The sequence below is a fragment of the Dermacentor silvarum genome, chromosome 6, assembly GCF_013339745.2.
Source record: "Dermacentor silvarum isolate Dsil-2018 chromosome 6, BIME_Dsil_1.4, whole genome shotgun sequence".
NCBI lineage: Eukaryota > Metazoa > Arthropoda > Arachnida > Ixodida > Ixodidae > Dermacentor > Dermacentor silvarum.
The window spans coordinates 74490094-74628970 of NC_051159.1; the positions used below are offsets into that span (position 1 = coordinate 74490094).

Consider the following 138877-nt stretch of genomic DNA (forward strand, 5'->3'; position numbering starts at 1 on the left):
ACGAAAGTGTTTTATGCCGGGGTCCACCAAGACTTCACTGACGTATTTCCGTCACGGAAATACGTCATAGAACATAATACAAAGAAAGAAACCAGAAGAAAAAGTTCCACAAACATGCAAAATTTGGAAATCGAACCCACGACCTCTCGGTCCGCGACGATAGATCGCCGAGCGTTTAACCCATTGCGCCACAAACGCATTTGCAGAGAGCTACACAGACGCGCCTTATATATCTAACACTCCTCCGTGTACCCGCGCTCTTGCTCGGGGCGGTGCCGCCGCCTACGAGCAGAAAAGAGAAGTACTGCATTATGACACTAACGCGCACCGACAGTGAACGCTTCGGTGGTCTCAGCACTACGACGCCTCGATGCCAGCATTCGAAGGGACGCTGGCATCAAGAAGCACTACCAACGCCACCTAGGTGGCGTTCACCGTACTCAGCACAGCGGAGCGTGGCCTCCGCAATTAGCTCTGAAAATGTTTCTGAAGTTGATCGCGGAGGCTGCAATTACGACGCGCTGTACGCGCTGATTTGACTCGGTGACGATTCAGTTACGTGCTTTGTCTTGCGCGTTGTATTAGTGTGTCAGTTACGTGCTTCGTCTTTCGCGTTGTGCTAGCGTGTGCAGCGTAGTGCAGCTTCCATATGCACGACGGTTGCTCATGGTCATCGACGTTGGTAGTCGTGATGGAGGAGACGTGCCACCAGGCGTCAGCGTGGGTGCATCAACGCCTAAGGGCGCTTTAGCCACAAAACACCAATAGACATTATATATCAATGTGCAATAAACATTACACTACTTCTGTGAAGACACGTTTCACTTTCGTGTTCTATACCGATTCCTATATAAGAGGGATCAACCACAATTTTTTATATAAATAGGCATTTAGTTTCGGCCCTTACACAGTTCATCGCCGCCTGATAATTAAGTGCCAATGACATACGTTCATTATCTTTTTGTTCACTGATGGTTCTGTTTTGGAAGCGGCAGCCATGCTTCTGATTCTTGTGCACAGCTGACTCAGCAAGGCACGCTGCAAGGCAGTAGTTACATGAGTTAACGCTTGAATTTGAGCAGCCAATGGCTGAACAGCCGACCATGGTTTGGCTAGGCGCCTGCAACCGAGTGATCTTCTAGTGTGACAAAGCCGGACTGCAAGCGCATCAATAGGCTTCAACGGCGAAGCGCTGGCGGCGGCTGCGCTTCCTCGAATCGGAAACAGAGAGCAGTCGGCGCATCCCAGAATCCCTCGCTCTTTTACGGGTCACCTATTGCATGTTCTGCAAGTGTATAGCCTATAGTGGTCACGACGCTCGCCTTGGCACCGTGGACAGGTTTTAATCCCGTCTCGGTAAGAAAGGTTACTTTCTTTTATTTCTTTCTTCATTGCTGGCGATGATAGTTTCTTGATACGAACCACAAATTACGGCTGGCTGACAATTACGTCATCAGGCGACAATTATGTCATCAGGCGATATCGTCATCACGTGACGATGCCATTATTTTCATACCTTCGAATTACAATCCAAAGCTATCATGTCTCCCGCGTGTGCGTAAGACGTACTTAACGAATCTTCTGAGGCAATTTACTGTGAGAAATTCAAGTAGTTCAATAACGCTCTTGCGCTTGCCGAAGGGCCTAGAGGAATAAGCATGTATGCTGTACTTCAGCACTCGTGTGTGCGCGCATGACGTACGTCTGTTGTGGTGGTGGTGCTTGTCTAATATCGTCTAACGTCGGTCGTGCTTGTCGAGCGTCAGCAACAGCTTCCCTTTACATTCACTTTCACAGCGTGGAATGGAAGCGGATTTTTTTTTTTAGAAAGTGAGGGTGCATTAAAATGTGACTGCCTTTGATTTCACCACTTAAACAACGAATCAATGCAAAATTTTTGTTAAGTAGTCTTCTCAAGCTCGCGTTATTAGCGGCAATGTTCGCCTCGCCTAGGAACTCGTCAGCAAAAACTGCGCCTGTAGCCTTTGTATATATAAAAAAACCTGTATTGTCTAAAATAAAGCACCCTATATGTCGATGGTTGCTTCGAACGTTGATACCAGGGAATCACCCTACAAGCATTTCTTTTCTTTCTTTTTTTCGTTTTTCACTGGTTCTATTCTATTTTTCTATTATCAAAACTTAACACAACTTGTACATGAACCTACGCGGAAGGATCGCGTTTTAGATCTAGTTCTAACTAACTGTCCTGAAATTGCTAACACACGCGTACTCGAGGAAATCAGCTATCATAGGGCTGTCCATTGCTTGGTTTCATTTCCACCTGCAAACAAATCAAAAACTAAAAAGCAACTACTGAACTACACGCGTGCTGACATAACGAAGTTGAACACTATGCTACAGGCTCTTGCAGCCGATTTTTACGAGTATTTTGACGACCGTACAAGTTATGAAAACTGGTGCCTGTTTCGGAACAAGCTAAAAGAAATTGAAGCTGCTTGCGTGCCTAAAGTAACAATAACTTCCAGAATAGACGACCCATGGTTCACCCGAGACGTGAAACGTTCCCTTAACAAGAAGAAAAGAATTCACAGGAAAGCGAGTCGCTCAACCTGCCCTCAATATTGGGCAGCCTACGAAAACATTGCTGTTTTAAGACAAAACGTCATTCTCCAAGCTAAACACAAATACTTTAATGATACGCTCCCTAACCTTATGAAAACGGACCCCAAAATTTTTGAATATCGTGAACCCTAAAAGTATCCACTCATTACCGGTATTGACGAGAGAAGACGGCAGCACTTTAGCGGTTGAACAATGTGCCGAAAAATTTAATAAACACTTCACTGAAGTATTCACTAACGAACTTCCACTAAATGATTTGCTGTCGCTGTCGCAGCTGACCTTTTCGCACCCTTTCCCAGCAATCCTGATTACGGAACACGGCGTTACTAGCGCCATCAATCGACTTCCTCACAAAACCAGTCCCGGACCCGATGGCATCAGCGCCAAACTACTTAAATTAGCCTGCCACCATTCAGCTAACCTGCTCGCATCAATCTTCCAGCAATCCCTTGATTCTGGCTGTATACCGGACGACTGTAAATCTGCATATATAGTTCCTATATTCAAATCTGGCAGCAGCAATCAGCCTGACAACTACAGGCCGATTTCACTTACGTCCATTTCGTGTAAGGTACTAGAGCACATCATATATTCACAGGTGATGGGTCATCTGAGCCGTAACAATTTACTTATCAACACCCAGCATGGTTTCCGCGAAACATTATCATGCCAGACACAACTTATCGAACTTGTGACAGACCTGCACACAGCCCTACATATGTCCGCCTACATCAATGCCATTTTCATAGACTTATCAAAGGCTTTCGACCATGTTCCCCATAATCGACTAATGTTAAAAATACGTAATCTGGGTCTCGACGAGAGAACGACTGCTTGGATCCAGGAATTTCTAAACAGTCGGTGTCAGTCAGTTAAACTTAAGGATTACATATCTAAACCGACATGAGTAACATCTGGGGTGCCGCAAGGGAGTGTGCTGGGTCCTCTTCTATTTTTAGTATACATAAATGACATAGCCTCTAACATAAGTTCGTCAATCCGTCTTTTCGCGGACGATTGTGTTATTTATAAGAAAATAACTTGCATGGCCGACGTCGCAGAACTACAATCTAATCTCTCAAGGTTAAAGGAATGGTGCAGTAATTGGCAAATAGAAATTAATCTCGAAAAAACAAAACACTTAAAGTTTACTAACATTTCTTCTGCATGTTCAAACTCTTATAAAGTAAATGACCTAGTAATAGAAATAGTCACGTCATTTAAGTACCTGGGCGTCATACTTCCGATTTAAGCTGGGCTGCCCACATCGAGCATATTACCAATAAGGCTTTCAAGAAGCTCGGCCTACTTAAACGACGTTTGCATTTCAGTAATAAGGATACAAAACTGCACGCTTTCAAATAATTGATTCGGCCCTCTCTAGAATATGCTTCTATCATATGGCATCCTCACCTGACAGGTCTTACTAACATGCTCGAAATGGTACACAACAAAGCCGCACGGTTTGTCACGTCATCCTACTCACGTTTCATAAGCGTTTCATCACTAAAAGCTGAACTTAATCTACCTACGCTTGTCATGCGCAGGCGACATGCTCGACTATCGTTTTTTTACTCACTTTACCACAGCAACACAACGTTCGCCCAATCTCACATTTTTCCAGCCCCTCATACTTCAACCCGTTTCGATCATGCGCACAAAGTATCACCCATTTTCGCCCGGCCGAAGAAATACCAAAATTCGCCTTTAGTATTGTGCATTAACGAATGGAACTCCTGGCCGTCCGACATCGCCGAGATATCAGATGCTTCAATGTTTCAAGGCGAGGGGGATTATAAACTTGAATAATAATGTCTGTGCTAAAGCGCTTAGAGTGGTACCGAGTGTGCTTATAACCAAGTGGTAATGAGAGCCCGACTGAACGTACGGCGACGATGGTTCCTTCCGCGGTGAGACCCAATTCGCGATGCTCTGTTTGATTACCGAGATAAGATGCGTAGCGGGCGTTCTGCTTCTCCAGGGTGTCCTCTTCCGGTGGAAAGCCTACGATCACTTTGACTCCCTTCTTTGAGGCGACGGACGGCTGAAGCCAGCGGATTGCATTTTTCGACAAGCACTCAACGACAGAGCGAACTGTTGCACTCACGTCGTTCCGTAACGCCTGGCTGGAGCGGTCCAACATGCGCAGGCCAGAAAACCAAGTAAAATGCTTGTTGATCAGCACCGTCTATAAAAACGACGCCAAGGGTGATGATGAGGACAATAACGGTGATCATAAATAATTATTATAATGACGATGACGATGATCAGCATTCCAATTGAAGTGGCGCGGTTGGGAATAGCCGCCAAGCTTGCGGTTTCAAACTTTATGGTGCTTTTACACCTTGAAAATAAAAAATTGCGGCAGAATCCATCTCGCGATGACTGTCGAAGGTAATGCGTTAGCATTGAATCATTACAGCGAGACGACGCATTGCTGCAGTCGAAGCGAGGCATGTATGAGGCGTGTACTGCAGCGGAACTCCTCTCTCGCGCTTCCCTAAGAACACTAGGCGCCATCTAGCGCCACCTCCGCGAAGCCTGTGCGTGGCCTCCGAAATGCATGGCGCGTCGTTGCGTGCGAACGCTGATAAACGTGCCGTGCGGCAACTGGGCGCCTCTCTCGCGCTTCTTTCTGGACACGCTGCGCCATCTACTGGCACTGTCGAGACGTCTACGCATAACCTCCGAGATCAGAAGCGTGGCGCGCCGGTGCCTGCGAACACTGAGAGTTGTTCCCTCGCTTGCCGCACACTCAGTGGCACATACTGAGTAACTCTTGTTGGCGAGAGGGTCATGGAACAGGGCACATACCAAGTGCATTCATGTCGCTGCAAAAAATTAAAAAAAAATAAACGGGGAGAAGATACGTCGAAATTGCGCCGAGACCTATTTCGCGGTTTGTTGTGGTTATTCAGGTACGTTCTTGGGGCTTCTTGGGGAAATGTCTGTCGTTCAACAAATCCAGAAAACTGCAGCTAATTAAGTGTGGACCCGTGCATTGCGCAAGCGGTACGTACTATCGGCACGTAGACGCGAACAAGGCAGATAAAAACTCGTAGGTCAAATTCTGTTCTGTGATTTCTATGCGTTTGTTGACAGGTTACGTTGCGACGTTTATTTTTTCGCATTGGCTTCGGGTGCTGATGGCATGTGAAATTGCGTGCTTCTCAGTTATTTACACGCGCTGCGAGTTGCAAATACTACGAGGTGTCCCTCACGAGGAGACGTGGCCTTCGGATGTCGTCCCAATTTTCTGGTTTGTTGCGTACAAGCTACTCGCGATATACGAAAACTCCACAGTTGCGGCGCGGTATGCTTTTACGGATGGGGCAATTTAAATAATATGCAACAACGGCGAAATGGCTTTGTCGAGGGGATATGACAGGACAGCGTAGCATCCGATGTCCCAACGTGGCGCTATACGCGCGACCATTTAGTTGCAGTCTGTTCGTGTCGGCTTTCAAGCGTGTTTATCCCGTTGAATTAAGCGTCTCATTTGAAGGTTCTGTTACTTCCACTGTGAGCCACGATTGTTTATCAAGCTCGCAAAATGAACTTGCAAACTGTATATCATAATGAATTTTCTACAAGTAGAATATTTAACGCTTTGTCTAGCAAAAAAAAAAAACATCAATTTGTTTTCGAAGCTTCAATGCACGATAACCTTCATTTAAAGTTTTATCTCTTTTTTCTGGTGCATAATTTTTGTCCAGCAAGGAAACCAATAAACCTTCAACATCTTTCAGACTTTTTATCCTTACTGAACCTGTAATAAATTTCACTTCAAGAGGTCACTGCACATTGCACTTACTTCAGTGCATAAAATTTCCCTGCCTATCACATCACATATCACATTATTCCAAGAAACTACTTCGCCGTAAACGTCCCTGCCTTTCATTGCTTGTCTCTCCCTACGTCCTGTAAAATACATGCAACAATGTGGAAAGCAGTCAATGACCTTTTCTTTATAAACACCAAATAACACATTAAACGAAAGTAAATCAAGCTCATGCAGCGAAGTCAGCCAGTTGCATCGCTTCCTGCGAATGATAGCATCATTTCAAGTGCGCACGGTTCTTGCACGTCCACGGATAATCTAGTGTGCCGACGTATCACGAGGCATAACTCGTGCCGGAAAAGACAGAAATAAAGTTGCCTGAGTATGACATTACATGTATTACTGCATAATCTCGTACCTATCCTGCCATTACTGCTTTTATATTTAAAGTATGATGCAACTCGCAAGATTTACAAAGACCGCATTGAATTTGTGTATCTGAATCTTCGCTTTGTTAGATTGTGAGATGCAGCTGCTTACTGATTTATTACAAGATGGGATTTACTGGTCATGTGTGTGTAGACTCCCAAAAATTCTACTCAGACTCAGATGCAACCAAATTCTACCCAGTCAAACTCACTCGGACTCGGATTAAATTCTACTCAGGCGAGCTTTCTCTGACCCAGACAAAATTCAACTGAACCGAGCTTGCTCCGACTCATATGTAGCAACATTATAATCAGCCACGTTGACAAAGAAACTCACCCTGACGGGTCAGTCCAAGTGCGAGTCAGCTGACTCTTGAAAGTGAGTTCACCGACCTTTGTATACATCACATGACATTTTAAATTGTCACCTCAGTGGCGCATAAGCAAACATTGCATACGAGTCCGTGTTGCATCTGGTGAAAGCAAGGGCTAATGTACACCTTGCAGTTAGTTTTATAGAATTTAATTGAAAGTTGCACGAACGCTTCGCCTCATGTCGATTCCTACAAGTGCATCGGTTCTGCATCACATGTGTTGCCGATACTGCTGACTATTTGGCCATTACTGGGGGGGCAACATTTTGTATATTTCAACAGAGTTGAATAAATGGCTGCGGTACAACATGTTAAAAAACGATTGCATTCGTGCGCATAACGAGATACACACGAATGCTAAATAAATTTACAGAGGGAATCGCACATTCCGCGAGTTCACCGCCATCTTCCCTCCAAAAAAAGCACATGCCGACACTGCAATGAAGCCACGCATGTACGTGCCCCCTGCTGGTTCCATGGGCTATTGGAGAAATATACGTGGAGCCTAGTAGATACCGCGAGGTAGCGGCTATGGACGCTGGCATAGTCGGCAGCCGGCCACTCGACCACTCTAGACAAGCTTGTTCAGTGTGTACTTATATTTAGGCGCACTTTAACTGTGTGTATCTCAAAGCTTTTAATGTGGTCTCCTCAAAACATTTCACACTGTTTGTATTCTGAAGCTTCCAAAAGTAAACAGTTTTATTCCATTAATGTTCATGAAGAAAGCTCATATAAAAGCTTAGAGACATTGTTAATGCTTAACGCTCGCTCTCGGAACAATATGTAGTATGCTATTCGCATTCAAGCAGCTTTTCAACAGCAAGAAAAGAAATCATTCTCCCCAGTTTTGAGTATTAAGTTAATGCAGGCAATTCAAGCAGGCATAAACGTTTCCCAAGACAATCCGTTCGGGAACACCAGCTTGGATTGTACCTTCAGGATTTCGGTGCACTTTCTTATTATGGTCGATTAGTCTAATTTGAAATAGCTCCTATTAGCATTCTGTAACGTTGATCTCATACAGGTTAAGGACATGACTTGCTTAACAGATTCGGATGCTTGCTTTAATTTCCAATGAAGGAATCATAACATCTGCTCGAGTTGCATGGGTGTTTTGGTAATATGGGGTTTTCAGCACCACTTTAAGATAATGTGCGGAAGCAGGCAGAAACACATGCATGTCAACGGGATTGGCCAATAGATCCGACACATTCCTACCTTACGTGTGCCACTGCGATTACAAAATTCGAGCGCTCTATTTTGTCATTAGACAAACAAATGTACTCGGTCCTCGTGACAACAAATTCCATGCTTGCCGTTGGTGATGCTGATGGTGATATATGCTTATAATATATATATATATATATATATATATATAATCTGCCTATATTTATGTCCACTGCAGGACGAAGGCCTCTCTCTGCGATCTCTAATTGCCCCTTTCTTACGCTAGCGTATTCCAACTTGCGCCTGCGAATGTCCTAACTTCATCATCCCACCTGGTTTTCTGCCGTCCTCGACTGCGCTTCCCTTCTCTGGGTATCCATTCTGTAACCCTAATGGTCCACCGATTATCCATCCTCCGCATTACATGGCTCCATTTCTTCCGCTTAAGGTCAACTAGAATATCGTCTATCCCCGTTTGTTCACTCATCCACACCGCTCTCTTCCTGTTTCTTAACGTTACTCCTGAGATTTTACTTTCCATCGCTCTTTGTGCGGTCCTTAACTTGTTCTCGAGCTTCTTAGTTAATCTCCAAGCTTCTGCCCATATGCCGCTCTCTTCCTGTTTCTTAACGTTACTCCTGAGATTTTTCTTTCCATCGCTCTTTGTGCGGTCCTTAACTTGTTCTCGAGCTTCTTAGTTAATCTCCAAGCTTCTGCCCCATATGTTAGCACTGGTAGAATGCAATGATCGTACACTTTTCAACGACAGTGGTAAGCTCCCAGTCAGGATTTGGCAATGCCTGCCGTATGCACTCCAACCCAATTTTATTCTTCTGTAAATTTCCTTCTCATGATCAGGGTCACCTGTTAGTAATTGACCTAGATAAACGTACTTCTTTACAGACTCTAGAGGCTGACTGGCCATCTTGAATTCTTGTTTCCTTGCCAGGATAACAAACATTATGTTTGTCTTGTGCATATTAATCTTCAACCCCACTCTTACACTTTCTCGGTTATGGTCCTCAATTATTTGCTGTAATTCGTCTCCATTGTTGCTGAATAGGACAATGACATCTGCAAACCGAAGGTTGCTGAGATATTCGCCGTCGATCCTCACTCCTAAGCCTTCCCAGTCTAAGAGCTTGAATACTTGTTCTAAGCATGCAGTGAATAGCATTGGAGACATTGTGTCTCCAATGCTATTATATAGCATGCCTCACTATATATATATATATATATATATATATATATATATATATATATATATATATATATATTGACTTGACGTCACTGTAAGGGCGGACCTTTATTGACTCCGAGAGACGACACGGCGAAGGGCGACGTCCACAACCAGCCTGAACAGCCTTCGACACAGTCCACGCTGATGATGATGAGGGGCACACACATGATGATGATAATGTACAGATGATGAAGTGCACAATAAATGCCCACACTAATTTCCCTCGCGCGAAAGCGGCCATCCTGGCCGCTGCCTAAAGGTACGGGGAACGCCGCGTGAAGGGCTTCATACGAGAAACGTGGACCACTTCGGTAGAGCGGTAACGGCGGTCAGTTGAGGAAACAACAGGGGTCACTCGATAATTAACTGGACAAGTCATTTCCAGGACCGTGTAGGGGCCAATAAACTGGCACTTAAACTTCTCGCACAACCCAGGAGTGCGAACTGGTGTCCAGAGCAGTACTTCATCGCCAGGCTGGTAGAATACTACGCGATTATATGCGTCATAATGATCCTTGCGGTCCCGCTGTCTGGCTGCGGTGTTGACGCGGGCACGCTGGCAACAATGGACGAGGCGGGAAACATATTCTTCGCAGGAAGATCGAGATGGACTGACAGGGGCAGGAAAGAAATAAACATCGAGAAAGGAACTGATTGAACGGCCATAAACAAGGTAGAATGGCGAGTAACCGGTTGTGCGTTGAACGGCGGTGTTATACGCGAAGGGGACGAATGGAAAAATTGTGTCCCAATTTCTGTGATCGGGTTGAATATAGGCGGCTATCATGTCGGAGAGCGTACGATGAGACCGCTCAGTCAGGCCGTTGGTCTGAGAATGATAACTTGATGTAGTCTTGTGAGTGGTGCCAGAGGCTTTCAGCACTTCGCCTACCAATTGGGAAAGGAATGTCTTTCCGCGGTCGCTCAGAAGGACACAAGGGGCGCCATGGCTCAGGATTATGGATTGAAGAATGAAGGCAGCGACTTCGGAAGCCGATGTTAACTTACACAAGCTGTTTCGGCATAGCGCGTCAGTTGGTCGACGGCTGTCACTATCCATCGACTACCGGCGGGAGTCATGGGAAGTGGCCCATAGAGATCGATGCCAACAACCTCAAATGGTTCCGCAGGACATGAGACTGGTAGTAGTTTCCCGGCAGGAGCTGATGTTGGACGTTTTCGACGCTGACAAATGGCGCAGGAAGGACGCTCGCCACACTGGTAGACAGGCCAGGCCAGTAGAAGCGACTTCTTATGCGGTCGTAAGTTTTTTAGATGCCAAGGCCAGCAGTTAGATCGTCATGAAAGGCCTGAAGGATACGCGCACGAAGGCAACGAGGTAGCTCGGGCAACCAGCGTCGTCCATCGTGATGGTGGATATGGCGGTACAGCACGGAGTTTTCCAGCTTAAATTGTGCCAGCTGTCGACGAAGCCGGGCGTTAGGCGGGCGCGAAGCTCCACGAAGGTGGTCTATAATACGGCGACAGAACGAGTCAGCGAGTTGTTGAGACGAAAATGATTCATGGTCGTGCGAAGTGAGATGATCAAGAGTGGCGAAGGACAAAACCGCCGTAGAAGAGACGTCAGTGAGTGCGTCACTGGAGGTGGTTGCGGAACCATTGAAGAGTGCGGCTGTAGGAAGCGGGCAGCGAGAAAGAGCGTCTGCGTCCTGGTGCTTCTTACCAGACTTGTAGATGATTTCAAAGTCATATTCTTTCATACGAAGAATCCAGCGACCAAGGCGCCCTGACAAGTTCTTGAGCGTGGAAAGCCAGCATAAGGCGTGGTGATCTGTCACGATGGTAAAATGGCGACCGTGGAGATAAGGGCGAAATTTCTGGACGGACCAAACGACAGCGAGGCACTCCTGCTCGATGTTGGTATAGTTCTTCTCGGCAGGTGTGAGCACGCGGCTGGCATACGCAACGACTCTCTCACCCGAAGAGTTGTCTCGCTGGAGGAGCACAGCACCACTGCCATGGCCGCTAGCATCCGTGGGCAAGAGTGTGGGTGCAGTCTCATCAAAATGACACAGGACAGGTTCAGATGTGAGGGCGCCCTTTAGCTGGTCAAAGGCCGATTCACATTCAGGTGACCACACGAAGGTTGCACTATAACGAAGTAAGTGGTGTAAAGGTGCAGCTATACAGGCGAAATCGCGAATAAAACGGCGGAAATAGGAAGCGATGCCAAGGAAACTGCGTAGGTCCTTGGGTCTTTTCTGGACGAGGAAAGTGAAGCAGCGCCGAAATCTTGTCAGGATCAGGTCTAATACCATCCTTGCTTACAATATGGCCTAAGACATTGATCATCTTGCTTGCAAAATGACACTTTTTGGTGTTGAGCTGAAGAACAGCACTGGCTATGCACGTGAGAACCTCGTCGAGACGTTGCAGGTGCTGTGAAAATGTCGACGAGAAAATAACAATATCATCATCCAGATAGCACAAGCAGGTCTTCCACTTCAGGCACGCAGAACGGTGTCAATCATGCGCTCAAAAGTTGCGAGAGCATTGCAGAGGCCGAAGGGCATGACGTTGAACTCGTCAAGACCATCTGGGGTTGCAAACGCTGTTTTTTCTTTGTTGGCTTCGTGCATTGGAATTTGCCAGTAACCTGAACGCAGATCAAGACTGGAGAAGTACTTGGCACCTTGCAGAGAATCGAGGGCATCGTCAATGCGAGGCATGGGGTACACATCCTTGCGCGTGATCTTGTTGAGCGCTCGGTAATCTACACAGAAACGCACGGAGCCATCTTTTTTTTACGGACCAAAACAATGGGAGATGGCCAAGGGCTAGCAGAGGGGCGAATTATCACACGTTGCAGCATGTCGGCGACGTTTTGCTGAATAATTTTGCGCTCAACTAGAGACACGCGATACGGCCGGCGACGCACGATGGATCTGCCGTCTGTCTGAATCCGATGCACTGTGACGGTCGTCTGTCCCAATGTTGAAGAATGGGCGTCAAATGAACCTTCATGCTTCTTCAACAAGGCAAGGAGCTGTTGCGTCTGCGAAGGGGTCAAGTCCGAGCTGATTACAGCAGCAAGAGCGGAGGTAGAGGCAGAATGTCCAGCAGGAGGGATTTCAGAGGGAGCAGCCTTGAGGGGAACGACAGAGAGAGGCTCTGAATCAGCAACGCAAGTCCAAAGTGGTGCCTTTATGAAGTAGAATTTTCTCAGATGTTGTGTTCCGTGCTGCGAGAAGCGCAGAACCATTATCAAACCTAACTAGGCCTGAAACAATGGCTATCCCTTTTGTGAGCTAACGCGCACAAGGTAACATTAACACATCGCCATGGTCGATGACGTCGGACGTGATGGTCAGAATTTGCTGACAGCCTGGAGGTAGCTCGGTATCTTTTGCAGCGAGTAGACGAAGTGGCTGGTACGGTTCATCGCCGAGCGAATAGTCGGTGTCGGTCATATGTACGACACCTTGCCCACAACATATAGCAGCAGAAGCAGAGGCAAGGAAATCCCATCCTAAATTGAGCTGGTGGGAGAAGGGCGACAGCACAGCAAATTTTATGTAGTGGACAATGCCATCGATGAATACACGCACTGTACAAAACGCGGAAGGGCGGATTGTTTTCCCTTGAGCTGCAACAAGCGCGGGTCCATCATAAGGCGTCGTAACTTTCCTGAGACGCCTACACAAATCGGAATGCATAACAGATAAAGTCGCCCCGGTGTCCACCAAAGCTTCAACGTGCACACCTTCAACAAACAAAGACATTATATTACAAGGGCGCGCCGGAGGAATTGTAGTCCTGTCGGTGAATACAGTTTTTCCTCCGAAGACTGCATTACTTAGTTTTCCGGGTGGCGGTCAGAGGTGAATGAGGCAGGCCGAAGCGGTGACGAGGAGCGGCGGAAGGGCGAAGGTGATCGGCGTCTGGTGGTGCGGTAACCATTCGTCGTCTCGGTCGTTGCGGGCGGAGATGGGGAACGGCGCGGAGGGGAAGCGTAACGACGGCTTTGGTAAGAGGCCCCACCAGAATACGCATCGTGTTCACACAGGTCGTACCCGCGACGCTCATCTTGTTGGCGCTTGCGGCAAAAACGTGATATATGGCCGCGATAACCACAGTAATAACAGGTAGGACGAGACGGTCGCCAAGGCGGGTAGTAAGGGGCGCTCGGTGCGCTGTGAGATAGTGCGGTCAGATGGGGCGATGACGGCTCAAGTGGTAATGAGGGGACATTGGCCGGAGGAGCGACACCAACCTGCGCGTATGTGGGTAGAGGCAACGTTGGACGTACACTATAGTTGGAGGCGCGGTAGCAACCTGCGCGTATGTTGGTAAGGTGCGAGGGGCTGAAGGGTCCACATTCGCAGAGCGGGTCATTGACGCAAGTTCCTCTCTGATGACGTCGCGCAATGCTGCACCAGAAGGCTGAGCAGGAATCAACGGAGATGACAAGCCAAGTCAGTGCAGTTCATCGCGTATAATCGCCCCGATCATCATACGCAAGTCAGGGTCTGCCACAGAACGGTGTTGGCTGAAGTCCGGCTGCAAGCGTACGGACTCGAGCTCGTCGAGGCGCTGGCACGTCAAGACGATGTCAGCGACGGTAGCCGCGTTCTTGACGGCGAGCGCGTTGAAGGCAACAAGGCCTTTAAGAATGTGGCGTATCCTGTCTGACTCAGCCATGGCATCATTGACACGGCGACAAAGTGCAAGCACATCCTCGATGTACGATGTGTAGGACTAGCCGGAGTGTTGTTTGCGAGCATCCAGAGTTTTCTTCGCAAGGGCGGAGTGAACCGCCGGCGTGCAAAAACTTGCCGAAGCTGCTGCTTGAAGTTCGCCCAATTGGTGAAATCAATCTCATGGTTGAAAAACCAGGTCTTCGCCACACCGGTCAGGTAGAACGAGACATGGCGGAGCTTGTGGGGATCATCCCACCGATTAGCAGAGCTTACGCGCTCGTAATCGTCCAGCCAGTCCTCAGCATCTTCACCACGATGACCAGCGAACAGATGGGGATCGCGCTGGTGGCCGCTGATGATCACAGAAGATGCGGCTTGTGGAGGCGGGGATGGTTAGGGTAGAAGCACCAGGCCGCTCGTCCTGCGACATGCTGACGGACAGTGGGCACAAGCGGTGACCCGAACGAAGCTCCAGGGAGTAGGCCAGGGGCGTAGGGGACGGAAACCAAGAAGCAGCTCCACCACTTGTGACGTCACAGTAAGGGCGGACCTTTATTGAGCCCGAGAGACGACACGGCGAAGAAGGGCGGCTTCCACAACCAGCCTGAACAGCCTTCGACACAGTCCACGCTGATGATGATGCGCCCGCACGTGCGATGCAGATGAGGGGCACACGCATGATGATGATAATGTACAGATGATGAAGTGCACAATAAATGCCCACAATATATATATATATATATATATATATATATATATATATATATATACGATCCTTGGATATATATCGGTTTATGTATAAAGTGCATTAGCACAGGTCTCAAAACGGATGATGGATGACCCATTGTTATACCCCCGCCACCGCCGATGCCTCTTTCACAAGCGTCGCGATACTCGGCGGCGGCACTTCCCACCATTTGTTGCGCTCCTAGAGATTGCGGTAGCGCTGTTGTCAGTAGTTTCCCTCTTGACTCGCTATGGGACGGACGCGGGTCGTTCGCTCGGAAAAGGAAGAGCGGGAATTGAAGGAACGCCAACGCGCACAGAAGCGCGAATGGGCGCAAAAACGACGTCAAGCCAGTGGCGCCAGCTTCGCGGGACTTCACAAGGTGGAAGGGCTCTGGATTTTTCTATTAAAATGATTGATTAGAGCTGTTTTCTTATATTCGAGTTGTTTGCATTCATTCCCTTGTGCGATTTCTAAAGTAAAGCTTTTTATGGCTAAGAGAAATCGCCTGTCCACACAAAACTATCATCATCAGCATTAAAAAAAATTAAATATTGGCGTTTTACGTGCCAAAACCAGTTCTGATTATGAGGCACGCCGTAGTGGGGGACTCCGGAAATTTCGACCACCTGGGGTTCTTTAACGTGCACCTAAATCTAAGTACACGGGTGTTTTCGCATTTCGCATTGGCTCGAACGCGACATATTTTGCAAATTATTTGTATCTGATAGAAACAGGCTCGGTCTCACCTGAGATGTAGGGAAATTGCGGCTAAGGGCACCCCGAAGGAGCCCCTGATCCTGTCTGCGCATCCAAGAAAGAAATTATCTTCTCCGACTCTGTTGACGAACCAGACGTCCACGTAGGGCGCCAGTTGGTCCACCACACTCCACCCGGTCCACAGGTACAGCTTGTCCGAACTTACTGCACGCCATACAGCCGCCAGCGCGATCGGCAATAGCGGATCCATGTCTACCGCGGCGTCCCGTGGGTAGGGGGTCTTGGTCGCCACGGCTTCGGCGAACGCCTGCCCGTCTACACCGTCGATGACTACGAGGTCCGCCTTCATGTGTACCACTGCACCGTCCTGCCAATCGGAGCGAGAGAGAGATTGACAATTATCTTATTATCAGAACAAAAATGCGCTTATATCGTCACGCAGTCTGCATGAGCTAGTGTAGAAAACTTAGACGACTTGTTTTCTATGTACGCGATAAAGGGCTGGCCAAGCGCACGGCAAGGCGAACGGCGTACCTCTAATACAGATGAATTATCTGCCCCGGTGGGCGTCATGTGCAAGAAAAGCAAAGCGATCAATTTATTCATAAATTTCATTGCGACAATTGCCATCTTAGTTGCCAAATTTACGACAGATGTTTATAATGTCCGCTTGAAGCCAATAATAATAAACGTCCAGCCCCGTGTTTCTACATTTAAAGCTAGCCATGTATAGTCTGATATAAATGGCCTCAAATTATTTGTTCAATTTACCTAATAACGTGCACGGCACCGCAATATGCGTCTCTGTCTCCAATCAATGTGTCAAAATTATGACTTCGAAATTTATGGTGTGACGGCGGCGCCCGTCTTTCATTTTTACTTCTTTTGTGGCTAACCAGGCCTCTTCTCAAAGTAAGAGTGTTCTCTTTTTTTATGTACTATAGAAAAGTAATTTACCAGAACCGATGAGAATATTTTACTCTTTACTTCCTCCTTAAACTATACTTGTCGACGATGCTATGCCGTATTTGCCAATTCACCAGAATGACCGTAAACAATGGTTTGGCTGGTTCTCCGGAAATGTCGTAAGAGCCAATAAATTCTTGCCTAAGTCTTTTCGAATTTTTTATTCTCCTTCTTCAGGAAGGCCCAGATTTCGGCAGCGTCGGTTCGTTAAAACAAACGATTACAATGAATTAGAAAAAGTAAAATATGAGAAACTGAACCAGGCAACACTTGTTAGCTTTTCCTTCTCAGAAAATACCGAACGGCACTACAATGCAGTGAAATTCGTGACGTCATTTGTGTCTGAGTTGCGACGGGAATTATAAAGACTGAGCCTTCATTGTTCTGCCGATAAGCAATAGTTTCACGAAGGAGAATACCGGATAGATTTGAATTTTGTACGTCAGCCTGACCTGATTTAGCTTTCTGATAAGTGCCCTTTTAAGAACAAATTATATGCTGGGGGAAAATACTCAGTAAGGCTTTCATTTCTACGTTTTATAGACACCGCTCAAACTTTTTTGATACTGTACCTTGCGGATGGTGCCAGAAGCCACTGCGGTGGTTTTGGCACTCATCAGGGCTGTTATAACGCTGTTGTGGAGCTCTAGATAGTCTTTGATGAGCTCCTGTGTGACCTGAGGGTTGATGAGCGCAGCCAACCTCGGGAAGTAGATGGCCGACTCCTTAGAGCTCAGCTTTTTGTAGATGCCACCACGCCCGGCCAATGAGTCATCAATTCCAACCGATAGGCAGCCAGGAGTGCCTGCGCCCACGTGCAAGCCGTAAGGTGTTGCACATTCGCGGCGGCCGTTTTCAATGACATCGGCGAACTGTGGCACAGCGCTATACGTTTACATGTCTCTCTGAATATGTATAGCCTCGAGGTTGGCCCCTTGTACGCTGCGTCATCACAACCACAATCAACCAAGTTTATGTCGACTCCAGGACGGAAGACTACTCCAACCTACCTCAAATTACTCCTGTCTTGGGTCACCTGGCCCATATTCTATGCCTCCAGATCTCCCAATTTCAGCACACCACTCAGTCCTGTAATGCTCAACGTTTCGTATATCCTGCGCTGAGTTTGATAGTTCAAAATTCTAATTTAAGTGTGTGTAACTTAACACATAGCCCTATAGTAGCGTTTATGATACGCTGTAACACGTTTTCTGTTGTGGATATATGTGCAGCAAACCAATCATTAATTCCTACGATAATTAGCCTCGAACCCAAATAACTTTTTTATTGTTCTTCACTAAACGTGCTCTGAATCTCCAGATATAAAGGTGGTTATAATTTTCCTTGATGTGGAATTGTGTGTGGGCATTGCACAGTTACTCCCCTGCCATCTTCGGCAGCGTTTCCCGCCCCTTGGCTCTGGCTTCCGTTGCTCTAACAGTCCACCGGTTATCTGCTGATGGATTACGTGACCTCAGTAACTCTATTCCTCCCTCTTAATCTCAACACGAGCACTGACCGACACTGTTCCCTATCTGATGCTCGCTCGACAAATTCTCTCGAGCCTTCGTCAAGAATTACCTTGCAAGCGCCCACGTTCAATTCATACAATCGATTTCATAACTGAGCCTGCACGTACAATTTTCAAGCGGGAAAGCGTAATGAGAACTCGGCACTAAAATTATCTGTTTCCTCCAGGGATTGGGTGCGTCGACGCTCGCAAATCTTCCCCCGATCTGTGCAGGGTGGTGACATTCTTTGAAGGGGTCAATGCCGACAATACCCCGTGAGATCAGTTAACTCCGCCCGCTCTGCCATTTTAATCTCACCTCAAAGGCCGCCGTAGATGTGCGTGGTCAATAGCCGTCGTACGTCTTGCCGGCGTTGCTGTCACTACTGCACAATGACTGGGTGCTGCTTCTAACAGACCTCCATTCATTCGAGAAATGACTGGCGAATGCTTTAATTTCGGAGAGCTAAAAAAGGGGGCTTCTATGGATAGGGAATCAATAGGCTGCCGCAAATGCATCATCTGTGTACGCCCCTTCTCCCTTCCAAGTGCACTTTATTCGTACAAATTATCAAACCAATACACTCTACCGTTCCTTACACCAAGCGCTTTAGTCTCCCGGCAATACAATTTTGAGAATATTTTGAGAAAAATATTCTGTTTGTGTTTTTCCGAGTGTGAAACAAGCCCGCGAATACACGCAAAGTGCCTCAAGCGACCAGTCGCGCGGCAATTCTGCGTGTATTCGCGGGCTCCTTTCACACTCGGAAAAACACATTTATGTAGTACGTATTGAGCAACAGAAAGCTGTATCGGAAGTTTTTCATGTTGCTCTACAATTTTCTCATTGACACCTTGATAATTAGTACAGTACTTTTCGAGTTAGATAATTAATTACAATTAGCTAATTAAATCTCAGTAACGAAAGAATTACTGGCGGCCTACTCCACTTTACTGGAAACAATACGCACTAGGTTTGCTTCGCGTAACGCCGTTCCTCTTTTTTTAAATCGTGCTGCGTGATAGCTGGGACACCCTGTATATTCAAACAATAATCTGTAGCCTAACTTAAATACACGTTCAGGGAACAATGTTAACTTTTTCCAGCCAACAGTATGGAGGTGCACTTCACATCGTGTTTAGAGCTCGCCTTTCCATGGATTTACAATTTTTACTACAAAGTTCTCGCACGTAGATCACTAGTTTCGTTCATTTTTGGAGCTGATGTAGTTAACTGGTATCTTATTGCCACCCTTGCAAGGCCCATTCGAAGTGGACACGGCCACAAGCGTGCGTAACGTACCGCCCGTAAACACAACCACCCGTAAACAGATGAATTGCCAACAACAAGTCACGTAAACGACAGTTTTTTTTTTTTCGAGGTAGTTACAACATTGCTAGCTGCGACATAAGCCAGCCCCATCTGAAGTCAGCTTAGAAGACCTTGTCTACAGAATGCTGCGCTATAGGCTTGCCTATACATAGGACGTTTATAGTCCACTTTAGCCACGATATACTATACAAGCCGAGCTCTCGCTGGGTGTGATCGCATCAAGCAGGATCTCACCGATCGCAAACGGCCATGCCAAGCTCGCGCTTTACTAGCCATCTACATAGCTTAGGGCTGCCACTTCACAAGTTATTTATGCAAGCTCATTGGTGACCGTTTTTTTTTTTCTGTTTGTCACATCAGATGAACCTCCGAAGGTGTTCACGTGTACTCACTAGGGACGATGCGGAAGAGTCCCCCCAGCATGTACTTGAATGACAGGTGCACGTGCAAGACCAGCACGTCCGCGGAATCATGTGATACCATTTTCATGTCCACACGACACCCATAAGTCACCTAACCGACCGTTTTGTTTTTCTGGAAGTAGTTACAACGCAGCCAGCTTCGACATAAGCCAACACCGTCTGAAGTCAGCTAAGAATACCTTGTCTTCAAAATGCTGCGCCATACGCTTCCATTTACATAGGACCGTTACAGTCAACTTCAGCCTTGATATATATTATATAAACGAAGCTCTGATCGTGTATCATCGCATCACCTAGGATCTCACCGATCGCAAACAGCCGTACCGAATTCGCGCTGCACTGACCATCTCCTACCTACATGTTAGGACTGCCACTTCGCAAGTTATTTATGCAAGCTCCTTGGTGACCTGCCTGTTTGTCACATCAAATGACCCTACGAAGGCGCTCACGTGTACTTACTAGGAGCGATGCGGACGAGTCCCCCCAGCATGTAGTCGAAGGACAGATGCACATGCAAGGCCAGCACGTCCGCTGGTCCCGTGGCCACGTCGGCAGGAGGACCTGTCAGGTGTAGCTTCTCATTTCTCAAGAAGTCTTGAAGCACGTTTTCTTTTAACGCCTTTGGTTCTTTCCCGCGCTTGATGCAGTGGCCCAACAGGTAGGCGGCCTTGTGGCGAGCGTCCCTCGGCAGCTTTTCTGACGCCGGGAACAATTCTGTATTCTTCCGCAACAAGTGCTTCAATAGGCATTGCGCCGGGAAGGAACGAAGAAGTAGAAAGGTCAGAGTCGTTCCTGGCAATGCATTCGAGATTTTGCTATCGCTTCTGCTCGCTCGGTTAATAGCAGTGCTATCACTGCCACTGGTCGGGCGGCTCGCGAATAAGTTTGTTTGGGAGACCGGCAGTACCCGCGCGCGAAATGAACAGGAGTGAGCGACGCGTTGCTGAACGCCGTTAGGGAGTTGTTGCATTCGAGACGTATTATACTTTCATACCGTATCCCCAACAAAAAAGAAATAGAAAGAAAATGAAACTCTGCTGGCACAAATCAACTGAATGCTCAATTCTTCCTGGTATTCGTTTCACCGCCGTGTTAGCTCGGTTACAATAGCATTACGCGGATGATCTAACTATTGCATCGAACCAGGAGCTATCGCATCGCTGCGTTTTTTGCACATTTGCATAGAGTCTTATTGTTGTTTAGTGCACGTAAGGAATTGCCAGCTTATATTTCTACAGAATGTTAACATACAGTAGTGATTGCCGGATGTATAGACAAATCATATTTTCGGGGAAAATATTGATTGAATGGTCCTTATGAAGGAAAATAAAACCGCGTCAGAAAAGAGGACCTTTGTATTCGGATTTAGTAAATAACGAGAACAGGTATGTTACACGCGTTATTTACGGCAGAGACGCCAAATGAGAGACATATGATTCTGATACAGACAGCACTGCCACTATTACCACGTAAGCATCCGGCTGCTCTCGTGCCGCTTTCTCACCGTTCACAATCCTCCAACTTTTCGCCATCTGCAGTAACATGGATCACCTTACTCTTAGCTTTTTCTAACGCCACTATCTATGTTTTGCAACAAGGCGGCGATTCAAGCTATTTAGTCATGTTCGCGCTGAAGTTTTTTTAAGCGCGATGACAAAGGCGGGAGGGGCTTTCTGTCTTCTGTTTCGTTATGATAAAAAATACCGGTTGTTTTTTTAATGCAGCATGCCTTAATAAATTAGTTAAGAGTACTCTGTGTTGTTTCTGTTGAAAGGCTACGTGGCAACGTGGACATTTGCAGAAAAAGAAAATGTGAACGACGATTTCGCTTAGTAAGTAATATATGCTAATTAACATTTTTTTATGTAGTAGCTTCAGGACACATGTTGTTTTGCGCAAAAGAAGCGGCGGACTGATGAAGCCATGTCTGCTTAGCATAAATCCTACAATTAGCACCACTTTCGAGATTTTTGTCCCCAAAAGTTTGCTCAAAAATGGAATTCCTGTAGAGATCGTCCCGACCTGTTAGAAGCAAGCTTTCTAAAAATTATTAACCGGAACGCCAACATATTTCGTAGCACATTATTAAGGAGGCTATACGCCGCACAATGCATTTCTAGTCGCGGCGTTATCTTGCACCTGGAGATGCCAAAACAGGTCTGGGACTTAATCGCCTTTCAACGGCGTTCCTATTACGTATTGATTTGTTGCAAATGGAAAAAGGGACGAATTTTGTCGTGTTTTTTGTTTTCTTCAAGTACCATGATTACACTCCCATGCAGTTCAGCATGCTTCTAACTTCAGGTCGGGGATAAGGAATTTACCTAATTGCTTCTGGTTTAATTTTGAGAAGGATTGAAGCCGATCTGTAATGTAACGGGCAGGCGTTGTATATAGTGCCTACTGCAGCTCCCGCACTGCTTACGAGCTGTTCACCTTTAGGCAGGCCCCTTTTGCGCGTCAAAGGAGATCAGTTACTCCAGAGTCGTGCTCACTCAACTTGAACGATTTACAGTGAATGCGATTTACAGTGAACGATTACAGTGAATGCTGAGTGAGCTTCGTGAGCTGGTTGCGCATGAGATGACCTCCGATGTTTCCCGACGGCGTATTATCTGTTGAAGAATTGCTCTCTACACAGCACATTCTTTGACGAGCCCGCCATTCTAAACACTGTTAAATCACAAATTTAAAGCAAAGCAAAAAAAAAAAAAACACAAAGAAAAATATTAACAGCGTCGGGCATCCTCACGCAGTTCGCTGAACGTGCCCAGTATGCGACGCGCTGAAGAAGTACGTTCAGCCACCAACCACTGCCATGTCATAACGTCGTTGTCCCAGGGCGCTGTCATATTCAAGCGTGCGACGTCCACACACGTACTCCTGGAAGTAGTCGCAAGGCGGCACCACTGGGTTGATGGAGTCGCGCAGCTCCTTGGCCGTCTTCCCACACGCCGCTGTGTAGCAGACTCTTTCGTTCTGCTGGTCACGGAACCATGCCTGCGCCTGGTTTGGATGCGGCGCCGGAGCTGCTGAAGTCTGCGAAGTTGACGAGGGCGTCAGTTGAAAGGAGAAGTTCAGGAGACAGCAAATTATGGTTAAACGGTCATAAAAGGTTACCCTTTTATTACATGTTAGAAGTGAAGGGAAAACACGGTGAATGCGGAAGATAGAAGTGCTGCTTGCTCGACCAGTTTGTTCATACTGTAACTTGAGAAAACCAGAGAAAAAAAAAAACAATTCAGACGCAAACACCAAGAAAAGAAGATACAACGACAACGCTGGACTGACAACTGTTACTATGTCCAGCATTGTGGTGTCTCTTCTTTCCATCATGTCTGCTTCTCAATTTTTTTTTTCGCTGGTTTTCTCAAGGGGGATGGAAATTCAAGACGATGAGCAACACGAGAACAGGGTGAAATCAGGTCGAAAAGTTGACTGCTGCTTTCACCTTGTTCTCGCGTTGCTCATGTTAGAAGTGTGTACGATTACTCGTCTGAAAGCCTCGCAACGTCTCTTTTGCGCATACAGATGTGCTCGAGTCGCAAAAAAAAACAAAGATATCGCGGTTCAATGGCTTACTCAATTCTTTCGTAGTTCAAATCTCTAGCGACGAAAGACGTCGCTTACATGGGCGTCCAAAGATGCGCCGAAGATCGCTGATGTCATGCTCTGCTGCAAACAACTGACAACTCTTAGCAAAAGCGTAGCACAGAAGGCCCTGCATTAAAGCAAATAGCGTCGTTAGTATGATATGATGAAGTATGAGATGTAGCACTGTACACGAAATGTTTCCCTACGACAGTATAGTAAAATTGACATAACTACATAAAATTTTCTTAAGCTACATTCTGGGGTTTGACGTCGAGAAACTGCGCAGGATGCCATACTGGAGGACTCCAGATTAATTTTTAGCATCTGCATTTCTTTAACATGCACAATGAATTGCACGTACACCAGTGCTTTGCATTCCGCTTCCATCGGAATGCAGCCGCCACGGCAGGAGTCGAACCCTAATGACTTCGTTCTCAGCAGCAGTATGCAATAATTACTGAGCTACCGCGGAGGGTTCATTTTATTTTATTAACCTTATTGCAGTAGATAATTGACTACCATTTACTTAATCTGATTGTTCAGTTGTTGTGTAAAGTTTCCTTGTTCGTGCGCAGTCGGGGTCCGCTCTGTACAGTAAGGTACGGAACATAAGCTGGACGCGAGAGATTATATCTATTATCTTCCTCGGCCTTAATCTCAGTTGTGGTGCCGGCGCGAAAGCTATTTTACGGGTACATGATTTCTCGCGTACGAAAAGATCTCGTCTCGGTGAACAGGATAACCTTGGTCCATCAGTATATCACATCACCTTGATTCATTAGGTCAAGATAGCCTCGCTTTAAATTGCAGAGTGAAGGCACAAATTTCGAAGTAAGGAAAGGTAGAAGATGAGACAAAATAGTGGCACACACGGTTATTCATTCACCGTTGTCCGTGCGGACGTAGTATGCTCTTTGCCAGTCCAGCCAGTAACCTGTCAGTGCAGCTATGTCGTCTCGGATTATGGCTTTCATGCAAACACTTTACGCTTGCAGCTCTGCAGTTTAACCATGAATTCTGGCCAACTCGCTCAAATGATTGTCATGGTCCCGCCCGACAAAGTTTCTTGCACACTTTTGAGGGCAGTCTCGCGTCTATGCAATCTACGTGCGCCTTGCGCAGAGTGAGAACTGCAAGAAGTAAACCAAGGCCTGTGATTACGACTCAATTCAAAACATCGAAACATGTCCACTGCTCGCGTTGGCCATTCCACTTATCTCAAGCAATCAGCCTTCTCAAGGTACACTAATCGATGTAGGTGCGTCTCAAGAGCCGGGAAAAAAATGCAGAAAAAAGGAATGTGGTTCAACTTGAACATTGGTCGATCCACACAGGAAAATGTAGGTAACGTTTAAGGCATGACGGATATGTGAGGAAACGTGACAGTTCGTCGGCTTTCTAAGCATTCTAGGCGAGTTTCGTCAAACATGTCACTATAGCGGATGTTCATTGTTAAGTTTTATGGCATTTTTAGAAATCGCCTGCGGCAGGTAGCATTATTCTTATCATTGAGCTGGGCTATTCGATGAGGCGGGCATTAGTAGGACGAGAAATTGAAACACATATTCAAGTAATTAACAAAAATTCAGTAATGAACTTCTTAGTTATTTACTTTACGACACATATTGCAATTTACGAAATGTAGCCGGGTAGCTTCTCAGGCGTATCCACTTGGAATGAATTTCCAGAATGACACCAGTTCCCACAACTCACCGTAAGAATGCACTGTTGTTCCACTTACTTTTTTTTTACCAAATGCCCTTTCATACACTGAAGCACAAAAGTAACTGGAACGCCCACGTATTTTGTCCTACACTTTGGGAAATAATCTCTTGAAACTGGTGTCATCCTGGAAATTCATCTCAAGCGGATGCGTCTTGCAAGCTCACCGGCTACAATTCGTAAATTGCATTATTTGTCGTAAAATAATTAGGTAAGAAGTTCATTGGTACATTCTTGTTAATTATTGAATATCTGTTTCAATTTCTCGTGCTACTAACGTATGCCTCTTCGAATAATCCAGCTCAACAATAAGAATTATGCTACCTGCCACAGGCGATATTTAAAAATTCCGTAAAACTTAGAAATGGACATAACATCCTGTATGTATTTACATGAACCCAAACAGACGTCGTCGTGAAACTAAATAAAAGTGCCACCTCGTAGTTACTGCCTAAAACACCGCAACACTTCTTTCAGTTATAGCATGCTAAAAAATGTATTCTTATGTCTTCATTTACTGAAAACTTCAACCCCGTGGATTGATGAATGGATAGATGGTAATAACATAAACCTTTGAAATGGCGGTTGCAAAAAATGGACAGCAGCGCCACCTTTTGACTAATATGGTAACTTCCCCTATGCATCAGTCATCGATGATACCCGAATTTTAGTTTCGTAAACTGATGCACTGAACTTCAAGGGCACTGGGGTTATGACGCATTCATATATGAACAACAAATCGCCGAGCAGCACCGCCGAAGCAATCTCTCTATACTAGATCCGACGGGTGCAGCTGGAGTACACGGAGGTCTACAAAGGCGGCAAGCAAGAAATCGCAAAATAAAATTTATGCGATAACACAAAGGGCAGTGATTCGATTTTGGAGGGCCGAGCCAAATGTCTGATGACATAGGGGAGTAAATATTGGAAACATGGTGAAGCAGACGTCTGCTGCAGGAAAAAAAAAAACGAAATCGGAGACGACTGAACACATTTTAAGAGACTTCCAAGATATTCGCCTAGACAGAAAAATAAAAAATTTCCGCCTTCCAGAAGCGCTGAGGTTCACATCTGATGACATCGTTAATTTCTCAGATGTCGAAATAAGAAACAGACGTTTGATGATTGGTTCAAAAAGAAAAAAAAACGCAGGTAAGAGATGGTGGCGCGAGCATAACAGGCATCGGTAACATTGCTTCGAGATAAATCAGTTGGGCATAATGCTGTAATTATCATAGGGTAACACGCAAGTAGCTCACAAACGCTAAGTGACTATATGGCACAAACGCGATTTGAAGGAGATGCAATTAGAAATGGTGATCAGGTCAGGAAAGAGCTTCGAGCCGTTGGTAGTTTCGCATGCATGGGTGACACCCTACACAGGAATATTAACCAACTTGGACAAATGCTCCAAAGGAGACTGTTCTTTTTCGTCCCATCACTCAGTCTTATCGAAAACACCACACACTAGGAACGCGTAATCTTCTTACTCACTGGCTCGCGAGCAGCGGAGATAGCCATCGAAATGCCCAGGGAGCCCACCAGGCAACCGATGACTACGCCGACGAGCAAGGCGAGAGACAATCCGGTCCAGCTGCTGTCATGAGCAGCAACCTTTTCTGCCTCCTTAGTGCTGGCAGCCTGAAATGTGGTTTGCATTCTGTGTTATAGTTACGGTTCAGCTTTTCCCTTTTCTCTTTAATTTGGCGTACTTTTTTCAGATTTTCTTAACAGACATTTTCGATCTTTATGGCTGTTTAAACAGCAAGAGTTAGGCAGCAAGGTGACCCAGCAAGAGTTAGGCAAGCTGTTATAGAAAAAAATGTTTAAAAACACTTTGTAATTGTATCTTGCATCGTGACTGTCTACCGAACACCGTAGGTCTTATAATTGTATCCTTCACCGTGTCTTTAATTTTTTTTTTTTTTTTTTTGGGGGGGGGGGGGGGGTTGAACAGTTGGATAAATTTAGCTGAGTAGTTCATACGGTTTTCCATTTTTTTCGGCGAATATGTAGCATGGTTGCAGCCAGTGTTGCCAGGTGCGACGAGGCGGCGTAGCCAAAAGCTAGAGAAGTTATAGCCCAAATGTAGCCAAACACAAAAAAGTACAAAATATTTCGTAGCCAATTATAGCCATTTTTATTTGCAGTTTTATTTGTATATACATTTTCACATTCGACTATGGCAATCCTTTTTTGCACAACCCGTCGTAACAAAGTTTCCGTGCCGCCGTGATGGTCGGCCCTTGACATCAACAACAGCGACATCATCTTTGCACAAAACACGTTTTGGTTGGCCCCAGAAGCTCTTAAGTTCCAGCGAATCACTGCAGGAGGCGAAATCAGTGCTTTTATTTTGACAGATAGTACTTTAGTTATTTACAGTAATATTAGCTACGAACTCTGCTTTTTAGCTGTCCTGAACGCAAAATAATGCATAGCATCATCGATCTCACGTCATCTCTGCCTACGGCGTAGAGTTCAGCTGTCCAGCGATCTGGGACGGCGACGTGCTCACCGCTTCTTTTTTTATTAGATAAAACAACTATTTCGTGCTATGATATCACGTGTTACTTGTCTCATCGTCCTATCTTGTTTTCTCGTTTTTTTTTTTTTTTTCAAGTAGCTCGGCCCGGCTTAGCTGGTACATGCTCTATATATTGTCCATTTACATCAACCAGGCCACCATCTTAGGTCTCTAGCATGGCAAGAACATGCGTTAAAATAAATTGACAGACAACTGATGCCACTCACTGTCTTAATCGGTGTAAGCGAAGCTTTAAAAGATTACTGCGCAAAACGGCACACCAGTGTAAAAAGCGCGCAGGTGTTTTCGGCGACGAGCACGTCCCGAACGTAACTCACTCGAAATGGTAAAAGCCGCGAAGGCGCACAAAAAGCAAAGGTAAACAACAAATTGATAACAGTGGTTAAGATGTGAAAACCGGTTACTGTCAAAAAACAAACCATGTTGATGTGCTAATAAAGTTTTAGTATAGGGGGCCCCAAATTGCTTTGCGGGTGTTAGCGTTGGGGCATGCAGGAGTGAAGAGTTTTCTAATAGGCGTTTTGCGTTTGTGGATAGCGTGTTGTGCTTGCAGCGTCACTATGGCATCAAAGAAAAGCTGTTATAAATATTAAAATAAAATATACCATTTTATGATAAAAAGAGTAATTTAGATTTTCGGGTTTTCACATTTAATTACAATTTAGAACTTATTCTATTAGCTGTAAGCAACTTGTTGCGCTTAGTTTTGAGTAACCAACTTTACGTACCTTCACCCAGCCAAGTGAATGCGTGTTAGGCCTACGAGCCATGAAATCGACAATTGAATTCGGAATCAGTGGCGTCTAATGAATCAATCTCCATTACCATTGTTAGTTGACAGAAAGCGATAACCGTAATCACTTCTCCGAGATTACGAACTTCACACGTTACCACGAATCGAACCCAGTTTGGCGCTGGGTTAGAGCCGTTGCTTCGATGGGCGCCGCCATGTTTGTTGACGAAAGCTCTTGGGGCAGCTTTTGGGGCTCCCGCTAAATCGACGAAATAGCGTGCCCGACGTAAAACCGAAACACAGTTTGCGTCTTGCGCATGTTCAGTGGCTTTGACGCTATTTCTCTTTGGGGACCCTATTCTAAAACTATATGATTGAGAGCGATAACGCAGTGGGGGACTCCGGATTAATTTTGGCCACCTCGGGTTGTTTAACGTACACCTAAATCTAAGTACACAGGTGTTTCTGCTTTTCGGCTTGATTGAAATGCGGCCGCCTTGGCCGGGAATCAAACCCGCGTCCTCGAGCCAGCAGTGCGACACCTCACAAGCTAAGCTAACACGGTGGGTGAAGTTCATGTGACGTGGTGCACTGACGTCATCGTGGCAAAAATGTTTCGATATTAGCAGAATGAGTATCTGCATCCGTGACGTTACGGGTAAACCATCTAGGAGTTAACGCACCAGAACCCACCTTTGGCTCGGGGTCTTGATCCCATTCTTTTTTATACGTTCTCGCATACTTGGCCCACTGCCCCTTGCTTGGATTCTCCTCTCTGAGGAGAATCCTATCTTACGTAAAACCTATCGAAATGAATATCGAATGTAAGCACGAACAAAAATTCATCTAGCGGGAGAATGAAGATGGCAGTAAAGCTTCGCGCGAGAAATGTGGCGTAGGTCGAAAGCTGTGCATGGCGCGATAATTCACCCAGAAGACATGGCCATGAACACACGAGAGCATGTCATCCACCCGTGCTTCCCTTCTTTCATGTCAGCGCCACGATCGCCCGACCACCCCGACCCTAAATTATTGCTTTCCATTTCTGAGCATACCCATGTTAGTACAGTGTACTGTGAAAAACCCACTACTCCCAGGTTCATCCCGCTGCCCGCGGATCGGGTGCATAACGGTCAAGCGGGGTGTTAGTTGAAGTGCATCAAAGATCAAAGCCACCGGCTCAGACAACGGCGCAGAGAGGGAAAGAAAGGGGAAGGGGGGAGGGTCATTTCACGCACGCACACACGCACAGCCACGCAGCCGGCTCAGTCAGCTAAAACATAGCCTTCGAGATTTGCTTCTACCCAATCAGAGCCACCTCTGGAGCGTGAATTGGGCGCCACTTATAGCCCAAACAAAGCCAAGTCGCAGATTTTCAGTAGCCCAAATATAGCCACATAGCCAACTCGTCCACGTCGACGCCAAAATTTTTTTCCTGTAGCCCAATTTGGCTATAAATAGCCAAACCTGGCAACACTGGTTGCAGCACGTCTAGTAAAATAAACTGGCAGGTATAAACATGGAACGTTTATTCACCAAACGGGATCAAAATTGAAGACACATGCACACATAACTACAAGCGAGTAAAATATTGAGTCCCCCACAGCAACCGTACATTTTACTTCCAATCAAATCACGATTACTTAATCTGATGACAATACACACACGTAATTCCACAGTCCCTCTTCCTTCTGTTTATCACCCTAAGTTTTGAGGCTGCCCTCTAAATGTTGATAATTGAAACAGGCACGTCAAGGAGGCGAAGTACCACAATACCTAATGTTGGCCTGTCAATCAAATGTGATTGCCAAAAAACAACCGGTACCACGTTTTCAAGGACCGCGTATTGCAGATATGCTCACAGCTCTTCTTGCAGGGCTTGAATCTCGTTTGTGCCACTAACAGCAAGTTTAAAGACGCTCTCGTAGAATCAGAAGTCACGGGGCATTTCGAACTTCACATTTGGGCACGTTAAATCAGAATGTTGTCAGTGCAGCGGTGTACTCCATGCTACCTGATACTTTCCTTACGACATCATCACCCTACATTTGTGCCACAATTTTACAGTATGAATGAAACTTCTTAGTGTGTTCAGATTGGTTTGAACTTTCTTTGCCTACTTCAGGTGTTTTGAGCCTGTTTTGAGCCTGTCTTGTCTTGTCTTGTCTTGAACTGTCTGTCTGTCTGTCTGACGCTAGCAGGGACTGCCGAGATTCAGTAATGTGGAAAGTTGGGCGAGGTGGTAATTAATCATCATACCGTATTTGTATGATGAAACAAAATAAACTTGTATTCTTGTGTTTCTCCACTTTGTCCTTGTCAGTGCGCTGCTCCACCAATACGGTATGATGACTGCCGAGAACTGCGCGCGTTGCCTGTGTGGAATGACCGTTGTGTGTGCGTGTGCGAGCGTCGCCCTGTTGCACCGCAGTGTTATCCGTTACTGACGTTATTGAACATGTAATTACCAAGAGACAGTGCCTGTGTGCCTTCAGTCGTTCGCCCTGGAGCCTCACATCTGGCGCAGTCGACGAGGAGCCTCAGCAACTGCACATCTGCATCTTGGCGTCTCGTCAAACCCGCCTTTGTCCAACGATGATCGAGTAACCAAAGCCTCCAAAGCCATTAGCGAGTAAGCAAAGCCTTCCAATCCATTTGACATCATCATGAACAGCCTTCTAAGGCTTTGCACCGTTCCACGCGTTCTTTTAAGCCAAACCTAGAGCACCGTTCGAATTTCTGAAACACAGCTAAGCCTACTCAGCGTCCAACGCCGTTCGAACTTCTGAAACAAAGCTAAGCCTACTCCGGTGTTCGACTCAAGCTAGCCGTCTCCACAACCATACTTCATTATGCCTGGAATTCATTGGCTTGAATTGGACGTGGCGACCATGTCTAGCCTGAGTCTAGAGCTTCTCAGAGAAGAACTCAAAAGACGCAACTTGGACACGTTCGGTACGAAAGACGATCTTATTCAGCGCTTTCCCACCGATATCCAAGCAAGCCGTGAACCGACACCGACGCCGGACCAAACGCCGTCGGCCGCAAGCTTTTCATTGGATCCCGCTGTTCAAACCCTCGCGGCTTTGATTGAGCACTTGCCCCGGCCTTCGACAGTTGTAGCGACATTGCCCGACCTTTCAGCGTCGATTCTGCACTTTGTCGAATCCCCGAGACATGTCAACGCATGGATTGACGAAGTGCGTCGAGTGCAACATCTCGCCTCTTGGGATGACGCCACTACTCGCCTCATGGCTTCTAGCAAACTGAGGGGTACAGCTCGCAATTGGCACTTGACAGCTCTTGGCCACCAGTATGTGACATGGCAGGAGTGGAGCAACGCGCTAAAGAACACTTTCTCCTCCGAGCTCTCCTTCATCGAGTGGCAGAAGCCCGTCCTCGAGACTAACCAACACGCCGATGATAATCTCCGCCAATACGCCTTCGCGAAATTGCGACTGGTGGAACAATGCCATGTCCAGCTTTCTGGGGGGCAGAAGATCGACTACCTTCTTCAAAGCTTACGTGAGCAGCACATTATCGCCGCCATCGCTATCAGCCAACCATCTACTGTAAGCGATTTTATGGCGACGTGCATCAATCTCGACAAATGCGCTCAGCACGCCCGAACGCAGCCCTACTCCAGCCCATTGCCTGCTGAGTCCCAGCGCAAGTCGCAGCATGATTACCCGCCTAGGTCTTCAGCACGCAAGAATCCAGACCAGCTGCCTCAAAACTCCAGGCAACAGCCCACCACTCCACCGCCTTCACGTCCGCGCCAGCGCATTGCCGACATTCCCGTGCACGAGCAGGAAGCCAAGTATGCTGTCATATCCTCTCAGTATGGTGCACCAGCATACCGTAGTGGCCAAGACCTGAGCACAGCCACGTGTGTCAATTGCTGACAGTTAGGCCACCTGGCTGCCAGGTGCCCTGCACCCCTAGCTACACGTCAGAGACTCCCAGACAACAGCCATCCCCATACTGCTTTCATGTCTTGCCTAGAGGGATCACTCGTGCAGTGCGCTGTCATAGAAGCTCATGTAGCAGGTGTTGGAACTGTCAACGCCTTCCCAGACGGTGGCTCTAAAATAACCATATTCACTGAAGACCTTGTCCCATCATCTTCCTTGTCACCTTGGACAAAGCCTCCTATCTCTGTCGTGGGGGAGGTACAGTGATGGCCGCAGGTACAATGTCGACTTGGATTTCACTTGGGCCCATCCCTGCGATTGTAGATGTGACAGTGCTTCGCCGTAACCTCCTACCTTTGATCCTCAGAGAAGACTGGTTTAAAGCTGCTCCGGCAGAACTCGTGAAGCCACCAAAACCCACAGAACTTCACCACCCACGCACAAAGACAGTTCTCTTCTGTCATGAAAAAGTCTTCCCAAGAATGTCTAATGCCGTATTTCTCCACAGTCAGCCCTTGTTGGCTTCAACTCACTGTACCACTGGAGGCCTACAGCTCGAACCCTTCCACATAACAACGAACCGCCATGGCTATCCCTGGCATGCCATGAACCAATACTTGAGAACAGTGTCACCGAAAAGACTGCGGAGTCCCATCACTGTTCAGGCAACTCCACAACAGACGAGACAACCTCCATCCTGCGTGAAGCACAAATCGGTAAACAACTCACCACAAAAGAGTCAGCTGTCATCTGGCAAGTCCTTAAGCAACATATAAAGCTCTTCGTTACCGACGACAATGACCTGGGTCTTTGGTCCCTGGACCTGGTCCCTGTAGCCGTGCCAAATAACCGACAACCATACCGTTATGCTGCTGATGATAGAGCATTTATTGAGCAACAAACCAATGAGCCAAGTATTAAACCAACAACAAACCAACAACAAACCAATTATTAAGCAAGTAATTACCAAGAGACAGTGTCCGTGTGCCTTCAGTCGTTCGCCTTCGAGCCTCACAGGCTTCTAATTATGAGTGATCCACGTTCTGAATTGTGAAAGTGCCTTCGCAGCTCGCTAGTGAACCAAAATATAGGGGAATTCCTCTACGCGCATGGCAAGACAACGACGCTCTCAGAGATGCATGCCGCAAGCTAGCGCTAATATACTTCAGCCGTTTCCAAATCCTTGTGTGCCGCTTGCGCAGTCATGCAACTCTTCCGCAGCGAACACGAAATCTCTAATCCTGCGGGAAAATAGGGGTTACCTCATCAGCTGTAGGGGTAGACATCTTGAAGTTCGTTTCGTTGCGTTTTGCTCCTATAATGGCGCATACCCACTGCGGTATTATTAGCCACGATTCAAATGGCATAAAGAAAGAAAGTACGGTGTTACTAACATAACAGAAATCTTTGGGAAGAAATTTGGGGGAAAAGAATGGCTGGACTGGGAAAATTTACACCAAGTTGCCTGAACCATGATTCTAAATTACTTCTCCTTAAAGAAAAAAAAATGGCGACATAATGATAACAAGTGATCGATCGTCTTTCTCCGCAGATTGGGCAGAGGAGGAGGAGGCCATACAGACCATGTGGCGATAACAGTTTAAAGGGACCCTGAAACGATTTTGACGATTTTGTAGAAACGTGCTTAGTCGTTAGGGTAGGTCCTTCTAATCATTAATTGACGCATCTGAGTGCTGCGCGTAAAGCGTGTAATTTATTATAAGATTTTAAAAAGGCACATTGCTGCCGATCGCAGCACGCCAATCGGCTGAGGTTTCATCCGCCCCTGACCAGGTGACGCGATTTGACCATATGACGTCAGTAGGGCGAGCTATCCGATTGGCTGCCCAGGGCGCGTCATCAATCATTTTTACAACATTATGGTGAACAAATGTTGTTCGTAGTAGTTGAATGTTAGTTAATTTGTTGCTATAAGAAGAAAGTAGCAGAAAGAGAATAAACAAGGACATTGGATCACTGCACTCTTGAAAGCCCTTCCGGCAAACAGCAAGTGTCGTCTGCTTGTGTTACAACGTGCTCCGTGGTGACGCGAGCTGTGCGGTCGGTGTTGGTCTCGATCTGTCTTTTCGCGAGCACCATGGTTCGCCCTTGTTCCGTTGTGGGCTCCAAACGTGGTGATAGGCGGCGTGTCAAGCTGCGACATACTGTCCCTCCGCAAGGCAAACATACAAGCAAAGTGGCTGCAGCGCGGGTTGTCAGTATCCGATCGGCACCAGCATCTACGCGTTTGCGGCCGTCACTACACACCGAAGGATCACTATATTGATCCTTTTCGCGGAACACTTTGTTCTCGAGAAACGAGATGGGACTTCCGGGGGCGCGCCGCACTTTGCCTCGGCGAAGGCGCACGAATACGAAAACTGGCTTCTGGCCTGTTAATTTCTGTGCGATCAGCTCTGGAAATGCAACTGGGTTTTCGCTCATGCACTGTACTCCATTCATGCTGCAAATTGTGGAGCGGTGTATTGAAGAGGTTGTGCCATAGTTGGCTGCAAAAATAGTGACTGGCATATTAAGGAATGGAATGAACAATGTGACCACGTTCACGGACCGTTGCTACATATAAGGACAGCCTGTGTCACCGGCCCTTCTCACTGCACGACTTTCCTCGTGGATAAAAAGGAAAGTTCACTCATCCGCTAGGGCTGTATCGCTAAATTCCAAAAAAGAGACTTCAGTCCCGGAACGTCGGCAAGAGTGATTACCGCTCGTTAAACAATGACAAAGGGAGTATCCCCGTTTCCTGGCATATTAAGTTTCGCGCAGGTTATCTGCACACATCTACCCAACTCACACGTTGACTTACGGACGCTCTATCGCCAACGTATTAAGAATATGTGAATGGGCGCACACTTGAATCAATGCTCCAAAGCAAGGGTGACAGTGACTACACCGACAGCACACGAATGGTCGAAGCTGAATGTTGCGTGATGGTCCACAGGAGTAAGCGAGTTACTAGCGATAATACATATTTGGCTACAAGCTATTACAAAGTACTGAACAGCTACGTTCCAAGCCTTGTGCGCAACAAGAACAAATCTATTGCAACTGAGCACACCCGCGAGTGATTAGGCAGAAAATAACCAGATAGTGACTGCACCAACGATCTCCACAGTCAGAAACGTGACAGGCGGCTGCTTCAAAGTATTCGCCAATGAAAGAACGAAGAGCGAAACACATTGATACTGATTCATTTCATAAGCGGAAAATTTGGATAGCCTGGAATACATTTTTAGCCTCGCATATAGGCTTTTTAGCCCGCCCGCGCGGCTGTATATTGAAAGCCATCAGCGGCGGGTGCAGAGTCCGCCTTCCCTGTGTTTTCGCGGCAAAGATCGCGTTGATGCCGCTGCTGCAGCCGCGCTGACTCACTCCAGCGTTTTGACAGAGAGTTTCCGCGGTCATCGAGTGAGATGCGTTCATGTTTGCTTGTGAGCGCCTGACACCATGCTTGACAATTTACTTGTGTGTCTATGTTTACAAGTTTATAAGACTGATAAAACTACTATCCTTACTTTGTATAGCTGTCCACTAATTTGCTATCACAATCGATACTTCGCCTTTCGGGCGAAACTGCGACTTTTTTCATTAAGCCGTTCAATATTCTTGTCAACTTCCCAGAGAATGATTAAGGAAACCTTTCCGGGAGAAATGAATCAGCAGTAACTTCATGACTATTTTGAGGTATAGAGTGCAAGCATCACTTAAATTATGATTCGAATGGCGAAAAGAATAGAAAGGGAAGAAACGTAAATTATTACGAGTCACATTTCCGTGCGACGACAAAGAGTGCCGACTACCGTCGACTACTTTACAGAGAGTTTGTTGACTACAAACCGTAGCTTTAGAAAGTAGTCTGCTAGAAATACCTTGGAAGAGTAGCCAATGCGGCGGCCTCCGCGCGAGGCGTTTGCAGTGAGCAGTCGCACCGCGGCGTTGCAGTGGCCAAAAAATAGAGTGGTGGAAATTCAGCAAGGACTGAAACAAGGATGTGTCCATTGTTGTTCATGCTTTATGTTAAGGGCAAAGAAAGACTACTGGAAAAAAGTGAATTAGAGTTTCATTTATCATACAGGCGTAAAGCACAAATGGTGCAACAGAAGGCCCCCGGACTGATGTATGCGGATGACAAAGTGCTGCTAGCGGGCAATGCAAGATATTTACAGACACTTGCGAATATATGTGGCAACGCAGAGACAAATCTAGGCCTTAAGAAAAATCGGGAATAATGATTTTTAATGAAACGACGAGTAATTACGCGGTGTCATTTCAACAAGTGATACGCCTAGTCAAGCAATATAAGTGCCTCGGCGTGTACATAAACGAATGAAAGACTTACTAGAGCACCCATTAAGATAATATGTAAATAAAGGGGAAGCGGAATGGAGCAATAATGATGCATAGAGCAATTTGTGGCCACCACAATAAATATGAGGTGGGCCGTGGAATCTGGAAAGGAGTAAAGGTACCAGTTCGAACGTTCGCAAATGCCAAATGCCATTCGGGGTTGGAAGTTAAACAAAGATCGGTAGGCCGGTTGGCTTTGAGAGCCCACGAAAAAACCACGAATGAGGCAGTGCAGTGCGACATAGGTTAGTCCTCGTTTGAAGTCACAGAAGCGCAGAGCAAAATTAGTTTTGAAGAAAGACTCAGGAATATGGATCAAATTAAACGGGTGGCTGAAGTGCACGAGTATCTGTACCTGAAAAGCAGGGACACAGAATGGAGGGGGAGGTCAGTAAAGTTGGCAACCAAGTAGAGGGTAATTGAAAGTGTAAATAGACAACCAGGAGTCATTAGGAAGAAAGTGAGAGCAACAGAGACAGTGAATTGGGTGGAAACAATGGAAACAAAAAAGACTATGGAAATTTACAAGAACAAGAAGAAAGAAATTACAAGGGGAAATCTGTACGATAACACCATAACACAAAAACATACCGGAGCAAATATTCGCAACTAGATGACGGATGTGTATGCTGCAGCAAAAATCCTGAGGCCATTCAGCTCATCCTAATGGAATGCGTAGAAATTCACCCAGTGAGACCTGTACGTAACGTAAACTTTCCAGAAGCGTGCTTGGATTTAAAGTGGACGGAAGCATCAGCAGGTCAGCAGTCTAGATGAGCAAGATCCGTTTAGAGTATTAGTGGGAAAAAAGCAGGGGAGAGATTGATACGACCGGATCCGTTACAGGCAGAGCTAGTGGTACAAGGAAGGTAGAGAAGTATTCAGAAAGAGAAGAAAGATTTAAAAACTTGGAGTATGCTTAAGCTTCGCCTTTAAGAGAAAGCGAGAGAAAGATCAGCGAGAGAAACACGGATTGTGAAGTCATTAACAACCACGTGTTGTACAACCATACGTACACTCGGCCACAAAATATTGCGGGGGCCGCGAGCGCGTGGCAAAGCGGTCCTCCTCTCCTTCTAGTGGCGCACCCCTGGTGTCGAGACCGATGTTTGCGCGCATGCGCGTCCCTTCGGGACTGCAAGCGTGCATGTTTCCGCGCTTGCTCTTTGCGCGCCGGCGATATCCGAGAGTAGTCGCGAGGTGGCGGCTTCGACGGGCATAACTGTGTGAACAGTGCGCTGGCGTGCGTAGCTGCGGCCGCTTTTTGTCGGGTCATGAGCGCGGATGCATATCTCCCGGTGGCGAACGCAACAACGCAGTTCTCGTTTCTGTGCTGCGCCTTTTCGTGGCCAATCTTCGTTCTTTGTCTTTTTACGAACGGGGCGTTCTCCCGCAGAAGAGCGTGGCAGAAAAGGCGCTCTATAAATGATAGGCAAGATGAAAATAAACTTATTTCCGTTATATCAGCTAAGTTTTTTTTTTTTTTTTTTCATGCCCGTCGAAGCCGCTACAGTGCCAATCGCAAGAGGGGCACCTCGCGGCGACACTGGGATATCGTCGGCGCGCAAGGAACAAGCGCGGAAACATGCAGCTTGCAGTCACGGATGGACGCGCATGCGCGCAAGCGTCGGTTTTGACACCAGGGGTGCGCCGCTAGAAGGAGAGGAGGACCGCTTCGCCACGCGCTCGCGCCCCCCGCAATATTTTGTGGCCGAGTGTACCTATGGCTATGTTATGTGGTGTATGTGAAAACGATGACGACATTCGGGAGTACTCCAGCGAAGAAGTGTTAAAACATAATTACTTGGGCGGCCATGACGTTGACAGAACTTCGCACAGTTTCTGCGTAGCGTAAACTGCTAATTGCTGGGTAAAGTGGGCCAGCCCTGGAGACAGTCCACTCCATTGGGCCTCAAAGAGCCAGCTGTCACAAGGATAGAAGATGAAAAAGTGGCACGTCGCGCAGTAGGAGAGTGTTTCAAAGAGCTGGCTGCCTTTAGGAAGTATGTGTGTGATCGTCGCCTTGAGGTCAGAGCACTGGGCATCTGTGTTCCCCGGTCAGATTCCACCTATCGGACACATATTACTTTCTTTCTATAAATCGAGGCGAGACAGAAACCTAATACCTACCGCAGAGTGCCAACAATGAGGCAAAAAATGTTACGCATTAAAACTATGCAGATTGTGCTGGTTTGAAAATTCGTGCCAAGTCGATGTGTCTTGCAAAATGAAAAGCTTCAGTTAGTATATTGAAATATGCCCGCGAAAATAACTGCTCTAGAATCTCAGTAAGCGGAAATCATTTAAACGGAACTGCTTTAACACAGAACAGCCTTGTGGTTGGTTTGTTTCGAATTATGGCAATGCAAGAACAAAGTTTGTTAAAGAGTAAAACTTTTTTTTCCAACTCTGGGTAAACGCACTAAAATATTGTCAGAAATGAAGCTTAACGGCTAATCTCAGTGGAATGGTAACAATCATCACTGCTTGGTGGTTTCATTTTCGTGTTCGTCAGATATTTACGGTTTCGCCAAGGCGGCTTTTGCTGCTGTTTGTTCGTGCCACGGTTGGTGTGGCTTTACCGTAGTCGTGGTTTGCTGTGTGTGTGTGTTTGGGGGGAGGGGAGCAATTTCAGTGAGCTGGAAGTTTGATTGGTGTTTACAATGGCGGCACAGAAACACCCGCACACTGAACTCCCACTAGGGGTGACGATGACAGTTCCCAAGGAATTCGATAACTTCACTTCACCTCTACTAATAGGCTTTTTAACCTTTACTAATTGGCTATCTTTTTTTACTAGATCAGTTTCAAAATTTTGAAATGTCCACACTCTTCCAGCAATCCAACTCAATGAGTAGATTTAAGCTATATATTATGTCACATGCGATTTCCAACCAAAAAGTGTCGCAGTTTCGCCCGAAAGGCGAAGCATCAATTACCATAGCAAATTACAAGAAATCTATTCGGAGTAGGGATAGTAGTTTTATCGGCTGCATAAACTTGGACACACTCGCTTACTAACTGAATTAACAAGCGTGGTGTCAGCGCGCACAAGCGAACAAGAATAGATCACACTCAATGACCGCCGACAACCAGTCAAAACGCTGGCAGCAAGCGCAGCTGCCGCAGCGAGCGAAGGTTCGTGCGGTCTATCGTTTCATCAGAAACTGAGCGGCGAATGCACAGCGCATACAAAGGTCAGAGCCGTGTGGAGATCGCTTTTAAGAGACGGTGCTGGCGACCGCTGCAGCCGGGCAAAGTACAAGCGTTTTGTTGGGAGAGTAGAAGCTGCACCCCCCTCCCTCCCGCGCTGCCTTCCCGCTTTCCTCCTTTCGCGTGGGAGATTGAGTGGCCAGTTCCCCTTGCGCCCGGTTGCAAGATACGCATTTAGTGCCGCAGCACAGTGTCGCCCCGCCTCCCTCCCTCCCATAGCGCCACGGCCTTTCGCGCGATGGAAGTCGCGTTTGCTTTCCGCCGTGCGTTCGCTTGACGCGCGCGCTTTCACTCGCACATACGGCGCGCGGCGACGATTTTATCGCCCTTGGACTTTATATGGAACCTCACGGCGATGGAGACGACGACGGCGACGCCGAAGGCAGAAATCCGCTTGGAGTGTCCATATAATTGCTATCGCAATAAAAAAAAGCACTGCATATCCACGAAGTGAATGATGATGAGGGGGTGAAGCACCGGGGGATCATTCGGGTAACCGTGAATCCCCCCGTACATTGCCCACTTGAACATGCAAATGAGTGACAACACATATGTACAGTATATACAATGTTGTTTTATTGGTCGTATATGGTATTGAGGTGTGGACTTCGTTTTCCCTTCATTAAGGCTGCTTGTGATCAGTGCAGCAGCACGGCGACACCGGCAAGTGGACCCAGAGGCGGCGAGAGCGCGGGAAGCGGCGGCAAAACTGCGGAAGCGTGCTCTACCTGACGTTGGTGGCGCCGATGCTCGGTTCAAGTGCGAGCTTCGCGAGCCCTCAGCTCCGGGTCCGCGTGCTGGCGTTGCCGTACTGCTGCAGCTTTGCGAGCCCTCAGCTCCGGGTCCGCTTGTCGGCGTTGCCGTTTTGCTGCAGCTTCCCGCGCCCTAGACTCCGGGTCCACTTGTTGTCTGCGTCGCCGTGCTGCAGCAGCTTTGCGAGCCCTCGACTCCGCTGGCTGTTGAGCCGCCACTCTCGCCTTTTCATCCATAGCGGGCGCACCGTTATCAGAAGCGACCGTTATCATCCATGGCTGAAGGCAGAAGGCGTGCGTCGGGAACGAGCGCTATATATAGCCCTCGTGCACCGCCACACCCCTAGCGGACTCCATGCAAACCAGACCTACGGACGACGAGGGAGGGACAAGGCTCGGCCCTAAGGTGCTTCGCCCCTAAAAATTCGCTGCCATGAAACACCACACATGGTCGAGCATTGTATTCACGCTGTTTCTCTGGTGTCTAATTTCCGTGCTCTACCCATGGCAGTCTTATAATGAACTGAATGAGTTGCTAGACTGGTCACTCTTTTATATATGAAAGCGTGGATTCCAAAGAAAGATATGCTGTTTGCCTTCGATTGTTAACGTGGCGTTTTGTGTTAACGCCATGAAATTTTCCGACCAACGAGAGGTATACAGCTTCGCTGTAAAAACAAAAATAAATAAAAAACGCGGATTGTATAAAGTGATTCGTTATGTTAGTGCTCTTCAGCGTACGAACTATTCGGCAAGGAGACAGAGCCAGTAGCACCAGCAGCCGCCACCGTTTTCACGTTCAGTCAAGTTCAGGAGGGCTTGCCTAGAAGGCTCAGCTCTAGAAAGGTTGAAGTAAACGACCGTTCAGTACAAACAATACGGCAGTAGTTCTCATGTGGGCACATTTCGTCGGTGAGGGCCATGTATTTGGCACAATAATCGGCGCGCTACGGAAGTTTGCAGGCCGGCTCCATCCTCTGGCAGGTGAACGCGTCGGCAAATGAATGCAGCCTTCGCAGGGCGCCCGCGTCGCAGTTAGCGTCCACGCCGCGGTTCCACTTGTGGCATCTCTGCACAAGGGTAGCAAGTTGGGATAATTTTTACAGCGAAGCTACTAGTGCAAAAACAAAAATCAGGCAAGTTTGCACTCGGTCGCGCAACGCTTAGGCTCAGCGAAGCTTACTGGCTGCTACTGCTAGGTATGAACTTGGTTGCTGCTAGGTCTTAACTTGGTTTAACTTAACTACGCATGTAGGAAGGTATTCTCGAGCGATCATTTTCGTAGGTGCCTTCCCTTTCACGACATTTCGCGTGACTAGCGCTGGACGCGTCGGCGCCTACGAGCGACAGCGTTCCTGCCATGCCAAAAACGCAGGCAGGCTAACCAAGGTTGGCACAGTGCCAAGAACGCTGTTGCTTGGCGACGCCGAACGCGTTGGAGGCTAGCCGCTTGATATCAATCGGCCAGCTTCGCCGTGTCTTGAGCTTTGCGCGGCCTAGTGCAAGCTTTCGCTTTTTTTTTTTTTTTTCCTGGCGCAGTGCGCCGCGGAGAGAAGAGAGGCAGGGGTCGGGAAGGCAGGGAGCTGGCGAGGAGGAGACCGCGTGCGCACGCGGTCCCCTCCTCCTCCTCCTGGGTTGCCATGGCTACCACGGCTACGCACCACAAATTACGGCTGGCTTACACAGCTTCGCTGTTAATATAGACACTTAGAAACGTCATAGGCAGGTTTTCTTGGCGCTGCTCACAAGGGAAAAAAATCATCTGCGAAGTTTACATTCAGAGGTAACAAATGGATGTTAAAGGTGACACGCAGGTAAATTTTGAAACGTGTGGATCAATTACGGGCGAAATGAAAATCAATAAACCAGCATCTTTTGCCTCTTTAGAGGCTTTATTGGAAAGGTGCACAAAGCTTACCTGCAGCCATAAACGAACCACTGATGGTAGCAATTCTACATTTTAGTCAGGTGGACCATGCTATGTGGTTCATGATATGTGGTCCATGTTATGGGGGCTGCCACTGATGTGCTTTGAAAGTTTTCAATGTGTAGGTTTATTACACTCTTGGGCGAAAGGTTTCTTATAAAGATGTTCCAGTTGACGCAATGTCCACAAAAAAAAAGTCAACGTGCTACGAAGTACAAATTTTGAGGGCGACACATTCAAACGCGATACATCGCTGGTTTCGATTTCTTGCTAGGACAACTACATTTAAGTATAGTTCTTTCCCTAGAACTGTTGCTGAGTGAGACTCCTTGAATACGCGTGTATTTGGTGCAAATTATATTATGCGTGAACTGGAGTGATACTTTCAAGATTGCCGATTTCTATCCCGCCGGGGTGGCTAAGGCGCTGCGCTGCTGAGCACGAGGTCGCGGGATCGAATCCTGGCCGCGGCGGCCGCATATCGACGGAGGCGAAATGCAAGAACACCCGTGTGCTTGCGTTGTGGTGCGCTTTAAGAACCCCAGGTGGTCAAAATTAATCCGGAGCCCTCCACTACGGCGTGCCTCATAATCAGAACTGGTTTTGGCACGCAAAACCCCAGGAAGAAAAAGTAGACTTCTCTGTGTTCGTTCTTTATTTATTTCTCATTTCTTGCTTGTCTTATCTTGGTACTGCGTATTTTGTATGTTCCCTTCTGTTTGGACCACACAGTAGCCAGCAGTAGTGTAAAATATTAATGCACGGGTGAGGGGCTATGTAATGGGTGGCAACGAAACCTTAACGCTGCTGGCCTAATTATCAGCGACGCAACTAATTGCTGAACTCCCGTTTTTTTCCCCTATTTCTATGAGTTATGCGAGGTTCGGTAGCTGTATTCCCAGTGTCCGCGGTGCACTGAACTAGGCTCTTTGTTTATATTTGTTTAAAGTTAGTGGCACGTTATCGATAGTTGTTTAGGAGAAGTTCAAGCTGTGCCGTCTAATTACGGCCTTAGCAGTACATTACGCATGCAACCGATCTGTAGCGTTGTAAGGGTCTTCCGCGAATGATGGCAAATGTAGCCTCGTTGCCCTGGAAGAGCCATGAAGAACACATCAATAAAATTTAGCGAGAATTGGGGGAACACTATGGCCAATTCGTTTAAGAAATGAAATGCTTGTGGATCTAATTCTGTCCTTGTCAAAAACCTCCTTTAAGAAGTGCTCAAAAGCGTTATACGCAACCAAGATTTCAAGCATGCGACAAATACGTAGGCGGAGTTTTAAAGTATGTGGCTCATTTCAGGCAACTGAAATGCAACTGCTCCTAATGCAACTGATCGAAACAAAAAGCTTCCCTGTAAATAAGGCTGTGATTTATTCATATGACTTTATTTTTCATCACCTGTGACAGATGGCGCTATTCAGCCTTTTTGAGGTGTGTTTCGGAATGAGGCGGACGCCATACTGGCGTGACGCATTGCAGCCTCCAAGTAGCTAATTCAAAATATGCGTGAACTAGTAGACTTTTTTATATTTCCACGTCGATGCATGTTGTACTTATGTGAAAGTGCAGCCCCTCATTAGCGAGGCCCTGTTTGCTAAGCAGTCATTGTGAGTATAGCACTACATTCGAGATATCTATCCTTAAGGTCTGCTAGAAGCACGTGGGCGTTTCAGCTACCGTTTTCTATAAAGCTTGCACCAATTAGTTTAGGAAGATTCCAAGTGTAACTCCAACTATTTTTTAGCAAATTGTGGAGGCGGATATTTGGAAAATATTACCCGCCGTGGTGGCATAGTGGCTTTCGCGTTGCGCTGCTAAGCCTGAGGGTGTGGGATCGAATCCCGGCCGTGGAAGCCGCATATCGATGGCAGCGAAAAGCAAGAACGCCCGTGCACAAGTGCACTGGGTTCACGTTAAAGAACCCCCGGCGGTCAAATTGATTCCGGAGTCCCCCAATGCGGCATTTCTCATAATCATATAGTGGTTTTGGCAAGTAAATCATAGAAACCGATTTTTTTATTTTAAAAACATTGCTACTATTAGGATTTCTGTGAAGCAGAGATGAATTCTCTATGGTTTGGCTCCAATTTTGCAGAGAAAGCATAGGCCCTTAAGTGAACAATAGAAAAAGTTAATTAGTGAATTTTCTAATTAGCCGGCTCGAAATTGCGATTCGTCAAGCAAGTAACGTCCATTTCTTCAGGTAAGCCACCTCAGCAGCTCCGATTGGGCTATATGCTCTAGCCTAGGCGAGTTCTTCAAATTTGTTTGAGCTCAAAAAACAATAGGAAGAAACATGTCGGCAAGACCCATCTCATGCTGAATGCCGACGTTATGGCGATTAGCACTGAACCAACATAGCGACACAACTTCTCGTCCTTTTGGCAGCGGAGACGCGTCATGGACGCGTCATGGGAGCCGCGCAGACGCCTAATGCATGATGCTCTGCGAAACAGTGTTCGTCTCGCGCGCTTTAATGGATGGATGGATGCTATCAGCGTCCCCTTTGAAACGGGGTGGTGGGTTGCGCCACCAAGCTCTTGTTATTATTTTACCTAATGTCCTATCTTTATTTTTGAGAAACACACAAATACAAAGAATTGCAGGCATCAACTTTTTTAAACCGTTACTGGGAATTCTGTTTCTGTGACGTCTGCGTTGTTTGTGATCTCCCTACTTTTCTGCCACCAAACCTCCAACCGCCTCTTACTAATATCTACAGCTGACATGTTTACTTTTCCCGTGCTATCCCTGAACCCAATGACTTCAAGGAGGTCAGAGGAGTCTAGACGTGCAGCTGGGTAGATTTCTTCGCATTCCAGTAAAACATGTTCCACTGTTTCTCTAGCTTTACCACAGCAAGCACATGCGGCTTCGTCCTTGGTGTACTTCGCTTTATAACTGCGCGTTCTAAGGCATCCTGATCTCGCTTCGAAAAGGAAGGAGCTTCCTTTTGAGTTTTCATGAATTGTTTCTTTCCTGATTTCCTTTTTTTTACATTGAGGTAGTTAGTCATAGCAGGTTTCTTTTCCATTGCCGCCACCCATAACCTTGTCTCAGCCTCTCTAGCTTTGCGTTTGACGTTCTTTGTTGCCGTGTTGCTGGCCATAGCGGTCGCATATTTGCTGGTAAGCTTCCTAGTTCTCTTCCTCCACTGTGAGCCAATGTTTTGCCTGTACAAATACCTGAACACCTCTTGCACCCCATCTATTTTCTTCCATTTCCCTCAATCGTTCTTCAAAATCAATTTTACTCTGAGCCTCCCTTGCTTCAAAATTTGTCCAGCCCATATCACCCTGCGCAGCTTCATTAGTAGCCTTCCCGTGGGCGCCCAACGCGAGGCGTCCCACTGACCTTTGGTTGCCATCCGAGTCCTGATTGTACCCCTGACTTCAAGCAAACAACCGCATTTCCAAATGTAAGCCCTGGAACCATTACACCTTTCCACATATCCCGGAGCATCTCGTACCTATTGTATCCCCATAGCGCCCTGTGTTTCATTATGGCCGCATTTCTCTTCCCTTTTGCTGTTATTGTTTTCTCCTGTGTCTCCAGATATCTATTGCCTTCGTTTATCCATATACCAAAGTATTTGTACTCTTTTACCCGAGGTATTTCCTGGCCCTAAATCAACACTGTCTGTTCACTGTTTTCATTGAATACCATAAAACCTGATTTCTAACGCTAAATTTTAATCCTAACTTCTCACATTCTTCTCCACAGATATCAGCCAGATGTTGCATATCACTTTGCTTGCTAGCAAGCAAAGTGACATGCTCTGAACACGCCTCGCCATCTAGCGCCGATGCCGCGAAGTGCGCGTGTGCCTCATGTGCGAATAAATGCATTGGCAGACGATATTGGCATATACGAGCCTATACGACGTCAGCTCTAATCCAACCTGCATCGTATAAATTTTAATGGTTGTTTCGTTATTGACGAGTTGCGTATATCCTGTGGCATATATATATATATATATATATATATATATATATATATTGAGCAAAGTTGGCGTCAAAGAAGTTCATTGAAGAGCGGCACATACCCCGGTGTCACAACCCTGAATCCCCAATTTCGTCCGACGGTTGGTTTCGAACCAGGTTCCCTGAGAACATTACACCACTGCTCTACCCATTAGAACATAGACTACCTAGTGAGCCAAGTTGGCGGGAAAATGGTCAGATACATAGACACTGAAAAGTACTTAAAGTATCCTAAGAATGCTAATCGCGTTAGACCACGCAGCATAGCGCTGCCCTTTCAAAGTCTTCGAAAGTGCAATAGAGCTTCACCTTGAAGCAGGCAGCAACAAACAACTGTCTGGCCGAAGTCATCTTCTGATGCATGGGTAACAGCAAGGTGCCGTTTGCTTTTGGATCCACGCTGCTACTTAGTAGTTTTTGGGTGCAGTCGAGCGAGAGTAGTGTCTCGAACACGTTCTCTGCCTTCGAATCACCTGGCGCGGGACACTCTGGCTTGGCCGGCACACTGGGCAGCCGGAACCTGCGCAACACACGCGCTACGAGTCTGCAACATTGTTACATTCGTCACCCGCTCCTCGTTATCGATATACCACGCTGTCTGCTCTCTAGTACCCTTGGACACGTAGTTCTCAAGTTGATGTTGGAAATAACTCTGAACACCGTGCAAAATAAGAACAATTGGAGAGTACCTTTCGACAAAACGTGTGCCGACCGTCTGACCGAGCCTGCCAAGGTTGATCGCCGTAAGGTCGCCATCTCGGTACGAGTAGAAAATAGCTCCAGCCGGCACGATCACCAGCCCGTCTCCGGATACCGCTACGTCAGTGTAGTACGGATTGAAGTGCATCTGGGAAATGTTGAGTCGCTGTTTCCTGGTCTTCATCGCTTCCAGCCAGTCTGCTAGAAATTCATGGTGGACAACACCTGCATAATCACCATCAGCCTATTTATGTCCACTCCAGGTCGAAGGTCTCTCCCTGTGGTCTCCGATTACCCCTGTCTTGCACTAGATGATTACAACTTCGGCCTACAAGTTTCCTAACTTCATCACCCCGCCTAGTTTTCTGCCGTCCTCAACTGCGCATCCCTCTCTTGGCGTCGATTGTGTTGCTCTAATGGTCCACCGGTTACGTATCCTAAGCATTAGATGACCGGTCCAGTTCCATTTCTTGCTCTTAATATCCACTAGAATATCGGCTATCCCCGTTTGCTCTCTGATCCATGCTCTCTTCCAGGTCTCTTAATGTTATAGGGCTAACATTTTTCGTTTCATCGCTCTTTGTGCGGTCCTTAACTTGTTCTCAAGCTTCTTTGTTAACCTCCAATTTCCTACCCCATATGTTAGCACCAGTAGAATTCAATGATTGTACACTTTTTTTTCAACGACAGTGGTAAGATCCCAGCCAGGATTTGGCAATGCCTGCCGTATGCTGTCCAACCCAATTTTATTTTTCTGTAGATTTCCTTATCATGATCAGGGTAACCTGTGAGTAATTGACCTAAATAGACGTACTTCTTTGCAGACTCTAGAGGCTGACTGGCGATCCTGAATCCTTGTTCCCTTGCCAGGCTATTGAGCATTATCTTTGTCTTCTGCATATTCATCTTCAGCCCAATTCTTACACTTTCTCGGTTGAGGTCCTCAGTCATTTCGTCTAATTCGTCCCCATTGCTGCTGAATAGGACAATGTCATCTGCAAACCGAAGGTTGCTGAGATATTCGCCGTAAATCCTCGCTCCTAAGCCTTCCCAGTGTAAGAGCTTGAATACTTCAGACCATGCAGTGAATAGCATTGAGGGGGTTGTGTCTCGTTGCCTGACCACTTTCTTGATAGGTAATTTTCTACTTTTCTTGTGGAGAACCAAGACAGCTGTGAAATCGTTGTAGCTATTTGGCAAGATATTCAGGTATGCCTCCTGTACTCCTTGATTACGCAATGCCTCTATGACGGCTGGTACCCCTACTGAATCAAACGCCTTTTCATAATCTATGAGAGCCATATAGACAGGTTTATTCTACTCCGCAGATTTCTCAATTACCTGATTGATGACTTGGATCTGATCCATGGTAGAATATCTCTTCCTGAAGCCAGCCTGTTCTCTTGGTTAGCTGAAGTCAAGTGTTGCCCAGATTGTATTGGAAGTTGTCTTGGTGAATATTTTATACAACACTAAAAGCAAGCTAATGGAATTCTGCAATTCTTTAACGTCTCCCTTCTTATGGATGAGTATAACGTTGGCTTTCTTCCAGCTGTCTGGTACACTTGAAGCCATGAGGCATTGCGTATAAAGGGTGACAAGCTTTTCAAGCTTGATATCTCCTGCATCTTTTATAAACCGACTCTTATTACACCTCCAGCCACTTTTCCTCGGGTCATGTCCTGCAGGGCCCTTTTAACTTCATCGCTGGTTATAGAAGCAGCCTCTGTATCCTGTTCATGACTACTTCGAATGAAAGAAGCTTGGCTCCTCTGGGTACTCTGCAGGTCAGTATAAAATTCTTCCGCTGCTTTCATTATGTCATCGAAATTGCTTATGAAATTGCCCTGCTTATCTTTCAGTGCATACATCTGGCATTGTCCTATGCCAAGTTTCCTTCTCACTGGTTTCATTCTGCGTCTATATTTTACGGCTTGCTGAATTTTTTCCACGTTACAATTTTGAATATCCCTTACTTTCTGTAGTGTGTGAAGTGCGCGACACAGTGCGGTGGATTAATACGGTGATATGTGTGGTTAGCGACGCGGTGCGGTGGATTGAGACAAGAAGCAAACGACAAGGAGAGCGCGCGCCGAGGTGAATTCCGTGTTGACTAAAGACGACAACGTTACAGTGTACTAGAAGGGGCAGTGCAGCGGGCGGAGCCAGCGGCCCATAGGGCGCCTGACGCCGCCGGTGGCGAAAGAAGCGGCGGCGCTGCAATCGCCCACTCTTGAATGCGGTTGCTTGCTTCGTGGCTGGGAAGTGCTTGTCAGGTGGTGTTTCTCCCGCTTTTGTCTAAATGTGTAGTGCTAAATCGCGCGAATTGCTCGTAAGCAACGCTTAAACCATTGCTTCGCCCCTGGGTGCAGCACAGGGTATTCGCGAAGTAAAGAAACGGTGAAGTTTTCACTGTTTAAAGCGCCCGCAGACCCGGAGTGAAGAAGCGTTTGGGAACGCAATTTGCATAGAGGCGATAAGAGGCTTACACCGGATTCCGCAGTGTGTGAGCTACATTTTGAGCAGCGCTTCATTGTTAGAGACTATGTGCATTGCATCAACGGCACGGAACTAGCTACGTTTAATTCCCCTGTCACGCGACCAGCCGATTGCGATTATGTACAGTTAGAATCTGCTCGCTCGCGATCGTAGACTCGTCTGTGCCCTCAAGCTCTGTAAGCTTAACAAACTCGATCCTGATTGCTGAACGTGTCGAAAAAGTTCTTTTGGATGGCGTTCAGTTGCGACGAAACTGCCCGTATAGTCTCGAGAGCGTGGGGTACATTCACAGCGACGAGGATAGACGCGCTATAGTTATTTCAGAGACTGCTTTTGCTTCTGTGTCAAGAAAAAAAGAATAAAAAGCAGCACGCATTGTATTTTTTGATCATAAGCAGACAATACAGACTAAGTAAACTAAGTGCTTACGGGCAAAAATCTGAACAACGTTTCCAGCGCGCGCCAAGCATACACGAGCGTCGCAGTGGATACGAGTCGTCTGCTTCTCTTCAAGAGTGGTCGATCGCAGCGCCGCCGCTACTGGCGCCGCCGCGGGAGCCACGGGGAGAATGCCGCCCGCTGCACTGCCCCTTCTAGTACACTGTAACAACGTCGAAGTGCACGTGAACACGCGGCACAAGAAAAAGAACAAAAGAAAGATATCCAATCGCAAGAGAACACGAAACCTCAAGCAGCCAATGAGGAAACGACAAATCGGCCAGAGTGGCAGAAAAACGAGGCACGCAGGCAGAAGCGGGGGAGACTTCCAGAAGTGGCACCAGGAGAAGGTCGGCCACCGGACCGGGGGCTGAAGACGGCCGTCGGGTTCCGGACCCGAGCCACCAGGACTTCACCCGGCCGGGGCCTCCTGCCAACCGATTCGTGGGCGTCGCCACTCCATCCGTTCGGAAACTGCTGCCCGAGGCCGGTGGGCATCTGCGCCCGTGGGCAAAACGTGAGCTGTCGGGCTACGAGCCCGAGTTACACGACCAGCTGCCCTGCCTGAACGCCGCCACCATCTGCCCGTGCTGCCAAGCCGCCTGTCTTCTCCCTCCATGCCAGAGCTACCACGCTCTGGTAGCCTGTACGACGGCCCGATACAGCGACCTTCTTTGGTGAGACCAACACCGCTTCTCTCGTCGTCTCCACTCCGCGCTGATCCGCGTCGAGACTATAGCACGCACACACGCCCGCTTCCTGCCCGAACTTTCCTGTTAACGCCATACTAGCCCTAAATGTGTTTGTTGCCGTAATGTCTTGTTAAGTGTTTACTTTATGATTCTTTATTCTCGCTTTTAGTTTTATTAAAAGTTTGTGTGTTTTTCAACAATCTGCTTTGTCCTCAATTGGCTTCTGGGAGGCTTGCCTGAGAAAACCGTCAGAAAATATTAAACAAAAGAACCTGTCATCACACTTTCGTCTTGTTGATCAGTTTTGACAGTTCAGATAATTCTATCTGGTCTCATGAGTTTGACACGTTCATGCTTTGTCGTTTCTTTATTAGGCCCTTTGTTACTTGGGAGAGCTTGCCTACTGTTTGCCTTGGTGCCTTACCTCCCACTCCCGCTTCTGAGATCAGCCTAGTTACCGTTTCATTCATTGACTCTGTGTTGTTATCATCTTTCTTTTCTAAAGCTGCATATTTGTTTGCGATCACCAGCCTGACTTCGCCTGCTTTTACCCTTACTGCGTCTAGGTTGGCCTGTTTCTTCTTGACTAGTTTTACTCTTTCTCTCTTCAAATTGAGAGAAATCCTAGACCTCACTAACCTATGGTCACTGCACTTTACCTTACCTAACACATGCTATCGCTGCTTTGCTGCCAGAGTGGCACGGCCAAGTCAGGCATTTTCTCAGCCTTTAGCCGTGTCTCCCAAGGCAATTTTGTACCGAATTTGCCTTTAATAAACCCAGAGAAAGAAAAGAAAGAAAGAAAGAACATTCTGCGCTACGCTGGGATCGGCCGAAAGTATATGTATTTCATTTCTTGTTTATTAGGGCTTTACCAGGTCCACCTCCTGTGGCTACGCTTCCTGAAAAAGTATTCATTGTTCGGAGCCTATTCCTTTCCGCAAATCCTACCAACATCTGTCCTCTAGTGTTCCTAGAATCGATGCCGTAGTTGCCAATTGCTTGTTCGCCAGCCTGCTTTTCCCCGACTTTTGCCTTTAAGTCGCCCATGACTACAGTATACTGAGTTTGCACCTTTATCATCAACATCTTCACAAAACTGTTCATTCTTCATCATCGTGACTGGGGGTTGGGGGGTAGGCTTGCACTAGCTTTATTCTATACCCCCTATTCAGATTTATTACGACGACTGCTAACCTCTCATTAATGCTGTAGAATTCGTCAGTGTTGCCCGCTACGTCCTTATGGATTAGAAACCCTACCCCGTATTGTCTTATCTGGAAGACCTCTGTAGCAGAGGGCGTGACCGTTAGTCAGCACTGCATAAGCCTCACCAGTTCTTCTAACCTCACTGAGGCCAATAATATCCCAGGCATTGCCTCATAATTCCTCAAACAGCCCTACTAAACTAGCCTTACTCGAGAGCGTTCGTGTGTTGAACTTTGCCAGGTTCAGTTTCCAGTGGCGGCCTGTCCGGATCCAGAGATTCTTAGCACCCTCTGCCACGTCGCAGGTCTGACCGCCGTCTTGGTCAGCTGCTCCGTAGCCGCTGGGGACTGACGGCCATGGGTTAATAGCAGGGGTCTTGAGGTACGTAGTGGCCAAATACTGCACCAGGAAGGCTAATTCCTGGTCTGGTGAGGGAGTGTCTACTGGTATATGCGAACAAAATTGTGATGCACGGTTTTACTGGCTACTTTTTCAGGCTGCTCGGGTATTCGGCGTTTTTCAAGCGACGCTTTCTATGTCTCACTGATTCGTCCGCGAGCGCTGAAAACGCACTGCAGGAAAGCCAACTTACACAATGAAACTATCTGCGCATCTGCGCACTCAATCATAGAATACTACAGTTTACATTCGCAATTGTTCCGATAAGAACAATGGGAATTGCAACGCCATGCTACCCAGGAGAACTGTATATATACCTGCATTGCATTACGCGCGTCAAGCAATGCACTCCCGGCCACCACCATGGGTAGGCCGCGGGTGCAGCGCACGGCAGACGAAGAGGCTGACGTACGCGAACGTAAACGCGTGCGCGATCGTGCCTGTAAGCCCGATCCCGTGTATTAGCAACGGCAGTGCCTCTGACCATCACCAGAGCGATCACAAGGCAATACTGTGCAAGTGCAGAGTCGTCCGTGAACGTGTGAATGTGCGCGTGTAATCAACGGCTACATGATGTAAAATAAAGGCTATGCAACTTAACGAAATGTGTCTTCATTCAACTTCAACGTTCAAAAAATACAATCCTAAACACGTAATCGAACCACAAATGCATCGCATCGGTTTGCTCAGCATTTCTTGATTTCGCTGGGTGGTCGTTCGCTTTGGACTTTGACTATGATTCAGTCTGCACGGGCGAAAGCTTCGCGTTCAACCATCTTTCTTTAGGAAAGGGGCTTTGATTTTCTGTGATCGCGTAGCCGTAAAGTTTTGTGGTTTACTGTACGTTGGTTGTGGTGGTGGTGGTGCTTGTCTAACATCGTCTAATGTCGGTCGTGCTTGTCTAACGTTGGCAACAGCGTCGCTGTGCATCCACTTTCACACGGTAGAATGGAATCCGATTCTTTTTTAGAAAATGAGGTGCAATAAAATGTGGCTGCTTTCAAATACCCTGTTTAACCAACTAAACATATTTAATTTTTTGTTAATTAGTGTTATCAGAAAGCTCGCGTTATTAGCGGCAATGTCCACCTCGCCTAGGAACTCGTCTACAAAAACACCACGTTTTTGTGCACTTATAGCTTTTTTATACAAATATGTATTGTCTAAAAAAAACACCCTGTATACCGATGATCACTTCGAACGTTGATGCCTGAGAATCACCTATGGCATTCACTTTTTTTTTTAATTTTTCACTGCTTCGACAAGGAACACCTTACCTGATCCCAGCAACAATAAAATCCGGGGCTTCATACAGGACCCAGACCGGAGCATCGCGGCATCGAGTAACCACAGTCGTGTAAGCAATTGAGGTGTACGTACGTTACAACACAGTCTTTCTCTTCAGTGTAAGTGTGTGTTTGTGTGTGTGTGTGTGTGTGTGTGTTGGGGGGGGGGGGGGTGGAGGGCTGTATACTTGTATAATAATGCATGTGCTAAAGCGCTTAGAGTGGTTTCCCGAGTGCGCTTATAATCAAGTGATGATAACAGCCCAACTGAACGTACAGCGACGATGGTTCCCTCCGCGGTGAGACACAATTCGCGATGCTCTGTTTGATTACCGAGATAAGATGCGTAGCGGGCGTTCTGCTTCTCCAAGGTGTCCTCTTCCGGTGGAAAACCTGCGATCACTTTGACTCCCTTCCTTGAGACGACGGACGGTTGAAGCCAGCGGACTGCATTTTTCGACAAGCACTCAACGACAGCGCGAGCTGTTGCGCTCACGCCTTTCCGTACCGCCTCGCTGTAGAGGCCAACATGCGCAAGCCAGAAAACAAGTAAAATGCTTGTTGATCTGCACCGTCTATAAAAACGACGCCAAGGATGATGATGATGATGATGATGATGATGATGATGATGATGATGATGATCGCAATCATGTGAAATGAGCCCTCTGAAAATCGCATTGCGACGCGTGCGACTGCACCCCATTTTTTTTTCGCTCCAGTCGCAGCATGTGAACTTGAATACATTACGAATGGGCACTACAATATAGACGCACCGAAAATAATTAGGCTACGCTACGCGCACGTAACATTCTCTCCTAGCAAAACCATTGTTACCAAGAACTAACTTATAAAGGTTCCTATTTTCCTAGAACTATAACCCACTGGCACAGCATTGCTGATAATAGAGCATCACATAATTACTTGTCATTTTTGAGCACTTATTCAATAATTTATTATTTTATTGCGATAGCAATTATATGGACACTCCAAGCTCATTTCTGGCGTCATCGTCGCTGTCGCCGTGAGGTTCCGTATAAAGTCGAACGGCGATAAAATCGCCGCCGCGTGCCGTATACTGTATGTGCGAGTGAAGGCGCGCGAGGGACGCGCGCTTTCACGGGGAGCGAACGCACGGCGGAGAGCAAACGCGACTTCTTGCGTCGTGCGAAAGGTCGTGGAGGGACAGAAGGGAGGCAGGGGAGGCGACGTTTAGCTGAGGCACCAAATGCGTATATTGCTACCGGGCGCAAGGGGAACTAGCGACTCAATCTCCCGCACGAAAGGAGGAAAGCGGGAAGGCAGCGCGGGAGGGAGGGGTGGCGGCTTCTGCTCTGCGAGCAACTGCATAACTGTACTTTGTGCGGAGGCGGGCGGTCACGCGCACCGTATCTTGAAAGCGATCTGCAACACGGCTCCTACCTTTGTATGCGTTGTGCGTTCACCGCTCAGTTTCCGTTGAAGCGATAGACCGCACGAACCTTCGCTAGCTGCTGCTGGTGTGCTTGCTCACGCCAGCGTTTTGACAGCAGTTGGGTGTGGTCATCGAGTGTGATCATTCATGTTTGCGTGTGCCCGCTGACATGCATCCTTGTTAATTCAGTTAGTAAGCGAATGTGTCCAAGTTTATGCAGCCGATAAAACTACTATCGTTACTCTGTATAGCTCGCTACTAATTTGCTATCGCAATTGATGCTTCGCCTTTGGGGCGAAACTGCGTCTTTTCTTTTGTGTGTGTCTGTGTGTTGGGGTCTGCTCGGTTGCTCGGTGCTTGGAACTCATGTGCTGAAGTTATTATTTTGTTATAGTCTTGTGCGTGATGACAGTGATGAAGTATTTTGTGCTATGTATAATTGTTGCTGAAACCTTTGCCTATTTGTATTTAATTTTTTGTCCCAATATGTTACTGTACAAATATATATATATATATACATACATATATATATATATATATATATATATAGCTACCTGCAATGGTCTTGTTTTCTAGACCATGGTAATAATAAATAAATATATAAATAAATGAAATGGTAAACTGGCTTGACCCGCATCTCAGCGTCGGCGCGCTCCGGCGTGCCATACATATCGGAGGCCATGTGCCAGCTTCGCTGCGGTGCCGCTAGATGCCGCTGCGTGTTCTTAAACACGCGACCATTTTGGCCTTAAAGGGGCCCTGAACAACCCCTCCGGCTTGGTGGAATAATAAAGTCCACGGGTAGCATACGCTGCTGTGAACATCCCAGCTAAGTTTTGCTGTTGTACGCGGTGCGTGGAGCTCGCAAGCGGAGTGCGCAGTAACCTTTCTCTCAAACGCTCTCGTTTCAACAGAAGCCATGCTCCTCACTCTTTTCTGTGCGCTTTATTTTGTGTAATAAAGCACATTCGAATACGCGGCTGCTATTGGTCGCTGCGCTCGGCTACGCCGCGGACGCCGCGAGGTGCCGCCACGAGTCCACTGGTTAAGCCCACTGCGGCTATCTGAGGACACCCGCGTTTGGCTTACGTTTAGCTCGTCGTAGGCACCAAGATCGGCAGTCGTGGAGTCTACGTTAACACACAAAGGGAAGTTTGAGCTGCGCTCCACGGTGACATTTCGAAGACGGAGCGTTGTGGCCCCGCCCCACTCACCCGTAGCCTTTGCAGTACAAGGCTCTGAGAAAGGAAGGGGAGCACAGCGGAGGCCGTGTTTGATTGCCAATAACTCCGCTTCCGCTGAACACATTGAAGTACTTTTTGCGGTAAAGTATTTCTGAAATAGCCTATTTTCACTTCAAGTGTATTTCTCCCCTTCGATAAAAAGTAGTTCAGCCTGATCTTTATGGACGAGGCGAGTACTTACACGGTATCAATTCAACAGCTTGTCGTGCCCACAGCCAAGCAATTTAAATATCTATACGTATACATAAACGACGGAAAGAATTACCCATGCACCCACCAAGATAAATTGAGAATAAAGAGGAAGCGGAATGCAGCAATGTTTAAACATAGAGCATTTTGGGGCTACAAAGAATTGGAGGACGCTTAAGCTTCGCCTTTAAAAGTAGAACGCGATAGCGTTATCGGGACCCGTTCGCATCGCACCGTTCACATACGGCAAGTAGGCTTCATTCACACTGAACGTGGACAAGCCAGCTTACAAAGACCAAGCTTACACCGATCCCCTTAAAGTCGGCTTCACTTTTAAACTGAAATGCATTGCTGGAAAGACGTTTTTCTAGGGGCAGTATAAGTAGTCTAATAGTAAAATGTGAAGGCCCTAGCACCCTTTTTTTTTCATTCTTTTATTAATTGTTTGCTATTGCCCCGACGCACGCAGGTCTGGTAGAAATGCTGGAAAAGGGGTTTGTGTTTGAGTTTCCTCGTAGCAGAATTAGGTTTTCTCGTACATTCAAAGTACAATCCGACGCCGATTGGTAAACAATCCGACGGCAAATTCGACGCCGAATGGTAAAGTCGTACTTTACCATTTCTCGGACGGATTTCACTGTGAGAAATTCAATTTTTGTTCACCGAAACCTTGCAGCACGTGGAGGGCCTGCGCGGTCGATGTAGTTGGATGATTTTCTCCGCCACCCTCGATCATACGCCGGTTGCCGACGCCGGATTTTCTGCGACACTGGGCCCTAAACGCTGTCGCGTTACTAAGTTACTAAGTAGGAGGTGGTGCGTGGAATACAGAAAAGAGTAATGCTGCCAGCGCTAACGTTTGAAAATGCGATTCTGTGCGTGAAATCGTATATCTTGCCGTGGTTGAAAATTAATTAAAGAGCAGTGAGCCCACTGTCCTTGGAAGACCCAGGTAACACCTCAAATGGGGCAGTGCGAGGTTCTATGGGTTTCGCCTCTTTGAAGTGAGAGACGCGCAGAGCAAAATTAGTTTTGAAGAAAGACTGAAGAGCACGGATGAAAATAAATCGACGGCTACAGTGTACAAGCATCTGTACCTCAAAAGCGTGGACACAGAATAGAAGAAGAGGTCAAGAAAGTTGTCAGTCGAGTACAGGGTAATTGTAAGTGTAAATAGGCAACCAGGAGTCATCAACAAAAAGGGAGAGAAATGGAGACAGCAAATTTGATGGTAACTAGATGCTTTGCAAGCAATGGAAACTAAGAAGGCTATGAACACTTACAGTGATGGCAAGAAAGAAATTAGAAGGTAAATCTGAACGATAACACAAAGGAACGATAACACCTTGCTATTTGAGGCTGGAACTGGTTGCCTAAGGACAACATACCGGTACAAACATTCGGAACAAGATGAGTCATGTCTTTACAGTAGCACATCCTAATTGAATGCGTAAGGTATTCACCCAGCAAAACTCGTAGGTAACGTACACCTTCTATAAGCGCTTCGATTTAAAATGGGTGGAAGCATCAACCCGTCAGCAGTCGAGATAAGCAAGAGCCGTTTAGAGTAATGACGTACTAGAAGTTACAGCTTCGGCAATATTGTGGATCACCATTAGGAAGAACTCGGAAGGAATATTTTCTTAACTTGTTTGACCAGTAACTAGCATATGTAATGCGGTCCTTTACAAAGGAACGAGGGCCAGAAACCGCATTTTTTAACTTTTGACTTGTTGCCCGGAAGACCTCGCTTTGTTCTCGCAACGATGCCCGGATGTTCTCGCTTGAGTTTGGCTTAAGGTCACTTGATGGTCGCAGACAACGGAAGCATGAAAAGGTAAAAGCATTTCATGCTTAAAATCCCTTTTCGAGCTGATGTTTTTTTTTTTTTTTTTGGGGGGGGGGGGGTGAGCACGGATAGAAAAATACCATTCAATGGCCCAGGTTTCATACACAGATTATATTTGTGCAAAAATTACTTAAGCACTAAATGTACAAGTTCGCGATGTGCTTCCTAACAATAGGCATTCAAATTACATCAGGTTCGATGACATTTTCCCGAACCACGCGAAACTACTGCCTTACGGCATCTTAAACGTCATGCTACAACACCACCTAAGCACCCTAGGAACAAACATTATCATTGCAACAGATGCATCACAGTGCGAAGAAAAGACTGGCATTGCGATATTTTGTCCTGCCACTGTTATTTCTCCCACTCGAGAAATAGTTGGTACGTCACTGCTCTGCACAGCAGTCTGCTGAGCCCGATGATGCCTGGTTGTAGCCGCGCACGTAGCTCTACGATTCTCTTCATCAGCAGCGGTTCGTACCTTGCGAGGAGACGCCATAACGTGTACCGAATAGGTATCCAGAATACGTAGCGCACATCTCACATCGAGATCGCGTTGACTGCGCGCCTCGTCTGAATCGCATCTCGTCGTCCCCGCCTGCGCACGCTGCGTTTGCAGGCACCCTGACTAGATGGTGCCACCATACTGACGGATGCTGGAATCAACGTTAATAGAACCAACTCAGTTTCACAGCTCCGGTACAGTATTCTAGGTCACTCTAGCTCATTGCTCTAGCTCTGGTGAAAACATGGGCTCTGTGGCGGTCGCGTGAACTAACGGCACTACGATCGAGTTGCGTTACCGGCAGCGCTTCCGGTTGCGCGCCTTCTTTGCTGCGGCTGCGTCCCGTCTGGTTATGGTACTGCGAATTTGTGGCGTCCTGCAGAAGTTCGTTCGGAGGTTTGAATGCTCGCGCTGGTCTGCAGAGAAGTGAAGCCAGGCTTGTGTCGAACATGCGATATGCTGACGTATTTAGCACCGGGTTGAACAAGCGGCCACAATTCGTCAGCTAGGTGCTACTTTTCATACATAAACGTTCTTTGGCGAGTACCACAGGTCCGTCAAGCGAGAAGTGTAAGGCCTTGTATCTGCACAAGAATGCGCAATTTATGAACTAAACATGTTTAATCATTATAATATAAATGTAGGTGAAAGGGATAAGGAACAATTTTAAAAATTCACCAGCCCTTCGCCTGTCGAGAAAATGGGGGTAAGCCAAGCTTGTGCGTGTATCTGACAGTCGTCAGAGGAACGTAAAATTCACGACATGTCACGGCAATAAAACCTAAACGTTTATTAAATGTATGCATCGAGGGAAGGAAACGTACAACGCAACGGAAGGAAAGTTGCACGAAAGGGAAACAAAAGTAGAAGGAAATGGAACGAAAAGTAACACGAAAGGGAACAAAAAGTGGTAGGAAAGGGAAAGGAGTGTGTAAAGTACACACTCGACAACCTTGGCTTACTGCTATTTTCTCCACAGGGGAAGGGCTGATGATTGTATTTCTTTCGCTCTCTCTCTCCGTCTCTCTTTCTTTCTCTCTCACACTCTCTTTCTCTCTTACTTTCTCTTTCTCTCTTTCGCTCCTGCTCTCTTTCTCTTTCTTTTTTGTCCCTGGTATGTGCCATTGAGCTTGGACCCTTTCTGCACATCGCCAGGATCGGCCCACTTTTCAGCGTGTCACCATCACCACCACCGCCAAAACTTGTAAGCTTAAAAATTGATCAAGGGGATCACCCATAGGGCTCCATAGAAACACAGAGCTCTGTAGAAAATGCATGGGGAAGCTTATAGGAGGGGTGAGGCAAATTAAATTAAATTAAATTATGGGGTTTTACGTGCCACAACCACGATCTGATTATGAGGCACGCCGTAGTGGGGGACTCCGGAAATTTGGACCACCTCGGGTTCTTTAACATGCACCTAAATCCAAATGAAATTTGGGGGTGGGCCAACTCCAAATTTTGACGGGGGTCAACTTAAATTTGGGGATGGGCCAGCACGCAATACGAATGTAACTTTCTCCAAGGAAATGCATAGCTTATATAGGGTGTCCCGACTATCATGCACAAAGATTTAAAAATATGCGAATGCCACGTAGCTCAACAGAACCAAGGTAATGTTGTTTGCCGTTGCTTGGAGATATTCAGATTTCTTTTGCATTCCGCCTAAGTACATATAATTAGTCTTAATTATGTAATAATCTCAAATATTAATGGATTAAAAGTATAAATCAGAAAATTGTACAGCAGCATGAAAACTCCCGATACAGCTTTCTGTTGCTCAACACGTGCTACATAAGTGTTTTTCCGAGCGTGAAAGGAGCCCGCGAATATATACACAAAGTGCCTCGAGCGGCCAGTCGCGCAGCAATTTTGCGTCTGTTTGCGGGATTCTTTAACGCTGGGAAAAACACTTTTATGTAGCACGTATTGAGCAACAGAAAGCTGTATCAGGGTTTTTTCATGTTGCTCTACAATCTTCTCATTGACACTTTTAATCTAATTATCATATTTGAGAAGATGATTAATTAATTGAGACTAATTGTGTATTTGGGCGGAAGACAATAAAAAATAATCTATCTCCAAGTGACGGCAAACAACATTAATTACCTAGGTTTCGTCCAGCACCGTGGCATTTACATATATTTAAATATTGGTACATTATAGTTGACACCCTGTATAGGAAGTAAGGAAACTCTCCATTTGCAGATGGCTGAATAACCAATAATTTTTTAAGTTTTTTCACGCTATCTGGAAGTTAGACGCTATCTGGTATCTGGTAGTTTATCCCCCTCCCGCATAATCGATTATTAACTGCCTCTAATGTGGCGAGCACATACAGACACCGTAAAAGTTTTGCAGCGCAAAAGCAATACAGACTCAAAAGAATACATGGGACGAGAGACGAGCGCAATTGATGTCGGAGTAGCTTCGCAGTATACGATAGTCATTGAACTCGAAGTGTTCAAGTCGCCCTTAGGATTCATACTGCGGTTGCGATGCTGTCACTCATAGTGAAAACACGAACTCTAATTACAAAGGTAGTATAGCTTTTCAGTGGAGCAATAAATCGACGCAGACGAGCGAACGCGTGTGCAATACCAAGGGGCCGCGCTGCTGCAGCAGCAGCCGAAGCGGCCAACCGGTAGCCGGAGTCGACCGCAGCGCCGTTAGTTCGCGCAACCACCGCATGGCCAGGCCCACATGCTTGCGCTGGCCAAACTGCGGAGCTGCGAAACTGAGTTGGTTCTATTAACGGTTGGCTGGAATCACGTTGATTGCGCGCCTCGTCTGAATCGCATCTCGCTGTCTGCGACTGCGCACGCGGCGTTTGCAGGCGCCTTAACTAGATGGCGCCACCATATATATACTGACGGAGGCTCGGGTCGTCTGCGCCTGCGCGCCTGCCTAGGATGCGTTTATATGGAATTTATCATCTGCCTGTTTGTAAGCGCTTGCGTGGCTCAGCGATAAAGTATCCGATTTCCGCGCAGCAGGCCTGGGTTCGGTCCCGGCAGAGACCGGGTATTTTTTTTCGCATTTCCGGCGATAATGGTTACCATCACCAGTGGCGGCGGCGGCGGCGGACACCATCGCGAACCGACACGGCTATTGGAATGAGCCCATAACAGCTTACGCTGTAAAAAAGAATCAGTTCTACAAAGCTATAATTCGCGTACCATTGTCATTTTCTTTTGGCTGTAGGCAGCGTTTGTATACGATACCAACCACACAATTATCGAATATACAGCGCTCAGCTGCGTCTTAAATGAGCCACTGCCAGGATGGTTAAAAGAGAACCCCATCCCCCATCACGGCGTCGACGACAGCCAAACAATGGCTTGGAAACGTAAGACACCGATAATTCTCTAATTACTACGTAATAAAGCTAGTGTTACAAAATAACGTTTTCTTTGCCCCCACTGCACCTCGAAGAGCCTTTTGCCTAAGGCAATTGTTAAATATGACGAATAGAGAAGGAGCGAAAAGTCGACGTACTCGTACAGTCGGGGGCATATTTTCAAGAATAAAGATGCAACATAACATGCACTGGACGGCCGTCTCCTCTATTCCACACAACATACGTGAACCTTATTAGGTGTTTTGAAGTGAAAGCGTCATTACGCAACCTCGAGCAGCCGTCGGCGACTCAACAGTTTTTCACCATCAGAGCTAGAGGTCAAACCACAAGAGAGCATTAAGGCGCGTTTATAGTCCATCGGGACGCGGGCGAGCGTCATCAGACGCCGGGCGAGTCGGAGTGCATTGGCCGCGCATCGGGTTACGTTGGCGGCGCCAGTACGTCGAACCATCGGTCGAACTATAACCTGTTGTTCTCGCCAACTTGACATAACGTGTGCGTGCGTTCACGCTACGTGGGACTATATTTAGGCCATTACGGAGCCCTGAAAGGACACATTGCTGCCGTTGCCCGAGTAGAGCTGGGCGAAATCACACCTCGGCCACAGCTCGACAATGGGCCTAGCCAGGGCAGTGAAGCTTTCGCTATCAACCAGGGTTAGCCAAAGCTAAACCACAGCAATCTTTTTCCCTCTGCACCACAGCGTCTACTTTTTTTCCTTTCATATTCTTAGTATGTATGACCTGGAGGCTGCAGTACAGAAGCGGACGAGGACGAAAAAAAAAAGGGTTTAATGAACCTAACTGCTCACTGCCAACTACATTTAAGTAGAAGCTTTCTTTGTCAGTCCCAGAAATCCATCACCCGAAAACTTCTTGAAACAGCACAAAAAGAGAGACACGAACAACAGAAGAAAACAGAAGAGGAATGCTAATAAAATAACCATATACGTTTCCTGCTTTTCTTATAGCCTATATTTTAGTCTGAATAACCGACTCGCCGAAGTATTCCCTGCTGCCTTTTAGTTATTCCGCTGCAGTCCCGTTTCTATTAAGCTATATTTTATTAAAAGTGCCGAATACTACTATTTTTTTTTACATTGGAATTGTTTACATTCATTCCCTTGTGGGATTGTTTTCGTAGATATTTCATCCCTAATAATCGATTTTGTGTCCGTCATGATATCCGCCGAGGTGGCTTTGTGGCCATGGTGTTGCGCTGCTAAGCGCGACGGCGCGGGGTCGAATAGCGGCTGCATTTCGATGGAGGTGACTATCCAGGGCACGAACCACGTGGTTATAAATAATACATATTCCCTCACTGAGGCGTGCTACGAAATTAGATCATTGTTCTCGCATGTCAAATTCCAAAATGTAATCGTAGTATTTTGTCCTTCGTGGTTAAAGTGTCATTTCATTGGTGCAAGCTGGCATAAATGGTGATTGATTGCCACCCCTGTATTAGAATACTTGTGCTTGCACTTTTATCTGCACCTGTCCCTGTAAAATAGCTTGTACTTGCTTTGTTGGCCCACGATCTCCTCTGGCTAATTGTTGGTAGCTTTTTGTCCGAAGTGTATTCCCTAACTGACTTGAACAAATAAAAGCGCTCATTCGTTCAGGTTAATCCGTAAATGCGTTCGACACCAAAACATTCTCCAAATTATTTGTGTTTGATAGAAACATGCTCTCACCTGACATGTAGGGCATTGGCAGCAAGGGGCACTGCGAAGGCGTACCTGACCCTGTTTATGCATTCAATAAAGAATATTGTCTTTTGATATTTTTGGGCGAAATAAACGTCCACGTAAGGCGCCAGTTGGTCCACCACACTCCACCCGGTCCATAGGTACAGCTTGGCCGAACTTACTGCACGCCATACAGCCGCCAGTGCGATCGGAAATAGCGGATCCATGTATACGGCGGCGTCTCGTGGGTAGGGGGTCTTGGTCGCCACTGCTTCGGCAAACGCCTGCCCGTCTATACCGTCGATGACTACGAGGTCCGCGTTCGTATGTATTAAGTGACCCTGCAAAATCAAGTGAGAAAGGGATCAGAAATAATCTCGCTATCAGACAAACGAAACAGCAAATTTATATTTTCAAACAATCTGCATAAAGCTTGTGTGGAAAACCTAAACCAATTGCTTTCTATATACGCGATAAGTGGCTGGCGAATCCAACGGCAAGGCGAACGGCAGACCTGTAATACGCATACATTATCTGCCCTGGCGGATGTCACTTGAAAGAAAAACCAAAGCAATCAATTTGATTATAAATTTCATTGGAATTAACTTTACGACAGACGTTTATAACCTAAACTTGAAGCCAATAATCGTAGAAGCCTGGTCCCGTGTTTCTATATTTAAAAGTAGCCATGTAGACTGATATAGCCGGCATCAAATTATTTGTTCAATTTACCTGATAACGCACGTGGCCACGCAAAATGCGTCTCTGTATCCAACCAACGTGTGAAAATTATGACGCCGAAACTTACAGCATCACGGCGGCACCCGCCTTTCGTTTTCACGTCTGTTCTAGCTTACCAGGCCTCTTCTCAAGCTAAGAGGGGTTTTTTTTTTTTCGTAACAAAGTAATTTACTAGAACTGATCAGAATGTTTTACTCTTTAGTTTCTCCTTGAAATATACTTGTAGACGATTCTATGCTGGGTTTGCCAATTCTCCAGCATCACCATAAATCACCGTTTGTCGGGTTCTTCAGAAATGTCGTAAGAGTAAGACTAGGCTGGCTAAGTTTTCTCGATTTTTTATTCCCCTTCTTCAGCACGGCGCATATTTTGGCATTGTTCGTTAAAAAAATGATCACAATGGATTAGAAAAAGGAAAACCTGAGTAACTGAACCAGGCAACACTCATTAGCTTTACTTGCTCAGAAACTACCGAATGGTACTACTACGACGCCGGGAAATGTGTCGTCAGAGTGACGTCATTGGTCGCTTAGTTACGACGGGAAGTATAAAGACTGGGCCCTTCATTCTTCTGCCAATAAGCAATGGGTAGATGGGAATTTCGAGAAGTCAGCCTCAGCTGCTTTAGGTTTCTCATCAGTAACCTTTAAAAAACAAATTACTGGCTGTGGAACGAGAGTTAGGAGGGCTTTCATTTCTACGCTTTATAGAGAGCGCTCAACCATTTTTGAAACATTACCTTGTAGATGGTGCCAGAAGCCAATGCGGTCTCTATGCTACCCAACCAGGCCGTTAGGACGTTGTTGTGGAGCTCTACATAGTCCTTGAGGAGGTCCCATGTGAGCTGAGTGTTGCCGAGCGTAGCCAACCTCCTGAAATAGGTGTTCCCGTCCGTAGAGAGCACCTTTGCGTAGATGCCCTTCCGCCAGACCAATGAGTCACCAAGTCCAACCGATAGGCAGCCTGGCAAGCCTGCGCCCACGTGCAGGCCATGAGCTGCTGCACGTTCCCGGCACCCGTTTTCAAACGATTCGTCGAATGTTTACACATGCTAAATGATTACATGTTTATCTTACTATGTATAGGCTCGAGGCTGGCTCCTCGTACGCTGCGTCGTCACAACCAAAATCAACCAAGTTTATGTCCACTCCAGGACGGAGGAATCTCCCCTCTATCTCTAATTGCTCCTGCCTTGCGTCACCTGGCCCTATCCTATGCCTCTAAATATCCCCTTTTTGTCACAGCACTTAGTCCTGTAATGCTCACCGCTTCATATATCCTGCGCTGAGTTTGATACCTCAAAATTAAAATTTAAGCACGCGTAACTTAACACATAGCGTATAGTAGCGTTTATGATACACTGGAACGCGTTTTCTCTGGTGGATATATGTGCAGCAAACCAATCACTAATTGCTAGGCTAATTACCTTCGAACGCAAATAACTTTTTATTGTTTTTCGCAAAAATGTACTTGAATTGCTAGATATAAAGATGAAGAAGTGGTTGTTATTTTGTTTGATGCGAAACTGTGTTTGGGCATTGCAGAATTAATCCCCTGCCACTTCCCTGCCCTCAGCCCACATTTCGTTTCTCTAACAGTCCGCCGGTTACCTGCTCCACGCATTACATAGCCTTTCTAGCTCCATTCCTCCCTCTTATTATCCACGCGAACACCGACCGACAATGTTCCCTGTCTAAGCCACACCGTTGTAGGCTTAAAGTTACGCCTACCATTTTTCGTTCCGCTGCTCGTTGTGTGGAACCCAGATTCTACTCAAGCATCTTCGACATATCCAGCAAGTGTTCGGCCATTGGGAGATTGCTGCTAGAATGCTATGATTCCACACTTTTCTATTTGATGATTACGGTAAATTGTCGGTCGTGTATTGCAAGGACGTGCGGTATGTGCTCCAAGCCCCTATTATTATTGCGATAGCAATTATATGGACACTTCAACCGGATTTCTGCCGACGGCGTCGCCGTGAGGTTCCGTATAGATAAAACCTTCGCCGCGCGCTGTATATATGCCCCAGAGGCAGCGTGCGGGGACGCGCGCTATCACGGAGAGCGAACGCACTCAATCTCCCACGCGCAAGCAAGGAAGCGGAAAGCCAGCGCCGGAGGGAGCAAGGGGGGGGGCACTTCTCTGCCAACAACCGCGCTCGTCGCTCGTCCGCACAGTCTCTTATCTCTCCCACGCGCAAGCAAGGAAGCGGGAAGCCAGCGCCGGAAGGAGTGGGGGGGGGGGGGGGGGGGGGGGCGCACTTCTACGCTGCCAACAACTGCGCTCGTCGTTCGTTCGACCGCACCGTCTCTTATCTCCACATGGCTCTGACCTTTAAGCGCATTCGCCGCTCAGTTTCCGTTGAAGCGATAGACCGCACGTACCTTCGCCCGCTGCCAGCGTTTTGACAGTCGTTGGCTGCAGTCATTCGGTGTGATCTATTCATGTTTGTTTGTGCGCGCTCACACCACGCTTGTTCATTCAGTTAGTAATAGTCGGGCCACATTTTCCAACGCACGCTACACATGCAATGCTGCCCAGATCGGCAGTGCAGCACTACAGGTGTGTCCCTTCGCACGCGCTGCCCACGGTAAGCGCTTCTCATCAACACCACCGTTTCACACGCGCCTTCTCGTGGTCATCGAGTCTCTCTTCATGTCGGTCTACTTACGCCGCAGCACACCTGCTTACTTAATCCAGCTCATGTTTACTACAATTCAAATTGCTACCAAAGCCGCTCACCTTACTTCGTATGACATTGCTGTGTTGCTATCGCATTCATCGCTTCGCCCTTAGGGCGAAACTGTGACATTTTCTGAAAATTATTGCGTCATCATCTATGTGCCCCTTAGGACTTACTGGGCTGCATAAATGTACACTTTTATACCTTCTGAAGCAGTTGACTAACAACCACGAATTCTTATTCTCCCGACAGGATATCTAATCTTGCCACAGATCCCTCATAATAATTTTCACGCCTGATCTGACACTGCCGATTAATGTGTTCAATAAACAAGCAGGAAGGGTCAACCAAGTGTCAATGCTAAAGACAAGGTCGACGTACGTGGTGGTTGAAATGAGCGTATGTATAAACTTTGATTATATGTCTATTTCATCTCTTTTTATCTTTTTTATTCACTTGTTTAGTATCCTAATCGTATAATATTGTTACGGATGAGGCGTGTTTATTTACAGGTGATGGATGAGAGTCTAGGAAAGAAGTCCAGCCGCGGTTTCTTTCTGCGCTCCGCACACCAAAGGATTCGTCGTCCTCCTCTTCTTCCTTTCGCCTCGACCAAGGCGTTACATTCCCCGTTTCGCAGACGAAGCCCACCACGGGAGTTAGGGCTGAGTGCTGGAGTAATATCGCTTGAGGCGCGTAACATGCGCAAGTTGAGTAGCGCTAGAGCGGCGTCCTGGTGACCTTACACGGGCGACCACATACGTTAAATCGCTAATGCGGTCGATGACTGTGAAGACACCGGTATACTGAGCCAGGAACTTTTGGCATAACCCTCGTCTGCGCTGAGGGGTCCACAGCCATACCAAGTCACCTTTTTCGAATGAAACTGAGTCATGGCGGCGGTCATACCGCTCCTTGGAGCGATCTTGTGATGCCAGAGTACGCAGTCGAGCAATTTGTCGGGCTTCTTCAGCACGGCACAAAGTTTCGGCAACTGAGTCCGCTGTATGGAGTGTAAAGGGGAAAATGGTATCCAGACAGCTGCGTGGTGTCCGAGCGTAGAGCAGGTAGAAAGGTGGGAAGTCCGTAGTTTCGTGCTTCGCTGTATTGTAGGCGTAGGTAATAAAAGGTAAGATGTCATCCCAGTTCCTGTGATTGGATGATACATACATAGCCAGCATGTTGGTCAGGGTGCGGTTGGTACGTTCGACAAGGCCATTCGTCTGGGGATGATATGGTGTTGAGTGGCGGAACTGCGAAGTGCAGAGTCTAAGCAATTCTTCCACCGCGTCAGCGACGAATTGGCGACCACGGTCGCTGATGATAACGCGAGGCGGACCGTGACGAAGGATTACGTAGTGTAATAAGAAGGCAGCGACGCAGGTAGCGGTGGAGGAAGATATCGCAGCTGTTTCCGCGTATCTAGTTAGGTGATCGACACAGACGATGACCCAGCGGTTGTTGTTCGAAGATCGTGGAAACGGTCCTAACAGATCGATACCAACTTGCTCGAAAGGTGTAGTAGGCGGCGCTACAGGATGAAGAAGGCCTTGCGGAGCACTTGTCGGTCGCTTGTGACGCTGGCACTTGTCACAGCTCGAGACGTATTGCTTAGTGGAATGTCGCATCTTAGGCCAGTAAAACCGCTCCTGTATTCGATGTAAGGTGCGAATGAATCCAAGGTGGCCTGACGTCGGATCATCATGCATGACACGGAGAATGTCACATTGCAGGCTTTGGGGAACAACCAGTAAATACCGCGCGCCACTTGCTGAATAATTTGTCTTGTATAACAGTCCATCGCGAAGGCAAAAGCGACCACTGGCCTTGGGACTGCAGGCATCGGCGAAAAGGGGGTCCAAACATAAGTCGTTGCGCTGTTCCCGCTGGAATACGGTGGCGTCAGGAAACGCGTGAGAGACAGCAGCAAAGCAGGTGTCGAGGTTGTCCGCGTTATCCTCTGTTGTCGACAGTGGAAGGCGAGAAAGGCAGTCAGCGTCGGCATGACGTCTTCCAGTTTTGTACGACACATTGAAATCAAATTCTTGGAGCCGCAAAGCCCAGCGTGCTAGACGACCGGAGGGGTCACGGAGGGTAACAAGCCAACACAAGGAATGGTGGTCGGTTACAATTTTGAATGGACGCCCGTAGAGGTAGCAACGAAACTTTTGAACAGCAAAGACAGCCGCTAAGCATTCTTGCTCTGTCACAGTATAGTTTCGTTCAGCCTTGCTGAGAGAACGGCTCGTATAGGCAACCACATACTCTTCATTATTATGGCGCTGAACAAGCACTCCACCGATGCCAATTCCGCTGGCGTCACTGTGCACTTCAGTAGGAGCAGACGGATCGAAGTGACGAAGAATGGGTTCTGAAGTCAGAAGGAACTTGAGTTGAGAGAATGCCGCGTCGCATTCAGGTGTCCACTCGTATGGGCTGTCTTTTCGCAATAGGCTTGTCAAAGGATAGACAATGTCCGCGAATCTGGGCACGAACCGTCGAAAGTAGGAGCATAAACCCAGGAAGCTGCGGAGTTCTTTTAGTGACTGAGGTGGTTTAAACGCACTGACTGCTTCTATCTTCCGGGGGTCTGGCCGGACACCATCTTTGTCAACCAGGTGACCAAGGACTAATGCTCGTCGTTCGCCAAACCGGCACTTCTTGGAATTCAAAACCAAGCCGGCCTTTTCGACGCAGTCTAAAACGAGGTTTAAACGAGTGCTATGCTCTTCGAAAGTACGTCCGAAAATGGCAACGTCATCTAGATAGCACAAACATACCTCCCATTTTAAACCACGAAGAATGGAGTCCATAAATCTTTCAAAAGTAGCGGGGGCATTGCAAAGCCCAAACGGCATAACATTAAATTGATAAAGTCCATCAGGCGTCACGAATGCAGTCTTCTCCTTGTCAGCAGGGTGCATAGGGATCTGCCAATACCCTGATCGTAGATCTAGTGAAGAAAAGTAGGAAGCCGAATGCAGACAATCTATGACATCGTCTATCCGAGGTAGTGGATATACATCTTTTTTTGTGAGCGCGTTCAATCGTCTATAATCAACGCAAAACCGCCAAGAGCCGTCTTTCTTCTTCACCAAAATGACAGGTGCTGCCCAAGGGCTGCACGATTCCTCAATAACGCCCTTCTGCAACATATCCTGAACTTGTTCAGCAATAACTTTCCGCTCCGAAGACGACACTCGGTAAGGTTTTTGTCGGACCGGATGAGCAGAACTTGTATCGATTCTGTGCTGAGCTCGAGAACAGGGGTAAAGATGGTCGCTTCTCCTTTTCGCAGAAGTCAAACACAGAAGCATGTCTTTCCAATAGCTCAACCAATCTTTGTCGCTCGTGTGACCGTAGGTTCTTACTAACCATCTTCAGAATCTGCGACTCGTAGGAGCAACTGCATTCGTCTACGGCCAAGCGTTTTTGATCGTCGTCGTCAACGGCAGCGATAGAATTTCCGTTGGCACCATCAAAGATGGCGAGCTTCATTCCTCGAGGAAGTATAACAGGCACTGGCGAACAGTTAAGTGCCCACAAAGACGTGACTCGGTTGCTAATCGACACAATACAGCGAGGCACTAAGATGTCTTTCTTAGCACACTGACCGGTGAGAGGTTGAACGATGGCATCAAAGGGAGATACGGCAGAGACGGAAGCGACCACGGCAACTGACCGCATGCACCATGGTGGCACTGTCAGTTCATCGGAAACAACCAGTGTGTCTTCCGCGGGTGGCAGCTCGTCACAGAGGGCAGGAACAACTTCACTGCTGACTGAAAGTTCGCCGGTGCCACAGTCGACGAAAGCGCCACACTCTTGCAGAAAGTCAATACCGAGAATAACGTCGTGTGTACACCGCTGCAGAACCAGGAATTCTGTTGGGAACACCTTTCCGGCCAACAAGACGTGAACGACGCAAACTCCCAGAGGATGAAGTATTTCTCCGCCGACACCACGAAATCTTGTAGATTCGTGCCAAGAAAACATAACTTTTTGGCCAATGCGATCTTTAAAGGAACGACTCATAACAGAAATGGTTACACCAGTGTCCACTAAAGCCGTTGCACATACTCCATCTATTAACACCTTTATCTTGTTCCTAAACATCGTAACATGCGGAGGCATCTGAGGTAAGTCATTTTGTGCGACCTCACCTCCATCGGTCGCGCCGGCTAGTTTCCCGGCGGTGGCGGTGGTGATAGCCGCCGTCGCGGTGAAGGCGAGCGGCGTAGTCGGGCGGACGGAGGTGTCAAACTACGGTCAGAAGCGGGTGAACTATTGCGCCGATTCTCTTGCCGTGAGGTTCTCCTGGAATAGGCGGACCAGGGATCGTTGTTGTGCCCATTGCCGGCGCGAAGAAACGTTGATGGCGGATCGTATCGGGATGTTTCCCTGCGCCGACGACAGAACCGAGCTATGTGTCCGGTAGCACCACAACAATAACACACAGGAGGTTGGCGATATGCGTTGTACTCCTGAAAAGCATTGTCGCGACGCTATCGGACAAATGCATCTTCACACGGCTCCTGGTGTGTAGCGGCCGGCTGACGAGGATAGCTGAAGCGGCGTTCGTACCGCGACTCTGGGTAGTGATTGGGCTGCGGCCTCGGTGGCGTGCGAGAACTGTAGTTGTAGTCCTCTACGCCCGTTGCAGCGATGGAAACATGATGAGCGCAGCATCATGTTTCCTGGGATTGGCGCAGCATCATAAGGTGTCGAGTTCGCGTGTCGGGTGAGCTCTTCCCGTACTATCTCACGTATTGTAGACGCGAGATCAAGGGACGTGTAGTCGTCAACACTCGCAACAGTAGTCACATTCGGTAACCGACCGAATTTAGGCGTGATACGTCGCATCTTCAGGGTCTCGAATGTACGACAATGCCGTATGACGTCAGCTACTGTAGCAAGGTTATCTTTGCCGATGAGAAAGTGGTATACATCCTCGGCAATCCCTTTTAAGAGGTGGCCGACCTTGTCCTCCTCTGACATGCGAGGGTTGGCGTTCTTGCAGAGCTTCAATATAGCCTCAATATACGTCGTGCACGTCTCGCCTGGCACTTGGGCTCTTTGCAGCAGCGTTTGTTCAGCCTGCTTCTTCTTCGCGACTGAGTCCCCAAAACACTCCGTTATTTCCGACACGAACCGATCCCAAGTCGTGAGGGTGTCCTCATGGTTGTCAAACCACACCAGTGCCGTGTCCGTTAAGAAAAACACGACGTAGGACAGCTGAGTTGCCGCATCCCAATGGTAATAGTTGCTCACCCGTTTGTAGTGAGTGAGCCACTCATCCACGTCCTCGCCAGACTTGCCTCCAAATGTACGAGGCTCTATCAGGTGCTGACGCTGCCAGGGACCAGCCGCGGCTGAAGCAGGTGCCGAAGGGGCCGCTGTAACCAGGGCAGGGGCTGCAGCTGTAGGAACTGGTACAGTCCGGGTTCCGTCTTCACCGCGAGACATCTCGACCACCAGCGGCAACGGCGGCAGTCCAGCAAGGCGGCGACTTCGGCGCAGATCAGGTGGTTGCAGAACCGTGTTGCGTGGTTGAGTACCCAGCACCTCCACCACAAAACTGTTACGGATGAGGCGTGTTTATTTACAGGTGATGGATGAGAGTCTAGGAAAGCAGTCCAGCCGCGGTTTCTTTCTGCGCTCCGCACACCAAAGGATTCGTCGTCCTCCTCTTCTTCCTTTCGCCTCATCCAAGGCGTTACAATATTGCATGCGCAATTGTAGTCTCGGCAGCCACGCGTTCCTGTTCGGTGACTCTTCCGGTTCTGGGCCCCCTAACGAGTCTAAGAAAGAACATAAAGGAACACGTAGTGCTCGCTCGACGAACTCTCAAAAGCCTGCATCAAGAATTACTTTGCAAGCACCCACGTTCAATTCATACTATCGATTTCATGCACTAAGCCTGCACATACAATTTTCAAGCTGGAAAGCATGACCCACTCGAAAGCAAGACCCACCCCAAATTTTGAGTTAGCCCACCCCGAAATTTAGGTTCAACCACCCCCAAATTTAATTGGCCCACATCAATTTTCAAGTTGGCCCACCCCCAAATTACAGCGAAGCTGTTAAGGGCTCACTCTTCGATGGACGCGTCCGGATGTAGAAAAAAACTCTCATTGGCCGTATGCTGTATGTGCGAGTGAAAGCACGTGAGGGCGAGGGACGCGCGCTTTCACAGGGAGCGAACGCACAGCGGAGAGCAAACACGAATTTCCAGTGGAAGAGGAGCTGGGGACGAGGAGGGCATCGAGGCACCCGAAACTGTGCATGTGCGTGCGCGCTCTCCCACTGCGGTACATGCGCGCAGCCCTGCCGGCCTCTGCCGCCTGTGCCGCTGACTCTCTCTGGGCTCTCTCCCGCCTCTCTCCTAACAGTGTGGACAACGGCGTTTAGCCGTTCCGTCACGTAGACATCGATGGAAACAACCAAAGAATGCGTCCTGCCGATTCGGGACGCAACAGACTCCTCCGCCGCCGGAAGATCCGACCTGAGGGTGACCAGCTGTCAGGTTGCCCGAAGCTTCGATGTTCAGATGCGATCTCAGGGATCATCCATATGTGAATGTTGATGACATACTGCAGCTTAGAATCCCAGCATTCGCTTCCTTGTGGCCTTCTTCCTGGGAACACGCAAGCACACACGAAACCACAGGGCACAGTGAAGCGCCGTGCTCGCCCCGAAAGCCATCGGGTCTAGTGAACCAATATACGCGCCTGCCCTATCCAATAAATTAAAGCACCAATGTAGTCATCCAAACACTTTTCCAAACATTCACAGAAGCCCAAAATTTATAGATAATAACAAAGCTTTTAATCTTTCACAGCTTGTAGAGCTGAGTTTTCTTATACCCCTGTCAAGCGGGCAAGTTAAGTGCACTTACGGGGAGTGCACTTTGGGACCTTGAGTGACACTTTAGGCTACGCGGTTCTAAACGATAAAACTGAGTGCACTCGCAGTAAAAAAATGGCGACAGACTACGAGCGCGTTTTGTGAAAACGTAGATTAAAAGGAAAAGTACTTCTAAAAAGTGATTGTCTTACGTTGTATCATTAATTAAAACAAACGTAATCAAGGTTTTTTCAACAAAAAACGAAAATATTTAAGAGTGTGGCAAGTCAATGCTGGCCAAGAAAAATGCCTAGCCAATCCAGAACGACATAGCGGCGTGCGACGAGGTGGCATTTGATCCTGCTCGAACAGAATATGAACACGTTTTAGGCTATTATTTGTGCGCAAGAGCTGTTCAACCACTAAAATGAACTTCTGTGTCCTTTTTTATGCATTACATTTTATACCATTGAAACCGCTGGCGACGAGGCTACGCACTCGGCCAGCAAAGTGCGTTCCGTGAACGCAGTTCGACCTGAGTACACTCTGCTGCGAGTGACACTCCACTTGCGACGTTTAGATTGGGCAAAGTGCACTTAAACCGAGTGACACTCTCCGTAAGTGCACTTAACTTGCCCACTTGACAGGGGTATTATGTACCATCACTCTGATGGCCTGTTCAAGCCGTCCGCGTTGCCGTTATGTTTGCCCTTTCGATATACTACATTGAAGGTGTATTGCTGAAGCGCGACGCTCCACCTCAATATTCGACCGTTCTTGGGGACATGTTCTGCAGCCATTTGAGTGGACAATGGCCCGTCTGAAAGGTGAACTTAGAGCTAGCGAGGTAGCATGCCAGTTTTTGTGCTGCCCACACTAGGCACGCGCACTCCTTCTCGGAGGTACTATAAGCATCTTCTCGTACACTTAGTTTGCGGCTAATGTACACGATGGGGTGTTCCGCCCCGGCCTCGTCATGTTGGCAGAGTACTTCTCCCATGCCGCGATCGCTTGCATCGCATTGCACAATGAATGGCCTGTTAGAATCAGGCGTCTGTAATATAGGACAGCTGACGAGTGCCGACTTCAAATTTTGGAACAATTCATGCTTCTTCTCGTCCCACGTCAGCGTGGTGGGCTCGATTTTCGGAGTGCGTCAGTGGGCGGGCAAGCTAACTCGGAGTTGTTTTTATTTATGTAGCGATGGTAGTAGCCCGTGAGCCCCAACAATGGTCATACGTCGATTTTTGTCTTGGGTCACGGGTATAATGCAACAGCCTCCACCTTGACTTCGGACGGCATGCCGCGTCCTTGCCCTACCACATGTCCGAAGTAGCTTACTTGAGCTCCTCTCAGTTCACACTTCTCGGTTTTCACCGTCAACCCCGCGCTCCTTAGACACTCAAGCACTTTCCTTAGGTGCTCCAGATGCCTTTCCCAGGAGTCCGAAAAAACGGCAATGTCGTCGAGGTACGGCAGCGCGAAGCCGTTTAAGCCATGCAGTACCCTGTCCATGAGCTTATAAAAACAAAACGGGCCCTTTTTCAGTCCGAAGCTGAGCATTAGCGAGCGGAACGATGCAAAAGGACTTACGAAGGCGGCATAGCGGCTTGCGCGCGTTGTCAATGGTACTTGCCAGTACCCGCGAAAGAGATCAAGAGTAGAAATGTATCGCGCTCTGCTGACGGTTTCTATCCTTTGTTCAATGTTGGGAGTTGGGTAGTGCTCATCCTTTGTTACGGAGTTCAGCCGCCGATAGTCTATACACGGTCGCGGCTCCTTTCTGGGAACTTCAACCATTATCAAGGCAGACGTGCAATCACTGTCGCCTGCCTCAATTTCTCCGAGGTCCAACATCTTTCGAATCTCCTTTCGTATCATTTCATTCTGTTTTGGAGATAGTCGATACGGTTTTGCTTTAACTGGCTCTTAGGAGGTCAGCTCGATATCATGGACTATTTCATCTGTTCGTCCATGTTTATCGGAAAACGGTTCTCTGAACTCTTGGATCAGGTTCCTCAAGTCTCGAACTTGGTCACCGGTCAGGTTCACGTCTTAGATCATTTTTCGCATCTCTGCACTGGTGGCTTCTGATCTATCTAGTTATCCAAAAACGGGGAGCTCAAGTGGCATTTCCTCGTAACGTTCAGTGAGAGGCATACAACTGCTTGTCTCTCCAGGTACGGCTTCATCAAGTTTACGTGATATACCTTCACGTCCTTTCTGCGCCCTAATATCTTTACAGCATAGTTAGTGGCTTTTGAACAACTTCGGCCGGGCCCTCCCACTGCATGCACATCACGCTTGTTCGCTTTTGAAGGCCGCAGCAGCATTACACGATTGTTCACTTGGAAAAAGCGCTTTTTTTGCTGTTCCATCATGGTCAAAACTTTTGCTTTCAGCTGTGCGGCGCTCATGCAGGCTTCCGCCATTTCGCATGCTGCGCTTATTCTTTTGAGCAGTTGGAGAACGTATTCAATGACGGTCGTCTCCTCCTCGCCCACTGTCCACGTCTCCTTAAGCATCCGGAGGGGTGATCGCAGTTCGCGGCCACACACCAGTTCAGCCTGGCTAAACCCGGTCGACTCGTGTAGCACCCTGCGTAAAGCAAACATTGCAGCGGGGAGACAGCGTTCGCAGTCGCGAAAGTATTCCCGACACAGAGTTCTCAGCACTCGTTTTAGCTGTGAGTGTGAAGATTCTACACTGTTCGTCTGGGGATGAAACTACGAATTATCTTTATTCCACATCGCTCCAGAAAAGTTGTAGACAAAGTCCATCAACTATTTCCGATGAGCTGAGTTCTCTCAGAGGAATGGCCTTGGGGAATTTAGTCGCGCGACAAATAATTTTGAGCACGTACTTGTTACCCGAGGAAGCTGTAGGCAGTGGTCCCACTGTATCAATGACAAAACGCCCAAATGGCTTGCATATTCCAGGAACCAGCTTCAGCGGTGCCTTCCACTTGTTATTCGGTTTCCCCACGCGCTGGCATACGTCGCATGACTTAACAAAGTTTTCTGCGTCGGAGAAACACCTGGACAGTAAAATTCCTGCAGCAGCCTGGCTTTAGTTTTCTTTATTCCCAGGTGTCCCGACCATGAATTAGCATGGACCATATGGAGGACACAGTAGAGATACCAGCAGTTATAGAGGCATTGCGTAATCAAGGAGTACAGGAGGCATACGTGAATATCTTGGCAAATATCTACAGGGATTGCACATCAACCTTGGTTCTCCACAAGAAAAGTAGAAAGATACCTATCAAGAAATGGGTCAGGCAAGGAGACACAATCTCTCCAATGCTATTCAGTGCTTAGAAGAAGTATTCAAGCTCTTAGACTGAGAAGGCTTAGGAGTGAGGATCAATGGCGAACATCTCAGCCACCTTCGGTTTGCAGATGACATTGTCCTATTCAGCAACAATGGGGACGAATTACAGCAAATGATTGAGGACCATAACCGAGAAAGTGTAAGAGTGGGGTTGAAGATTAATATGCACAAGACAAACAATGTTTATTATTCTGGCAAGAAAACAAGAATTCAAGATAGCCAGTCAGCCTCTAGAGTCTGTAAAGAAGTACGTTTATCTAGGTCAATTATCTAGTATCTATTAGGTCAATTATCTAGTATCAATTATTGGTATCTAGGCTCACAGGTGACCCTGATCATGAGAAGGAAATTTCCAGAAAAATAAAATTGGATTGGAGTGCATACGGCAGACATTGCCAAATCCTGACTGGGAGCTTACCACTGTCGTTGAAAAGAAAAGTGTACAATCATTGCATTCTACCGGCGCTAACATATGGGGCAGAAACTTGGAGGTTAACAAAGAAGCTCGAGAACAAGTTAAGGACCACAGAAAGAGCTATGCAAAGACAAATGTTACGCCCAACGTGAAGAGACTAGAAGAGAGTGGTGTGGATCAGAGAACAAACGGGAATAGCCGATATTCTAGTTGACATTAAGTCGGAAAAGTGGAGCTGGGAAGGCCATGTAATGCCTAGAATGGATAACCGGTGGACCATTAGAGTTACAGAATGGATACCAAGAGAAGGGAAGCGCTGTCGACGACGGCAGAAAACTAGGTGAGGTGATGAAGTTAGGAAATTTGCAGGCGCAAGTTGGAATCAGCCAGCGCAAGACAGGGGTAATTTGAGATCACAGGTAGAGGCCTTCGTCCCGCAGTGGACATAAATGTAGGCGGCGGCGGGAACTCTTCATAAATATAGGGGGCGGTGGCGGCATCATCATCAGCTGCTGCTGCTGCAGCAGCAGTAGCAGCTGATGATGATGATGATGATGATGTTGATGATGTGGAGGATATGTGCCTTGTATTTATTCGGCACCACTAGCTGTTCGAAATATCTCTGGCGTTTGTCTTGATAGGTACCAAACAAAATTCCCTGCCTTTGAAAAAAACGACGTTCTTTCGCGCTACACCCTCCTGCTGACACGCGTCCAACCGCCTGGTATTTTGATGTGCCATCTGTTCTTCGAGCATAGTGTTAGCTCAGACAGTATACGTAGTTTATGAAACGCCAGTGAGCTTGGTGGCAATACTCCCTCATGTGTCGCTTCTTTGATCGCGCTAAGACTGAGTGCTTTTCCGCCTTTCTCTTCTGAACGGCCTTCTCCTGAACAACCGTCTTCACCGTCAGCGAATATATGTTTCCTTATCTTCCCTGTGCACCACTTAGCTGACGTTTCGTGCTCCTTTGATCGCGTTAGAGCCAAGGCTGTCCCTTCGCAAAAGCTCAAACCCCTGTCTTTTTAGGAGTTGGTCTGACTTGTTCGAAAACAAATAAGGATAATGAAAGGGAAGGTTCTTTGACACCGTGGCTTCGGTATCTAGCCTATCAAAGGGACCTTAGACGATTACCTTAACCACTGGCAGGCAGACACTCTGAGGCTCAACCACCTGCCTAATCCACGAGCATTCTCAAGTGTAATCATCTGCGCCTACCAGGGATGGATGAATTATGTCAAGGGTTGCTGCGCAATCTCGCAGTACTTTGCACTGCTTACCATTTATTGTCAAGTCGTGCATGTACGGTTCCAGAAGTTTATCGTTTTCCTCGGTGTTGCTCACGTACGAGAATACATTCCTGCGACGTTTACAAAATGCTGCTATGTGTCCCGGCCGCTTGCAGTAGTTGCAAATCATAGGTCGCCTCGCCTCGAAGTCTCTTTTCTCCTCACTGTTGTGCGCATTGCCTTCGCCGTCAGTGGACGGGCGGTCCGTCTAGCCTACTCCTCGGTTCTCGCGCACACTCTCCGGCGGCGCCACTTTTGTTTGGAACCCACGAGCCTTTCGCAAGGGAAGGGGGTGCGACTGGCCTTTTCACCTTTGGTCGTTCGTGCTCGTTAAGCCTGCGCGAGGCGTACTCATCTGCCAACTTAGCAGCTGCTTCAATGCTCGCTGGAGTAGGACTCCGTGTAGGACTCGCCTGCCCCTACCGATGCACCACTGAAATCGCTGCCGAAAGGCTTCAGCGGACAAGCGGAATCTTTCTAACGGTGCCTTATTGAATTTTTTGTAGTCGTTAGTATCTTGTACATTCAACGGTGCAACAATATCGGCCGCCTCGCATGGCAGCAGAGTCAACAGAAGCTGAGGCCAGGAAGCACCAGAATAGCCCAGTTTCTCACACGTCCTCTCAATGTTGACAAGAAAGAGTCCTATGTCCTCCCCAACCTAGTAGCATTGAAGTACTAAAGCGCCAAACAGACGACACGAAAAGCCTTTTAGCCTTTCATTTAAACGTGAACATGAACATGTACATGAACGCGCTCACATATAAAAGGGACTGGTTCCAATATGGCCATCCATTGCAAAGAGTGCGAGTGCGAGCCTCGCCTAAGAGATAGCACAGTTCTGGATAGAAGTCGTGACAGCGTTGCCCGTGAGCTGAAGGAAGCCTTCCACATTAAAAATAAGGGCCTGGACTGTGTCAGCGAACCGTCAAAAATGCTGTATAAAAGTGAAATGTCCTTTTAGAGGCCCTTAGTTAGAACTTAACACCTTGGGGCGTCGCCTGGGCTTAGTGATAAATCTTAATCTTTTAGTTTCTAATGGGGTACTCCCTTACTGCGGTGTTTTGTGTGTCCCGTTACCTTTATCTTTATGGTCCTGCGGCCCTATACACCACGTAATAGTCGCGAACGTCATCTTTTATTCGAGATTCCTCATCTTTTACAATCGTTTTATTGCGTTGTGCCCTGTTACCATGTGATTTTCGACCACGTGTGACTTGCGCTGCCAGATTTGCGCATATATATATTTTTTAGTGTTCCTGTCAATAAAGAATCAGTTGTTAGTAAGCGCTCGTCCATGTCGCTTTTTGTGTCATCTCTTTGGCGCTTTAGTTCTTCAGTAGCATGCACCAACTACCCGAACAAAAAGTTCTGCTTGAAGCATTGCATTAAATCCTTTACCTTAAAAGAGAAGGAGTCGACTGCGCTGTGTGGCATTTGCTGGCTTTCTGAGTTACTGCCGATCGATCTGCGGATCTCAAGTTCTATACGCTTCATTTCTAGCTCACGCTGTTCCTCTTGTTGCTTTATGTCTATCTGTCACTCTTCCTCTACTTTACTTTCCGCTTCCGCTATATTTCATTGCTCCTTTTATTCATTTTCTTCGCGCTTCCCACTCTCAATGAGTTCCAACGCACTCTCGTAGCTCATCCTCATTAACGCCGATGGCTTGAATGGCCTGAATAATGTGAGGTTTCCTGCTTACTTGGCTAACGTTCATACCCAATTATTTGCACATGCGTACGAGGTCTGGCTTCTTTAGCTGGTTCAGATCCATACTGAAGGCACCTTTATGCTGAGACACGCACCGCAACAACCACACTTTATCTAGGCAGTTGTAAACGCCCTATCGGTACTTAGCAATTTCTAGGCTGAAAGACCCGATGTATCTCAAGCACAAAGCCAGGCACTCACCCATGACCACTCATCAAGTGGTCATGCGCTGTGTTGAAACCACCGCTCGCCATCCACATGTTGCGCCTCGGCGTTGAGTTTAGGTCAGGAATCCGCTAGGCATGGGACGAGTACGTCCGGGAGTCCTAATCAGAGGAGTCCTATTGTTCACGGAACACCGCCTCTGATGTCCAACCTTCGAAGCAAGGACGAGGCAATCTGGTAACAGGGGTCACACTCTTTCCACGAAAGTCGTTGACTTGGTTTCTTGCTCTCTGTGGCGGTCATCTTGCCAGGGTCGGGAGAGCGGCCTTCGCGCTGGTCCCCGCTTCTACGAAGGGTGGCGGTTGTGGTCGGTCGCTTCTAAGTGAGCTTCTCTGTCATCGCGTCACAGCCGGTGTCACGCCGCGTCACCAGGTAGGCGGCCGCTGATGAAAGGGGTGGCATCGGGGGAAGCACCCAAAGGATGCGCACTGCCGATTTGGCGCGCCTGTTTGCCCGTAACGTTCGATGTAGGGCACTGTCGCCGTGGCATCACAAGTTCTGGTTTGAATTCACTGCGGGTTATTTTAAAATGTCCCTACACGGATGTCAACGCGATGTACGAGTGATTTTCGCGTTAAAGATGTGTGTGTGCGCGTGCGTGCGTGCGTGCGTGCGTGTGTGTGTGTGTGTGTGTGTGTGTGTGTGTGTGCGCGCGCGCGTGCGTGCGTGCGTGCGTGCGTGCGTGCGTGCGTGCGTGCGTGCGTGTGTGTGTGTGTGTGTGTGTGTGTGTGTGTGTGTGTGTGTGTGTGTGTGTGTGTGTGTGTGTGTGTGTGTGTGTGTGTGTGTGTGTGTGTGTGTGTGTGTGTGTGTGTGTGTGTGTGTGTGTGTGTGTGTGTGTGTGTGTGTGTGTGTGTGTGTGTGTGTGTGTGTGTGTGTGTGTGTGTGTGTGTGTGTGTGGTGTGTGTGGTGTGTGTGTGTGTGTGTGTGTGTGTGTGTGTGGTGTGTGTGTGTGTGTGTGTACGAACTTTATTTAGGTCCTGAGGAGAAAGATTTAAAGCGTGGCCGGAGGCCCCGCCAATCAATCTGGTGGCTGGTAGACAGAGTCCTTCAGCGACGGCCCGGGCCCTCTGGACAGCCTTAAGCTGAGCGATGAGCTCTGTGCTTTTGAGCGCTGAGTCCCAGGAGGACTGCTCAAGTAGAAACAGCGCGATGCTTCGGTGGACAGTCCGTGCCTACGTTGGCAGGGCACAGCCAGAGCATGTGTTCGAAGTTGTATTCATGGCCACAGTGTGGGCATTCAGCAGGAAGGTCACAATTGATCCTGCTTAGTGTTGATGGTGTGATGTATGTCCTAGTTTGCAACTGCCTGTAAGTGATGGCCTGAACCAAAACGCTCGCTGAAAACGGTGCTGTCATTGGTTCTCTTTTTTTGCGCAAGAATTGCGTGGTTGACCGCAAAAAGCTCAAGCATTACATCGACACAGAATCTGTAGTATTTATGCAAGTAAATATTTTATTTTGGCACGCGGATGCAATTTCCACCAGCAAGAAGAAACAGCGCGATGCTTCAGTGGACGGCGTACCTAAAGGCTCGCGGTCGAACTAGCGCCTACTATGCTCGAACTACTAGGAGCGCATCGACTGGAACGGCCTGGACAGCGGCCTGTCCATGGATAACCTCAATGGACAGCGCGCGCCGCCTGACCTTAGAATTCATTACTATTCTGTACTGCTGGGGAGAGCGCCGATTCAAACGGTCGAAGAAAAGGTGCGCCGCGGTGTTGTCGGAGGCCACGGATCACAATCGGCGGCACGGCAGAGGGCGTCAGTTGCACAGGCACTCACATTTCACCGCATATATAACATGTTTAGGGCCAATTCTACTCATTATTTAATAAATGCTTAAGTGCTGAATATCGCTGCGTGTTCTCGACATGAAGCGGAATCATGTGATACCATTTTAATATCCACACAACACCCATAAGTCACCTATCCGACCGTTTTTTTTTTTTTCTGGAAGTAGTTACAACGCAGCCAGCTTCGGCATAAGCCAACACCGTCTGAAGTCAGCTAAGAATACCTTGTCTTCAAAATGCTGCGCCATAGGCTTTGATTTACATGGGACACTTACAGCCGACTTGAGCCACGATATATTATATAAGCGAAGCTCTGATCGTGTATCATCGCATCACCTAGGATCTCACCGATCGCAAACAGCCGTACCGAATTCGCGCTGCACTGACCATCTCCTACCTACATGTTAGGGCTGCCGCTTCACAAGTTATTTATGCAAGCTCCTTGGTGACCTGCCTGTTTGTCACATCAAATGACCCTACGAAGGCGTTCACGTGTACTTACTAGGAGTGATGCGGACGAGTCCCCCCAGCATGTACTTGAATGAGAGATGCACGTGCAAGGCCAGCACGTCCGCTGGTCCCGTGGCCACGTCGGCAGGAGGACCTGTCAGGTGTAGCTTCTCGTTTCTCACGAAGTCTTGAAGCAGGTTTTCTTTTAGCTTCTTTGGTTCGTTCCAGCGCTTGATGCAGTGGCCCAACAGGTAGGCGGCCTTGTGGCGAGCTTCCTTCGGCAGCTCTTCCGACGCCGGGTACAATTCTTGATTCTTCCGCAACAAGTGCTTCAATAGGCATTGCGCCAGGAAGGAACGAAGAAGTAGAAAGGTCAGCGTCGTTCTTGGTAATTCGAGATTTTATTATCGCTTCTGCTCGCTCGGTTAATAGCAGTGTTATCACTGCCACTGGTCGTTTGTTTGGTAAGTTTGTTTGGTAGAGTTTGTTTGGTAGACAGGGAAATAAGTTTGTTTGGTAGACCGGGAGGAAAAGCGAGACATAAGCAGAAGTGAGCGATGCGTTATGGAACACCGCTAGAGAGATGTTGCATTTGAGAAGTATATGCTTTTCGTACCGTAGCCTGAATTAAAAAGAAAACATTTATACTGGCACGAATCAACTGAATGCTCAATTCTTCCTGCTATTCGTTTCACCGCCGTGTTAGCTCGTTAACAATAGCACTATGCAGATGATCTACCTATCGCATCGAGCTACGAGCTAACGCTGCGCTTTTTGAAGATTTCCATAGATTACCATTGTTGTTTAGTAGGCGTAAAGAGAGTCCAGCTTACATTTCTACATAATGCGCACATAGAGTAGTGAATGCCCGATGTATAGACCAATCATATTTGCGAAAAATATTGATAGAATGGTTCTTATGAAGAAACAAAGCAGTGCCAGAAAAAGAGGACCGTTTTATTCTTATTGAGTGGATCACAAGAACAGGCACGGTATTCGAATTACTTACGGCGGAAACGCCAAGGGAGAGACATGCTATCCGAATAGTGACAGGACTGCCACTATTACACGTAATGCGCAGATAATGAACGTGTGCACGCGCGTAAGCATCCGGCTGTTTTCGCATCACTTTGTCAGCATTCACAATCCTCCAGCTTTTCGCCATCTTGTATCGTGGATAAGCTTATGTTTAGCTTTTCAAACGCCGGTATCTATGTTTTGAATCAAGGTGGCGATTCGGGTTATTTAGTCATGTTAACGTTGAAGCTGCAGGAGGACGTGACGGCGGCTGACAAGCCGTGCCGTCGTTCCATACTCAGAAGGGCGAAGGCGGCGAGCGGAGCGGCGGCTGCGACGATCAGCGTGGCTAGAACGACACTGCGCGTGCCGAGCCAACGCCTCCTATAATATATATATAGGAGACGTTGGCCGAGCTTGCGCCTCGAGCACGCGCTGCCCTTCTTTATTTTTCACTTCTTCGACAGCTTGAGAGCGCCGACCAAAGCGCCCCGCGCTGCGGTGGGCGCTACGAAGTTTTTTGGAAGCGCGACGACAAAGACAGGATAGTTTTCTTGTTTTCCGTTTCGATCGTTATGATAAATATACCAGCTATTTTTTTTTTTTCATGAGGAACACCTTAAGAAAAGACTTAAGAAAATACTGTGCTGTTCTTGAGGATAGGCTACGTGGACATTAGCAGCAAGAAAAATGTAAACTATGATTTCGCTAAATAACTAATATATGCTAATTACCTTCCCCATTTACTAGCTGCAGAGCGCAAGTTGTAGTTGCGCAATTGAAGCAGAGGACTAGTGAAGCTATGTCTGCTCACCACAAATCCTGCAATTAACAATACTTTCGAGATATACGTCCACAAGAATTTGTTCGAAAATGCCGCGGTGTTCCTGTAGAGATCATCGTGACCTATTAGGAGCACGCGTTTTGACAATGATTCATCGGAACACCAATATATTTCATAGCACATTTTAAGGACGCCATATACCGCACAATGTCGCTGCGTTATCTTCCATCTTGAGATACCAAAACAGGTCCGGTACTTAATCGCTTTCAACGGGGACATAACAATTTTTTTTCAGTTTTTTTCTGGTTTTTAAGTACCATGGTTACATGCAATATGCTCGTGTAATTGGGCGAAATAGCCATCCCGCCATGTTTGTTATGGTAACAACAGCTGTCCTTTGCGCAAACATAAATTATTATGTGACATCGTGTGGCATCTTGGCCTCCTGATGCTGCGTGTAGCATATGTGATTTCGCGGTTTTCCAAGTGCAGCCAACGGATGATCTGCCAACGAATGAGCCAACGCATGAAGCTGTCGGCAAGCATTTGTTCACACACGCCCATTGTCACAAAAGAGCGCGTAATCAAAGCTCGCGCCGCGTGTCACGCAAGCCAGCGAAAGAACACGCCGGCCCCGCGGCACCTTCAACAGAGGGGGAAAGCGCATACGCCTCAAACTAGGCGATGCGACCAACGGCGTCTAGCCGTCTAGAAGAACATCGACGAAGCGACGGTAACTAGAGAGAGAGAAAGAGAGCGGGCACCGAGACACCTTCTCACCCGGCGTGTCGATGGAGAGAAAGAGATTACTACAGCGTGAGCGTGCGCCAACAGGATGACTCACCACCCCCTCGACGACGCTCCGGCGGCGGCGGTTGAAAGTGCGAGAAAAGACTAGAAGATTCCTAGGATTTGACCATGCTACGAGAGCACGACTCCGATAGGAAGGTTCGAGAACGCCTGTAAAGGATATAAAACGCTGTGCGGGAATCAGAAGGGATCAGACCGCTCCGGTGAAGAGATGTAACATGAAGACTGACCGTCTGCGGAAGAAGGAGATTCCCCGGCAGGCTAGTCGACGAGTTCATCGAGCGTCTGCATTTCCGGAAGAAGTTCCTTCTTCGAGATTTGCCACGAGCTACGCCGAGATCGTCCGACTCAAGGCCAGTACAGCTGAATACGATTGTACACTTAGTTGTCCTATTCATTTTGTATTCTTAATTGTCCTTGCTTTCGTGTGATTATATTCGGATGCTGATAAGTCGGCTTTGGAATTTGGTCCGGCCTCTGCGCCTCGTTCACGGGGTCTGTGACACCCATGCACTTCAGCGCGGTCGGGGATCATTGTTTTACGTAATCGTTCCTGCTTTAATTTTGTAGAAGACTGAAGGTGCCATGCGTAAAATAATGTTCAATGCTTGTATATAGTGCCTACTGCAGGTCCCACACTGTTTACGAGCTGTCCACGCTTACGCATGCCCCGCTTACGCATGCCCCGCTTGAGCGTCAAATATCATTAATTTAATTACTCCAATTTAATTACGAACGATTTACAGTGCATGTGCACAGTAATCCCTAGCAGTCAATATTGGCAGCACGCCCACCTTCGTGAGATGAGTGCGCATCAGACGACCTCCGAAGTTTCCCGACAATCCTATTATCTGTTTAAGGATTACGCTCAACACAGCGCATTCTTTGACGAGCCCGTCATTCTAGACACTGCTAACCCACGAATTGAAAGAAAAAGCAAAAAAAAGGATAATGATTAACATCGTCGGGCATCCTAAAGCAATTCGCCGAATGTGCCCAGTATGCGACATGCTCAACATGTGCATCTATAGTCGGGTACAACTTAAGAAGACAGGAGAGGCCCCGCCAGATGACCGAAGCGCAGCAGCCGATTTCCTCCGTGACTAAAGAAATAGTCCCGCTGACGTGACTCGCTCCGGCTTGAAGCGCGGGCTGCCATGCCTCTCCGTCGGCGGGGACACCGGCCGTCCGGCTCATGACGCAAGTCTTTAGTGCGCGCCTATTGGTGGAGGCTCGTATGCATCCGCCTTTGAGGGCGCAAATGCCGCTGCCTTCTAAAGTTGTACCCGACTTTAGTTTGTGAAGAAGTACGCTCAGTTTCCAACCATTATCATGTCGTAAGCTTGTTGTGTGAGGGCGCTGTCAAATGCAAGCTCGCGCCGTCCACACACGTACTCCTGGAAGTGCTCGCAAGGAGGCACCACTGGGTTGATGGAGTCGCGCAGTTCCTTGGCCGTCTTACCACACGCCGCTGTGTAGCAGACTCTTTCGTTCTGCTGGTCACGGAACCATGCCTGCGCCTGGTTCGGATGCGGCACAGGAGCCGCTGATGAAGTCTGCGAAGTTGACGAGGGCGTCAGTGGAAAGGAGAAATTCAGGAAACAACAAACAATGGTTAAAAGGTCACCTAATGCTAGACTATTAGGTTACCCTTTTATTGCATATATTAGAAGAATGTAATATTACCCTTCTGAAAGCCTCGCAGCGTCTCATGCATACAGATGTACTTGTGTAGCAGAAAAAAAGTTACAGTGACGTTTCACTTCATGAACGCGCGTGGGTGACACGCAAGCGTATGAGTGCTATAGCGCATACGAAGCTATCGGCACTCGGTACGCCTAGACTCCGATACCGTCCGCATCGCAGATCGTATTCAAGACAGGAACTCGCGCGGCCATGCCATGAGCAGCAGCCTCCAAAGTAGAACCCCCACTATGGGAAGACAGCGCGCTTCCCCCCCGCTTTCCTCCCTTGCGCACGCGAGATTGAGCCGTCATGATCGGCTCACCATGACGCGCTTTTGCTCCCACATACAGCGTACGACGCGCGAAGGAGGACTTGGGAAGGACGACTTCATCACGAGACCATCCCGGTACGTCCTAATCGCTAACAACCCTGTAACAACTGCCAGAGGAAGGTCAGCCCTGCGCGCCTCCACCTACCTTCCGCCTCCGCGACGTTTCGCCTCCTTTCTCGTTCCACACCACCCCCCCCTCCCCTCTCCCTTTCGCTCAACCTCACCTAGACTTTCCTCTAGGTGGTGCTGCTTGGCCGCGCGCTCAGCGCGCTCCTTCGTACTTTCCCCGGCGCGCGATTATCTTCGCCTCCAGGTGCCTCTCTCCTCCGCTTCCTTTGCGGCTTCGAATAGACATTCACCGATTGTGCTAGCAGGTCAGTTACACTTGCGCGTAAAAATGCCCGATGATTATGGTACTCCCTAATGCGAAATTTGAACGCATCTGTAGACGTGTTTCCATTTCACGATGTACTGAGGCAAACAATTTGAGACCGAAATCAATGAACCGACTGGCAGTGGGCCAGTGCTGTCAGCGCCTTCGCAGAGGAGGAGACAATACGACGACGCTGGCATGATAAGTGGCATCGGAGGCAGCTGTGCACGAAGACGACGACGAACACGCGAGCAGTGGCAGGAGCGTGGTTGCGCCGAGGGACGGCAACATATCGCGGTGCATTGGTTTACTCAATTATTTCGCTGTTGAAATCCCTTGCTACGAACGACGTCACTTACGTAGGCGTTCAAAGATGCGCCGAAGATCGCTGATGTCGTGCTCAGTTGCAAGCTACTGACTACTCTTAGCAAAAGCTGGGCACAGGAGGCTTTGCATTCGAACAAATAGCGTCGTTGGTATGATATGATGAAGTATGAGATGTAGCACTGTACACACATTTTTTCTCTACGACAGTATAGCAAAATTGACAAAAACTACATATAATTTTCTTGAGCTGCATTGTGGGGTTATGACGTCGAGAAACAGTGCAGCATTCCGTACTAGAGGACTCCAGATTAATTTTTAGCATCTGGATTTCCTTAACATGCACACTGAATACAAGTACACCAGCGCTTTACATTCCACTCCCATCGGAATGTGGCCGCCACGGCAGGAGTCGAACCTGTGACTTCTTTCTCAGCAGCGGTACGCCATTGCCACTGAGCTATATATCGGGGAGGATTCATTTCGTTTTATTAACGTTTTATAGTACATAATTGACTACGATTTACTTAATCTGATTCTCCAGTTGTGTCATATTTCCCTGTTTGTGCCCAGTCGTGTTCCGCTCTGTACCGTGAATTACGGAAGATAAGCTGGACCTGAGAGGTTATGTATATAATCTCCCTCCTCGGGCTGAATCTCGTTCGGTTGTGGTGTGGCCGGCGCGCAAGCAGTTTTGCGTGTACATCATTTCTCGCATACGAAAAGATCTGTTCTCGGTGAACGGGATAATCTTGGTCCATCAATATATCATTTGGCGTTAAATGATTAGCTCAAGATAGCCTCGCTTTAAGATGCAGAGTGAAGGCACAAATTGCGAAATAAGCAAAGGTAGAGGGTGAGACAAAATGGTAGCCCGCACGGCTATTTATTCACCGTGTCTCAAGCATACAGTACTCGCTTTTTCAGTCAGTTACCAGCTAGTAGGCAGTCAGTGCAACTATTTACGTGACAGCGTTAAGGGCCCCGTGCCGCTGAAATTGCAGGCCCCGTGTCGCAGAAATCATACCGAACCACGCATCCAGAACCACTCAAAAGGCTTACCCATAAAAATCGTTGTAATCAGGAAGCACTCTTAAGCGAACTTCAATCAACTTATACCACTGTGGGCCAAGCAGTATCATATCCCGACTACATAGGCCCCGATCAACCCTCCCTCGACGCCCCTATTGTGGAGGTTGAAGTCAGAACAGCCCTCATTACGCTCCGAAACTCAACTGCTGGAGATGACCAAATCACCAATGTCATGCTCAGAAACCTAGATGGCCGTTCTGGTTGCCTTCTCACCGAGTACTTTAATGAATGCTGGGGAAAAGGGAGAGCTACCTGCTGAATGCAAGCATGGAAAAATAATTTCATCTCCAAACCCAATAAGCCCAATAATGCCCAAAATCTCCGTCCCATCTCTCTGACTTCGTGCCTGGGCAAACTCTTTGAGCATGTCATCCTCGCCCGTCTCACGCAACACATGGAATCCCATGGACTATATCCCCATAGCATGCTATGATTTCGACCTTATCTCTCGGCACAGGACGCCCTGCTACAGATTTCACATGCCATCCTCACTGATATGTTACACCACACCAGAGAAATCCTGGCAGTAGACCTCACTAAAGCATTTCACAAGGTTAAGCACAGTGCCATCCTGCAGAGCATCCAAGAGCTGCAGTTAGGGCCTAAGACCTATAATTAAATTCGGGCCTTCCTAAACGGGCGCACCGCCTCCCTGCATATAGATAATATACAGACGCCCTCATTCACCCTTGAAAACATTGGCAACTGCAAGGAGCGGTGTTATCCCCATTCCTGTTCAATATTACCCTCATTCCCCTGGCAAAGGCTCTCAGCCGCATTCCACACTTGGGACACACACTCTATGCGGATGATATCACGGTTTGGACCACATACGGCTCGGATGGCGACATAGAATCAACACTTCAAGAAGCAGCCACAGTAATTATAGCTACCCATGCGGCCAACATTGGCCTTGAATGCTCCCCCACAAAGTCAGCACTCTTCATACTCCGGCCGCGGCGTGTCCCTATCGCCCCCATTGTGATTTATCTGCATGACACTGCCATACCACAAACACCCACACTCTGCCTTCTTGGCCTGTACTTACAGGATACGGGAAGAAACAATCTTGCCCTGAAATTACTAAAACAATCCACTTACTTCGTCATCCAATCTTCGTAGAAGGATTTCAAACTCGCGAGCCGGTTTAGACGAAGCAGACAATCTCAAGGTGCTGCATGCCTTTGTGCTTAGTCGCATTATTTACGCATCTCCTTACCTGAACCTCTCCAGTGGGGACAAAGATAAAATGAACGCTTTAATCCGCATGGTTGCCAAAGCAGCGCTCAACCTACCAAAGAACACTAGCACGGACAGGCTCTTAAAATTAGGAATGCACAACACTATACAAGAACTTATTGAGGCACATCGACAAGCACAATACTTTCGCCTGGCTGGCACAGAAACAGGACAGCATATACTGGACTCTCTCGGAATTCGCATACCCGCACATGTTGTAGATTTAATATCTCTCCCTCGCACCATGCGCGCCGCGCTTATCATCAAACCCCTCCCTAAGAACGTCCACCCAGAGCACCATCAATCCCGCCGCGTCGCGCGAGCCAAAGCTCTCCATAACGCATATGGCACTTTAGAGGATGTGCGATGGGTGGACGCCGCGTGTGGTCCATACCGTTCTGTAGCTGTGGCTTATCATCCAGCAGCCCCCCCCCCCTCACCCACTTCATAGACTCCCACTGCACCCCGGAAGAAGCAGAGGAAGCTGCTATTGCCTTAGCAATCGCTCAAACCAATGTGGCTTACATAGTTAGCGACTCTAAATCAGCCATTCTTAACTTTGCCCGCGGACGCGTCCATCCCTCAGCGTGGCAAATATTGCGAATGTGGGTCCAAAATTCTGATAGACGTATTGAGCTCGTGTGGGTGCCGGCTCACTCTGGCAATTCCGGAAATGAGGCCACCGATAACATAGCCCGAGGACTTGTAAGCGAGGCAAATGGCGACCCCAGCCGGGATTTCTCGAGGGAGCGGGCGCACACGTTCTCCGAAATTACCCAACAAGCACGCCTTGCCCGTCGACTCTACCCTCCTCCCCACCCCCGACTATCCCACTCCCAACAAATCCTCTGGAGGCTATTCCAGACCCGAACTGTTCCCACCCCTCAGCTCCTATCCCACTTGCGCCCCGTTTCGCCAGAGTGCACTTTCTGTGGAGAGTCGCATGCCACCTTAGACCACATCCTCTTCGGCTGCCCTGCCGATCCTCCCCCGCAGGGACAGCCCGCCATCGGAACATGGGAGGAATGAGAGGCCCTCCTTGCGTCGCAGGACCTGGACACCCAACTTCAGCTGCGTGAACCGGGGTGCCAGTGCTATGGCCCTACTTGGCCTGGACACATGCGCGTAATGTGAGGGCTGTACAGGTGGCCCTGGGCCCTTGAAGGGTCCAAACTCACTCGCTTAATAAAGTTTTTCCATCCATCCAGAACCACACAGGCCCTCCGCGTGGCGCATAGGCATTACTGAACTAACTGAATTTTTCAATGTAACTGCACCAGAAAAGTCGTAAAGCACAACTTACACACAACCTACAGACATGGTAGCTAGAGTAGCATTAAATTTGAATATACAAGAAAACATAATTCGTTTACACGGAAACTCAAACACAAACCCCTCTTCCAGCTGCCATTTGAGGTCTGTCTTAGTGGTATGGGCGCGCCCCACTCGGTTCCTTGCTATAGCATCCAAATGGCGCTCGCCTCCGTGCATCCGCGGCAGGCGAGCGCCATTTACACCGTTCCAGTACGGTGCATGCATTGCCCCACGGTGGTAGAATAGGAGAGGTGGCCAAACGAGCGCCGCAAGCGCGTCGCTGAACCTCTCGAGTTTCTGCAGAGGTCTCCAGTGGGCGACAGGGGTTTTGTGGCGTCAAAGACGCGCATCGCAAGCTTTCGCTGTGCTGTAAAAGGTCGGTTATTATCACAAATTTGAGTGGCTTCAAAACGTCTTTTATGTTATTGCGATAGCAATTATATGGACACTCAAAAGCAGATTTCTGCCGTCGGCGTCGCCGTCGCCGTCGGCGTCGCCGTCGCCGTCGCCGTCGCCGTCGCCGTCGCCGTGAGGTTCCGTATGACGTCATTTGGAGATGAAATCGTCGCCGCGCGCCGAACGCTGTATGTGCGAGTGAAAGGGCGCGAGGGGCGCGTCTTTCACGGGGAGTGAACGCACGGCGGAGAACAAACGCGCGTTCTGCGCCGTGCTCGCTTAAGGGCTGCAGAAGTAGGCGTCTCTTTTCTCCTTTACAATCACCATATATGTAGAGCAAACGCGCCTTCTTCGGACGCGCGAGAGGCCGTGGGGGAGGGGGAGGGAAGGGAGGCGACGTTTAGCTGCGGCACCAAGTGCCTATTTATATCAGAGGCTCCAGCAACAGTCACCAACGCCGCACGCATTTTGAGCTAACGCGGGCAAAACGCCGATGGCGTCGACAACAGTTCTGCGTGTTGTTGCTACCAAAGCCGCTCACCTTACTTCGTATGACATTGCTGTGTTGCTATCGCATTCATTGCTTCGCCCTTAGGGCGAAACTGTGACATTTTTTTTCATAGCTTGTAGAGGCTGTCTGCCGGCCTTGTACTTCACTTGGTATGTACACTGCAGACAGATCGCGCACGCTGAAGCTCCTACAAGGAAAAAATGACACCATCTTCTTGTAGGGGGGTCCTGAGTAGTATGCGAAGCAGCCATGGGGTCGACTCAAGGTAGTTTTATCAGCTGTATAAACTTGCACATGCAGCAGCACCAGCAAAGCGCAGAACTGTTGTCGACGCCGTCGGCGTTTTGCCCGCGTTCGCACCGAACGCGCGCGGCGTTGGTGACTGTTGCCGGTGCCTCTGGGGCGCCTACGTCGCGCCTCTAACCTAAGCTGCTTCGCATTATCGCGCGCGGTGCCGCAGGTGTTGCCATTCGTTGCGCAATCCGGAGAGGAGAGGAGGAATGCCGAGAGGAGAGGAGATGAGACAAGGAGACGAGGGCGAGGAGGGAGGAGAGGAGATGAGACAAGGAGAGGAGAGGAGGGGGAGGAGGATGCGCATGCGCAGTAAGGGTGTGGACGCCGCACGGCGGAGAGAGGGAGGGAGGGAGTGGCATAGGCCCGAGCATAAGATGCTTCGCATCTAATATACTGGTGGCGCAGAAAGCGTTGATGAACTTTGCTTTGCAAATCAGCTGGTCCTCCCAGTGATTTAATCTGTCAGTGACGTGCTTGGAAACTGACGATTTCTCGACCCAACGTTTGTCCTCTCAATCAAGGAGACACAGTCTCTCCTACAGCATTGGAGAGATTGTGTCTCCTTGCGTGACCCCTTTCTTGATAGGTATCGTTCTACTTTTCTTGTGGAGAACCAAGGTTGCTGTGCAATCCTTGTAGATATGTGCCAAGATATTCACGTATGCCTCCTATACTCCTTGATTACGCAATGCCTCCATGACTGCTGGTATCTCTACTGAATCAAATGCTTTTTCATAATCTATGAAAGCCATATAGAGAGGTTGATTGTACTCCGCAGATTTCTCTATTACCTGATTTATGACATGGATATGATCCATCGTACAATATACCTTCCTGAAGCCAGCCTATTCTCTTGGTTGGCTGAAGTGTTGCCCTGATCCTATTCGAAATTACCTTGGTGAATATATTATACAAAACTGAACGCAAGCTCATAGGTCTATAATTATTCAGTTCTTAAACGTCTCCCTTGTTATGAATGAGTATAGTGTTGGCGTTCTTCCAGCTCTCTGGTACACTTGAAGTTGTGAGGCATTGTGTATAAAGGGCCGGAAGCTTTTCAAGGATGATATCTCCTCCACCTTTGATTAAATCTACTGTTATTCCATCTTCTCCAGCAGCTTTCCCCTGGTCATGTCTTTCAAGGCCCTTCTAACTTCATCGCTAGTTAGAGGAGGAGCCTCTGTAACCTGTTGATCACTACTTTGAATGAAAGTAGCTTGGCTGCTGTGCAGATCAGTATAGAATTATTCCGCTGCTTTTACTATGTCATCGAAATTGCTGATGATATTACCTTGCTTATTTTTCAGTGCATACAATTTGCCTTGTCCTATGCCAAGTTTTCTTGTCACTGATTCTATGCTGCCTCCATATTTTACTGCTTCCTGACTTTTTTCCACGTTATAATTTCGGATATCCCTTACTTTCTTCTTATTGATCCGTTTCTACAGCTCAGCGAATTCTGTCTGACCTCTCGAGTTTGACACTGTCATGTTTTGTCGTTTCTTTATTAAGTCCTTTGTTACTTGGGAGAGCTTACCTACTGGCTGCCTTGGTGCCGTACCTCCCACTTGAATTGCTGCTTCTGAGATCAGCCTAGGTGCGGTTTCATTTATTACCACTATGTTATATTCATCTTCCTGTTCTAAAGCTGCATATTTGTTTGCGAGCAACAGCCTGAATAGGTGTGATGTTACCCTTACTACGTCTAGGTTGGCTGTTTATTCTTGGCTAATTTCATTCTTTCTCTCTTCAAATTGAGAGAAATCCTAGACCTTACTAAGCTACGCTCACTGCACATTACCCTACCTAACACTTCTACATCCTGCACTATGCTGGGATCGGCAGAGAGTATGAGATCTATTTCATTTCTTGTTTCTCCATTAGGGCTTCACCAGGTGCACCTCCTGTTGCTACGCTTCCTGAAGAAGGTATTCATTATTCGGAGCCTATTCCTTTCCGCGAATTCTACCAACATCTCTCCTCTAGTGTTCCTAGAACCGATGCCGTAGTTGCCAATTGCTTGCTCACCAGCCTGCTTTTTCCCCTCTTTTGCATTAAAGCCGCCCATGACTACAGTATACGGTGTTTGCACCGTTTCTCATTGCTAATTGAACATCTTCATAAACTGTTCTGTTTTTCCATTGTCGTGACTGGAGCGTAGGCTTGGGGCGTAGGCTTGTACTAGCTTTATTCTATACCCCCTATTCAGCTTTATTACGACGACTGCTAACCTCTCATTAATGCTGTAGAATTCATCAATGTTGCCCGCTATGTCCTTATAGACTAGAAATCCTGCTCCGAATTCTCTCTTATCTGGAAGACCTCTGCAGCAGAGGACTTTAGTCAGCCCTGTACGTATAAACCTCAACAGTTCTTGTAACCTCACTAAGGCCAATAATATCCTAGGCAATATCTGATAATTCTTCAAATAGCCCTGCTAAGCTAGCCTCACTCGATAGGGTGCGTGTGTTGAACATTGCCAGGTTCAGTTTCGAGTGGCGGCCTGTCCGGACCCAACGATTCTTAGCCCCCTCTGCCGCGTCGCAGGTGTGACCACCGCCTTGGTCAGATGCTCCGCTGCCGCTGGGGATAGAGGGCCATGGGTTAACTGTAGGAGTCATGAGGGATGTAGTGGCCGAATACTGCACCAGGGAGGCCAATTCCTGTTCTGGTGAGAGAGTGGCTTTGTTGAAGCTTAGTGGTGCTTCCTAATTTGGTTGCATCTGGACTAGTGTTGCCTCACTAGCTCGCGGCGATCTTTTTTTGCCATTGTCAGGCACCACTCCGTGGCTGAATATGGGGTGGAGTGGAGGAGGATTCGAACTTACGACCTTCAGATGAGAAGCCGGGTGTTCTAACTCTGCTCCACGCCACCGAGGAGCTGTATGTGCCTAGGCAAAACGCCCGTGCGTGCCCAGGAGGGCCCACCGGAGGAACCAGTGCGCATGCGCGAAAAGAAATCGCGAGTTGGAAAGAAATTAAGAGGAATAAGAGAAGGAATGTCTGGCTCTTTCACCTCGGAGTAACACGCGTGTTGGTGACGTACAGAGCGGTCTCCTGTTAAAGGGAACATCAGAGCGCTTGGGGTCTGCTCGGCGCCAGCGCCGGCCGGCGGCTGCAACGAGGTTGCCGCCACGAAAAAATCTGTCAGCGTCGGCAACGTTCTTGAAACCGCATTGCAGTCTTTGCATCGCTGTTCAGCAAGCACGCGATCTGCCGCCGTCAAAAACGGAGCGGAGGTTCATGTTCCTGAGTGTAAGACTCAGGAACATGAACCAACTAAACTTAGAGACTTAGATGTGTTATCAGGCACAGCCGCGAAGCACATGGCTGTGTTGGGCAACACCCGCGGTGTTTGATCATTGGCTCATTGTTTGATCATTGGATCATTGGGGCGGCCGCATATCGATGGGGCGAAATACGAAAACACCCGTGTACTTAGATTTAGGTGCACGTTAAAGAACCCTAGGTGGTCCAAATTTCCGGAGTCCCCCACTACGGCGTGCCTCATAATCAGATCGTGGTTTTGGCACGTACACCCCAATAATTTAATTGTGTGTGTGTGTGTGTGTGTGTGTGTGTGTGTGTGTGTGTGTGTGTGTGTGTGTGTGTGTGTGTGCGTGTGCGTGTGCGTGCGTGTGTGTGTGTGTGTGTGTGTGTGTGTGTGTGTGTGTGTGTGTGTGTGTGTGTGCGCGCATGCGTGTGCGCGTGCGCGTGCGTGTGCGTGTGCGTGTGTTAGGCAACGTCCTTTTCCGGTAAGTTTGCAGAAACCTATACCTGGCTTTGCTGCAGGTGTTGCACTGGCCGTATAAGAGGCGGATTTATCGTGAGCAGAAACGGTGCATTTCGGTAAATAATAAATGCTACTATCATCATCATTGACACAAGCTGACCCCCCCGCCTTTCAGAAAAATCCTGGATCCTCCCCTGCGTGAGCGAGTAAATGAGAGTCTACGCAGCTTTGAAAATGAATAACGATCGTAAGCGATCTCTGAATGAAGAACGATCGCAGGGCTCATGCGCAAAATTTTGCTCTGAGAAATCGGCATTGTAGTCGAACGCGAATTTCCCATTCTGCTCGTAATTCCAGGATATTGGGGTTTCAAGCGTAAAACTATTTCTGACAACAAAAGTCTCGTTATTTTACTGAGTAGGTATTTACCCTGAACGTTAGTGAGGCACCACACGCTGTCGTTCCCAATTGCCAATCATACTTCGCTCTATTCTCTTGCAACTAAATCTCATTACCCCTTTATAGATTGTTTGTTTAGGTTAGCATAGTACTATTTCTGTTCAACGCACTTTCTGACTACCGGAAGCCACTCAGAAAAGACTATTTTATCAGCGTAATAATAAAAAAATGCGTTAAAAAAACGCAGGAAAGTTTGTAAACATTTCGCCTTTATACGTCTACCTCCCCCTCCTTCTTTTTTGTGGGTTTAGAGGCCCGGCAACTTATTCGGTATAGTTCCCAGCAAACCAAAACTTATAAATTGTCTTCTTTTAGTTTTGAATACGTTTGACCCGCTTACAGAGCAAGATATATTGGAAAAAGTGATCCAAGAAAAGGTTGTCGCCTGTTTTTGTTACACGATAGCACTAATTATCATCGCCAGACGAATCTATCTGGTAGAATATGCATGCTACCCACAGTGGGAGCAAGGAAAAAAAGTGCTACGCCGAGCCGGCTAACATGCAGGCGCGAGCCATCTCACGGTGGAAGTAATTCATGTTAATTAAAAATTATCCAAAGGTCAGTGGTGCAGCACAAGACTACGTAATTTTGTTTTGCTAACTGATTTTATCCGTCCTTGTATCAGACGTTCCAGACCACCATTTGCTGCAATGCCGCTAAAGCAGTGCATGCATTAGCAGTGACCACCTTGTTTCTTGAGAATGGCATCAAACTTCTTTCATGATATGTTTACCGCGTTGGGCAGCAACAAAATCGGAATGTCTGTGGCAAAACGAGTAGGCGACCGAGCACACAGCACGCGCTGAACCACGGCCGCTGGAACACATTTTTTTTTTATTCAGTGGTGGTCGCTGAACAGACAAACACGTTATTACAGCGCAGGCACCGTAGCTGAAGGCCAAATCCCGCAGTTCATTGTCAAGAACGGGCCGACAGATCATGGTGAGCGTGCCATGAAAACGGAACAGCAATGGCGAGAAGCCAACGTCATACACGCACGTATGCACACTGATGACTAGTAGACGACGCCAAGAGCAATCCACACTGAGCGTGGTGACGACTACTCCGCTAGATATCGCAGGGAATAGTGTCCTGGAACATTCCGTACATACTGGTCAAAGAGCAAAGACACCGAAGTCTTGTTCTCGCCCGCCGTAGTAGTGCGTTTGCTCCGCCAAGTCCGCCCCATCGTAATAGACTAGCGTATGAGCCACAGCGTTCATAGCCGCGGCACACTCCACGGCATTGTCAGGATCCTGGCGTCAGGATCATGGCAGATGTGGTTAAACGAGCGTCCGTCCCATAGCGAGACCAAAGGGCAACTGCTGATAACAGCGCTAGCACGATCTCTACGTCACGAGACAAAGAGGCATAACGATTTGTGGGACGTGCCGCCGCCGAGTATCGCGACACTTGTGAAAGAGGCATTGGCGGTGGCGAGGGGTATAAAAATGGGCCATGCATCATCCGTTATGACACCTGTGCTAAGGAACAATTGGCGGGAAACCACCACGTACATGGAGCCAAACCGCCACGCACATGGAGCCAAAGTTAATACTGATGATGATAGCTTTTTTCTACCCGCGGACATGGTCCAGGGGAAGATATCCCTTAACAGCTTCGCTGTAAAAAAATTCCACCATCTTCCCGTAGGGGAACCCTGAGTAGTATGCGAAGCCGCCATGGGGTCGGCTAAAGTTCTCATTAGTTTTCAGATCGGCCTGTCGCCGCTGCCGTTTCGTGGCAGCGGCTCGAGCCCTCTTCTCCGCGGCGCTGTCCACGGCGCTGACACTGGCGTTGACGCTGGCGCTGGCAGTGGCACTCATCGCGGCGTTGCGGGAGGAGAATGAGAGGACGAAGTGAAAGATGATGAGTGAGCGAAGCACCTGGGGATCATTCGGGCAAAACGCCGATAGCGTTCTCCGGAAGCCGGAAGCTGGCTTCCGGAACCGGAACCGGAAGTGGAACCGGAAGCTGAACCGGAAGCGGAAGCCGGCTTCTGGTTCCGGCTTCCGGAAGCCGGAAGATGCGCATGCGCGGTAGGGTTGTGGACGCCGCACGGCGGAGGAAGAGAGGGAGTGACATATCCCCGACCATAAGCTGCTTCGCATCTAAAAAGCCCTTCCACCCTGTGAAGAACGAAGTGCAGCGAAGCTGGCGCACTGGTGGAATTTGCTATGTTGGGGTTTAGCTATATTGGGGATTCACTATGTTGAATTTGGCTTTGGCTGTAAAATGGTAAACCGACGCATTCGCTACGTACTCGGGAAAGAGACTTTGGTGCCGGCTCCGAGTAGCACAATGGGGTATTTTTCTAACACTTAGACGATGGGCTATACAATGCCCGGCTCAGAAAGAACTGGCTCGGCGTCCACAGGTGACAGCCTTCCTAGCGCATTCCTCGCGCTTTTGTAGGACGTTCCCAGACAAGAGCCCTTGACCAAAGCTCCGTATGGGCTCATTCCCATTAGGCCGACGCGACACCCATTTTGGTCGGCCGACTGTTTGCGACAGTGTTTTATTTTCTTTAAGCCGTTGGCCACATCATTTGCCGTCCTGTAAAGTGCTGTTGCCAACAGTCGGCAGACCAAAATCGGTGTCGTGTCGGCTTAGTGTGAATGAGCGTTATATACAACCAACGGAACTCCTCTCGATCATACCCCACTCCTCCGTTGACCTACTTTTTTCGTAGACAGGCGGGAGCCTGTAGAGAGCCGGCGGCGCAGCGCACATGCGCCACAGTCGAATAGTGGGCACACACACGCACAGTCATGCGTGGTAGGCGCCTATCTCTCCCCCGCCATCGGACCGCCGCGAGGCGCCTTCCTCGCCTTCCTTCTATTTATCAGCGGCCCTGTCCACAGACGCACGCGGAACAGTCGGAGAGGGGCGATGGAAAGAGCGCGTGTCAGCAGCCAAGGCGGAGGGACACAAATGAGGAGCGCTGCCGGCCTAGCCTCGCTAGCCTCCCAATAGGGCTCAACTCTTGTCGGGCGCAGCTTTCAGCAGGCTTGCCGCGCTATCCTCGCAGCCGGGCCCAACGGTACTCCAGGGGGAACGCGACATAAAAGAAGGTCGACTAGCGCAAGAGAAGAAAGCGGCGGCTCAGCCGACTGGGAGGGAGGGAGGAGGGGCCGAGCGCTGAAAAAGACGACGACACTCGAGCCAATGCTGATGATGATAGTACTTTTCTACACGCTCACACGATCCTCGGGTACCCAGCCCTTAACAGCTTCGCCGTGAAAATTCTGTGAAGGTCAATGACCAACGAGGTTGTTTAGCACACGACACAGAGGTGACACAGAGTTATGAACATAGGTACGAACACACTTATTGTCTGGATCGGTTGTCATCATGCCGATGACAACCGATGCAGACAATACCCGTGTTTTGTTGCACGAGTTTTGCCTAAAGATAGGCGTTCCAAGAAAACCCAGCTGGCTCATGTTGCACGCCTTAAGCGCTACTACCCCGCCGAAGAACAGTGGCTCTCTCAGTGGGCTTCGTCTGCGAAAGGGGGATTGTAACGTGGCAAAGAGGAGAGAAGAGGAGGAGAACGAAGAACTCAGCAGCAGTAACGGCTACATTTCGGTGGCGACATCGTGGCGACCTCTCATCCATCCTAGTCTTGACCTGTGAATAAACATCGATCATCCGTAACAATATTATAACGGACTGCCAAGATATTCGACCAGCCAGAACAGCATAAAATTTCCACCTTACAGAAGCACTGAGGTTCAAATCTGATGGGAGCGTTAATTAGTCAGAGATGAAAATAAGATAGATGTTTGAATATTGGTGAAAAAATTTATGGCTCTTCCGTAATTGAGTATAGATATAAACATGAAATCATCATCATCATCATCTGCCTATATTTATGTCCACTGCAGGACGAAGGCCTCTCCCTGTAATCTCCAATTACCCTTGTCTTGCGCTGGCTGATTCCAACTTGCGCCTGCAGGTTTCCTAACTTCATCACCCCACCTAGTTTTCTGCCGTCCTCGACTGCGCTTCCCTTCTCTTGGTGTCTATTCTATAACTCTAATGGTCCACCGTCCAAATGATCCATCCTACGCATTACATGGCCTGCCCAGCTCTATTTTCCCCCTTAATGTCAATTAGAATATCGACTATCCCCGTTTCGTCTCTGATCCACACCACTCTATTCTTGTCTCTTAACGTTAGGCGTAACATTTTTCTTTGCTTAGCACTTTCTGTGGTCCTTAACTTGTTCTCAAGCTTCTTTGTTAACCTCCAAGTTTCTGCCCCATATGTAGAATGCAATGATTGTAGACTTTTCGTTTCAACGACAGTGGTAAGCTCCCAGTCAGGATTTGGCAATGCCTGCCGTATGCACGCCAATTCAATTTTATTCTTCTGTAATCATGATCAGGGTCCCCTGTGAATAATTGAAATAGATAAACTTACTCCTTTACAGACTCTAGAGACTGACTGGCGATCCTGAATTCTTGTTCCCTTTCCAGGCAATTGAACGTTATGTTTGTCTTCTGCATATTAATCTTCAACCCCACTGTTCAACCCCAATCTTCAACCTTAACCCTTTCTCGGTTAAGGTCCTCAATCATTTGCTGAAATGGCTACTGGCAAAGCAGATTGGTTAGAGGTAATTCTAGCCACAATCTTAAAATGGCTGTAGTGCATGTTCGCAACGGCACGCCCCAACACAGCACTACCCAGTTCGAAGAAGAAAACTGGCTGAAGGTGGCACGACAGGCAGCGAAAGACGTCAGGGAGACAGCGCGCTGCCAAGCTAGAAGAAAAGCGCCTGATGGAGGTACAACGCAGCGTGGCGCCATCCCTCGAGCTAACGCAAAACCCGCGCCTTGGAACTCACGGACCCCTGGCATTGAAGAGAGCACACGCAACCTTATCTCAGCGCCAAAAGATGACAATAAAGTGTATGGTGCCCTGTATGTGCGTTTTGAACGTCACTTTTGGAAATGGCAAGTAAAACTTCGGCTTACTAAAAATTACAGCTTGAGTGATATTGTGAACAAACATTAGGAAGAACTCGGAAGCAATATTTTTGTAACTTGTTTGGGCCGTAACTAGCGTATGTAATCCGGTACTGTACAAAGGGTTGGGTTTTACTGGTTAGACTTTTGACTGGTTACCCGGATGTTCCCGTTTGAGTGCCCGGATAATGGCTCTGGCTTTTGGCTCAAAGTCACTTGAAGGTCAGCGACAACGAGAGCTAAAAGCATTTCATGCTTTAAAAACAAGAGATTGTAACGGGATCATAACAGGCGCCGGTAACATCATGATAAATCAGATGGGCATAATGCTATATTATGATAGGGTAAGACGTAAGTAGCTTACATACGCTAGGTGGCTATTTTATCCCAATGCGATTTGAAGGAGGTACAATTATCAATCGTCATCAGGTCGGCTAAGAGTTTCTAGCCGTTGGTAGTTTCGCGTACGGGGGTAACGCCCTACACAGGAATATTAAACACCTTTGACAAATGCTCCGAAGGGGGCTTTTCATTTTCGATACAACACTCAGTCTTGTCAAAAACATCCCACACTAGGAACGCGTAATCTTACTCACAGGCTCCTGAGCAGCGGAGGTAGCCAGCGAAACGCCCAGCAAGCCCAACAGGCATCCGATGGTTACGCCGCCTAGCAAGGCGAGAGGCAATCCGGTCCAGCTTATGCACTGAGCATCAGCCTTTTTTGCCTCCTCAATCCTGGACTCCTGAAATAAGATTAACAGTGTGTGTTATATAGTAATGGTCCAGCGTTCTCGTATATTTTTTTAATTCGGCGTACTTTTCACAGTTTTCATTTTAAACAAATATTTTAGGTTTTTATCGGCGAACATACCGTGTGACCCGGCTAACGTTAGCCAAGCTGCTCAACAAAAAAAAAATGGAGGACGCTTAAGCTTTCCCTTTAAGAGTAGAACGCGATAGCGTTATCGGGACCCGTACGCATCGCATCGTTCGCTTCCGGCAAGTAGGCTTCATTCACTGCAACCCCGAACGTGGGAAAGCCACCTTACAAAGACCAAGCTTACACCGATCCCCTTAAAGTCGGCTTCACTTTTAAATAGAAATGCATTTCGGGGAAGACGTTTTTCCAGGGGCAATATATATATATATATATATATATATATATATATATATATATATATATATAATGCTACGCGAGAGACATTCATCCTGGGGCAGACGACGAAGAAGACGATTCTCTCTGGTGCTGGTGGTTGTCCACCATCTTGGCTACTGTGTCTCTCTTATACTGTAAATACAGTGTAAATAGTCCCGCCTTGTGCCGTTTTACGTAACATCTTTTTGGTGGAGGTGCTGGGTAGTTCCCTGTTTCGATCACGGAGCTTCGCAACGGCCGCCTCATCACGCTTGCGACCATGTCAGTCGGTGCGGGCACATCGTCTTCACCCCCTGCCCCTCCCGTCGCTCCGACCTACATCGTTCTGCCTCCTGCTCGTGATCCTGGCGTATTTTCCGGCCAGGATGGGGCTGACGTCGACAAATGGCTCAACCTTTACGAACGGATCAGCGCCGGCTACAGGTGGGACCCGACCCTTATGCTCGCCAACGTGCTTTTTTACCTCGATGGCCCACCGCGGGTGTGGTTCGAGACGCACGAGGCGGAAATTACCAGCTGGGACTCTTTCAAAGAGAAGATCCGTGACCTTTTCGGTGACAGTACTGGTCGGCAGCTTGCTGCGCGGAATGAACTTGCAACTCGTGCACAAACATCCTCCGAGTCATACGTCTCGTACATTCAGGACGTTATTGCTCTTTGCCGCCAGGTTGACGAGCACATGTCCGAGTCCGAGAGGGTTTCTCATGTGCTCAAAGGTATCGCCGACGATGCTTTTAACCTGCTCGTCTATACCAACGTTGATACCGTCGACACAATCATCAAAGAGTGCCGGCGGTTTGAACACGCGAAGAGCCGCCGTATTACCCAGAAATTCACCCGGCTGCCCAATACGGCTGCAACTTCATCGTGTGATGCCGTTCGCCAGCCGCCCACCTGTGACCACGTTACTCGCATTGTTCGTCGCGAGATTGAAGCCGCCTGTCCTGCACTTATTCAACCCCCTGTGTTTACAACCCACGCCAGTGACCCATCGCAGCCATCGGTGTCCCTCATCCAAGCTGTCGTCAGGCAGGAGTTTGCTAATCTTGGCCTTCCATCAGCGTGCCCACTGACCCGTCCTGACGCTCGGCCTTATTCCTCTGGACCCACTCGACGCTCCTACACGTCTCCCGGCTCCTTCCGCAATCCTGCGGAATGGAGAACGCCCGACGATCAGCCCATCTGCTTCTCCTGCCATCAGGCCGGGCACATTGCTCGTTATTGCCGTCGCCGTTGGACCTACGTATCTCGTCAGACCTCCATGTACCCTACTCCTTTCAGACGTCCAGCCGCTGGTTCCCCTACTTACTACTCGTCGTCCTCCCACGAGCCTCTTCCATCTGACGCCACCGCTCCTGTTCGCCGCTTCTCCCGCTCCCCGTCGCCGCAACGCCGCCAATCCCGCTCTCCGCAGCCTCGCCGCTTTTCCTCGCCGTCCTTCTCTGGACGATCGCCGCAGGAAAACTAGATAGTGCAGCTTATGGAGGTGAAGCTGCAATGCCATTGTCCACTGCAAATCCTCTACTGACGCCCCCACTCACCATAGCCTTCTTGAAGTCAAAGTCAGACATTCATCCTGGGGCAGACGACGAAGAAGACGGTTCTCTCTGGTGCTGGTGGCTGTCCACCATCTTGGCTACTGTGTCTCTCTTATACTGTAAATACAGTGTAAATAGTCCCGCCTTGTGCCGTTTTACGTAACAATATATATATATATATATATATATATATATATATATATATATATAAGTCGTATATTAAAATGTTAAGGCCCTAGGACTTTTTTTTCATTATTTTAATAATTATTTGCTATTGCCCCGACGCGCGCACGTGTCCAAATCTTATTTGGTAGGCCAAGTCCCAATATGAGCTGCCGAGAATGCCAGCGCCATCTGGATTAGATTTTCTCAAGTAGGCTACCCGAGTGAGCCGCTATTTTTATGTTAGAAATGCTGGCAAAAGGAGGTTTGTGTTTGAGTTTCCTCGTAACAGAATTCAGAATTATGTTTTCTCGTGCATTGAAATAACAGTCCGATGCCACCATGCTTGTATAGTTGTGCTTAAGTGGTACTTTACCATTCTTCTGATGGATTTCCCTGTGATAAATTCAATTTTTGTTCACTAACATGTTGCACCACGACGAAGGGGCTGCGTGGTCGGGGTGGTTCGGAATGATTTTCTCCTGCACTAACACCTTGCGCCACGCTGAGGGCCTGCGTGGTCGGTGGGGTTACGGATGATTTTTTTTTTTTTTCGCCACGGAAGCTGAAATCCACGCCGACACCGACGCCGGATTCTCTGCGACACGGGGCCCTTAACACCATCGCGATAAAGCAAGAAATTTAAGCTGTCTGTAAAACAAACGAAAGAATACATGTGGGTAGACTTGAGTTTATGGGATTATGAGTCCCTGCGATGCAGTTGGCGCTAAATAGAGCAAATATAGAAGGCCATTACTTTGTCTAGACACAACTGGCGTAGAACTTTCGCTATCGTTTCATGATAAGCACGAAAGGGGTTGTTGATCGCAACTTAGCGTGGAAATGCTGGCGAGGCTAGTCTTTACAGCCCTTGGGAAGATTGCGTATGAGGTTGTGCATGAAATAAGGTCCAATTTTATATTCAGTTAACCCACATCTTGAGTACCAGCTAGAACCTCAGCTTCCTGGATGCATCGACACCCTCTTACATCGTCTCCGCATCGGAACTCTTTACACCAAGCACTTCTTATTTCAAATTAAGCGTGTGACCTCTGCAACATGTTGTTACGGTAATGACGACGAGGATGACTGTACCAAGCACACCACACATAGAGAGCGCCTCGAACAAGAACTGCGCTCAATTGACTCATATCGATATTTCTGACTTGCCAAGGTGTTAGGCCCATGGCCTTCAAAAGTACACCGCATAGCTACGACAGCACTTGAACTATTCCTTGAAGACGCCGGCACCTGTGCCGGCGTCTTCAACTGACTCTACTGCGTCGTGACTACTACTACTACTGACTTTACTGCGTCGTGAGTAAGTGCGTCTCATTTGCGCATTTAAAACATGTGTGCACAATACAACCACGACCTTCGCTGCAAGTCAGAATTTCTCGAGACTTTCACTCGTAGTGTGTTAGCGTTCTTTTTTTTTGACATTTATTACTGTATTTTTATCCTATATTATTACTCAAACAAAAAAGTGGTAGCCGTCGCCATCAAACGGCGACGACTGATCTGATTATTTTTCTCCTAATAAAAAATATTCGACGTGGCTTAACACCAATGGCCAACGTAGCTGACGGAAGCCTCAGCAAAGTTGTGCAAAGCTAGGCGAAGAAGAGCGTGGTTTATCAAAGCAGGATCAAAGCTTAGCAAGGTTTAATGGAGTTAAGCATTGCTTGGCTATCGTTTTGCCTGGCTATTAGTATTTTTAAGGTATCTCTTAGCTATTGCTTGGCTATCACTATTGCTTGGCTAATGCTTGGCTATTGCTTGGCTAAGTTCATGCCTAATTATTTGTGCCCTGTAAGCCGCATATACGTGCTAACGCAAAGAGATACCATTAAAGCAATGTCAGGACTTCAAACTGTTTTTTTTTTATTGATTGCCTTCACCGAGTACCACCGTTCCACCAGTTGCAATTTCATAGTTCTCTATTATCGTCCTCTACTTCGCCGACGCTTGTTCTCCGCTTCTCTTGCTCGAACACCTGCATCCACTCTCCGGCGACGATTCGTTTTACCTTCTCTTGCCCGTTGCTCGGGATCGGCTCTCCGTTTCCTAGCACGCTCACGAGCCGCTCCTCCACGGCGTTCCAATCAAGCGGCTTCTTGTTCGGGAGTTCTAGCCATCGGCTTTGTCATTGCGCTACGTCCAGAAACTCCAGGGCGAGAAAGAGGCCCGCCAATGGAGAACACGCCTGTTACTAGGGAGCGCTGACGTCATTACTAACGTCATAATGCGTGCGCTCGGCGCGGCTGTGTATTGCTCCGCTCCCACTCAACTCCGCCCGGCCACCTGTGATACTGGTCCTCCTCTCCACTCACCTCCCTCCTTTCCCCCTCGCCACACTCTCTTCCCTCTCGAGAGCTTTCGCTCTCGCTATACACTTGCCCCTCTCCCGACTTGGCTGTGCTGCGAGCATCGCTGCGCACGGACCAAGCTCGAGTTTAACAGCTCCGCTGTAAAACGTCCAGTGCAAGGTACAAAATTAGATGCAGACCGACATGTATTTTACCAACAAATACAAGGCAAAGCTTCAGAGACTAATATCGTAGACCGACTCTTGTGCTTCGCCCAGAAGCAGGAGTCGAATAACAAAACTTTTACGCGCAAGTGTACATGGCCCCTCTATGAAATTGGCGAGATTAGGTCGGAGGCCGCCGAGCGGGGAGAGGGAAGCGGGCGACGAAGGAGGAGGCCACTTGGAGGTCGAGAGTAGGAGCGTGTGCCGCGGAAGGTACGGAGGAGCGTGCGGCGGAGGGGGGAGGAGGAAGGCGGCGGAGGGTCGCGCAGGAGGAGGCTAGGCGGAAGCGCTGAGTTCGCCTCCTCGGGGAGTTGCTACGGGCTCTGTGTGCGCTATGGGTGTACCGGGTTCATCTGGCGGTCGATAGGCTGAGCGCCGAGCAGCGATGCAAACAGCAATGCAAACAGTGGCACGCCGAGCGCAAGTCGAGCGACCCCGAAGTCATCGACAAGCGCTGACCGCGAACTGAACGAGAGCAGCAAAAGGCGCGGGCTAAGCATGCCCAGGAGACTCCCGAAGAACGTGCTAGGCGGCTTGCGTAATACAGGGTGTCAGGCAAGACGGCCTAGCTTAGATACTCCGGAACAGCACTTCAGATTGGTTCAGCAGCCATGTCCAAAGCACGACGTGCTAAAGCCACCGTTTTTTTTTTTCGCCGCTGCAGGCTTTCTTAGCATGGTTTGGCTACAACTAGTGACAGAGAGAGACAAATAGGCCAGCGTGCAGGCGTGGTACAGTCAACTGTGGTTCACTATCAGGCCGCATTCAGTGTGCCAGGGCCTTCTGCGCACCCATATAAGCAGCACGGATACCCGGCGATTAATCAGAGTGGTTCGGCAGCCGCGTCAACAGAATGCTGGGCTAAAACCACCGCTTTTTTAACCGATGCAGTAGGGCCAACGGCCAATTTTTTAACTCTTTCTACTTAGTATATTGTGGCTGCTGAACTGCTCTCTGTTGTCGTATTACACCCTTGTTTGATGCGCGCTTTTCGCTGATATACCGTTGATATTTTGCTTTGCATCATGGAAAGTGGTAAGAGTGACGCTCTCGTAAAATTCACTAAGTCTATTGGAGACAAACCACGTGGATCTATAAAGGCGGTTGTTAAGAATACGTTTGAAATGACCGCAAGTTTTGGGGAAATTTTGTCAGAAATGACAAAAAGCTGTAAAAACAGAAATGAAAAATATCGACTGATCCGACAACAGCATAAAAGCATAGTCAAAAAAGTTGCAGCTTCAATGGGCTTAATAGTAACTTTGAAGAGTTCAAGCAAGAAATTGTAAACGTTCGGAAAGAACTTTCTCGGGTGCAGAGACAAAGCCTGATTTGTCAAACATAAAATAAGCGGCTGCACAAAGAACATAAAGAAACACGACGGCAACTGACTGAATTTAAACAACACAGTCGCAGAAACAATCTTGAATTGAAAGGCATCCCCTGCACTGAAAATGAGGTTCTTGAAGAAACAATGCGAAATATTCCAACATTCTTTAACTTTGATCTTGTTGATGGAGACATTGATGTCGTTCATCGTGTGCGCACAAAGCGTGATGGACCAGCCAATGTCATTGTCAGGTTTAATTCACGCTGAAAGCGCGACATGATCCTACAAGCCGCAAGAAAAAAAAAAGAAGGCTAACAACTGCAATGCTTGGCTCGGAAAAAGCTCAACAGCTGTACGTGAACATCTATGCCCTGAATATAAAGCACTGCTCGCCAAGGCCATCCAAATGAAGCAAGAGCAAAAGTGGAAGTTCGCCTGGGTATCCGATGGCGAAGTATTCATTGCGAAAGACAGGCAATTCTAGGGTCAGCAGCCTTACAAGTTAAGAAGATTTAGCCCAAATAGTGTATTTCCATATATTTGGACTGCCTGACAGATGCAATCTTTAAAACAAAATGGCTTATGATGACCTTTGTTTGAACAAAAATTACACCATCTTCCCGTAGGGGAACCCTGAGTAGTAAGCGAAGCAGCTATGGGGTCGACTCAAGTTCCCATTAGTTTTCAGATCGGCCTGTAGCCGCTGCCGTTTCGTGGCAGCGGCTCGAGTCCTCTTCTCCGCGGCGCTGTCCACAGCGCTGACACTGGCGTTGACGCTGGCGCTGTCCGTGGCACTCATCGCGGCGTTGCGGGAGGAGAATGAGAGGACGAAGTGAATGATGATGAGTGGGCGAAGCACCTGGGGATCATTCGGGCAAAAAGCCGGAAGCGTTCTCCAGAAGCCGGAAGCTGGCTTCCGGATCCGGAAGCGGAACCGGAAGTGGAACCGGAAGTGGAACCGGAAGCGGAGCCGGAAGTGGACGCCGCACGGCGGAGGGAGAGAGGGAGGGAGCGACATATCCCCGAGCATAAGATACTTCGCATCTAAAATAGGAGGACGCTTAAGCTTCGCTTTTAAGAGTGGAACGCGATAGCACTAAAAGAACCCCCACTGCTCCTCACGTTTCCCGACAACTGCAGCTTAAGCAACCGTAATGGTTATCGGGAAACACTGGCGGCGAACGCTATGTACGACGGCGAGCTTTCTGGTAGAAACGCGGCCTATTGCGTGGGGCGATCCCGGAGATATTGCACAGCCACGCAAAAAAAAATTCCATAATTTTCAGGTTCCCGTTTTTGTTTCGTACTTTTAATATTTCAGTCTGAGGAGATTTAACATAAAAGGTATGCGTTGTGGGTGTTTTGTCATTATTACAAAACACCCACATATACAATCGTCATTATTTCAGAATCGTCGTCTCATTATCGTCTTGCCGTTGTCATCATAGAGCATTTGTCGTTCCATCGGAGTCATCCCTTCTTCGACATTCTTTCGCCGTTACTGCGGGGTCGTCATGACGTAATGCTTATGGGTGACCTTTGCAAGCGAGTGCCGATTCAGTGTGGTCCAATACCTATGGCAGTGCATGCTGTATGTAGCCGAAGAAACGGAAGTCACAAAACGGCCAATACAGATTTTTAATTACCGTGATTTCAGTAATACAGTGCATCGTTATTTTTCTTGTATATATGCTAATCGCATTACCGTCAACAGTCATCTTGAGATGGGGTTTGTCGTAATATTTATTGCGATAGCAATTATATGGACACTTCAACCGGATTTCTGCCGTTGGCGTCGCCGTCACCGTGAGGTTTCGTATAAAGTACAAGGGTGATAAAATCGTTGCCGCGCGCCGTATGCGCGAGTGAAAGCGCGCGGAAGACGCGCGCTATCACGGAGAACGAACGCACGGCGGAAAGCAAACGCGACCGTCGCGCGAAAGACCGTGGGGGTATGGGAGGTAGGGAGGTGGGGCGACGCTGTGCTGCGGCGCCAAATGCGAATCTTGCAACCGGGTGCAAGGGGAACTGGCCACTAAATCTCCTACGTGGAAAGCAAGAAAGCGGGAAGGCAGCGCGGGAGGGAGGTGGGGGGAGGGCAGCTTCTACTCTGCCAACAACTAGCTTGTACTTTGCCCGGCTGTGGCGGTTGCCCGCACCGTCTCTTATCTCTACACGGCTCTGGCCTTTGTATGCTCTGTGCATTCGCCGCTCAGTTTCCGTTGAAGCGATAGACCGCACGAACCTTTGCCCGCTGCGGCGGCTGCGCTTGCTGCCAGCGTTTTGACAGTCGTTGTCCGCGGTCATTCAGTGAGATCTATTCATGGTTGCTTGTGCGCGCTGACACCACGCTTGTTAATTCAGTTAGTAAGCGAATGTGTCCAAGTTTATGCAGCCGATAAAATTACGATCCCTACTCCGAATATCTCTCTACTAATTTGCTATCGCAATTGATGCTTCGCCTTTCGGGCGAAACTGCGACATTTTTTTCTTCGTCAACGCGGTCTACAAATGTGAGCAACAGAATTTCGGTTGTCTCAATCCTCCTCAACCCACCCCTACAAAATCGCTCCTAATTGTATCGCGAGCAAGTAGTAGACGTTGCACACAAGCTCAGCCTCCAATTCTAGCTTTTTCAAGATTGCCAGAGTTTATTTGGTTCGCGTTGCCAGCTAAATAAATCACAACTAGAACGACGCGCCTTCCAACACGTCCCCCTAAAAAGCCTGCCTACATTACTGGTGTTTCCAGACACTGTTGGCGAGGAGGTGGTTCCACGATGGAGACGGACACCCGCCCGCTGGCGTCTCGACGCGTCCGCGAGAACGGTCGGCCACATTTGAGTAACTCAGTTACTCGTGCATGTGGCGATAGACGAAACGGATCTTTTTCGGTTAAAACAGATGTCGGCAACATAATTGCGCGAGATATTTATTGTTTCGTTTTTTTTTATATTTCGATGTAAACCAAGTACGCTGAACCCTAGTTATAGTGCAGGTTGCCTCGATGCGAGTGCCGCCATAACGATTGGCGTCAGGCTTTCACCGAATCTGTGCCACTTCATCGCCATAATATTTATAGCAGTTTGGAGACAAATTACTATCGAGGTCATTAATGAATCGGGCACTTGCTAAGTTATGTTGTGGTCTTCCAAAGTTTGCAGAGACAGGAGCAAGCGATCACTTAGCGATGTTGCTAGGTACCACGGACACGGCTCTTTGTCGTGCACACTGAAGTCAGTCACTACAACCTGCTCTAGTCGTCACAGTAGTGAAAACAAACATCTATATGATGCTTGGGAAGCTTTAACGCCCTAATATGAAGCAACTCTGATTCTGTAATGGCATAAGCCATAACAATTGTATTCAAGTGAGGGCACACCCAGTTTATCACCTGTCCGCAGCATTTCACTGTACTTAACAACCATATTCTTTCCCATTTTGCCTCGGATAAGACGTAGTCATGATAATTAGCTTCTATTTATGAGTGACCCACGTTCCGAATTGTGAAAGTGCCTTCGCAGGCCGCTAGTAAACGAAAATAAGGCGCATGGCAAGACTATGACGCTCTCGGATTTAGATGCCGCAAGCTAGCTCTAATAGGCTTCAGCCATTTCCAAATCAATGTGTGCCGCTTGTGCACTCGTGCAACTCTTCCACAGCGAACACGAAATTCGTAATCCTGCGGGAAAATATTATACGTTACCTCATCAGCTGTAGTGGTCGACATCTTGAAGCAGATGATGATGATGAGTGCCTCATACTATAGCTCGTACCCACAGTCGGGGATTGGCCAATAATTGTGTGCGGGAACATTTACTTAATGTTTTGAAGTATTACATATTCGATTTTAAAAATAGAAAAAAAAGAAAACATTCAACAACTTATTCGTTTAGTTGATTTTATGAAACCACAAACGGCATCAAATATGACTCTGTGGCTAAAGCCCCGAACTGGCGCACCGAAAGTTAGTATTATTTCTGATGTTAAAATTAACCTTATTTTAACAAGCGGAATTTCTAGAAGTCTTTTTCTTACTAATTTACACCAGCGATTCTGTTTCTTGGCAGTATTGAAACAGGGGCGATATCGTCAGACCAGTTTTTTGTAAATATCGGTTTAATGGGGGGACATGGCAGCGTAACTTGGTGATCATTACTTGATGGACAACACTGAATTTTCCACAGAAATTCTGTCCGTGTTATTGATTCAATGACATCTCTACGAATTGAATATTTTCGTCATCTAATCGCTGTTATTTGCGCCACTACTGGAAGAACCGATATTATCAGCCCACTCAGGGATGCTCCCGCTAAGGAATCTGCCATTTAATTTAAATGTAATCCACAGTGACCTGCTCTCCATAATAGTTTCAGATAATTCAACTTTAGAGGGACTAACGTTAGAAACGTATTTAGAGCTGGCAAATTGGAAGAAGCTGTAAGCCAAGTACAGACAGAAAGGGAATCTGTTATAACAACCACACTGGTTGCGTTCAAAGGGAACTTCTGCAGCGCTAAAATCATTGCCAAACGCTCGGCTTCAAAAGGGGGAGTGAAATATGGCAGTATCGGAGAGAATGACTAGCCAAGTGAAAGCAAGAAAATGCCTACGCATGCCATGCCTTATCGTTGTTCACTGAAGTGCCTGTGGCAACGGAAACTGAGCGGCGAAAGCACAGCGCATACAACGGTTGGAGCCGTGTTGCAGATCGCTTTCAAGATACGGTACGCGCGACCGCCCGTACCGGCGCAAAGTACAAGTAGGCAATTCTAGCCACCGTAGCAGAGTAGAAGCCGCCCCCCTCCCTCCCGCGCTGCGTTCCCGCTTTCCTCCTTTCGCGTGGGAGATTGAGTCGCCAGTTCCCCTTGCGCCCGGTTGCAAGATACGCATTTGGTGCCGCAGCACAACGTCGCCCCCCCCCCCTTCCTCCCTTCCATACCCCCACGGCCTTTCGCGCGCCGTGCGTTCGCTCTCCGTGAAAGCATGCATCCTCCGCGCGCACTCGCACATACGGTGCCCTTGGACTTAATACGGAACCTCACGGCGACGGCAGAAATCCGCTTGGAGTGTCCATATAATTGCTACCGCAATAAAAGACATGTGAAACGTCCTGCTTCTTCACTAACCTCCGTAGTGGGTATGAGCCCGTGTTTTGACACAAGAACGAAGAACTCGGTGAGTCTGCGGGTCTGCCCCGGAATTCTTAGCTGCTTTAACTTCTCGATGCTTCACCTGTCAGCCAGCCTGCCTGCTCCTCGCTTTCCGTTTTTTGTGATGCCATCTCTCTCCCCTTCGTTCTCAGGCATCTTGTTTTCTCGAAGTTAGCTCCAAATTGATTATCGTTCGGGGCCACTCACTCTGCTTTCAGCTACAGGGCAGTACGCACTCTCCTGAGAGTGGTCGCCCCAGTAGTTTTACTGATAACGCACGGCACGAGTTTTGCGGAAAGATGTTGGTACGGCTTCCACCTACAGCAAGTTGCTTTCCGTCCATTTTAATTTCCCTTTTCATTATTATATATACATTTTAATTAAACGTAACAATTATTTTCCCTGCTTTATTTGACCTCGTTGCCTGTTACTTCGTATGGTTGTGGCTAACAAAGGAACGATCAGCTCAGGCTCCCTCATTCTTGTCGCTCATTGTAACGACACATGTAGTGGGACGGCAATGATTGCTGTCATTGGTAAACGAACGGTATATTTTCTTGTTTCTTTTTCTTTCATTTTGTTGCGTAATCATGTAGATTCTTGCGCATCGCTGTAGCTGTGCGTAGCGAAATGGCCTTTCACTTTCTCACCTTGCGGTCTTCGTGAGAGCGGCGGCTGTTCTCAAGAAATTGCAAGTCGTTGGTCAGTTTGTGGGTCGTTGCGTGCACTGCTCAAGCGCTCTTTGTTATCTTCGATGTGCTTTTCACTCCTTCCTGTCAATGTGTTCCATTAAACGGCAGAGTACTCCGCAAGAAGTCTATGAGACACCTTAAAAGGGTGGCCTTCAGGACGACTACACGGCCCTGAAACAGTGCCACTCGGGCGTTACACCTTGATGGTGTTCGCGCGGCTCATATAGCAACTTTATTTGCAGCCGTGTTCCCGTCGGTCTGTGCAGGAAAGGGTCACCTGACTCCAGGGGCGCGGTCAAGCGAGGTGAGACCGGGAGAGTGAGTTAGCGCCCTGCGCTAAGCACTTCAAGGTCCCGTCGCTCTTGAAAGGTAAGCGTGGTAAACACTGGCTATATAGTCTAGAAGCTCGGTATAAATTCAGTACACAAAATGAGGGAGATTATGAGCAACTTTATAAACGTAGAGCCTTTGTCAAACGTATACAGGCTACTCTTGGTCTTCGCAATTTATGTCGTTCTGCTGTGTGTTGCGGCTCCCGTTACGCTCCAGACCTATGGTAGGGGAGTTCTAGTTTGCATTCCTCAAAGCGTTGGAACTTTGGGCATATCAGAGGAGCTCTCTTAAACAGCCTGCACTCAGCATGGCGGTCTCAGGCAACACAGCCCGTACACTTTTGACAAAGAGTGTACATATCACAAGCAGCAAAAGTCATCCAGTTAACTTAACATGTTTGCTGGTTTACAACTACCCCCGTCACGCGAAGCCACGAGGTGTTTTGAACGGATAGAATCTAAGGCCGAGTGTGTTCTATACATGCCTTCGCCGCAAAAGCCTCATGTAAAAGCCTCAAGCAGGCCACATGTAAATAGTTGTCGGCAAGGAAGAAAAATGTGTGCGAACTTCACTCTGTTTGATAGATTTCAAACATAAATATGTTTCGTTTCCGGAATGAACTTAGTTGAAAATTGGTGCTTGGGGTGTACGTGTTGATATGCCTTGATGTCGTCGTCTTTCTCGCGTCAGTGCATCTGTTATGGAAGCACTACTATAAGCGAAAGAACAGTTCGCGTAACATGCATGCAATTCCCACGAACCTTCCTGCTTGTAGTTATGACCAGTCAACTTTCTTTGGAGAGTGGACATGAACTCTGAAACTTCATTGTTGACGTAGTAAAAAAGGAAAGGAATGGCTTAATAAACAAAAATAAATAAAAGGCAACCGCTCTCGCACTTTTGGTTGACTGCCCAAGGTTATGTCGATTTTAGATGAAGCATTTCTTGGCGAACATTTGACACTTTGACAGTATCTATTTTTTATCTATCTATCTATATATATATATATATATATATATATATATATATATATATATATATATAGCCGCCTACGTCTTGGTGCTGTCATGGTCGTGTCGTTAACTTGGTATGTACCAAAATTGGCATAGCATGACAAGAGTGTATACGACGATCATAAATGATAGGTCATGACATGCGTGTCATGTAGGTCATGAAACAGCCACCTAGGTATTTGTGCTCTCATGGTCGTTTCGTTAACTTGGTAGGCTCCCCGCACACTGATTCGCATAACATCAATTCCCACAGGGCGTGGGATCTGCCGGCTTTTTTTTTTTTTTTTTTTTTTTTTTTTTTTTTTTTTTTTTTTTTTTACTGCTCAGAGGGTATAATATTACGAGATCGTAGATGTCTTGCCCGGTGTGCTGGGAGTGGCGCTTGGAAAAGAGATATGTCGTGAAAGATGAACACCTTCTTATTTTCAGGAGACCCCATGGACTTCTCCATTGACTTCTTCTCCATGGCCTATTCCGTGTACATGTACTGCCTCCGTAAGTGACTGGAAACAGAAGGCGCAAGGCTTCTAAACTCCCTTAATTTTTAAACGCATACAAGGTGAAGAAACAGGACGCAGGCGGGACAACAGCTTAAGAAGACAGGATGCAGCATTCACTCTAAATTGATGACTTATTGCGGTGACCGAATATACACAATGCTAAATATCTACACATGATCACCTTGATGAGGATTTTAAATTTTAAGTACACTCGCTTTGTTTCTTTCTTTCTTTTTTTTCTTTCTTTTTGTTGTTTGTATTTTTGTCTGTTTGGCTGCCTGCTTTTTTTTTTCTTTTTTTTTTCTACGTGCCCGTGCTGTCTTCCGGTTTCACGTCCAGCACTGCAGACCTAGAGATAAATTTTAATTCTTCTCAGCGGGGCATTCTTAATGTGCTTGTATGTCTTAGCACGCGAGTGTTATTCTGCTATAATCCACTGCAAAGCGGCCTGTCTCCCCGGTAATCGAACCTGTGTTCAGCCGCAGAACGCTGTAGGGCTCCTGAGCCACTGTGGAGGTTACTGAAGGAATTATGTATTGTTTCGAAGCTAACGTAAATGTTAAAAAAATAACATTTCTTCATTTTCATGGACAGAAGTGGTGATCAAAAGAGTATACTTGAATCGAGAAAGCGAAGCATACATTCAAGTGAGAAAAACTATGGGCCAAAGATTACCTCTGTTCAACAAACTCTGTTCAACAAAGAGACAGACGTCCATGTTCGTGCATCCTCATTATCATTCACTGCGTAAGATACATGCAGTGAGGCAAAAACACATTAGAAATGCATTCAATTTAATCCCAACACATAACGCTCAACCCTCCCGTCAGTTATCAGTGCCGCATACCACCATGTTTTGAATGAAATGAATGAAAGGATGATTGCATCATGTTTTCATTCATTTAGTCGGAAGAAGATGATTATTACTGGAGAAAATATATGACACATTTTTTTTTCTTTCTTTGAATTGAGTACCGCCTCACTGAAGGTACGCCATTGTGACGTTACAAATTTCGAAGTATTTTCTCATATTCAGGTCACGCTGACGGCTGAAACGCTATCAAAACTTGCGAAATTTAGCCCTTAGCTCCTTTTGAATGCAAGGTTGTCTTTCTTTACCGCAAAGCGATCAAGTATACTACGTTTTATACATAGCGTGCAACGCTGTCAAAGCTAGCAAGATGTCTCGCAGTCTCTGCGTTCGCTCCAGTAAATAGTGCATTTTCTTCCAGCAATTGATGTTTATTTAGGCTCAGTAATAAATGAAAAAAAAATATCGTTTAATTTTAAAAATGTATTACCTAGGTTATACGGCTCTTTATAGAGTGTTTTCGTTCATTTTGCTTTCCGGTGTTTTTCATGTATGGGTGTATGAACATGTATTGATGCCAGAGAACTTGACCGCGAAACGCGCGGAGTGATGCATTTTGATTACCGAACTACTTGCGTAACTTCCACAGCATTGCAGGCTAGGTATGCAACGCAGTATAGACGCGAGTGAGCGTTGTAAAATTCATGACGTCACGGAAAAGTGCTCAGGGACCTTCAGGCCAGCGTCACAGCGTCTATTTCATTTTTGAGCCTTTTCCGGCTTATCATGTTGTTATACGACTGGTCATTTGGCTGGTAATGAAGCATGACGTTTACTAATGAAGCTTAACGTAGTGTTTCTGTTCATTGTATTCCGTCCCTGTGTTATGTGCGTGTAGCGCTTCGAGTTGTCTCATGGGCCGTCTGTGTCCTTGCCAGTTGTGTCTTCGCCACAGCAAACTATATACGGCGACCTACCAACGAACCCATACGGCAACCCTCGGCGCTTGAATTGATGAACAATGTAGCTAGTTGGCGCGACAAGACATTTGGGTATCATTATGATACACTGGGGGGAGGCGAATACAGGATGTAGGCTTTTCCACATTATTAAGTCTCCCTACACAAGATGGCTGACCTCGCACTCGCAGCATCATTGGGCAGAGGGTATAGGCTTGCAAACAGCAAGGACATATAGTTAGCATGATACAGTTTCTCATAATATTGCCTCGAGGGGAAATATGGAGCGCCCCTCTATGCACGTTTCCTTTAACGTGCGTTGTGCCGACTTGGGAATGACGTGATATGGGTGTCCCAGGCTTTGTGTCTCGAACGCGGCTTAACATGAAATATGATCATGGCTGCACAAATGAGGTATTCTTGAAGTAAAATATTCGTAGAATCTTTTCAGTCACCGGTGTAACATCTTTCATTAAAGCTTTACTCACCTTTAGTGCATAAGCAAGCGCTTACAAAAAGAACGAGACTACAAACTGTCGCAAATCGAGCGCAAATGGGGTCTGCCAACTCTACCGGCCCGCTCTCACTTTTTACGTTTCAGATAACTATACAGCCAATCACAAGTCCTAATGATTGAATCAATATTATTCTTGTGTAATGCCAAAAAAGAAACAGCTTGTTGCGTCTTTGTTTAATAGAGAATGAACCATTGTGACAGACGGAATGGTCCTAGCCAGGCGTGCCTTCAAGGTGACCGGCCTGCAAAAACGATGCCGATCCGAGGCCCCTTACCTCCCGGCATTTCCATGCATGCAACAACGGCACGGCGCCACTTTTCCCTCTGGGTAACATAGTGAGATACTCTGTAGTAAATATGATATAGTGACAAGGATAGCGGCATGGGCTCAAGGCTCATGCTTTGTTTCTGCTTCTATGGCAACATCCACCATTTTGCTTGGGGTCGAACAAAGCTTGAAGGTGTTCAAGCTCTAGACTTGAAGATGTCCGGGGAGACGCACTTGTAGAGTTTCGCACATCCCCTATCGATTGTTTCTTTTTACAGCAAAGCTGTTAAGGGCTATTTCTCCCAGGATCGTGTCCGCTTGTAGAAAAAAACTATCATCATCAGCATTTCGGCTCCATGTGCATAGCGGTTTAGCTCAATGTTCGTGGCAGTTTCCCGCCAGTTGCGCGTTACCACAGGTGCCAAAACCGATGACTAACGACATCAATAACATCACATGCTCGTCAGTTACGTCACAATTAACGACAATAAAATCACGTGTGGCGCATACCCGCATTGTATATACGGGTATGAGCCAGGGACAAGAAGGAAAGAAAGAAAGAAGGAAATAAATAAGGAATGAGAAATAAAGTCGCAGTTTCGCCCGAAGGTGGTGCATGAATTGCGATAGCAAATTAGTAGAGAGCTATACGGAGTAAGGATAGTAGATTTATTGGTTGTATAAACTTGGACACATTCGCTTACTAACTGAATTACCAGACATGGTGTCAGCGCGCGCAAGCAAACATGAATAGATCACACTCGATGACCGCACACAACCGCTGTCAAAACGCTGGCGTGAGCAAGCGCGCCTGCAGCAGCGAGCGAAGGTTCGTGCGATCTATCGCTTCAACGAAAACTGAGCGGCGAAAGCACAGCGCATACAAAGGTTGGAGCCGTGTTGCAGATCGGTTTCACGATACGGTGCGCGCGACCGCCCACATCCGCGCAAAGTAGAAGAACGCAGTCACTCTCAGTGCAGAAGCCGCACCCCCTCCCTCACGCGCTGCCTTCCCGCTTTCCTCCTTTCGCGTGGGAGATTGAGTCGCCAGTTCCCCTTGCGCCCGGTCGCAAGATACGCATTTGGTGCCGCAGCACAACATCGACCCCCCTCCTTCCCTCCCATCTCCCCGCGGCCTTTCGCGCAACGAAGGACGTCGCGTTTGCTCTCCGCCGTACGGTCGCTTCCCGTGAAAGCGCATGTCCCTCGTGTGCTTTCAAGCGCACATTCTTCTTTCCTTTTGTTTCTATTTTCTTTCTTTCTTTTTCTTGTCTCGTTAACTTGCGACCTTGCAATGCTTCCAGTCGGAGCTTGCGTGGCCATCTCAGCTCCTGTGGGCCTACTGCACGCTGTGGGCTTCGGTAAGACCGGGATCAGGAGCAACTCTCTGGCGGCGTGGTGGCAGGCCCGCTGGCGCGGGACCCCCAACAAAGATGACTTCTTCGCGAAGTTGCAGAGCTGGGGCGCTACGGGGTTTCCAGGCTACTACAACATTTACTTCGGCTTCCTCGGGTTCGCGCTGGTCGGGCTCATCGCCGACAACTACGACGCCTCGGCCGAAATGCTGCCGCCTGAATTCTTGTAATCGTGATGAGTCGGACTGAAATAGCGTTGCACGCTAACATAGAAGGCGGCAGCCGCAAAATTAAATAAAGAAAAGAGAGAATTATCTTACTTGGGGAAATGTTGATTTTTCACGTAATTACGCGCATTCGAAACGATAAACACGACGCTGAGCGCTGTATGCCGGTTCTCTTGGTTAAGTTTATTCGTGGCTAGGCACTTAAATGCAGAAACGAGCTTTTCCATCTTTTTTTTTTTGGCAGCAAGAAAGAGGGAATAAAATTTTGGAGCTAGCGCCACGAGTCAAAAGCAGAGTCTGCACTCGGAGAAGGATGGGATGCCTCGACTCCGATGGTCTGCTCGTCAACTATACGCAATTACCATGCCTAGAGCAGGCTTGTGCGTAAGGAATTACATGTAATGAATTACTTGTATTCTATTACATTTCTTGGTAATTTTGTAATTTCATTACATTTTTTACTCGTAATGCTGACTGTAATTCAATTACTTTTTTTCAGTAGCCAATTACATGTAACTAATTAATATATTGACGAGGCAAGCTGAAACAGGTGACGCTGCTTTGGGAATCTGAATTTGGCGGGGACTACCGTAGAACCCCCGACATTGTGCCGTGCAGCAGCCTCGTGGGTGCGCGTGTTCAGAAGGGCAAACCCAAGAGCTCAATATTTGTTTCCTCTTGTTAACGCTCCACCAGACCTTGGCCGAAGACTTGAACTGGTGCTGGTATGTCTCGATAGCGATGGCCACTTAGGACGTTAGTGCCAATAAATAACCCACGGACAGTTTTTACAGCTTTTTATTGGCCCGACCGGCAGCGTCTTCAAGTCCCGGTAATAATGAAGCGCTGCGCTTCAACGTGTCCTCATACCCCCTCGTTATTCTAAGCTGAACCCTTTCCGTAAGGCAAAGAAAAAAATCCTTTGTCAACCACAACCACTGCATTGCCCGTGCATAGACAATACAAGCCCCTCTGAAGCGGCTAGTATAGGGTGTCCCAGCTATCATGCACTAAGTTGAAAAAAAAAAGAAGGAAAAAAAAAACGGAAGTCTTTTTGCGAATGAAACCAATTGCATGTCGTTAGCAGCGACCTGAAGAAACGTCTCGGATTAACGCGAGAGCGTTGTGGGCTTCGTGTCACACACAATCCGACGGTGGTGTCGGTGTCGGCGTAAGCGACGGCGTCCGTGGCGGAGAAAGTCATCACGAACCACCCCGATCACGCAGGCCCTCCGCATTGCGCCGACGCTTTAGTGAACTGATTGGATTTATCAAAGTAAAATACGTCAGAAAAGCGTAAAGTACGACTTACCCACAACCTACAGGCATGATAGCGTTGGATTGTAATTTGAATATACGAGAAAACGTAGTGCTGTTACGCGGAAACTTACTAGATTGCTAGAGTTGCTAGAATTTAACTTTGTATTTCACATGCAATAAAATTCATTCAGATCGATTCCGTGGTTGTCTCAGAAAAGCATTTCTGTGTTATACGTGTGTTTGTACAGGGAAATCGCAGCTGGGGTCCAGCTAAAGCTTCCTTATAAACTAAATTTTGCCCACTAACGCCATTGTGATTTGAACTCGTGACCTTGCAACAAGGACACAGCTTTAATAGCGGTAAACGCTAAAGATTGCGCTATTTCAACGGCGTTGGAGAATTTCAGCGGCGTTGCTTCCCACAGACTCTGCGAGTGGTCGTGTCTATGCATTCTTTTCGGAAGCCACAACACGCAGTGCTGTAGTGGACTAGGAGCTGAGGTGTTTGTCGCAAAGTTGTTCAGAACATAGCGGTGTCAGCTACGGCGGCCTGCTGCAGGTGCGTTAGATGTGCTCCTTGCCAGAGAAATTGCCGAAGTATGCCGATTTCTTAACTTGCTTCAATTGCTTCGCAACGTTCATAGTGAGTCGATATCTATGCAAGCAACGTCAGTGTTGGTCAACGTGCGAACAGTTAGGAAAGCGTCTTGTGCCTTCGTATGTCTATAAAGTATCAGTCTATGAATGCTGCTGCTGCTGATGTTGTTGTTGTTGTTGTTGTTGTTGTTGTTGTTGTTGATGATGATGATGATGATGATTATGATGATGATGATGATGATGATGATGATGATGATGATGATGATGATGATGATGATGATGATGATGATGATGATGATGATGAACCTCTGTCATGGCTCGCACCCACTAAGGGGGATAGGCGAAGAATCGGGCGGCAGTGGGTATGCTAAAGAAAATTCGTATTTCAAAACAAGAAACGCAAAGTAAAAGACAAAAAAGGCAGGTGTTGCAATAATGCATCATCATTCTCATCATCGTCATCGTCGTCGTCGAGACCAATGATCGACAAAAAGCTGTTCGCAGAGATCCTTCAAATGACCGTCTCGCGCGTCCTGCCTTGTACAGGGTCGTCCACTCTTAGTACGAACATAGCGCAGCGTGGCCGCGTAGGGTGCCTCGATGTCAGCGCCGCCTCCCGCGGAGAAGCGTGGTATCGTTAGGGAACATGTAGGCCATAGAGGTAAAAAATACTAGGAGGGAGCGTCACGTGATTTCGCTAGCCTCGGCAAGCCAACCTCCTCTGAAGCCTCCCCTCCCTTTCTCGGGGGCCCCGTGCGCGGTGCCTTTTGGGTAGGAATAGGCCCACAAGGTTGCGGGAGCATTCGTGATTGTTTGATATGTGGTAATTTTTAGTGGCGCCTGTCGTCACAGACTGTCGTCACAGACTGTCGTCACAGTGGCGCCCATGTCACGCAGCTGTAGGGGATCGGAATGCTTCGGCGCTTCAACATCATTAGGGCTTCTGTCGACACGCGACCCTTAGCGAAGTTTCTGACAGCTGCTTGATAGTCGGAAAAGACGACAGCTGCGTCCATACACGCTGTAGTCGCTCGGGCGATCGCCACCTCTTCTGCAGTCTCATGGTTTTGTGCCCGGACTGTGACAGACGCTAGCTCTCTGCCCTGGGAATGTACTATAGCTAACATATGGGGCAGAAACTTGGAGGTTAACAAAGAAGCTCGAGAACAAGTTAAGGACCGCACAAAGAGCGATGGAACGAAAAATCTTAGGACTAACGTTAAGAGACAGGAAGAGAGCGGTGTGGATCAGAGAACAAGCGGGGATAGACGATATTCTAGTTGACATTAAGCGGAAGAAATGGAGCTGGGCAGGCCATGTAATGCGTAGGATGGATAGCCGGTGGACCATTAGGGTTACAGAATGGATACCAAGAGAAGGGAAGCGCAGTCGAGGTCGGCAGAAAACCAGATGGGATGATGAAGTTAGGAAATTTGCAGGCGCAAGTTGGAATACGCTAGCGCAAGACAGGGGTAATTGGAGATCGCAGGGAGAGGCCTTCGTCCTGCAGTGGACATAAAATATAGACTGATGATGATGATGATATTTAAAGAACACGGGGAGTGCGGGAGATCAAAATTCAACATGATGAGCAACACGAGAACAAGGTAAGAGCAGGAGCCAGCGTTTCGACAAGTGGACGTTAAAAAAAATCCTCTGTATGCTTGTAGCGTCTGCGCGCCGTGACCGCTTTGCGGGAAAGCGCACTTCACTCATTGTGGCGTGTTGGGTAGTTCCCGCGTACAACTGAGCGCTTGCTCTTTTCAGTGCCACGATCCCAGTGAAATGCATGTGTTCTTGCAACCATCGCAGGGCTGGTTAGGTTTGGTTTAATGAAAGACGCTGTAGAGAAGGGCTCCGGATAATTTCGACCACCCAGGGTTATTTAACGTGCACTGGCATTACGCAGCACACGGGTGTCCGTGTATTCCGCTTCCACGGAAATTGGGCCCCAGTGGCTGGGTTTCGGTCCCGCGACGTTGGTCTCGATGTCTGTTAGTTTTTCTCATATATATAAATATCGCGCATCATCGAGACGGTTCAAGCAGTCGCCCAGCAAGCGGTTCCACGCACCCAACACGATCGTCCTACTCTCCGCCCGAGTCCTGGACTAGTCCCGCTCTAGTCTGCTGCATCATAATACACATATCGTCCGTAGAGCTGCCTACCTGGCCAGTTATTGGGAGACAGCGGCCCTACCCTTTGTTTCCACCTGCTACGTATCCTTCTTTCTGGTCCGACCCGTACTTCCCCGCAATGGACCTAAGCGAGTAATGAAGCTGTGGTCATCAGTTCCATGCCCCACCATTGTGGAACAGCTTCTCCGTTCTCGAGGTCCACAACTTCTGCATTCTTCTCTTTACCATCCCCAAACGCATGGCCTAGCCAAATGTCATGACGAGAAAAATTACCAATATGTTCCTTATGTTCTCAATGTGGAATCAAATCCCAAGGACTGTGACAGTGTCACAGCCGTACGACGCATGACCACTAACACCGTACGACGCATGACCACTATTTTAAATCAATTCTTCTCTACACGCAACCCTCTAGCTATACCTTGGACACTACGCTCCAATTTTCTGCTGTCCCCTCTTGGAGAAGCCTGTCGCCTCACCCGCCTTCGCGTTCTCGATTCCCAAGATCGCTGTTAAGCGCACTATAGCGGTTCATGCAAGCATGGGCATGGCACTCTCTTATGTGCTGGCGATGTTGATACGGGGTTTCAAATGATTTCCAAGCTGTCTGTCTCCTCTGTCCAAGGGAAAGATTATCGGATTAATTGTGAACGCTCAAGCCAGCAGACGTTTTACTCAGCGTATTTTTTTTTTTTTTTTGCTGATGCAACGTCCCGCTATGCGCATTTCAGTTAAACATTAAATGATGGGGTTTTACGTGCCAAAACCACGATCCAATTATGAGGCGCGCCGTAGTGGGGGACTCCGGAAATTTGGACTATCTGGGGTTCTTTAACGGGCACCTAAATCTAAGTACACGGGTGTTTTCACATTTCGCCCCCATCGAAATGCGGCCGCCGTGGCCGGGATTCGATCCCGCCACCTCGTGCTTAGCAGCCCAACACCATAGCCACTAAGCAACCACGGCGGGTGAGCATTTCAGTTACGAATTGTGTTTTTTTTTTTTTCGTTCCTTGTTTTCACACTAACTCGGTAATAAAATGGCTGCATCCTAACAGGGCTTCACCACTTCTCGACGAACGTTCGGGAAGACAGCGATGTCGCGTGTTCCAGAGGAGCAAAGAAGGCAAATTGTAGATCAAGTATCTGTAGGCAGATATCTGAAATGACAAATCGGGCCGCTTTCAACAGTGAACCGAATCGTTGAAGCCTACCGAGAAGAGCGGCGAAATAATTATGCTCCACATAAAGCCCGCCCAAAAGCGACCATTGAAGACGAGAACATGCCTATTGTTGCGGCAGCTGTGGACCATCCAACGGCAAGTGTTTACGAAATTAAGAACAGTGCAGAGCTGGAAAAGTATGTGAGACACAACCGTGAAGCGTCGCCTGTACGAAGCAGGCCTCAAATCCAGAGCAGCGGCTCAGAAGCCAATTGCGAGTGAGGCCAACAGGCAAAAGCGCCTCGAATTTGCTCGGCAGCATCAGCAATGGACCGAGGACCACTGGGCGAAGGTCGTCTTTATGAACGAATCTTCATTTACCACACGGCGGGACCACCGGCAGCAATTCTGTCAGCCCCAAAACTGCCGTTAAGCCTAACTTACAGAAGCTCTCGTATCCTATAAAGTGTCAACTTGCCATTTCGCACGCTACTTTTGGCTGTCCAATTGCATATTCAAATTTCTGTAAAAAAATATAGGCATTCCATTAGCCGCATTGCACTTTGACACTGCACTTTGCGCTTACTTCAGTACATATCGCATGCAGTGCCGGTTAATAAAGCGTGCAGATCACTGAAGCCATCGTGAAGCACTACAGTGCCTGTCACGAAATTAGTGCATGTTAAATATTTGTAACGTACCACAGTAGCCACACTCAGGGGACATTGTCCTCGCGGTGAATAAACCGTTTGCGCTAAGAGCAGAATAATAATAATAATAATAATAATAATAATAATAATAATAATAATAATAATAATAATAATAATAATAATAATAATAATAATAATAATAATAAAGTGAGTTTCAACGTCCCAAAGCTGCACTTGGGGCAAGAGAGACGTGATAGAATGGGAGGAGGGAGGAATAAACTTTTATTGCGGAACCAGCACTTTAAGATGGCCGGGCCTAAGCCTCCCATGAGGGGACGTCGAGGGCTTGCCTCGCCGCCGCCTCACGGGCGTGCTGGGTCGCCCAGGTTTGGTCGTCGAGGGCGGAGCTGCGCAGAGCCTCACGCAACCTCGACGAGAGGGTCGTGGTGTTAATGTGTGTGTACTGTGCTGGGACTCCCACAGCATTGCGGAAGCGTAGCCGGGTGAGTGCCACAGCTCCGGCAGTTGGGGGTATTGTAAACTTCAGGGAATATAAGGTGGAGGCGGGCGGGTGAAGGGTACGTATTTGTTTGTAGCAGACGCAGGGTGGTAGCCTGCGCCCGGCTGAACTTGGGGTGAGGTGGGGGGAAGGTTCGGCGACTAAGGTAAAATGCCTTAACGAGATCGTTATAAGTAGTCAAGTTGTCCCTGGTGTCCAACTCGTCTCCAGTGCCTCCGGCGCGGTTGACTAGTCCTCGCGCAATGGAGTGGGTGACCTCGTTGAGGTTGGGGAGGTGTGGGTGGACAGTGCCCGCGTGGGCCGGGATCCATGTCAGGGAGATCATGAATTCTTTAGGGTGTGGTGCCTGGCGGAGGATACGAAGAGCTTGAGGAGAAATACGGCCTTTGCTGAAGTTTATTCTATCTACGCTTGGCTTTACTTACCATCAGCAACAGGGCCCCAAACAATCGATCGCGACTGACATCCGTAGCTGGATCCACACAGACCTTATTCCTAGAAATATGCACCCTGAATATAACAGGGCCCGGCGCCAAGCTCGGGCCGGAGCAATCATAAAAGCCCTTGCTCATGTACCTGGAGTTACATTTGTTGATGCAGCCCAATATTCCCATGGCACACGATTTGTGGCCGTCGCCACACGCGATGGAGTCCTACACCACGTCTCCAGCGTCACTACCCCAACTGCCGAAACGGCTGAAGAAGTGGCCATCGCCCTGGCCACTCTAGATCCCACCTGTCACACCATCGTGTGTGACTCTCGCTGATAGAATGGGATGGAATTATAATTTATGTTGTGCTTATCAGGCTAAACATTTTAAACGGAGCATTGCGCAGACTAATATGATCAGCCGGGCGTTCCGCCACTACAACCGTTTGAGTTTAGCCTTGTTTAGACCATAAATCCCGTAGAATATTTGGCTCTTTTGAGAAAGTGTAGCAGTTAGGGAGCCGATTTACGAGCAGTGTGGAGTACGTAGAAACGATGTTCTGCCAAAATGAGGGATTACGTAATAATCTCTGAAACACATGAACTGAGAAAACAGAAGCCCCGTTTGCCATATTTTTCATAACAGCGTTACGTGAAAATTAGCTTAGTAGGACGTTCTTGCTGGCTAGTTGATTCGTACTTGAAGGAAGGTTAAAACTTCCCGGTAGAACGAGGACGAGTGGAAGGAGAACACACAATACACCACGAACGCTCGTGGTTTATTGTGTGTTCCTTCTGTTTGTCGTCGTTTTTTCGCGCAGTTTTAACCTTCCTTCAAATTAGTTTTAACCCGATCATGTCCATCAGAGAAAAGATAAAACCTTTCAATACTTGTTCCTTGTAGCCAATGGTTTCATTCGCATTTTATACCGACGACAACAAAATATTTAGATTTTTTTGTAGGTATATGCCGGATTTATAGCACTGAGTCGATCTGCAGTGATTGCTTGGGGCGTCGTGACAGCCGAAGGCCTGGGACCCCTCGTGAGAATCGAGAACCACTTTAATGCGGATTCGTACTGGGCCCTTCTGGACGATGTGCTGCTCCCATACCTTGTTGGGGGATTATTTCGCGAATATGACTTCATCCTGCAGCATGCCAGCTCGCCCATACAAAAGTCGAAAAAAGTTGCTGCGTTGCTAGAGAGCCGTGACGTGGCCGTCCTCGAATGGCCTCCACAGTCGCCTGACCTCAATGTAATAAGAAATGTCTGGGGCAACATGAACATTGCTCTGGCCCACCGACAGCTCCGTGCACTCTCAGAGGACGCGCTATTGGCTATTTTCCAGGAGGATTGGGAGCGGCTTATAGACCAAACACCAACATTTGTCGGTGCCTATACAGCTCCCTGCAGAGCAGAATGCAGGCTGCAGGTTGTGATAGGTGCTGTAGTCGAAACCACCTGCTACTGAGCTTAGGGTACTTCCGGCAGCGCACCTCACACGCGAAAAAGACCTCGCACCAGTAAAGCCTAGTGGCCACAGCAGCAATAAATGTTTTGTTGTCTGTTGGCAGCTGTCCGTGTGGTTCGTTACGTTTGTTGCTCATACTTTGCCCTACATTCCACCTATCTCAAGAATGAGCTGTGGTGGCGGAAAACGTTCAGCGGAGACCAGGAGATTGACTGACCCATTATAAGGCGTTTCAGCGCTACGATTAAGTTCATGTGGCTGGAGGAATGATCTTCCGGCTAAATACATCGTCATTCAGCCTGCTTAATAAAGCAAGCAATGTCTCGCATATAAACAAACACTTGCATTGTGGATTCAACATCACGGCGGCCGCATTTCGATGGGGGCGAAATGCGAAAACACCCGTGTACTTAGATTTAGGTGCACGTTAAAGAACCCCAGGTGGTCCAAATTTCCAGAGTCCCCCACTACGGCGTGCCTCATAATGAGATCGTGGTTTTGGCACGTAAAACCCCATAATTTAATTTTTTCGTGGATTCAGCACATTTTGATTTTTTTCATAATTACGACGTGATGTCGATTTCCATGAGTCAGTTGATCACATTCGAAGTCTCATCGAGCGATCCGCGAGCGCCTTCGAGCTAGACTCAACAGGTGAACACTCCGACAAAGAAGAAAAGAAAGAAAAGCGAGCCAGACGACATTTCCGGGTATATGGTATTGTCAGCTGCTGTAAAACATCCCATATGCTTTAGAGAGTTCACACAGAAAATAAAGCTTTGCTCCGTGACCCTCTATGCATCCACAGTGCCATCAAGTCGCCGCCGTGGTGGCTCAGTGGTTAGGGCGCATGGCTATACTGAGCCGGGATACCCAAGTTCGATCCCGGTAGTAGGTGCAGCGTTTCAATAGAGGCGAAATGCAAGAACGCCCGCTTGCTGCCTGATATTAGTGCGCGTTAAAGAGCCCCGTGTGGTCGAAACTATCCGGAGAACTCCTCTACAGCACCTTCATAGCCAGAGTCGCTTTGCGGCGTTAAACCTCACAAACCAAACCAAACCAGTCCTGAGATATTTTCAACAAAACATACATTTAACTGGGATCGTGGTACTGAAAAGAGGAAGCGCTCAGCTGTCGCACGCGGAAACTACACAACACGCCGCAGTGAAGTGCGCTTTCCCGCAACGCGATTGTGGCGCGCTCAGGCGCTACAAGCATGCCGAGCGTTATGTGTGCTTCACAGCGATGCAAGCTTGGTACGCTCCCGCACTTTAGCAGACGACACGAAGCACCGCCTCCAACCCGCCGTGCTCCTGCGCCGCTTCGCTTCGATGCGCGGCCGCGCTGCGCCGTGTTTGTACTATGAGTGGACGACCCTGTAGATAGCGGACCTAGAACCTCGGGAGTGTTTGCAACATGGCAGGCACCTATCCCTCTCCTATTTTCGAAGCTATCATGACTCTGCAATTTTTTAGGGGCGAAGCACCTTAGGGCCGAGCCTTGTCCCTCGTCGTCCGTTGTCCGTCCGTAGCTCTGGTTTGCATGGAGACCGCTAGGGGCGCTGCGGTGCACGTCGGCTTAAAGTCCCTATATAAGAAAAGTACCGCCATCTTTTGACAAATGCCGCTTCGCTCTCTCCTGTGTTATCCTGTATCTCCGATTGGACGATGATAGCGCGTGCTTTTCACTTCTTTATATTTTCTTTTTTTACGCCTCAGAGCCATGTTGAAAGTCCTCTGCGCAGCCGCAGTCGCCGGCGGCGGCGGCGGCGCGCGCCCGGCCTGAAAGCTTCAACGTGGACTTTCTAGGTGCGCCACCGTCGACTTGGCTTTCGCAAGCAAAAAGTAAAGAAAAAGCAAGCGCTTTAGGAGAGGAGGCGGCGGAGGAAAGAGCAGATGGCGGTACTTTTCTTATATAGTGATTTTACGTCGGCTTCACTCTCACGAGTGAAGCCGACGGGAGCGGACTTCTCGAGTAGGTGGATAGCAAAATGACGATGTTGTCAGCGAATTCCGGTTCCCGGGTTAGCGCTTCTGTTGCTTCATTCAGCCTTGTCAGCAGTTTCTACAGTGCGATTTCCCGCTGTTCGCAAAGAAAACACGCTTCAGCAACGTGATTATGGTTGGCTGCTCGGCATTAGGGTGCGCGAACTCTTCCGTGAAAGGAAAAAAATGTTTCGTTTTCCATGAAATGAAGTGCACAAACTTAAATTGGCAGTTGCCGTCAAACGAGCGACCGTGAACGGCGAGCAGTGGGTACCGAACGTAGGAGCCAGAATATGTGAAGATCATTTCGTCGAAGGCAAGTGTTTTGGCGAATAACTTCGTCTACTAACTTTCTTGTACAAATGCCTCCTTTTTAACAATCAGTTAAATGCACACAGGTGCACCCAGCAAGGATCCTCAGCACGTTCATTATGTGCCGTCTTCATCCCGGCACAACAAAAAGGCAACTGAGGCTGCACGAAAGAGGGAGGAGAGGTAACCTCAAAATAATTCGTGCACTGAAATAGTTATTGTTGCTTGAGTGAATGTTAGAGAAAGAAATATCTTGGGGAATCATTCCGCGTCGGCCCTTAATTGCTCATCGCCACCTGATAAGTGCCACTGTACGTTCATTTGTTTTTTGTTCACTGATGGTTCAGTCTTGGAAGTGGCAGCCATGCCTCTGATGCTTGTGCACAGCTGACTCAGCAAGGGACGCTGCAAGGCAGTAAAGTTACATGAGTTTATCCTTAACGCTTGAATTTGAGCAGCCAACGGCTAAACAGCCCACCATGGTTTTGCTAGGCGCCTGCAACTGGGTAATCTTCGTGTGTAACAAAGCCGGACTGCAAGCGCACGTAGGAGCGAGAATATGTGAAGATCATTTCGTCACAGGCAAGTATTTTGGCGAATAACTTTGTCTACTAACTTTCTCTACTAACCCACTTTTTAACAATCAGTTAAATACACACAGGTGCACCCAGCAAGCATCCTTAGCACATTGATTACGTGCTGTCTTCATTCCGACAAAACGAAAAGGCAACTGAGGCTGCATGAAAGAGGGAGGAGAGGTAACCTCAAAATCATTCGTGCACTTTTCAGATACTTAAATCAGTGCTCTCTCTCTGCAGTTATACACGACCTGCGTCTCTTGAGAAAAAAACGGGAGACTGCGAAGGCAGAGCAGACGACGACAAGGCGCGCGCTAGGCACCGCTGCAGACAAAACAGCGGACGAAGCGACCGACTGCACCGTTTGTTATGGGAAGCGTCAGAAACAGCCACTTATTAGGTTGACTTACCACGTATTAAAAAATGTCACAGTTTCGCCCTAAGGGCGAAGCAATGAATGCGATAGCAACACAGCAATGTCATACGAAGTAAGGTGAGCGGCTTTGGTAGCAATATGAATTGTAGTAAACATGAGCTGATTAAGTAAGCAGGTGTGCTGCGGCGTAAGTAGACCGACATGAAGAGAGACTCGATGACCACGAGAAGGCGCGTGTGAAACGGTGGTGTTGATAAGAAGCGCTTCCCGTGGGCAGCGCGTGCGAAGGGACACACCTGTAGCGCTGCACTGCCGATCCGGGCAGCATTGCATGTGTAGCGTGCGTTGGAAAATGTGGCCCGACTATTACTAACTGAATGAACAAGCGTGGTGTGTGCGCGCACAAGCAAACATAAATAGATCACACTGAATGACCGCAGACAACGACTGTCAAAACGCTGGCAGCAAGCGCATATACGTCGCAGCGGGCGAAGGTACGTGCGGTCTATCGCTTCAACGGAAACTGAGCGGCGAATGCACAGCGCATAGAAAAGGTCAGAGCCGTGTGGAGATAAGAGACAGTGCGGCCGGCGAGCGACGAGCGCGGTTGTTGGCAGAGTAGAAGTGCGCCCCCGCTCCCTCCGGCGCTGCCGTCCCGCTTCCTTGCTTGCGCGTGGGAGATTGAGTGGGAAGTTCCCCTTGCGCCCGGTTGCAAGATAGGTCTTTGGTGCCGGAGCGCAGCGTCGCCCCGCCTCCCTCCCTCCCATATCCCCACGTGCGACGGTCGCGTTTGCTTTCCGCCGTGCGTTCACTCTCCGTGATAGCGCGCGTCCCCGCACGCTACCGCTCGGGCATACGGCGCGCGGCGATGATGTTATCTATACGGAACCTCACGGCGACGGCGACGCCGACGGCAGAAATCCAGTTTAAGTGTCCATATAATTGCTATCGCAATAAAACTACTTCTTAAGTTAACGAACGTTTATTTGCGCTAGATAAACGTTTTGACGCGACACAAACACGTTAGGGCATGGTATACCTGCCACCTAAATATACACGAGTCTAAGGGAGCCAACATAAGTACTAAGGAGCGATAGCTCACATCTACCTTTTGGAACTGTCCAGCGGTGCTTGCATCGTGGTTTTTCACCAAAGTGCCGCAGTATATAGAAAAACAAAGCGCATGAAGCATGGGCATGAAGTTACGGCTGCATAGACGGCGTCATGGTCTCGAACCGGAAGTCGTAGCAGAATACGCCGTACCCCACAATCCCTTGCGACAACCGAGATTTTGCTATCCACCTGTTGAGGTGCCGTCTCAACGCAGCAGGAGCAGCGTGCCAAAGAGATAAGTTTTCTTATTTTATATTTCACTATTGGTTTTTTTTAGGAGTGTTAGCTTAGCCAAGCAACCTATATAAAATATTTTCATGCTTTTCAGTTTCCTGGTATTTTCACTTAGATAAAAGTAGGTAACGAATAATTAATTGTTTTTTGTTGTTGTTGTCACATCTACTCCTTGTTAGTACAAAATGATGGTTGGTACTAGGGGAAACCCACGCGTGCGTTGTTCTGAGTGCGAGCGTTTTTACGCGTTGGAAGAAACGCGGTTGAAGTCAGCATGCGAAGCGAGCGGTGCAGATTTTATCTGTAGGATGTGTGTGCTAGGGTCGCGGCAGGACCGTCTAGAGCAGGAGAAGGATAAGCTAGCACAGCGGGTTGGAAAGCTAGAAAAGGAACTTAAAAGCGAGCAGAAGCAGAGGAAAGAGGTAGAAGAAAAGCTAGCTAACGCAGAAATTCAGCTGAAGGCCACCATTCCACAAAGCAATGGCGAACGCATCGAGGCGAGCACCGCGAATGCAGCTGGCTCCGATGCGAGTGCAGAGACAGCCGAACCCGCCACGCCGGGAAGCAGTGGCGGAAACGTCAGTGATGGTCACGAAAGGGACACCACAGACGCGGCCGCGGGAGAAAACAAAGCCAAGGGCAAGGATAAGGAAGGCGGGGAGGGCAGTGTGACCTCGGAGGCAGCTTTCGGTGGTGAGGGGGAAGAAAAACGTCGAGTTGCCTTTGTTGGGGATTCCAACATGCGTAAAGTAGAACCGGCAATAACAGAGAGGGTAGGTGCAGGCGAAGGAGTCCAGGTTAGCACGCTTCCGGGAAAGCCGATTAGAGAGGTGATAGCGAAGGCCAAGGAACGCATGTGGGACACAATGGAGGAGAGACACGTAGTGGTGATAATGGGCGGAGTGATTGACGTACTGCACGGACGAGGGTCAGGGATCACAAAGCAAATAGCCAAAGGGGTCACCGACCTGCAGAATGTTTCAAAGGAAGTACAAATCGCGGTGTGCACGATGCCAGAGGTTGAAAGGCAAGGTTATTAAATTTAAAGGGCAGTTCTTGCAGTAAACAGGGAAATTTGAATTCTAGCTAAAGCAATGAATTTTACGGACATTGACATCATCCGAGAAGCGCACGGAGCAGGCCGCGAAGGCGCTTTTGTGCGTGCCGGGATACATTTTAGTGAAAGTGTAGCAACATCGGTCAGACGTCGATTCGCGGTGCGAGCTGTAGCTTTTTTAGGCGGGCCCCAGGCAATCAGGAAGCAGGATTGAGTATTGAACGTAGCGAAACACCAGTAAAGGGCAGAATTAGACGATCAGGAGTCAGGAAAAGGCGCAGAAAGGATAAGAAAAGAGAAGGTAAAATTTGCTACATTAACATGCAGGGTGGCCGCAAGCAGGAAAAATGGCAGGAAATTCAAACGCAGCTGAATGATGAAGCGATTAGCGTGTACGTCTTGACCGAAACGCATCTACGAGATTTGGAGCAGCCGCCTGTTATTGACAATTTTGTATGGGAAGGATGCGACAGAATGACTGGGTCAAGGAAAGGCGGAAGCGTACTAATTAGGCGAGGTCTGCAGTGGCGAAGGGTAAACGAGACATGTAAAGAGCATTATGGATTAGCGGAACATGGCAAGGTAAAAAGACGCGGCTTGGAGTAGCTTACCTATGGACAGGTAGTGATAGCAGAGAAAAAAATAAGGAATGGGTTGATTGCATTAGAAGCGATATTAAGGAGTTCAGTAAATCGGGCCAGGTGATATTAGTGGGAGATATGAAGGCACACATGGACGATTTAGACGGATATACTGATTACAACGGCTCTCTAGTGCTGGATCTGTGCGATGAACAGAACCTTATAGTAGTTAACAGGGACAATAAGTGTCACGGACAGGTAACGTGGGAATGCGGGAACAGGCAGTCATGTATCGACTACGCCTTAGTCTCAGAAATGGTCTACGAACAACTAGACCGAATGTTAATAGACAAAAATAGAAAAAATTGCCTGGGAAGCGATCATAAACGTTTAGAATTAAAGTTTTGGACGAGATGCCAACGCGGAACATGAACCAATAGCCTCAGAGTTTTTCAAAATTAATGACGAGCAAATAATAGAGATCGCAAACAACACAGAGAAGAATATCGAGGCTTTTCCTACAGCAGTCTGGGAATATAACGAACTGGTGGACGTTATGCCGCATGAAATAAGGCAGACACGGCAATACAATTGTTGGATTGGAAAGAGGAAACCACGGAAGTGGTGGAACAAGGAAATAAAACAAGCTATACAACAGCGTGAAGAGGCATCTAGGGCTCATCGAGAAGCCAAAAAGTTGGGATTACAAGAAGAAGAGGTGCTCCTTAGATGGAATACATACCGAGAAAAGAAAATGGTGGCGAGTGAGCTCGCGCAAAAGAAAATTAAACGTGCAAGTGAACGTTGGGTGCATAACATTCACAAAAGAGACACAGGCGCCCCAAGAACATTCTGGACCCATATAAAAGCACTCGGAGCTCCAACTAGAAACTCGCAAACATCTATAAGGGATGAAGACGGTAACATCTACGAAGGAGACGATGCGCTGCGGTACATCACAGACGTTATTAGGGATAACTTCGGCACGAGAAAAAACGTACTTCAGACAACAGATCCAGCAACAGCAGAGAGGCCTGAGAGATCAAAATTTAGCATAGAAAGCTTTTATTGGAAAAAGGCAGCAGAAAATGTCCCTAACAACACGGCAGCAGGACCCGATGAAATCCTAATACAGCTAATCAAAAACCTCGATCGAAAAGGCAAGGCACTGCTGACTAATGCCATAGAGGAAGTGATTAGAACAAAGAAAATTCTCGTTGGATGACGTGAAAGCAAAATGAATCTCATCTACAAAGGCAAAGGAGGTAAGGATAAGACGAGCTCGTACTGGCCAGTTACAGTAACGTCGGTGATATATACAATGGCAATGCAAGCCATAAAATTAGAACTGTCGAAGTGGGTGGAGAAAAACGATGTATTGGGGGAATTACAGAATGGGTTCAGGCCAGGCAGACGCTTAGAGGATAATATGTTTGTACTAACTCAGTGCATAGAGATTTCAGTAGCTCAGAAAAGACCTTTATCGATAGCATGTCTAGATATTAAAGGAGCTTATGACAACGTAGACAGGAAATTGTTATATGATATTCTTCAGCACGAAGGCATAGATGACGATTTCGTGGAGCTACTGAGGGAGATATATAGAGACAACCGAGTACAAGTTGTATGGGAAGGTCGAAAATGTAATGAAATGGTGGGAATTCACCAAGTATTGAAGCAAGGATGCCTCCTGTCACCATTGTTGTTCACGCTTTACGTTAAGGGTATAGAAAGACGACTGGAAAACAGCGAATTAGGTTTTCATTTATCCTACATGCGTAATGGACAAATGGTGCAACAGAAGGTGCCTGGACTGATGTACGCAAACGACATTGTGCTACTAGCGGACAATAAAAAAGATTTACAAATACTTGCTATTATCTGTGGGAATGCAGCAACAAATCTATTACGTTAAGGGTATAGAAAGACGACTGGAAAACAGCGAATTAGGTTTTCATTTATCCTACATGCGTAATGGACAAATGGTGCAACAGAAGGTGCCTGGACTGATGTACGCAAACGACATTGTGCTACTAGCGGACAATAAAAAAGATTTACAAATACTTGCTATTATCTGTGGGAATGCAGCAACAAATCTAGACCTTAATTTTAGCACAGAGAAATCAGTAATTTTGATCTTTAATGAAGAGACGAGTAACTTCGTGGTGTCAATTCAACAGCAAGTAATACCCATAGTGAAGCAATATAAGTACCTCGGCGTACACATAAACGAAGGAAAGAATTACTCAAGCAACCACCAAGATAATCTGAAAATAAAGGGGAAGTAGAATGCAGCAATAATGAAACACAGAGCACTGTGGGGCCACAATAAGTATGAGGTGGTGCGTGGAATCTGGAAAGGAGTAATTGTGCCAGCGCTAACATTCGCAAATGCCATTATATGCTTAAAATTGGATATATTGTCGGGTTTGGCAGTTAACCAAAGATCAGTAGGCCGGTTGGCTTTGGGAGCCCATGGTAATACCACAAATGAGTCAGTGCAGGGTGACATGGGTTGGGCCTCTTTTGAAGTCAGAGAAGCACAGAGCAAAATTAGTTTTGAAGAAAGGCTCAGGAACATGGATGAAAATAAATTGGTGGCTAAAGTGCACAAGTATATCTACATGAAAAGCGTGGACACAGAATGGAGGAAGAGGTCAAGGAAGTTGGCAACCAAGTACAGGATATTCGAAACTGTAAATAGACAACCAGGAGTCATCAGAAAGAAAGTGAGAGAAATAGATGCCGTGAATTGGATGCAAAGAATGGAAACGAAAAGGACAATGGAGATTTACAAGAATGAGAAGAAAGAAATGAAAAGGGAAAATCTGTACGGTAACACAAAGGGCAGTGCCTTGCTATTTGAGGCTCGAGCCGGT

At 47.8% G+C, this 138877-nt stretch overlaps 2 protein-coding genes across 4 annotated transcripts in view; one reads left to right on the plus strand and one right to left on the minus strand.

The window, feature by feature from the left end:
* The first annotated feature begins 53877 nt into the window (after positions 1–53877).
* Positions 53878–121693, plus strand: LOC119455063 (uncharacterized). Of its 3 annotated transcripts, XM_037716567.2 has the most exons (4): positions 53878–53971; positions 115815–115917; positions 117324–117389; positions 121254–121693. In XM_037716567.2, exons 3-4 carry the CDS (start codon positions 117332–117334, stop codon positions 121532–121534), a joined length of 339 nt encoding a protein of 112 aa, XP_037572495.1. In that variant the 5' UTR covers positions 53878–53971; positions 115815–115917; positions 117324–117331; the 3' UTR covers positions 121535–121693. The 3 variants fall into 3 exon arrangements, with proteins under 3 accessions (XP_037572495.1, XP_049524849.1, XP_049524850.1); XM_049668892.1 differs by lacking the exon at positions 115815–115917 and having other exon boundaries at positions 53898–53971; XM_049668893.1 differs by lacking the exons at positions 53878–53971; positions 115815–115917 and adding an exon at positions 83884–84015.
* Positions 121694–129686: 7993 nt separating this feature from the next.
* Positions 129687–138877, minus strand: part of LOC119456717 (endothelin-converting enzyme 2) — a 16051-nt gene continuing 6860 nt past the window's right edge. Inside the window, exon 3 of the mRNA XM_037718540.2 lies at positions 129687–129698. Within this exon, the coding sequence (XP_037574468.1) occupies positions 129687–129698 (12 nt within the window). The remainder of the gene's footprint in view (positions 129699–138877) is intronic.

What these genes read in the sequence shown, in the direction of transcription:
- LOC119455063 (XM_037716567.2), top strand. Translation starts at nt 117,332, where the DNA reads ATGGACTTCTCCATTGACTTCTTCTCCATGGCCTATTCCGTGTACATG. An exon ending in CGTGTACATGTACTGCCTCC is followed by an intron (nt 117,390 to 121,253) that starts GTAAGTGACTGG and finishes CAATGCTTCCAG; the next exon opens with TCGGAGCTTGCGTGGCCATC.